The sequence below is a fragment of the Salvelinus namaycush genome, chromosome 23 (assembly GCF_016432855.1).
Source record: "Salvelinus namaycush isolate Seneca chromosome 23, SaNama_1.0, whole genome shotgun sequence".
NCBI lineage: Eukaryota > Metazoa > Chordata > Actinopteri > Salmoniformes > Salmonidae > Salvelinus > Salvelinus namaycush.
In genome coordinates, this window is record NC_052329.1 from 21812599 (window position 1) to 21956777 (window position 144179).

The 144179-nt window shown below is 45.8% G+C and overlaps 1 protein-coding gene across 3 annotated transcripts; it reads right to left on the reverse strand.

The window, feature by feature from the left end:
- Positions 1-15834: 15834 nt before the first annotated feature.
- dph1 (diphthamide biosynthesis 1) lies at positions 15835-120372 on the reverse strand. Of its 3 annotated transcripts, none has more exons than XM_038961240.1 (12): positions 120269-120372; positions 119030-119179; positions 105339-105402; positions 69308-69429; positions 52284-52438; positions 51386-51507; positions 37967-38035; positions 35006-35162; positions 30560-30660; positions 23944-24022; positions 17150-17284; positions 15835-16592 (listed from the first exon to the last, which is right to left on the reverse strand). In XM_038961240.1, exons 1-12 carry the CDS (start codon positions 120318-120320, stop codon positions 16497-16499), a joined length of 1302 nt encoding a protein of 433 aa, XP_038817168.1. In that variant the 5' UTR covers positions 120321-120372; the 3' UTR covers positions 15835-16496. The 3 variants fall into 3 exon arrangements, with proteins under 3 accessions (XP_038817168.1, XP_038817167.1, XP_038817169.1); XM_038961239.1 differs by having other exon boundaries at positions 15835-16595; XM_038961241.1 differs by lacking the exon at positions 37967-38035 and having other exon boundaries at positions 15835-16595.
- Between the last annotated feature and the right edge of the window lie 23807 nt (positions 120373-144179).

Consider the following 144179-nt stretch of genomic DNA (forward strand, 5'->3'; position numbering starts at 1 on the left):
TCTCCCCCAATATCTACACCACAATTTCGCCCTTGCCTCATGGTGTTCATCACTGCCTTTCAAAAAGTGCAAATGAAGGTCCTTACACCCCCTTCATCCCTTTCTCCCTCCTCTTCCCCTAACGGAACCCTAAAGCGTCCTCCCGTTGACTACCCTTCATCCCTTTCTCCCTCCTCTTCCCCTAACGGAACCCTAAAGCGTCCTCCCGTTGACTACCCTTCATCCCTTTCTCCCTCCTCTTCCCCTAACGGAACCCTAAAGCATCCTCCCGTTCACTACCTTTCCTCAGTGACGTAGGAGTCCACATAAATAATCCATGTAGGTGATGCTTTTCGATGAATGAGTACCCCCTCCCATCCCCATCACTAGTACTATGGCTTGTCTATAAAAACAGAACGTTGGGAGAGCCCACTGAATTTCACGGGTAGGCTACCCATGATGTGAAAGGGCAATGTATGTGGATAAAACAGAGAAGCTGTTACCGATTATTATCTGATCTTCATAGTTATGATGCCATACCTATGTTTTTTATCTAATGCACTTACATTTCAAATGGTAAGCTACGATCATAAAGGGAAGCATCGTTTTCAGTAGATGGGCTCGGTTTCTACACAAGATGGGTAAGTGGTTTATTCTTTTACAGTGTTTATTGTTTGCATAATATTGTATATTTACTGTCACAGTTAAAAGTTTGTCAACCACGTGTTAAACAAAAACAAATGTTAACAATTCACGCATGTTTAAATCAAGAATACGGTAATTTACAAGCAAAAAGTACTTTATTTCTTCATCCGAGCGTTATCGTAAAACGACGGTAGATATAGAGAAAGTCAACGTTACTGCAGTGTGAGTCACTTTGGCACACACGTGCAGTGACAGTTGATAAGAAAGAGGCGAATGTCCTGCGTGTACGCTGACTGCATGTTAACCAGCCAGCCAGCATCCCAGACCGACTGCAGATAGCAAATCAAACACCAGTTGATGCGTTTTTTATGTTTGGGTACCACCGAGTTAAGGCTATCTGTTTGAAACCCTGCCATCCATTCCCAATATTCAGAGTAAGCTACCACTTCGGTCTTGTTAAAAAGGTAAAGTAGGCTAAACAGGAGAATGAATATTTCTATCAAAATTGCTATTGATCAACAGGCCAATCATGGAAACCTGTAGCCAATAGTAGATGTAAACTACTAGGCTATTTTACATATCAACAAGATATAATCACATCAGAATATCACTGAGTGCATCATCCTATGTCATTATACCCGTCTATCACTTCTTCATTTTTTTCATGTTGAAATGGTATCTTGACGCGTTCTCGGGTTGAAGTCAATTCTGCGTCATTCCTGCGTACACGGAGACAACTTCCAATCACCCATCAGAAGACTTTAAAGAGACAGCACGAGGCGTGAATAGGTTCATCAACAGGAGTGCGAGCTCAACTCAACAGGGCGAGGGAGATGAGGGAGGGGGTGAGAGGGAGCGCCAGCGCCTGGCGTGTCCTTTGAAATCTCCTCGAGGAGGTACTGTAACTCCTGTAGAACTGCACGGAATGGCTTTGGGTCGAAAAACTATTCTCTCTGCTGATTATAGTCTTCTCCTCGTTGCTGGATTCTATCCACACGGGGTACGAATGATATGACATTGTAGGCTACTCAGAAGAACAAAGTCCCTATCTCTGTTCCACCGAAAATGCGATTTGATCTTAGCTGTCCATGGTGCTGAAATTATGTACCTAGCCTCTTGCTACTAAAACATTCATTGTCATTCAATATCTTCCAGAGAAATAAACGAGTCTGCCCTGTAAGGAAACAAATAAATAGGCTTCTCGGACTGAGGTAACCTACTAGAGTGAACCATTTGTACGTGGTGCTGAAAGACCGGTACTCACTTGCCACAGTGTCTTGAAACAAGAGGTGGTAAACCTTGTACCTGACTCCTGAATATTGATATAGGAAATATAGGCTAATAAGACAATAAGCAGGCTACTTAATTCTTGAAAAATAACAATTAGACTCAGACTCTTAGACAACAGACGCATGCTGGTGTCCTACTGTCCCCGTTCTTATTTGGCAATGTATCACTTCCGTCTGATCGTTGAGAGTCTTAGCTTTTGATTAGAAAATAGATTTGGCCAGCGGTGACTGTCAATATGCCCAATTAGGAACAAACGTGCAAAGCTATCGAAAAGATGGTGAGCATTAATGGAGGTACTTACAGTTGATAATTTATGGAGGTGTTTACGGTTCTCGTAACAAAAACTTGGCCAGTTGTTCTATGTCAGTGGGAGAATCTCAATTGTAGACTCCTCGTGTCCTCGCCTCCTTCTCAAAACCCATTGGAGCAAAAGGTCAGAGGGGCGGGATCTATGGCTTTCTTATACAATGGGTTTTGAAAAGGAGACGAGTATGCAATTGATATACTCCCAGTGCGACTGACACTGGGAGAAACTCAATCGCATACTCCTCGAGTAGGCGTAAATTAGCACCTTGGACAGCGACACAAAATATCTAAAGTCGCCGAAAACTCAAGACTTTTGTTCATTTATGGTGTGGGAAATGTAAGGTTATAGCTTTGAGTTTATTTATCGTGTATCTTCTTATATAAACCTTTATTGCAAATTCAGTAAAAAAAACAAATACAATAAATACCAATGAACTTTCAAACCATTGAGTCTAAAAAGATAATATAAGATAATGTGGGCATCTTGGTCATTAGTGGTTCACTACTATGTGGTTCACTACTATGCTGTCACATAACACATTCTCTAGGTCAGACAGAACAGGAGCTCTGGTCAGAGGCCTCAGACAGAACAGGAGCTCTGGTCAGAGGCGTCAGACAGAACAGGAGCTCTGGTCAGAGGCTTCAGACAGAACAGGAGCTCTGGCCAGAGGTGTCAGACAGAACAGGAGCTCTGGTCAGAGGCCCCAGACAGAACAGGAGCTCTGGTCAGAGGCGTCAGACAGAACAGGAGCTCTGGTCAGAGGCGTCAGACAGAACAGGAGCTCTGGTCAGAGGCGTCAGACAGAACAGGAGCTTTGGTCAGAGGTGTCAGACAGAACAGGAGCTCTGGTCAGAGGCGTCAGACAGAACAGGAGCTCTGGTCAGAGGCGTCAGACAGAACAGGAGCTCTGGTCAGAGGCGTCAGACAGAACAGGAGCTCTGGTCAGAGGCGTCAGACAGAACAGGAGCTCTGGCCAGAGGCGTCAGACAGAACAAGAGCTCTGGTCAGAGGCGTCAGACAGAACAGGAGCTCTGGCCAGAGGTGTCAGACAGAACAGGAGCTCTGGTCAGAGGCCCCAGACAGAACAGGAGCTCTGGTCAGAGGCCCCAGACAGAACAGGAGCTCTGGTCAGAGGCCCCAGACAGAACAGGAGCTTTGGTCAGAGGCATCAGACAGAACAGGAGCTCTGGTCAGAGGCCCCAGACAGAACAGGAGCTCTGGTCAGAGGCCCCAGACAGAACAGGAGCTTTGGTCAGAGGCGTCAGACAGAACAGGAGCTCTGGTCAGAGGCCCCAGACAGAACAGGAGCTTTGGTCAGAGGCGTCAGACAGAACAGGAGCTCTGGTCAGAGGCCCCAGACAGAACAGGAGCTCTGGTCAGAGGCCCCAGACAGAACAGGAGCTTTGGTCAGAGGCGTCAGACAGAACAGGAGCTCTGGTCAGAGGCCCCAGATAGAACAGGAGCTTTGGTCAGAGGCATCAGACAGAACAGGAGCTCTGGTCAGAGGCATCAGACAGAACAGGAGCTCTGGCCAGAGGCGTCAGACAGAACAGGAGCTCTGGTCAGAGGTGTCAGACAGAACAGGAGCTCTGGCCAGAGGTGTCAGACAGAACAGGAGCTCTGGCCAGAGGCGTCAGACAGAACAGGAGCTCTGGCCAGAGGCGTCAGACAGAACAGGAGCTCTGGCCAGAGGCGTCAGACAGAACAGGAGCTCTGGCCAGAGGCGTCAGACAGAACAAGAGCTCTGGCCAGAGGCCCCAGACAGAACAGGAGCTCTGGCCAGAGGCGTCAGACAGAACAGGAGCTCTGGCCAGAGGCCCCAGACAGAACAGGAGCGCCGGCCAGAGGCCCCAGACAGAACAGGAGCGCCGGCCAGAGGCCCCAGACAGAACAGGAGCTCTGGCCAGAGGCCCCAGACAGAACAGGAGCGCCGGCCAGAGGCCCCAGACAGAACAGGAGCTCTGGTCAGAGGTGTCAGACAGAACAGGAGCTCTGGCCAGAGGCCCCAGACAGAACAGGAGCTCTGGCCAGAGGCCCCAGACAGAACAGGAGCTCTGGCCAGAGGCCCCAGACAGAACAGGAACTCTGGCCAGAGGCCCCAGACAGAACAGGAGCTCTGGCCAGAGGCGTCAGACAGAACAGGAGCTCTGGTCAGAGGTGTCAGACAGAACAGGAGCTCTGGTCAGAGGCCCCAGACAGAACAGGAGCTCTGGTCAGAGGCATCAGACAGAACAGGAGCTCTGGCCAGAGGCCCCAGACAGAACAGGAGCTTTGGTCAGAGGCATCAGACAGAACAGGAGCTCTGGTCAGAGGCCCCAGACAGAACAGGAGCTCTGGCCAGAGGCCCCAGACAGAACAGGAGCTCTGGCCAGAGGCCCCAGACAGAACAGGAGCTCTGGTCAGAGGCGTCAGACAGAACAGGAGCTCTGGCCAGAGGCCCCAGACAGAACAGGAGCTCTGGTCAGAGGCGTCAGACAGAACAGGAGCTCTGGCCAGAGGCGTCAGACAGAACAGGAGCTCTGGCCAGAGGCGTCAGACAGAACAGGAGCTCTGGCCAGAGGCGTCAGACAGAACAGGAGCTCTGGCCAGAGGCGTCAGACAGAACAGGAGCTCTGGCCAGAGGCGTCAGACAGAACAGGAGCTCTGGCCAGAGGCCCCAGACAGAACAGGAGCTCTGGCCAGAGGCGTCAGACAGAACAGGAGCTCTGGTCAGAGGTGTCAGACAGAACAGGAGCTCTGGCCAGAGGCCCCAGACAGAACAGGAGCGCCGGCCAGAGGCCCCAGACAGAACAGGAGCGCCGGCCAGAGGCCCCAGACAGAACAGGAGCGCCGGCCAGAGGCCCCAGACAGAACAGGAGCTCTGGCCAGAGGCCCCAGACAGAACAGGAGCGCCGGCCAGAGGCCCCAGACAGAACAGGAGCTCTGGTCAGAGGTGTCAGACAGAACAGGAGCTCTGGCCAGAGGCCCCAGACAGAACAGGAGCTCTGGCCAGAGGCCCCAGACAGAACAGGAACTCTGGCCAGAGGCCCCAGACAGAACAGGAGCTCTGGTCAGAGGTGTCAGACAGAACAGGAGCTCTGGCCAGAGGCGTCAGACAGAACAGGAGCTCTGGTCAGAGGTGTCAGACAGAACAGGAGCTCTGGCCAGAGGCGTCAGACAGAACAGGAGCTCTGGCCAGAGGCGTCAGACAGAACAGGAGCTCTGGCCAGAGTTGGGCAAGACAACTCCATCAGCACCACTAAAACTCTTGAAGCTGTATCACAGCCTATGGGCATAAGTGTCAAGGCCAGAGACAGAGCCAGTGCATTTACACATCTCGGTTGTTGACTTGACGTCAGTATGACAGTGTTACTGAATAGAAAGCTTGCAGAACCCCACCCCTCTGTCCCACCATCCATCTATATCCTTTAGCTGGCTGAGTCACTCTAGTTAATCTGCATGGTAATCAATACTCAAAACACTCCGGGCCAAATGGTCCATGTCTGCATACCAAATGGCACCCTATATAGTACACTACTTTTGAAAGTAGAGCACTACAGTACGTGAGAGATATGGTGCCACCTGGGACACAGGCCATGTCTGTAATCATGGACTATAGCTAATGTTGATCCCTAGGCTACAGTGGCCCATCGGCCCCCGGTCACAGCTCTCTCACATCATATGACCTAATTGTGTGTGGCTAATGACGTAGAATGGACCACTACCATCTCTCATCTCTATGAAGTATAAAACTGATATGCATTGACCTGTGTATTAATTCAATTGCACAAAAGAAGAATGTCAGCTGGTGCTTGTAATCTAATGCCTACAATAGGTCTTGTTAGTGTTATAACAAAATATTCCCCCACTCCTCCCCCTACAGCATAGCTTTTTAATAATGTCTTCAAGCTTATTTCTAAACTATAAAAAGTATAAACATGCATGTAATTGGTAATAATGTTGCATGATTTTATGTTTTTGTTCCTATACATTGTGATATTTCAGATGTAGAAATGCAATGTGACTACCATTACAGTCAGTGCATCAATACCTTGGCTCTAGACTGCTTACTGCTTAAAACTCAGTGAAACTACAGTAACAGTCTACAGTCATGGCTACTGATGTCTGGCAAATCTCTACCCCGACCGCCACACCCCCTCCCTGGCCCATTCAGATGTCTTCATGTGTATCCTTTGTTGATTGAGTGTCAAAGACAGAGAGCTAACATGTGTAGGAAGATACAGTGTGAAGGTTCTACTGCAAAGCCCTATTCTACAGTCTGTGGGGTCCCTCCACACACCAACAAGCCAAGCCATTCACCATGTGTTCCACAGCAAATCTCGTTCTCCCGCTGTTTCCATGGTGACCGTGGCATTAGATTGTTACTGTAGAAACAGCACCACTGGTAACAGTCTACAGCCATGGTTGCTAGGGGACAAACCTGCATCACATTGACACGGGTGTGTAAGGAAGGCTGTGTGACGAGTTCCTCAGAGAAAGACTGGAGACGTCTAAACACCTGAAGTGTCCTTTAACCTTATGGGTATATTCTTTGATATTACGAGGTTGTGATGAGGGCACAGTGTTTGTTACCAGCACTTTGGTGCAAGGACTGACTAGGGTAACAAGTCTGTTTAGAATATTGTGATTTGCTAATGGAGCAACCAAGAAATTTAGAGATATACATTTAGAGAAATAGATGACTCTGTTCAGGACAAGCCTGACATTTCAGCAGTTAGACAGTGCAGAAAGAGCCCAGCCCATTTGCAGTAGCATAATACAGGACATTGATCCCCCAGGCCTGTGAAAGAGAACAACGTGAACTTGATGACTTGTGCATGACGATGGTGGTGTTATCTGCATGCTGATGTTTTCTGCCTATTGAGATATTACCCTTAATCATTCAAGGATCCGTCACAAATACATATTAAACACATATCCTTGAGTGGGGATGAGATAGGTCCCATGAGCTGATATGAAGGAGATTCCTGTAGTTAGTGAGAATTTATCATCAGAGTACAGCCCTGGGTTAGGTACAGACCTATAGGGTAAAGATGAAAGACAGAGTGAAGCACAGGGAATGCACTGAACTCTAACATGTCATTTATTTTTCACCAGCCCACATAAGACCCGGTAGGAACAGACAGAGCAGTTCTGTAGAATACAGATCACTTCAAGAGCTACAATCAGGTCATCATGAGCGTATTGAAGTAGGCTTTTTTTTGCCTGTAGATCATTTTCTGACTTCTTTCTTTATAGGTCATCACTTTTCTGCTGTACAGGTGGCTCTATCTGTTCTTCTATTTCCTACTTTCTCCGGTTGTCCACCTTTTTAACCTAAAAGCAACACAGTTTAATATAAATACATGTTATGTATGTATTCAATTAGCATTTTCTAAAATGATGAACATGCATTTTGTCTGTCTCTTTTTTTTTACTCCTGTTGACTTCTGTCTGCTTTGGAGTAACGTCATATACAGGTAACTGCCAAAATAACGGAAACACTTGAGGAAATGAGTGATGCAAGGTATATGCCCCCATAGGATGGCAATGCCCTCATCCACAGGCATGAGTGGTCAAAGAATGGTTTGAAGAGCATGAAAACGATGTGAACCATATGTCATGGCCGTCTCAGTCACCAGATCTCAATCCAATTGAACACGTATGAGAGATTCTAGAGCGGCGCCTGAGACAGCGTTTTCCACCACCATCAACAAAACACCAAATTATGGAATTTCTTGTGGAAGAATCCCTCCAATAGAGTTCCAGACACTTGTAGAAACTATGCCAAGGTGCATTGAAGCTGTTCTGGCGGCTCGCAGTGACCCAACACCCTATTAAGACACCTTATGGTTGTGTTTCCTATATTTTGGCAGTTACCTGTATATAAAGCATCTCAGAGTAGGAGTGGTGATCTAGGATCAGGTCCCCCCTTATTCATTGTGATCTAAAAGGCAAAACTGATCATAAATCAGCACTTCTACTCTGAGATGCTTGATACATAGGGCCCTTGATAGGATCCGCATTACGTACGCCTGTAGATGTGGTGTGAACGTCCTCCCAAGGCTGCTAGGCAGAGTGCATTCCTCATCAGTGAGAGTGGCCCTACTCCCTGGACTGTAAGAGGCTACATGCTGATGCACCACTCTGACAGCACATAAACTCTTACTGTTCAGAGAGGAGGGCTCAGACTGGTGCTGGAACAGACAGACAGGAACCAGGGGTTTGATGAGTACCAATTCGTTCTACACACACACTATATATGTACAAAAGTATGTGGACACCCCTTCAAATTTGTGGATTCGGCTATTTCAGTCACACCGGTTGCACACAGGTGTATAAAATCGAGCACACAGCCATGCAATCTCCATAGACAAACATCGGCAGTAGAATGGCCTTACTGAAGAGCTCAGTGACTTTCAACGTGGCATTGTCATAGGATGCCACCTTTCCAACAACTCAGTTCATCTAATTTCTGCCCTGCTGAAGCTGCCCCAGTCAACTGTAAGTGCTGTTATTGTGAAGTGGAAACATCTAGGAGCAACAACGGCTCAGCCGTGAAGTGGTAGGCCACACAAGCTCACAGAACGGGACCACAGAGTGGTGAAGCGCATAGTGTGCGTAAAAATAGTCTGTCCTCAGTTGCAACACTCACTACCGAGTTCCAAACTGCCAAACTGCCTCGTTGGGACATCCATGAACTAGGTTTCCATGGCCGAGCAGCCGCACACAAGCCTAAGATCACCATGCGCAATGCCAAGCGTCGGCTAGAGTGGTGTAAAGCTTGCCGCCATTGGACTCTGGAGCAGTGGAAATGCGTTCTCTGGAGGGATGAATCACACACTTCACTATGTGACAGTCCGACAAGAACGCTACCTTCCCCAATGCATAGTGCCAACTGTAAACTTTGATGCAGGAGAAATAATGGTCTGGAGCTGTTTTTCATGGTAAGGGCTAGGCCCCTTAGTTCCAATGAAGGGAAATCTTAATGCTACAGCATACAATGACATTCTAGACAACTCTGTGCTTCCAACTTTGTGGCAACAGTTTGTGGAAGGCCCTTTCCTGTTTCAGCATGACAATGCCCCATGCACAAAGCGAGGTCCATACAGAAATTGGAAGAACTTGACTGGCCTGCACAGAGTGCTGACCTCAACCCCGTTGAATTTTGTGATAAATTGGAATGCCGACTGCAAGCCAGGCCTAATCGCCCAACATCAGTGCCCGACCTCACTAATACTCTTGTGGCTGAATTGAAGCAAGTCCCCGCAGCAATGTTCCAACATCTAGTGGAAAGCCTTCCCAGAAGAGTGGAGGCTGTTATAGCAGCAAAGGGGGACCAACTCCATATTAACGCCCATGATTTTGGAATGAGATGTTCAACATGCAGTTGTCCACATACTTTTGGTCATGTAGTGTACCTTCAATAAGCTGTATAATACCTACCAATCATTACAACTTAGGACACTGTGGTTGTGTCCCAAATGGCCCTCAATGGGTCCTGCCCCTGGTCAGAAGTAGTGCACTATATAGGGAATATGGTGCCATTTGGGATGCAGATGTAACAAAGTGAATGGCAGTAGCCTGAATGCCAGGAGTATCTTCTTTCCATTCCTGAGACAGGCTGACCCTTCATCAGACTGAGGGGCACGACAACCACATGGCACTAATACTAATGTTTACTAGGGATTCTGTGTGTGGACTCTTCAGACTTCGCATAGGGGTTGTGTGTGTGTGTGTGTGTGTGTGTGTGTGTGTGTAAAGGCTGGGAAAATCATTCTCCAATGATTATTATTATATGGCACTGTACCAGTTAACATTGTCATGTCAGCACTTCAATAATGCCCTAAAGACACAGTCACTGAGGAGATTAAGTGTGAAAGAGAGTGTGAGGAAATGATTGAATTAAAGAGAAACTATGAAAGAAGAACACTGACAATGAAGCAGTCTTTTTCTACAGGTATTTAAAAGCACTAGTTACAGAGATAATCCATGGCAGCATTTTGCTGGGGTGGCATTTGGCAGGCTGATAAGAGACAGGTTGACCTCCCACACAGAATTACTCATTTCTTTACAACACTTAATCTTTCTCCATCAACGCCTTTTATCCAACCTCCTAACAACCTTCCTTTGCATTCCTATCTATTCTGTCCATGCCCACACACATTCTGCCCACATCCACACAGACATGAGCTTTATGTCACATTAACACTTACAGATCCCAGTGGAGCTGAAAACACTGAGTAATCATTAACAATTATAAACTTCCCCCTTAGTTAACTTCCAGCACGATCTGGCTGTATGCTGATGATACATGTGTACTAATTATTTGGAAGAAGTTAGGCCAATATGGTCCTTTTACATTGTATTCTTCCTTGATTTCTTGTTGGTCAGTGTCATGTGACATATCTTACCACTGATCTCCAGTCTAATTCCATTCTTCCGTCCTCCTTCAGAAATGCCCACAATTCAGCTGTTTGTTTTCCAGCCAATGTGCCAAAGGCCTCACCCAGCCCTCAGCCTCCCAACCCCTTCTCCCAGCTCCAAGCTCCCTGTCCCCAGTCTGTGGTCTCTGGTTGTGTCTGAAATGGCACCCTAATCCCTGCACCACATAGGGAATCAGTTGTGATTTGGGACGCAGCCTGCATTCTCAGTCTTTAGGTCTGCAGCCAGAGGGCCAGATGTGGCAGCAGGATACAGTAGATTGGTTCTGCCAAAGCCTTGCCAGCCCTGCTACAGGGCCTCAGAGATATCACCACACATGAAGCTTCAAGCATGTTGGGCACAGTTATGCCATATAACATTGGGGAAATTAGACAATAAGGGATAGTATTACACATCATACAGTGGCAATCTATTTATTTAATCTATTCTCTTAAATTTAGACTGAGTATACTTACAATCATATTATTTCCACAATAGATGAGATACAACGTTGAAAATGCTGCCACAAATGCCATGTTAACATACCAATTCAGCTCAAAGAGATGAGCTCCACAGCATACTACCCCTAACCACACAGTCTCGCCCACATAGTGAACAATCACATCTTCAAAATTCACCTGTCAAAAAAAACAGATCCTCTTCTATGTAGTGATATAATATTCTAAATGGAATATTCCAGAAGGTGTGGAGGGACCGAGAGACCTTGGGCTGACCGTTACCCTGTCGACAGAACAGGAGCCTGGCTCTTTTATAGAGTCTCCGGCCACGCCTGCTCTCCTCCAGCCCTGGCTGGGCCAGTCACATGTGTACATGGTCTGGAGTCCACACAGAGCCTCCAAGTCACCTTGGGGGGAAAAAGCACAAAAACAAAGTTGCACAATCCCCTCCCCTCCCCCTTTGTTGTTGTGCAACTTGTCATAAACATTTTAATTTTATTTCAGATCTTCTGTAAAAACAGCTAAAGTGTCTGATGTTTGTAGATCTGTTCATATGTCTGTGTGAAAGAAAATAACTAACAACACCGGAAAGAGAAGGATGACAAAATGAAAGAGGTGGAGGAAGGATGGTGAAAATGAAAATCAGTCCCTCTAAAGATGCGTGACTTCTGAGTCTATATTCTCACCTCTGAGTGAATGTTCTGTACACAGGAGGGCAACAGGGACTGATGGGGGTCATTGGAGATGAAGGGAGAGGAAGGAGGCTACTGTGACTCAGCTTCTCCACAGTCATGAAAATAAATGAGTAGATAAATACATCACATAGTGTTGCCTCTTCCCCAACAGGTGACACACACACGCACAGAAAAAAAAACAAAAAAACAAGCCCATACTAGTCTGAACGTCAGCAATCAGTTTGTGCAACATGTCTTTGGTTTTTACTAAAGTTCTATATAAGATACACTTTTAGCTATATATTAACATCTTAAAAGGTCAGGTTTTTTATTATTTTGGGAGGATAACAATATTGCTGATGGTTTAATCACCATATAATGGTTTTGGGTGACGAACATAGGAACTGGGTTACAATAAACACCAGCTGACCATACAACACAATGCACACTGATAGCAGTCAAAACCCGATGTGATCCAGGACACCTGTTGTCATTGGGAATGACTTAGTCACGTGACACATGTGCATTATGATAGGAAGCTCATAAGCTGTCATAAGCCCTCTATAACCTCACCCTGGCCAATCCCTCGGGACAGGAAACGGGGAGCTGCTGGCAGAAGAAACGTGATGGCAAAAACATTTGATGAGAGAGGGAGAGGAGGATGGATGCCAAGGGAGATGGAGGAGAGTAGTCATATTCCCCACACATCTGGAAACAATTACACACACCGAATACAAAAAGCACACAGGGTTCTTGGAAGGACACCCCCAGGCACACTCACCCACTACACTGCCATACAAAACACTCTGATAAATCAATCCCCCATGAACTCTGGTGATTTAGCAGCACTTTCAGATTGGGGCTATAACACACTGGCAATGCAGAGAGCTCCATCTAGTGGCCACTGCCTCCCACTGCAGCTCTGTTCCAATGAACAAGCAATGTGCAATACGTCTGATACAATACACTTCAGACCAAATGTGTTGATTTTTGTCACATAGCATGTTTTTCTGCATTTGGCCATATATGTGCATTGCTCCAGAGTCTCTGTGGAAGACAAGTCTGAGAGCCGAGGTGGTGCAAATACTTGGGTTAGTTCAGTAACCAAGAAATACAAGCAAATTGTTTGAAACAGAGGAAGTACTACCTAGATATTGATTTAGAATGCTCATTTCTTGTCTCCATTTGAAAACATTATTCCCTGCCTGTGCTTAATAAACACATCCCAGGGTTGTGGTAAGGTACAGTGCGATAGTGTTCATGTTTTCAAAGATGTAGGTAGGGATTCCACGTGGGCAGGGTTCCAAAAAATACAACTGTGAACAGCTAAGAGAGACACTAGAAAGGGTATTCTGAGTTCAGCTTTGCTGATGGGATGTTAAACAGGTGTCTTGACTCTCTGAGGTCATTAAAGATCCAATGGCACTTATGGTAAGAGTAGGGGTGTTAACCCCGGTGTCCTGGCTAAATTCCCAATCTGGCCCTTATACCATCATGGTCACCTAATCATCCCCAGTTTACAAATTGGCTCTTTCATCCCTCTCCTCTCCCCTGTAACTATTCCCCAGGTTGTTGCTGTAAATGAGAATGTGTTCTCAGTCAATTTACCTGGTAAAACAAGGGTTAAATAAAAAAGAAATCCACAAAAGTTTACTCAGCTTAATTAAATGTGCTATTTTCTCTGCAAATCCTACAAGCATTAGGGAGGATTATTTTGCTGTTGAATCAATCTCCTGCCAAATCCCCACCTCCCAATATCAATAATACATAAACTGATAGACAACAACCAGCAAACAAACACCTTTATAACTCAATAGCTAATCTTGTCAGGGAAATGTTGAGGTGTCGAGTATGGCGTAATGTGATATTACATACATACAGTGACGTAGCAAGTTACCCAAGCATTTCTCTACACAAGCTAAATATGGGCATGTGACCAATAACATTTGATTTGATTTGAATAGAACATCGAGGACCTGGGCATCTGGTGGGACCAGCAGTGTCTAGCACCTTTGCCTTTGTTTTGTCAGATGCGGCGGTGACTGATCTGAGTAGAAGCTGCAGCACAGCAGGTCTTGTCAGAGGAGGTCCTTGTGACATCAGAGGGGTGCCGTACATGTGACATCAAAGAGACTGTGGTAGATCACCTAGAGAGAGATGTACTCAGGGAACCAGCCTAGCTTAGGCCACATCACACACAGCTGTCAATCATCTCTAGTGAGTCAATGTGAGAATGTTCTGCTGACAGACTCAGGTCATTAATAAATGATGAGAGGTAGTTGTGACGGACTAGTACACAGCCCCAACCAGGACCTCCTGTCTGACACACTCTTCAAATTGCTCCTGCATGGTAGACATGTTAAATATAGCAGCACGTTCCATCATTTCTTCCTTTTTGAATTAAATCATGTTATGATGTATATTTTCATTGATAAACTTGACAAATGCAATACATACATGGTCATTTCAGCATAGTTTAATGTTGATTATTAGTCAGATTTAAATATGAGTCATTGGAGTGACAAGACCCGTATGAAGAGAGTGGCGAAGTCAACATGAATGACCGATTGAATTTGTAATCTCTTGTTGTTGTTACAAAGTATTTATTGTACATAAGAGTACCAGTCAAAAGTTTGCACACCTACTCATTCAAGGGTTTTTCTATATGTGTACTATTTTCTACATTGTAGAATAATAGTGAAGATATCAAAACTATGAAATAACACATACAGAATACTGTAGTAACCAAAAAAGTTTTCAACAAATCAAAATATATTTAATATTTGAGTAGCCACCCTTTGCCTTGACAGCTTTACACACTCTTGGCATTCTCTCAAAAAGATTCATGAGGAATGCTTTTCCAACAGTCTTGAAGGAGTTCCCACATATGCTGAGCAATTGTTGGCTGCTTTTCCTTCACTCTGCAGTCCAACTCTTCCCAAACCATCTCAATTTGGTTGAGGTCGGGTGATTGTGGAGGCCAGGTCATCTGATGCAGCACCATCACTCCCCTTACACAGCCTAGAGGTGTGTTTTGGGTCATTGTCCTGTTGAAAAACAAATGATAGTCCCACTAAGCGTAAACCAGATGGGATGGCGTATCGCTGCAGAATGCTGTGGTAGCCATGCTGGTTAAGTGTGCCTTGAATTCTAAATAAATCAGTGTCACCAGCGAAGCACCTCCACACCATCACACCTCCATGGTTCACGGTGGGAACCATACATGCGGAGATCATCCGTTCTCCTTCTCTGCGTCTCACAAAGACACAGCGGTTGGAAACAAAAATCTCAAATTTGGATTCATCAGACCAAAGGCCAGATTTCCACCTATCTAATGTCCATTGCTTGTGTTTCTTGGCCCAAACAAGTCTCTTCTTATTATTGGTGTCCTTTAGTAGTGGTTTCTTTACAGCAATTTGACCATGAAGGCCTGATTCACACAGTCTCCTCTGAACAGTTGATGTTGAGATGTGTCCGTTACTTGAACTCTGAAGCATTTATTTGGGTTGCAATTTCTGAGGCTGGTAACTCTAATGAACTTATCCTCTGCAACAGAGGTAACTCTGGGTCTTCCTTCCAGTGGTAGTCCACATGAGAACCAGTTTCATCATAGCGCTTGATGGTTATAGCGACTGCACTTGAAGAAACTGACCTTCATGCCTCAAAGTAATGATGCTGTCGTTTCCCTTTGCTTATTTGAGCTGTTCTTGCCATAATATGGACTTGGTCTTTTACCAAATAGGGCTATCTTCTGTATACCACCCCTACCTTGTCACAACACAACTGATCGTCTGAAACACATTAAGAAGGAAAGAAATTCCACAAATGAACGTTTAACACGGCACAATTGAAATGCATTCCTGGTGACTACCTCATGACGCATTAAGCTGGTTGAGAGAATGCCAAGAGTGTGCAAAGCTGTCATCAAGGCAAAGGGTGGCTACTTTAAAGAATCTCAAATACAAAATATATTTAGATTTTTTAAACTATTTTTTGGTTACTACATGATTCCATGTGTTATTTCATAGTTTTGATGTCTTCACTATTATTATACAATGTAGAAAATAGTACTAATGAAGAAAAACCCTTGAATGAGTAGGTGTGTCCAAACTTTTGACTGTTACTGTATAATATAATAGAAAGAAAAGAAGCTTGAAATGGAGAAAAACGCCATGTCTCATCTTTTGACCAAATGCATTCTCTTCTTTAAATTAGTCTGTGGGTTAACAGTGTAAAGTGGTTGGCAGCTTCCTTCTGTTTCAGGGATAAGTGGCTTGTATTTAACCAAAGCCACCCACATCCCCTGGCATCTAACACAATCAACTCAGGGCCATCCTTCTGTATTCCTCTCTCTTTATTACCCCCACACACCAACTTACTATATCATTCTCCTCCCTCTCTCTTTCACAGACAAATATACATGAATGCACACCCACTCACACACATTCCTGCACTTATTCACCCTCTTCATACACAGACATACATTGCCTCAGTTTCTCTGTGCTCAACACATACACACTTTAAAAGGTAACAACCCTTAGATGCAGTATAGTCCATTCCGTCAGGACAACAACGGAGGGGTATCTGAGGTGAAGTGTCTCTGGTTCTCTGTCTCCTGGAGGAGGTGAGGTGTTGAGCAGGGCTCAGAGTGAAACCCTCCTGTGGGTGGTAGATAGACTCACTCCCCTCTAGGCTGGCCTGGCTCCAACCGATCACCATGATAAGATGGTGGTGTACGTGTCATTCTCCCTGACAGCCACAAGGAGCGCACTGGTTCTGTCCACACTGTTTAGACTGCTGTGAGGGAGCGGAGAGAGGGGCTGGCTGTGAGCCAGTCTTCTGTAGGGAAACAGTGGGAGAGAGTTAAGATTTGGGACTGTGACAGTACCTACCCCTGATATTACTTACCCCTGATACGTTTAACATGTGTGGTCAGATGACAAGAAAACTCACAACGAATGTTCATAGCAAGGAAATATTAATCCAAATGGAATGCATACATTTGACTGTTCACATTTAAAAGTCATTGTACAGAATTTATAACATAGTGTCAGACTATGTAACAATGAATCAACACAAATCAAATAAGAAATTTAAAAAAAATCATGAAATGTGTCCTGTTGTCAGTGTACCTCTGGGTGTCACTATGGTGACGTGCTTGCTCTCTGTCAGCTCTTCCATATAAGCCATGTGACTGACTGACACACACACACACACACACACACACACACACACACACACACACACACACACACACACACACACACACACACACACACACACACACACACACACACACACACACACACACACGAGAGGCTTCAAGCACTTTGGGCACACACGTGGTTTCATCTCCTGCCCCATCCATGTCATTCAACGTCTGCCCTACTCACCTGTGTCTGTTTGCGGGCGGGCCGAGCTGGTTGGTTGTCGGGGTGGTTGGGCGCCCATGGCCCCAGGCTCTGATTGGAGTAGAAATCCATGGGGTACACCTCCTGCCAGCCCACCTGCTGCAGAGCCACAGCTGCCTGGTAGAGGAGGGGAGGGAGAGCAGAGAGGACAGGAGACCGAGAGGTTAAACATAGATTACCTGCACACACAGACAACACAACCAAGACAGAGGGCTTCCAGCACTCCGTTGATTTGTCCTGTCCTGTTCTTTTACTACAGCCCATCATACTCTTCATAGCTTATAATCAGGGCCTGGGGCCAGTTACATGTCAGTCCTTTTCCATTGAACTATTTAATTCCTGAGCTGCCTATAGTTGTAATCAAGGTTTCATTTCAATTCATGATTTGAATTTCTATTCATTTCCACAAATGACTGGAATTGGTATGGCTTTCCCTGACATTGGTATGTCATTGAGGTAGGGAGTGGTCTGATGGAAAAGGCAGAAGTGTTGGTTGAGTAGAAACAGTGAAGGAGAGAAGTATTGTATGGAGCACAGCAGTATGCATAAAACAATGGCACAACGTCTGACTTCACACACATGCCAGACAGGTGTCAAAATATTGAGTGTGGATGACAAGCGTGGATGTCACTATATTTCTACCTAGCTAACTGTCTGCTTTCCAAATGGCACCCAATTCCCTTTATAGTGCACTATATAGGGAATAGCCTTTATAGTGCACTATATTGGGAATAGCCTTTATAGTGCACTATATTGGGAATAGCCTTTATAGTGCACTATATTGGGAATAGCCTTTATAGTGCACTATATAGCGATATAAAGAGAGTGCATTTATAATACAGAAGATTTTCCAATTATCTCTATTCAAAAGACACAGGTCAGGGAGTTTTAAATTTGATACATTCCATAAACAACTCTTGTATTGTACATGTTCTGCCTACAATTACAATAATTTCCCCTTTGCTATCATGTTAAGCCATGTCAATACTAGAGCCAGGATAATACCAGTATCGCAATACTCGTTAATAACGTGGCAAGGAAACAAAACACAAAGCAGATTTAACTTCTTTAGGAAAACAGCCCTAATGCTGGAAACAAACATCATTATGTTGTCATCCAGAGTCACATGTATTCATTTTTTACCAAGCTATAGCACACAATATTCTACATACAGCAGGGACCAAAGTGTTTGGTCTGCTTCGTGTTTTCATTTTTGCCATGGAAAAAATATTGCAATACAGGTATCATCACAGCCCTGGCCAATAATGTAATTGATTCTTATCAATCACAAATTGTTCTTTCTTATCTTCTTCCCTCCCTCCCCCCTCTCTGTGTAAACTAGCTGCTCCTGCTAATCCCTCTGCTGACAGGAGGCAAGTGTGTCTTATTGACTATAAATATAACATGAGACGCTCTGAAAATAACCACTGCTCCCTCTCCTCCCATATCTCTCTCTTCCTCATCTCCGAATGCCACAGAGGAAAGCGGAGCACACAGACACAGATACAGTCGATTAGCAGGGATGACAAGAGGTGAATTAACTTAAACATACACACCACTGCAGACGGCGCAAATCATTTATATATATTGATACTATTTGAAAAAGGTCTGTCAGGGAAGCCAAGGCACATTTTACTAGGAAGCTTCTGAACACAAATTGATCTTATTAGTGGGTGAATCAGTCACACACCATCTACAGCATTAGTCAATATCATAGCAGCAGAGTAGGATTGGACATGTAAACAGTGCATGATCACAGATATGGAATGTACTGACATTGGACCACAGCTTAAAATATGACCATGCTGATCATCCTGCTAATTATCATACCAGGGGCACATTTCCTGTTTAGAAACTAACCAAATATCTATATAAACAGTACATGTTAAGCATATGACTCATTTCTCATTTCATATGACTCATTATTCGAAAGAATAATGACTGATAGTGCTTACATTAACACCTCTCCATGTCTCTAAAATGCAGACCACATCATATTCACACCCCTGTGCTTGTTATCACCGTGCAACCAATGCCTGTCTTAAGGGATGCACTACCTCAGCAGGAGCACACAAACAATCATTTGCTTATCAGATCCATCTCCTTCTAGTTAAAAAAACAAGCTGCAGCTGGGCAGCAGTGTGTCGAGGCCATCATCGGGGGGAGCTGGTCCGCTGTGCTGTGCTGCTAGTGTACACTATAGTCAGTCAGTGTGAGAGAGAGAGAGAGCTCATCCCTTGGCAGTAGTACTGTAGATTACTTTATCACTGACCTCAACCCGGAGTCTCTCAGAGTGTTCCCAGTCAGCCCACTAACACCCCTATCAGATCAAAGCAAAATCACAGTCTACCTGAAGAGAGTGTCATGACTGTCCATGAGAATCTAAATAGGTCAGATCAGGTTTGCAATGAATAACTTCAGTCAGACCCCCTCTCACCCGCAGAGGAATAACTAGTGGGGGTTAACAACTCACGTCCTGTTGTAAATCAAGGGGAGAAGAGTCAGGTCTCCCTCTCCAAATTCACCAAAGGAATCTGCTTTGTCTCAAAAGACCTTTTTCCAGCTGAAAATCTAACACGTTCAAAAGCAACTACTGGAGCAATATTTCTAACATAGAACGTGGGGAACGGTCAGAGGCCATCTATAGAACACTAATGTAATTTTGTCCGTTATTTTGTGACGTCATTAAAAATGTTAAAAAGGAACTACTGTAACTTGAAAAGTATACCCAGAACATACAACGTTTCCATACTATGCGTTGTGCATGTAATATGAACATTTATGAAAGTGTTTTGTTAAGAGAGGGATATGATTGGAGAAGCTATAAGAGATAATAGTTTTTTTTATAACTGTACACAGTAAGTAGCCACTGCCCCTCAGTGAGGTCAGAGAGCATGTCAGCCTGTCGGAACCGCCGCTTTACTACAAACTGTAAAAATTATGAGTTAAGAAAAAACAGAGACCAGAAAAGCGTGAAGCTGCAGGTGCACATTTAAAGTGGTTTGAACTTTGAATCTCAACACGAGTTTGAGACGATAAACTCACCTCCCGGACAATCACTGGTACGGCTGACTAGCTGTCCTGAGTAAAGTATCTTCGAAAGTGATTTAAGTGGGACCATCCTACTACTCTACTCAAACCATCGTATTACGCTACTCTCATCACCCCACTAGGAACCATCGACACGGCTAGCTAGCCTATATTCAAAGAAGCATCTTCAAGAGCGAATGGAAGGAAAATCAACTCTGTAGTTCTGTTCAGGACACCACGACAAGTCCCCAGATACCGGACAACAACAGAGAAAGACAACAGTAGAATACTTGTTGTAACCATTTCGGACAATCGGAGCCTTACAAGCGTGCCGCGAAAAGGCCCAACTCCCTTTCCAAGGCTGCCCTGTTCACCGAGAGATCCACGGCAAACACAGGCATTTCACGTAAATACATTCATGATGTCTTACTCAAAGAGGGTGGTGGTTCGTGTGCAAAGTATATGACTAGTGTAGAGAGTAGTTTCTAAATGTACCAATGTTAGGTGTCTCTGTCCCTCTCTCCATCTCTTCTTTAACAAGCATCAATGTTGTTGTCATTCCGCTAGTCACCTGTTTTCAGCGTATTACGCTTCCAGTCAATAACCGATGCAAAGTGTCAAAACCAAAGGAACTGCACAATATTAAGAAATGCTATAGATGGAAGTAGTGTAGAAACCTACCAAAAAACATTTAGGCAACAACAAATTCAATCCCTTTTAGACAACTTCCTGGACAAAACATTTCACTGTAATAGTGAAGGTGTAAACTTGGCAGTAGAAAGCCTAAACAGTATATTTGACCTTTCAGCTTCCCTATCAAATCTAAAAATGTAAGAAAGAAATTGAGAATCCTGTCCAACCAAAAACATACAGACCCAGAAAACCTGAGTCTACGTCTTCACTATGATGAATCACTAAAATAATACAGAAATACACTACGGAAACAGAAGGAACAGCACGTCAGAAATCAGCTCAAAGCAATTGAAGAATCCATAGAATCTAACCACTTCTGGGAAAATTGGGACACACTAAACAAACAACAACACAAAGAGTTATCCATCCAAAACAGAGATGTGTGGATTAACCCCTTCTCCAATCTTTGTGGATATATAACAAACAACCTCAAGACAGCAACACAATTAGACCCAACCAAATCATAAGAAAAAAAATAAAAAATAACTTTACACATTGGAAAGAATTAACAAAAAAACTGAGCAAACTAGAATGCCATTTGGCCCTAAACAGAGAGTATACAGTGGCAGAGTACCTGACCACCGTGACTGATCCAAAATTAAGGAAAGCTTTGACTATGTACAGACTCAGTGAGCATAGCCTTGCTATTGAGAAAGATCGCCATAGGCAGGCATGGCTCTCAAGAGAAGACAGGCTATGTGCACACTGCCCACAAAATGTGGTGGAAACTAAGCTGCACTTCCTAACCTCCTGCCCAATGTGTGACCATATTAGAGACACATATGTCCCTCAGATTACACAGACCCATAAAGAATTTGAAAGCAAACCCAATTTTGATAAACTCCCATATCTACTGGGTGCAATACCACAGTGTGCCATCACAACAGCAAGATGTGTGACCTGTTGCCACAAGAAAAGGGCAACCAGAACAAACACCATTGTAAATCCAACCCATATTTATTTATTTTCCCTTTTGTACTTCAAATATTTGCACTTCGCTACAACACTGTATATAGACATAATATGACATTTGAAATGTCTTTATTCTTTTCAAACTCGTGTGAGTGTAATATTTACTGTTCACTTTTTATTGTTTATTTCACTTTTGTTTACACATTTCACTTGCTTTGGCAATGTAAAGATATGTTTCCCAAGCCAATAAAGCCCCTTGAATTGAGAGAGCACGCGAGAGAGAGAGCAGGAGAGAGAGAGAGCACGCGAGAGAGAGAGAGAGCACGCGAGAGAGAGAGAGAGCACGCGAGAGAGAGAGAGAGCACGCGAGAGAGAGAGAGAGCACGCGAGAGAGAGAGAGAGCACGCGAGAGAGAGAGAGAGCACGCGAGAGAGAGAGAGAGCACGCGAGAGAGAGAGAGCACGCGAGAGAGAGAGAGCACGAGAGAGAGAGCACGCGAGAGAGAGAGAGCACGAGAGAGAGAGAGCAAAAGAGCTGAGAGAGAACATAGGGGCTCCTACTGCATAGCTGTCTCCATGCCTGCCTCTCTCCCCAGCCACATCCAGCCAGCCTGGCTCTCTCCCCAGCCCCATCTAGCCAGTCTGCCTCTCTCCCCAGCCCCATCCAGCCAGCCTGCCTCTTTCCAGCCACATCCAGCCAGCCTGCCTCTCTCCCCAGCCCCATCTAGCCAGTCTGCCTCTCTCCCCAGCCCCATCTAGCCAGTCTGCCTCTCTCCCCAGCCCCATCCAGCCAGCCTGCCTCTCTCCCCAGCCCCATCCAGCCAGCCTGCCTGCCTCTTTCCAGCCAGCCTGCCTCTCTCCCCAGCCCCATCTAGCCAGTCTGCCTCTCTCCCCAGCCCCATCCAGCCAGCCTGCCTCTCTCCCCAGCCCCATCTAGCCAGTCTGCCTCTCTCCCCAGCCCCATCTAGCCAGTCTGCCTCTCTCCCCAGCCCCATCTAGCCAGTCTGCCTCTCTCCCCAGCCCCATCCAGCCAGCCTGCCTCTCTCCCCAGCCCCATCTAGCCAGTCTGCCTCTCTCCCCAGCCCCATCCAGCCAGTCTGCCTCTCTCCCCAGCCCCATCCAGCCAGCCTGCCTATCTAGCCAGTCTGCCTCTCTCCCCAGCCCCATCCAGCCAGCCTGCCTCTCTCCCCAGCCCCATCCAGCCAGCCTGCCTCTTTCCAGCCACATCCAGCCAGCCTGCCTCTCTCCCCAGCCCCATCTAGCCAGTCCGCCTCTCTCCCCAGCCCCATCTAGCCAGTCTGCCTCTCTCCCCAGCCCCATCTAGCCAGTCTGCCTCTCTCCCCAGCCCCATCTAGCCAGTCTGCCTCTCTCCCCAGCCCCATCTAGCCAGTCTGCCTCTCTCCCCAGCCCCATCCAGCCAGCCTGCCTCTTTCCAGCCCCATCTAGCCAGCCTGTCTCTCTCCCCAGCCCCATCCAGCCAGCCTGCCTCTTTCCAGCCACATCCAGCCAGCCTGCCTCTCTCCCCAGCCCCATCTAGCCAGTCTGCCTCTCTCCCCAGCCCCATCTAGCCAGTCTGCCTCTCTCCCCAGCCCCATCTAGCCAGTCTGCCTCTCTCCCCAGCCCCATCTAGCCAGTCTGCCTCTCTCCCCAGCCCCATCTAGCCAGTCTGCCTCTCTCCCCAGCCCCATCCAGCCAGCCTGCCTCTTTCCAGCCCCATCTAGCCAGCCTGTCTCTCTCCCCAGCCCCATCCAGCCAGCCTGCCTCTTTCCAGCCCCATCTAGCCAGCCTGCCTCTCTCCCCAGCCCCATCTAGCCAGTCTGCCTCCCTCCCCAGCCCCATCCAGCCAGCTTCTTTCCCAAGCCCTGTCCTCAGCCCCATCAACCCTACCAGCCTGACTGCTACCTGCCTGCTCTGAGACAAGCAGCACTGATGAGCCCCTGCAATGTTAACACCAGACATCAGAACATGAGGTTATTTTCCCACATTTATCACAGGGTGCGAGTTCCTACACAACACCGCCTGCTCCGAGGGAGAAAAGTCATTTGAAGTGTGTGTATGTGTGCACACTTGTCCTCTTTTGATAGTGAATGACAGCAGCAGACAGTGTGGATCGTGGCGAGCTGTTGGAAGACGCCTGTTTACCTCATAGGGAGACAGCAGGGGTTTGGAGAAGGCTTTGCCCCAATCAATGGAGAGACGCGGGCAAGCGATCTGGACCCACCTGCAAGGAGAGAGAGAGAACATCAGAGAGAGAGATAGAGAGAGATTGCATTAAAGAGGCAGTGCACATCTCAGATAGCAGGGTGGGTAGGTGCATGATGTGAATCTGTGCTGCTGCATTGGGCTGCAGGCAGCTCTGCCTCCACCTGATCTCCTGCATATGTTAGAGGATCTGTCCTGATTCACTCTGAACACAAAACACACTCTGCATTCATTCATCATACCAGGGGGAGAAAGGAAGGATGCTGAGAGGAGACAGGGAGAGGAGGAACACAAATAGGGAAACAGGGAGAGGTGGGAAGGTGTGATACGAGAACTGGAGGGAAGAGAAAGAAGAGGGAGTTAGGTGAGCTTGAATAAAAAAGCTGCACTAGCCCAGTCTCCACGGAGCTAGCCTACATAGCAAGACAGACAGAGGGGAGGGGGGCTGGGAGTTTGCTAGAGGGAGAGAGACAAAGAAAGATGGAGAGAGGGAGGGGTGATGGAAAAGAAAGGTGAGAGAGAGAGGGATTGGCAGTGAGACGTGTTTATCTTAGTGATTGTGTGAGCGACGGATGAGGAGAAGGATGTAAACAGCTGGGGGGAGAATGGAGGGAGGAGAGGCAGAGCGGGTTAAAGAGGTTAGCTTCCACAAATCAAGGCTATCCACAGCTCCATCTCCACGGTGACAGCCCCTCCCTGTACCGCTTATCTCCAAAGACAGACAGCCACCAGTAATACACCAGGCACATTTATGGATTCAGCTGTATTCACATGGACACGGTGAGGAATGAGAGCGCACACATCTTGGTAGATTTCAATACAAATATATGCATTCAGAATCTGTGCACAGGTGTACAGAAAGGTGGGGAGGGAGAAAGATGCTAGCTCTAAAACACTGCATCGTGCAACATCTTCAGGGATACTTTCACAAGTTAAACGGCAACTGCTGCAGAAGTGTATCTCTGCATCCTCTCTCTCGGTTTGTTTCCTTGTAACAGTACTGTGCCTTATATCATAGCTGCTTCCTTGAACAGTAGAATTGATTGGGGCTTCACCCTAACCACTGGAGCCCACCATGCTCTCCTTTTTGGGGGGAAAATACCTCCCCAAAAACATAATGAATGAGTATTCACCAGTCTAATTTGGAAGGCTGATAAGTGAGACGTTTGCTTGTCCACTGAGCCATTGGGCCCACCCTGCAACCTCATTGGATAACGCTGGGCAGAATGTAGGGAAAATGGCACAACACAACTTAAAGAAAACAGTCGCTATCAAACTAGGAATTTCATGGATAATTGATGTAAGACAGTAATTCTGCTCATAGATTATGCATGTATGAACTACACATTGACACATCTAGCCCAAAGCGGGAGGTTTAAAACATACTTTCTTCATAGCCAAAGTACCGGAGCATGTCTTTAAGGCAAGCAATGAGTGGATGGGAGTGGAGGAGAGAGAAGTGAAGGACAGAAGAGGAGGGGAGGAGGATTTGACAATCCCTACTTCCCTCTTTAGGAGCAGTTTCTTAACAGATTGGCCTGGGAGCATGTGTTGTGCCACACTGGCTAGGAACCCAGCACGCCACACAATTCAATTTACAGCCAATATCTGAGCTAAGATCTTCCTAACTCACCGCAGAACCCTCACCACAGGGCATAGACTGAGAGATGGAGAAAGAGAGAGAGTGAGGGAGAGATGGGGAGAGGGAGATGGAAGAGAAAAGACAGAGAGAGAGGGGTTGCTACAGGGAGAGGTAAATATAACTCCAGTCACAGTCTACTACAGCAACTGCCTCTGAATGTGTCCCCATTTCCCCTGTCCATTTCCTAGCAGCCCTCTGGGTTTAGGGAAACAGGAAGCTCTAGTCATGCCCTGTGAAGGAGACCATCAGTAAGTGAATAGAATCCTGATGACTCTCTGTGAATGGGGGACCCTGCAGTGAGCTGGGGTAGAGGGAGGACAGCCTGATAAGCAGACTTAATTGAATGAGAGGGAAGGGTACCACACACAGCTTGCATCCCAAATGGCACCTTTTTCCCTATTAAGAGCACTACTTTTGACCAGAGACCTAGAGACCCTGGTGAAAAGAAGTGCACTAAATAGGGAATAGGGTGCAATTTGGGAGGCAGGGAGGGTTGGGGTGACCACAGAACCTAAAGGGTTCCCCAGTGTTCCCAGTGTGAACTAAGGCCCTGTCCCCGTCCTACTACATTAGCTTCTCTGGTACATTAGCCCCAGTAACAGCTAGGATGCATCCCAAATGACACCCTATTCCCTCTACAGCAAACGTCTCTGGTCAAAAGAAGTGCACAATATAGGGTATAGGGTGCCATTTGGGATGCGCCCTTAGGCAGACCTCCCTCCACCTGCAAGGCTGCTGCCCTTCAGTTATCCTAGCAGCCTGGACCAAGACTGGCAAAAACAATTAACCTCTTCTCTCGATATCTCAGGAAAATGGTCACTTTAATAAAATAAAAAAGATTAAAACAGGAAAGTTGATTGGAATATGGGTGAAGAGGAAATGCAAATTATTTTTCGGTAAAATGGCATAACACATTGCAGGGTATTTGCGAACCAGTTGAGATAAGTGTGTGTGGGTCTGCCAGATATCTGCACAATGGTTAAAATCAGGCTGGAATCTAATTACACACTTTAAAGTGTTTGCTAATGGTTTCTCTGTGTGTCGGAGTGTGTGTGGTGTGTCACTAATGGGAGAGAAAGGCTGGGTGTGGGCTAGTACACCTTCCCTCTCTCCCTCCCTTCTCTTTCTGCACTCCTCTCCACTCCTCTCCGCAGCCAGACTGCGCTGCCTTTCATTCTGTGCCCACAGGTAAGCACCGTCCCCAACGTGCCCACAGGTAAGCACCGGCCCCAACGTGCCCACAGGTAAGCACCGGCCCCAACGTGCCCACAGGTAAGCACCGGCCCCAACGTGCCCACAGGTAAGCACCGGCCCCAACGTGCCCACAGGTAAGCACCGGCCCCAACGTGCCCACAGGTAAGCACCGGCCCCAACGTGCCCACAGGTAAGCACCGGCCCCAACGTGCCCACAGGTAAGCACCGGCCCCAACGTGCCCACAGGTAAGCACCGGCCCCAACGTGCCCACAGGTAAGCACCGGCCCCAACGTGCCCACAGGTAAGCACCGGCCCCAACGTGCCCACAGGTAAGCACCGGCCCCAACGTGCCCACAGGTAAGCACCGGCCCCAACGTGCCCACAGGTAAGCACCGGCCCCAACGTGCCCACAGGTAAGCACCGGCCCCAACGTGCCCACAGGTAAGCACCGGCCCCAACGTGCCCACAGGTAAGCACCGGCCCCAACGTGCCCACAGGTAAGCACCGGCCCCAACGTGCCCACAGGTAAGCACCGGCCCCAACGTGCCCACAGGTAAGCACCGGCCCCAACGTGCCCACAGGTAAGCACCGGCCCCAACGTGCCCACAGGTAAGCACCGGCCCCAACGTGCCCACAGGTAAGCACCGGCCCCAACGTGCCCACAGGTAAGCACCGGCCCCAACGTGCCCACAGGTAAGCACCGGCCCCAACGTGCCCACAGGTAGGCACCGGCCCCAACGTGCCCACAGGTAGGCACCGGCCCCAACGTGCCCACAGGTAAGCACCGGCCCCAACGTGCCCACAGGTAAGCACCGGCCCCAACGTGCCCACAGGTAAGCACCGGCCCCAACGTGCCCACAGGTAAGCACCGGCCCCAACGTGCCCACAGGTAAGCACCGGCCCCAACGTGCCCACAGGTAAGCACCGGCCCCAACGTGCCCACAGGTAAGCACCGGCCCCAACGTGCCCACAGGTAAGCACCGGCCCCAACGTGCCCACAGGTAAGCACCGGCCCCAACGTGCCCACAGGTAAGCACCGGCCCCAACGTGCCCACAGGTAAGCACCGGCCCCAACGTGCCCACAGGTAAGCACCGGCCCCAACGTGCCCACAGGTAAGCACCGGCCCCAACGTGCCCACAGGTAAGCACCGGCCCCAACGTGCCCACAGGTAAGCACCGGCCCCAATGTGCCCACAGGTAAGCACCGGCCCCAATGTGCCCACAGGTAAGCACCGGCCCCAATGTGCCCACAGGTAAGCACCGGCCCCAATGTGCCCACAGGTAAGCACCGGCCCCAATGTGCCCACAGGTAAGCACCGGCCCCAATGTGCCCACAGGTAAGCACCGGCCCCAATGTGCCCACAGGTAAGCACCGGCCCCAATGTGCCCACAGGTAAGCACCGGCCCCAATGTGCCCACAGGTAAGCACCGGCCCCAATGTGCCCACAGGTAAGCACCGGCCCCAATGTGCCCACAGGTAAGCACCGGCCCCAATGTGCCCACAGGTAAGCACCGGCCCCAATGTGCCCACAGGTAAGCACCGGCCCCAATGTGCCCACAGGTAAGCACCGGCCCCAATGTGCCCACAGGTAAGCACCGGCCCCAATGTGCCCACAGGTAAGCACCGGCCCCAATGTGCCCACAGGTAAGCACCGGCCCCAATGTGCCCACAGGTAAGCACCGGCCCCAATGTGCCCACAGGTAAGCACCGGCCCCAATGTGCCCACAGGTAAGCACCGGCCCCAATGTGCCCACAGGTAAGCACCGGCCCCAATGTGCCCACAGGTAAGCACTGGCCCCAATGTGCCCACAGGTAAGCACTGGCCCCAATGTGCCCACAGGTAAGCACTGGCCCCAATGTGCCCACAGGTAAGCACTGGCCCCAATGTGCCCAATGTGGGTTCAGAACACAAACTAAACCTTCTTTCAAAGGATGCATCTTGAAGTGTTTGGCTTTAAGACTGTTTGTGATTTCTATTTGTCTCCCGTAGGGTATTTGTGTTTTTGTCAAACCCAGGAATCAATGGAGGTAGATACTCTCCACCAAAACTAATTCCAAATACTGCTAGGCTAAATAGAGGAAAGTTCAGAAAATCACAGCCAACACTGAGTTAGACCAGCGGTTGTGTCTAGGCTAGTCATCTCCTGCTGTGGGCCAATCTCACTCATCTTCCTGACCATTCCGGATTGCCTACCTAAAAAAGTAAATCATCATATAATTAACAACCCCTTAGTCTCTCTTAGCCCTTTCATACACTGATAAAGATCCCACTGTATCATGCCTGCTTCTTTTAATCTGCTTTTTGGTACATCTGAAAGGGGTGGGGTGGGGGGGGGAATACCTAGTCATGATTCCTGCATTTTCACAGACCCTGTTACCAAAATACAGGTATCGGGTCTGTGTAAACGGTTCCCTGCAAGTAAATTAATTTACACTTCCATTGTTTAACACCTCTTTAATTTACAATGCAAACAGCCCCCATGGTTTAACAAGATGCCCATCCCAATTTGCCAGTTGTATAAAAGGGGTCTACTTGCAAGAAAGTGGTAAATAATATACCACATCTTGTCTGAAATATGTATTTCTGATCAGGCCTCTACTCTAACACCTCTGCAGAGCCACCTCAGGACCATTCTCATTATCTGGGGTCCTGCTGAGAGCCGTGTAGCACTGAGATAGCCCTGTAATGTCAGCCGTCACGCCATTCCTGTCACGTCTTCCCTGTAATATACAACTTTTAATGTCATTCCTGTAACGTCCTCACTGTAACCCCAGTCTACCCTTTGGCGGCATAGGGCTGAAACAAAAGGGATGATGACTGCGTACTGACTGCGAGCCCTGTTGAGTCATCCGTGTTACGTCAACCCTGTGATATCATTAACTTTGTGTCTGTCAGACCCATGACGCCAGTCAGCCCTGTCACTATCTATAGACTGAGCGACCCTACTCTGGCAGCTCTCCGCATAACATTTGAAAAGCTGTTATTTTGCGTCCCACTCTGAGCTCTTAATTTACGGCCTCTGAGCTGTCTAAATAGGTGCCTGTGAATCGCCTGTGAATATTTTGTCCAGTTTGAGTCGTGCCAGGCTTATGAATTTCCTGTTTTGCGTAACTGCCTTGGAGAGTGGTGAGATCACAGCACCAAAGAAAACAAGAGCAGCAAACACCTCCTTTTATCACGCTCTCTCCCGTTTCAACACAACCTCCTCAACTACCTCTGCGTCCCCTGATCTCTCTCCCTCCTTTCTCACCATCTCTCTCAGACAGTCTGTCCCTCCTTCACACACTCCTCCCTCACACATCGCACTACTCATTACTCCACAGTGAGAGGCCAATCTGCTGAGAGTGTGGACTGTGGTGAATGTGTGCATTTGTGTGTCTCAGAGAGCCCTTCTGCACATCAGTGTCTCACTACCTCCTCCTTGCCCTCTTCTTTCTGCCAGCCAGACAGACAGTCATAGAAATCAAAGCGACTTGAGCTTGAAGCACGAGTGGTTTCACTTGACAAACTTTTGGAGTTTTCTTTTAAGACATAATGACTGTGCCTCGCTGGATAACAGTGTTGGATGACAGAGCATTTCAGATGGCGTCTCTCTGTGTATATCAGGGATATGTATCAAAGACAAGAGGACAAGTCTCAAAACATTCTCACTGCCTTTCACCGTGTGTGTGTGTGTGTGTGTGTGTGTGTGTGTGCACGTGCGTGCTGTAGACTCACGCATCCACTTCTGCCATCAGGTCCAGCTTGCTGGGGAAAATCTCAGACAGCAGCACTCGAGTGAAGGACTTGCCAAGAGACTCAAGCTTGGATTCCAGGTGCTATAATGGAAAGACAGAGAGAAACAGAGCGAGAGAGAAATACAAAGAGTGAGGGAGTGATGAGAGTAGGAGGACAGAGAGGGAGAGTATGGTCACACTAGCCTCGAGCCCACATGAAGAACACGTGTGTGTGTTTGTGCAGGCCTTGGACTCACAAGAGACCTGTCTGTGTTGCCTGCCTATACAGCTACACACACACACACACACAACACACACTCCCACTCGTTCTGCTGTTCCACTAGAGGTTCCTTCAAAGGTCCTTCAGAGCTCCCAAGTCTAGTGTTTCTTAGTTAGATTAACCAGATAATAATAATAATAATAATATGGCTAATTAACACAGCTAGCTCTCAATGATGGAGCCCAGAGATACTGGAGAAAACAACCTAATACCATCACCATATTAAACATCACCATATTAAACACATCACCACCCAATAACATCACCATATTAAACACATCACCAGCCAATAACATCACCATATTAAACACATCACCACCCAATAACATCACCATATTAAACACATCACCACCCAAAAACATCACCATATTAAACACATCACCACCCAATAACATCACCATATTAAACACATCACCACCCAATAACATCACCGTATTAAACACATCACCACCCAATAACATCACCGTATTAAACACATCACCACCTAATAACATCACCATATTAAACACATCACCACCTAATAACATCACCATATTAAACACATCACCACCAAATAACATCACCATATTAAACACATCACCACCAAATAACATCACCATATTAAAACACATCACCACCAAATAACATCACCATATTAAACACATCACCAGCCAATAACATCACCATATTAAACACATCACCACCCAATAACATTGATAAAACACATCACCACCCAATAACATCACCATATTAAACACATCACCACACAACAACATCACCATATTAAACACATCACCACCCAATAACATCACCATATTAAAACACATCACCACCCAATAACATCACCATATTAAACACATCACCACCTAATAACATCGATAAAACACATCACCACCCAATAACATCAACATATTAAACACATCACCACCCAATAACATCAACATATTAAACATCACCACCCAATAACATCACTAGATAAAACACATCACCACCCAATAACATCACCATATAACACATCACCACCCAATAACATCACCATATTAAACACATCACCACCCAATAACATCACTAGATAAAACACATCACCACCCAATAACATCAACATATTAAACACATCACCACTCAATAACATCACCATATTAAACACATCACCACCCAATAACATCAACATATTAAACACATCACCACCCAATAACATCAACATATTAAACACATCACCACCCAATAACATCACCAGCCAATAACATCAACATATTAAACACATCACCAACTAATAACATCAACATATTTAACACATCACCACCTAATAACATCAACATACTAAACACATCACCACCCAATAACATCACCATATTAAACACATCACCACCTAATAACATCAACATACTAAACACATCACCACACAATAACATCAACATATTAAACACATCACCACTCAATAACATCAACATATTAAACACATCACCACCCAATAACATCACCATATTAAACACATCACCACCTAATAACATCACCATATTAAACATCACCAACTAATAACATCACCACCCAAAAACATCAACATATTAAACACATCACCACCCAATAACATCACCATATTAAACACATCACCACCCAATAACATCACCATATTAAACACATCACCACCCAATAACATCACCATATTAAACACATCACCACACAATAACATCAACATATTAAACACATCACCATATTAAACACATCACCACCCAATAACATCACCATATTTAACCCATCACCACCCAATAACATCACCATATTAAACACATCACCACCCAATAACATTGATAAAACACATCACCACCCAATAACATCACCATATTAAACACATCACCACCCAATAACATTGATAAAACACATCACCACCCAATAACATCACCATATTAAACACATCACCACCCAATAACATCACTAGATAAAACACATCACCACCCAATAACATCACTAGATAAAACACATCACCACCCAATAACATCACTAGATAAAACACATCACCACCCAATAACATCAACATACTAAACACATCACCACCCAATAACATCACCATATTAAAACACATCACCACCCAATAACATCACCATATTAAAACACATCACCACCCAATAACATTACCATATTAAACACATCACCACACAATAACATCAACATATTAAACACATCACCATATTAAACACATCACCACCCAATAACATCACCATATTAAACACATCACCACCCAATAACATCACCATATTAAACACATCACCACCTAATAACATCAACATACTAAACACATCACCACCCAATAACATCACCATATTAAACACATCACCACCTAATAACATCACCATATTAAACACATCACCACCCAATAACATCACTAGATAAAACACATCACAACCCAATAACATCAACATATTAAACACATCACCACTCAATAACATCAACATATTAAACACATCACCACCTAATAACATCAACATACTAAACACATCACCACCCAATAACATCACCACCCAATAACATCAACATATTAAACACATCACCACCCAATAACATCACCACCCAATAACATCAACATATTAAACACATCACCACCCAATAACATCAACATATTAAACACATCACCACCCAATAACATCACCATATTAAACACATCACCAGCCAATAACATCACCATATTAAACACATCACCACCCAATAACATCACCATATTAAACACATCACCACCCAATAACATCAACATATTAAACACATCACCACCCAATAACATCACTAGATAAAACACATCACCACCCAATAACATCACCATATTAAATACATCACCACCCAATAACATCACCATATTAAACATCACCACCCAATAACATCGATAAAACACATCACCACCCAATAACATCACCATATTAAACATCACCACCCAATAACATCACCATATTAAATACATCAACATATTAAACACATCACCACTCAATACCATCAACATATTAACACATCACCATCCAATAACATCAACATATTAAACACATCACCACCCAATACATTAACATAGTAAACACATCACCACCCAATAACGTCACTAGATAAAACACATCACCACCCAATAACATCACGAGATAAAACCATCACCACCCAATAACATCACCATATTAAACACATCACCACCCAATAACATCAACATATTAAACACATCACCAGCCAATAACATCACTAGATAAAAGTGTTGAGCCAGTTCAGGGACCGGGCTTCCTTCTGTGTTGGTGAACGTCTTTGAAGAGGGCCCGCTGGACCAAGTGTTAAGACCGAGTTCAGAACGTCAACTTCCAAAAGATTCCCTAACGGTGAGCATAGAGAGATACACCTCTGCAGCCAGCCACACTGAGATTCTCTGTTCTATAGTGGGTTATTCTGCACTCTTTACTATGACAGCCTGGGTTGTTTTCTGAGGTTATACAGTCCTGTCCAGACAAAGGCATATCACACAACTCAACCACTTAATCTAAACACTGGCCCAATGAGGGTGACACTACTGTAAGAAACTACAAAGACATTCTATTGGAATACCTTCATCTCTCTGTCTGACTACTGTATCTGGATAAGACGCAAAGTTTTCATTCACGTTAGAAATTGGGGGGGAAATGACAAGAGAAACCTGGGTTTGGTTTAAAAAATCATCTGACAGCAAGAGGAGAGGAGAGATGACAGAAAACACGATGCTTCTCTCAGTCTCTTCCTCCCAGCCTACCAATTAGAGAAAAGAATGAGGCGAGGACGTGGAGGAAGAATCCCAAACAAAAGTCAAACACAACGCATGAGAGGAAAACAAAAAGCGGACAGATCAAACGGAGGAGAGAACAAAGGGAAGAGTGCTGAGAGGGGGGGGGCAGGCTTGAGAGCAGGCTAGGGATCCAACAACCCCCCCATGTAGGACCGATCGATGAAGACCCCCAGGCACACACACCAGCCAAATGCCAACTGATGGAGGTAGCGGTGTGTGTGTATAGAGGGGTGTGGTTTGGCTTTACACTCTATAGTCTTCACAGCTGCATTTAGCTGCTTGTCTGAGTAACTGAGAGAAGCTGTGCCCCACAAAACGTATTACACATCATTGTATATGTGAAGGTCTCAGAGTGTGAGGGAGGGGTAGAATCAGGATAAGTGTGAAATCTCTGAGATGCAGGCTCATACCTCCATGACCTTAGGGTTGCCCTGCCGGCCCAGCGTGCCCAGGATCAGGCCCCATCTCTGGGCAGAGCGAGCTTTGTCGATGGCCTGGAGCCGGATGGACCGCATGGCTTCATGGTCATAGTACTCCCTGGAAAATATCTTACTGTACGGGTCGTACCTAAACACACACACACACACACACACACACACACACACACACACACACACACACACACACACGAGTGCAAGTGTATGCACACACACACGAATATACAATCATACATAAACACACAAAACATGCATATTAGTGTGTATTGTTCACAACAGGTTACCTTGAGGATAGACAGGCAAGAAGAGAAAATCCAATCATGAAAATCCATCAAGTATTAAGGCAGTTATCTGAGAGAAAATAGTGGCATTTTAGAGAATCTAATCTTTCTCTCTCTACCAGGAGAGCTCAGCTCAGCACATCTTGAGATTATCATCTTGTTTATTAGAGAGCCTGAGAGGAGGGCAGTAGTGCATACGTTCATAACACAAACACAATTTCACTTCACAAACAAGATCTCATATAAATACTGTTTCACGCCAATACAGCTGAGTGGAAATGACACCATAAAGACAAACTGCAACAAGGTGAACCATGTCACATTAATCCTGTGTATTACTGACAATAATGACATTCTGCAATCTATGTCAGATTCATCCACAGCGGTACACTGTATATTAATATACAGTGCCGTGAAAAAGTATTCGCCCCTTTTCTGATTTTCTCTATTTTTGATATTGAACGTTTTTCAACCAAAACCTAATATTAGATCAAGGGAACCTGAGTTTACAAATAACAAAAAAAATGGAATACTTGTTTCATTTATTTACTGAACAAAGGTATGCAGCACCCAATTCCCCTGTGTGAAAAAGTAATTGCCCCCTTACACTCAATAACTGGTTGTGCCACCTTTAGCTGCAAGGACTGCAACCAAATGCTTCCTTTATTTGTTGATCAGTCTCTCACAACGCTGTGGAGGAACTTTGGCCCACTCCTGCATGCAGAAGTGCTTTAACTCGGCGACATTTGTGGGTTTTCAAGCATGAACTGCTCGTTTCATGTCCTGCCACAACATCTCAATGGGATTAGGTCTGGACTTTGACTAAGCCATTCCAAAACTTCAAATTTGTTTATTTTTAACCATTTTCATGTAGACTTGATTGTGTGTTTTGGATCATTGTCTTGCTGCATGACCCAGCTGCGCTTCAGCTTCAGCTCAGATGGATGGCCTGACATTCTCCTGTAGAATTCTCTGATACAGAGCAGAATTCATGGTTACTTCTATTAAGGCAAGTCGTCCAGGTCCTGAGGCAGCAAAGCATCCCCAAAGCATCACACTACCACCACCCTGCTTGACCGTTGGTATGAGGTTCTCACTGTGGAATGCAGTGTTTGGTTTTCGCCAGGTATAAAATGGGACCCATCTCGTTCAAAAAGTTGACTCAAGCTTGCCAAAAAGCACCTGGAAGCACCTGGATGACTCTTGGAAGAATGTTCAATGGACAGATGAGTCAAAAGTATAACTTTTATGAAATAAGTATTTAATGGTTATGTTATTTGTTCACTCAGGTTCCCTTTATCTAATGTTAGGTTTGGTTGAAGATCTGATAACATTCAGTATCAAAAATATGCAAAAGTCGAGAAAATTAGAAAGGGGGCAAATACTTTTTCACAGTACTGTAAATGGTACACACAGTGCTTGATTAGCTCTTTACACTTGTACCAGTATACGGGTTGAAAATAGCGCCTAAATTGGACCACAGTGGCTGTACAGTAACATGCAGTACATTACGTCAGAGCTCAAGGTCTCCCGCTTCACAGCACACTATTGGTTTTGACTGACAGTGGTTCTGAACACCGCGCGCGACAAGAAGTTGCCCCCATCCCTCCAGTTAATTGAGCAACTTTTGCAAATGTTTCGTTGTCTGAGGGAAATAAAGCAACACCTCATGGCACAACGCCTCTCCCCATTTGACCTACTTGTTGTGTGTATGTACTGACATGTATGTGGAACTGATAGATGCGCACACACACACACACACACACACACACACACACACACACACACACACACACACACACACACACACACACACACACACACACACACACTACATGTTAATGTTTTTAAATGTATGTGAATTGTAAAGTCTTTTGTCTGTAATGTCTTTTTCGTTATGTGTCAGAGCCCAGTAAGACTAGCTATTGCCATAGGCGTCGGCTAATTGGGATCCTAAGAAATCCAATTTATGATCTGCTTCTCTGAATTGCCTTGTGAAAGCCTAACACTAAGATCGTACTTTGTAACTTTGCTAACCATGTTGGCAATATAACACGCTTTCAAATCATGCCCACCTGACCAGATTGTGATTTATAATGGTCCGTTTTTGGAATGCGTAAACAACAACAGTAATTATGTAAATGCAGGGATGCAGGGCTGTGCTTCAAACAAAACTTCCAGTCGGATTCCTCTAGTTCCTCAACATAGCACCTTATAGTTGACTCTTCTTTGAGTCATAAAAGTGCATTGAAATTATGTAGGAACTGTGCACACTTTGCAAAGATGTGTGATAACTTGGAGATACCAGTTAGACCTCTCACTCAAACCCTTGTCATTGTTTTGTCTCATGTTGCACCTACCCCAAATTTTCCAGGAATATTCTTATCATGTTACTGAATGTATACAGAGTATTTTCTGATTTCGTTATAAACAAATGCAGCCAAAAGTACAGTAAATGTAAAATGCACATAAAATCAACAGTGTAATGTTTGGATTCGGTCTTGTGCTAATAATTTTCCCATAATCTCCAAACTGTTCCCTTTTGATGGTTATGTATAGGATTTCCATATTTCTTCTCTAAGAAACATTTCAATTGAGCCCTATCCATATAGGCTGATTCCCATGAGTGTAAAGGGTTAACGTTATTATTTACCTGTAGGCAGGTATCTCTGGGTTTGCAATCATGATCGACTCTAGATGGAACCTGCCATCTCCCAGGTAGCTATAAATACAAACACATCAACACACAGACACAGGATGAGAGAGATACAAACACAGTAAGACAGATACACTCCCTGCTGGCAAGAATACCTGCTGTGGAACAACAATACAAATCCGCCCCATCTCTCCCTCACCTCTCTCCCTGCCCATTCCTCCTCTCTCATTCTCACCCTTCTCTTTCACACACTCTCTCACTCCCCCTCCTGGTGGAACAAAGTGGGCTCAGTGGACCTATGCCTGGGGTTTAGGGGTTCAAGGTGTGACCAGAGGCTTCTGATGTATAGGAACACCATCACACAGCACCCCTGTGATGGCCCCATGTTGTTTATCCACTACCAGGCTTTTTCAGTTAACCCAGGGGGTGTTATTAGTTGGACCGCCTGGACCCGTGATGGGGCAGGGTTCAACGGGAGCACATGCAAGCACGACACACACACACACACAATCATTATCATCCCAGGGGGTGTGCTGGGAGGAGGCCTGCTATTGGCTGAGTGAGGGGTCCAGGCCTCTCTGTTACCGTGTTACCGTGGCAAGCCCGCAGAGGCCCAGGGGGAGACAGAGACAATTAGAGGAGCTAATTAGCCAGCGTTTAGGAAAGTGTGTGTGGAACAGGCTGTGGGTGAGCTTCCACAGGGACACCCAGGAGCCACAACTAACCGCCACACAGGCAGGCAGGCCTGCACACACACACACACACACAAAATAACACACACCCACTAGTGGTGCAGGGATTGACTCATAACTGTAGTCCCTGGGGTTATATCTGGGTTTAGGGTCATGAAATATTGTACTAGTGGTGCAGGGATTGACTCATAACTGTAGTCCCTGGGGTTATATCTGGGTTTAGGGTCATGAAATATTGTGTGGATGAAGGGCGGGTGGCTGGCGAGTTGAATACAGAGAAAACAATGCATCAAAAATGCATAATTATTGTGCAATTCATGTCTACAGACTACACTGAGGTTTATCTTCCATGATTTTTTATCTGCCGTTAGTGTGTAAGCCTACGTTAGTGTGTAAGCCTACGCATTAGTGCTTAACTCTACATGCACCAAATACATAACCAATTGCAAAATGCTTTTGGAAACTTGGGCAGAAATAGTTAACGTCGATCCATTGAGGCATGTGGTGGCATATTTCTGCTTTACCAAATGAGGAGAGTTACAAACTACACACCAGTCAGAGTTATACTTAAACTACATCTTTAATAATAATAAGCTTTGGAATAGCATTTGACTTTCAACAATTCACTATTTCTAATGAACCGTTGAGAAGTACCAACAGAAAAGTACAAAGATCTTTTATAGCCAAGATGCACCCCTCTCAACTTACACTGACGAACCACAGATCTTAGGAACAGTTCACAAAGGTTAAGATTTGTATGAAAGATATCTATAAAACATACCAGACAGTTACTGCTGTGTCAACAGTTTTCATTGTAAAGACCAGTGTCTGGCCCCCTTACTCCAAAAGGGAACCGTCTCTCCCCGGTACGGCATAGAGCAGAACCATTAGCTCATGTTCTCTGGAATGCTCTTTAGGTTTTATCACCTAAACACATCGTAAATCTCCTCTGTCAGTACTATCTCATAGAGGCCCATCCTCAGTGGAACACATACACAAGACTCTATTCTGTCGAATAAAACAACCATTATAATGCAATACAATCATTATAATATAATCTTACAAGCATTATAACATAATCTTGCAATTTTCCACGACAGGCAAAAAGGACAATGTCAGAGTTTATTTCAATAAGAGAAAAGCTATAAAACGGAGAGTTGAAAATAAAGAGAAGGGAGGGCCAAAACAGTAGTCTAATGTTTAAAGATGTTCTGTGTGCTGATTGTGAGGCGCCATAAATTTGGACGCAAGACCGGCACGTCAAGGGAGCTATACAGCTCAGATGGTTAAATTGAATAGTAACTGAAAACTGGACACTGACTGTAGGTCTATAACTTTGATGGGGGTGGGGCCTAACAAAAATCTGAAATCATCATGAGGGGCCGCAGTGGTTCGTGGATCTGTGTACCCACATCCACATCCATACCACATCCATACCCACATCCACATCCATATCTATACCCATATCCATACCCACATCCATACCCACATCCATACCCACATCCATATCTATACCCACATATATACCCACATATATACCCACATCTATACCCACATCACATCCACATCCATATCTATACCCACATCCATATCTATACCCATATCCATACCCACATCTATACCCATATCCATACCCACATCTATATCTATACCCATATTTATACCCATATCCATACCCACATCTATATCTATACCCATATCTATATCTATACCCATATCCACATCTAAATCTATACCTATACCCACATCTATACCCATATCCATACCCACATCTATATCTATACCCACATCCATACCCATACCCACATCTATATCCATATCTATACCCATATCCACATCCATACCCACATCTATACCCACATCCATATCTATACCCACATATATACCCACATCTATACCCACATCCACACCCATACCACATCCACATCCATATCTATACCCACATCCATATCTATACCCATATCCATACCCACATCTATACCCATATCCATACCCACATCTATATCTATACCCATATTTATACCCATATCCATACCCACATCTATATCTATACCCATATCTATATCTATACCCATATCCACATCTAAATCTATACCTATACCCACATCTATACCCATATCCATACCCACATCTATATCTATACCCACATCCATACCCATACCCACATCTATATCCATATCTATACCCATATCCATACCCACATCCATACCCACATCCATATCTATACCCATATCTATACCCACATCCATACCTATACCCACATCCATACCCACATATATATCTATACCCACATCTATACCCACAGCTATATCTATACCCATACCCACATATATACCCACATCCATATCCACATCCATACCCATACCCACATCTATATCCATACCCATATCTATACCCATATCCATACCCACATCCATATCCATACCTATACCCATATCCATACCCACATCCATATCCATACCCACATCCATATCTATACCCATATCTATACCCACATCCATACCTATACCCACATCCATACCCACATATATATACCCATATCCACATCTAAATCTATACCTATACCCACATCTATACCCATACCCACATCTATATCTATACCCACATCCATACCCATACCCACATCTATATCCATATCTATACCCATATCCATACCCACATCCACATCCATACCCACATCCATATCTATACCCATATCTATACCCACATCCATACCTATACCCACATCCATACCCACATATATCTATACCCACATCTATACCCACAGCTATATCTATACCCATACCCACATATATACCCACATCCATATCCACATCCATACCCACATCTATATCCATACCCATATCTATACCCATATCCATACCCACATCCATATCCATACCTATACCCATATCCATACCCACATCCATATCCATACCCACATCCATATCTATACCCATATCTATACCCACATCCATACCCATACCCACATCTATATCCATATCTATACCCATATCCATACCCACATCCACATCCATACCCACATCCATATCTATACCCATATCTATACCCACATCCATACCTATACCCACATCCATACCCACATATATATCTATACCCACATCTATACCCACAGCTATATCTATACCCATACCCACATATATACCCACATCCATATCCACATCCATACCCACATCTATATCCATACCCATATCTATACCCATATCCATACCCACATCCATATCCATACCTATACCCATATCCATACCCACATCCATACCCACATCCATATCTATACCCATATCTATACCCACATCCATACCTATACCCACATCCATACCCACATATATATCTATACCCACATCTATACCCACATCCATACCCACAGCTATATCTATACCCATATCCATACCCACATCCATATCTATACCCATATCCATACCCACATCCATATCTATACCCATATCCATACCCACATCCATATCTATACCCACATCTATACCCACATCCATACCCACAGCTATATCTATACCCATATCCATACCCACATCCATATCTATACCCATACCCACATCCATATCTATACCCACAACTATACCCATACCCACATCTATACCCACATCCACAACTATACCCATACCCACATCTATACCCACATCCATACCCACATCCATACCCACATCCATACCCACATCCATACCCACATCTACACCCATACCCACACTCATACCCACATCCATACCCACATATGCAGTCAGAGCCGGTTCTAGCCATTTGGGGGCCCCCTCAACAGCGGAAAGAAAAAAATTAGTTTTAGAGTAAATTCACTTCAATTCTATAAATTTTGTCATAGGGCATATTTTTTTGTTGTTGCAGTTTTACAGCAAATTTCCCGCAATTCTACACATTTTGCCATAGAGTGGAGAGAAATGTTTGCAGTTTTTAATGAGTGACTAACAAAATCAATAGGGGCCCACCCCAGTCAGTAATTCGACCATGATTACTAAGTTTAGATAGCTGGCCGCTAGACTAACTTACCAATCAATAATGTTTAGCTGACATGGGCTAATTGAGTGACTGACAGTGACTGACAGAAAAACTGCTAAACAAATGTTAACCAAATTTAAAAACTGCACTTTGTGTATTATACTTTTCTAACCTCCATCTGAACAAATCATTTGATACGCAGGCCTACAAAAGATTGGGGGAGGGGGGGGGGGGGGGGGGAGTTGCCCATCCCTGGTCTATAACCTCTCACATAGCCTAATATAATATTAACTCCTGAAGAATTAAGCAGATATTGCAGGAAAATGATACACCAAATGTAATGTGACTCAGGAACAGCATCTTGAGAGAATGAATTTAAGGTTAGGGACCATCTGTAAAGGTACTATCTTTATCAGCATCATAAAAGCTGATTGTATTTCAACCACAAAAGTACGCATGCAAGCCAACCTGAAATCTTGTCAGAAACATGTTGGGTCGTTTTCACAGGATTTAATTCCCTTCAAACCGGGCAAACTGATGTAATTTGGAAATTTTGGCATTACTGCATTTTCTCCCCAGTCCCTAAACGTTTGGCTGCATGAGAGAAGCAGAGATGAAAGAGAAAATTTGACCGATGTCAACTAGATTGAAGCATTCATTCTATCGATGTATGACATTTTCTGGTGAGCAAGGGTTTATTTAGTCTTCTAGGACAAGAGAAGCAGCATGTATCTAATTACAGACTAACAAATAGCCTACCAAAATGTCCACAATTATAAACAGAACCAGATTAGGCTTAAAAAAAAACAAATGTATGCCTGAAATGTTAGGTTTAACACATTTAGTTGGGAGGTTGCAGATGTTTTATTAGCAATTGCGGATGGGTATGGGTGAACAAACAGCTGGCCCACACATCACTAACAAGCACAGACCCAGTCACTGATTGTGACTAGATTGTGTCCGTGGGGGATGTGTGTGTGTGTGTGTCCGTGGGGGATGTGTGTGTGTGTGTAAGCATGCATGCATCTGTGTGTAAGGGTAAAGGGTAAAAAGCAGGGTAACTTGGAGCCGAGGAGCAAATAAAAAAACGAATGATGACTATTGTGCCCAGGGCCGGGCGCTTTGCTTTGCAATAATATCCAAGGTGTCCCTATAATCACACTAGCTACAATGAGCCTCCTGCTTTTCAACATCACACCCTGCATGTGTTTCTCTGCTTTAAGAGGATAGCGCTCATGAGGGCCTTTGTTATCCTATCATTCATATTGCATTGTCCTTTGTAGAAGAGCTGAGTGCTGCTGTGCTATAATGGTGAACACTGTGCTGTATGTCCTGCATTATGCATCAGCACACTGATTCTGCTCTTAATGTCTGCAGACATTAGCAGCAGGGTCTGAGAGAGGAGAGCTAGGAGTGAGGAGTAGAACTGGGAGCCTATGATACTACTGATATTCCTATAGCTGCTCTAAAGCCATTTTAACATACTTCTCTTAATTACTGGAATCACATACAGTTGAAGTCGGAAGTTTACATACACCTTAGCCAAATACATTTAAACTCAGTGTTTCACAATTCCTGACATTTAATCCTTGTAAAAATTCCCTGTCTTAGGTCAGTTAGGATCATCACTTTATTTTAAGAATGTGAAATGTCAGAATAATAGTAGAGAATGATTTATTTCAGCTTTTATTTTTTTCATCACATTCCCAGTGGGTCAGAAGTTTACATACACTCATTAAGTATTTGGTAGTGTTAGGTTCTTATTTTTCAGAGTAAGTAACTCACGGACACTAGAGAAGCTTTAACCAAGTTTATTTCTATCCCAAAGGATCCATACAGCTGTAATTCAGACAACCCAACATTTCTCCCATCACAGATATATATATATATATCTCCCACTTAAGACACTCATTCTCTCCAAACCTTACATGTTATGGTTATACAGGAAAAGAGTAACAGGATACCAAACCCTTATTACTCCCTTCAGGGGATCTGACCTCACATCCTTCACCTAATCCAAAGATGTCCATCTGTCTCCCCTATATCAACACGTTGCTCTCCTCCCGTCCACCCAACACATTCCAAAGCCATCTGTCTTTCTACATAGAACCATTACCTTCTGACATAAAACCCAGTCTCTTTCACTTCTCATATTCTATGCTTCTCTATCATTTATTTAATATCTCAAAGTTCAAAATGTTGAATCCAACAGTAGCATTGCCTTTAAATTGTTTAACTTGGGTAAAACGTTTTGGGTAGCCTTCCACAAGCTTCTCACAATAAGCTGGGTGAATTTTGGCCCATTCCTCCTGACAGAGCTGGTGTAACTGAGTCAGGTTTGTAGGCCTCCTTGCTCGCACACACCTTTTCAGTTCTACCCACACATTTTCTATAGGATTGAGGTCAGGGCTTTGTGATGGCCACTCCAATACCTTGACTTTGTTGTCCTTAAGCCATTTTTCTACAACTTTGGAAGTATGCTTGGGGTCATTGTCCATTTGGAAGAACCATTTGCGACCAAGATTTAACTTCCCGACTGATGTCTTGAAATGATGCTTCAATATATCCACATAATTTTCCTACCTCATGATGTCATCTATTTTGTGAAGTGCACCAGACCCTCCTGCAGCAAAGCACCCCCACAACATGATGCTGCATCCCCCGTGGTTCACGGTTGGGATGGTGTCCTTCGGCTTGCAAGCCTCACCCTTTTTCCTCCAAACATAACGATGGTCATTATGGCCAAACAGTTCCATTTTTGTTTCATCAAACCACAAAACATTTCTCCAAAAAATACGATCTTTGTCTCCATGTGCAGTTGCAAACCGTAGTCTGGCTTTTTTATGGCGGCTTTGGAGCAGTTTCTTCTTCCTTGCTGAGCGGCCTTTCAGGTTATGTTGATATAGGACTCATTTTACTGTGGATATAGATAATTTTGTACCTGTTTCCTCCAGAATCTTCACAAGGTCTTTTGCTGCGGTTCTGGGATTGATTTGCACTTTTCGCACCAAAGTACGTTCATCTCTGGAAACAGAATGAGTCTCCTTCCTGAGCGGTATGACGGCTGTGTGGTCCCATGGTGTTTATACTTGCGTACTATTGTTGGTACAGATGAACGTGGTACCTTCAGGTGTTTAGAAATTGCTTCCAAGGATGAACCAGACTTGTGGAGGTCGACCATTTTTTTTATGATTTCTTTTGATTTTCCCATGATGTCAAGCAAAGATGCACTGAGTTTGAAGGTAGGCCTTGAAATACATCCACAGGTACACCTCCAATTGATTCAAATGATGTCAATTAGCCTATCAGAAGCTTCTAAAGCCATGACATAATTTTCTGGAATTTGCCATGCTGTTTAAAGGAACAGTCAACTTAGTGTATGTAAACTTCTGACCCACTGGAATTGTGATAGTGAATTATAAGTGAAATAATCTGTAAACAATTGTTGGAAAAAAGACTTATGTCATGCACAAAGTAGATGTCCGAACCGACTTGCCAAAATTATAGTTTGTTAACAAGAAATGTGTGGAGTGGTTGAAAAACGAGTTTTAATGACTCCAACCTAAGTGTATGTAAACTTCCTACTTCAACTGTAGGTGCTGTAACGTATTAAAGACATGGCGTCTCAGAGACTAATATACCATCACTCATCCCACATACACTCAACTAAAGTCATTTCAACTTCTACATAATAGATATCGCAGCAATAAGTCCCTCCGATGCACTTTTATAAATAATGGTTAAACACAATAAGAGCATTTAGGTGACTTATGAGAGACAGTATGGAGGCTGAGAGATATTTCAAACTATTCATAAATGACAAATCTACCGGTATATGCAAATAAAAATGAAAGAAGTGAAATGTAATGGACCATGATTCTTCAACAGCCCTGATTTCTATCCATTATTACTGACTATTATATTTGTTGACGCCTCCTGCTGGTTTACCGTTTCCAGTGTCTGTACTGTTCTGTACACAGGTATGAGCTGGTTGTAACCTGCCCCTCAGAGCCACTGACAAGAGGAGAGAAAGAGATGGAGAGGGAGGGGGAGGGGGAGAGAGAGAGGGGCAGTGAGAAGGGGAGAGATGGAGAGAGGGCGAGCCAGAGCGAGAGAGGGCGAGCCAGAGCGAGAGAGGGCGAGCCAGAGCGAGAGAGAGAGAGAGAGGGAGAGCCAGAGAGAGAGAGAGAGAGAGAGAGAGAGAGGGAGAGCCAGAGAGAGAGAGAGAGAGAGAGCGAGAGAGAGAGAGAGAGAGAGAGAGAGAGAGAGCCAGAGAGAGAGAGAGAGCCAGAGAGAGAGAGAGAGAGAGAGAGAGAGAGAGAGAGAGAGAGAGAGAGAGAGCCAGAGAGAGAGAGAGCCAGAGAGAGAGAGAGAGGGAGAGCCAGAGAGAGAGAGAGCCAGAGAGAGAGAGAGAGAGAGAGAGAGCCAGAGAGAGAGAGAGAGAGAGGGCGAGCCAGAGAGAGAGAGAGAGGGCGAGCGAGAGAGAGAGAGAGAGGGCGAGCCAGAGAGAGAGAGAGAGGGAGAGCCAGAGAGAGAGAGGGAGAGCCAGAGAGAGAGAGGGAGAGCCAGAGAGAGAGAGGGAGAGCCAGAGAGAGAGAGGGAGAGCCAGAGAGAGAGAGAGAGAGCCAGAGAGAGAGAGGGAGAGCCAGAGAGAGAGAGGGCGAGCCAGATAGAGAGAGGGCGAGCCAGATAGAGAGAGGGCGAGCCAGATAGAGAGAGGGCGAGCCAGAGAGAGAGAGGGCGAGCCAGAGAGAGGGCGAGCCAGAGAGAGGGTGAGCCAGAGAGAGAGAGGGTGAGCCAGAGAGAGAGAGGGTGAGCCAGAGAGAGAGAGGGTGAGCCAGAGAGAGAGAGGGTGAGCCAGAGAGAGAGAGGGTGAGCCAGAGAGAGAGAGGGTGAGCCAGAGAGAGAGAGGGTGAGCCAGAGAGAGAGAGACACTCAGGGAGCTAATTATCAGGCAAGGTAATCAATTATTTCTCCCATCTCACCCCCATCCACCCCTACACACACATCAAAGACACTCCACTTTAAATTAGTGGGCGAAGTACAAACATCCCCCTGACATGGCTTTCCTCTCCTGTGGGACCAGGCTGTTTTCCTGTACTGGCTGTCTCTCCTCTTTTTATCTGGCCACTCTGATCCCATACACTGGGAAGGGTGTGTGGGGATCATAAGTACAGCATGGGTATTATTAGGAACCCACTATATCTTGAAATGCATACGACTGTGTGTCTATGTCAATACACTGGGGACGTTTTCTGTGTGTACTCACTGTAAGTACATGCAGAGCCGCACTCCGCGCTGTCGCCTGAGCCTGTTAGCGTGTATGAGCAGGTCGTAGGCAGGATTAGGGAGTAATGGATTACAATTTTTTTTATAACTAATCTGTTACGTAACCAGCAAATATATTGTAATCAGATTACAGATACTTTTGAAAAACTAGAAGATTACTTGTAGGATTACTTTTAAATTCCGAAAGGACTTTTGCGAGAAAAAACATATTTGACGCCTTTCTGTTATCTCAATGAAATTCAAATCAGCATTTTAAATTGGTCAAGTTTAAATTGGTCTGCCTGAGCGACTTTGACCACAAGTCAGAGACCACTATGATGACACATCAAATATGTTTGATGGATTGTGGGAGAATAGCAGGAATAGGCTTTTGTAGGCTACAGTCCAAGATGTGTCTTCCAATGGTTCGACTGCTGTCTTCATCCAAAGATTATCCAGCTTGAATAAACGCTTGGAGGGAAGGACGGCAGCAGTGGTGTAGCCTACGGGCGATACGGGACATTCACTAATTGTTGATACGTTATCTACATAGGGCATTGATAAGAATCACACTGCTGCTCTCTTAGCTATTACAGATTGTGGTTTTTGTAAATGGCTGTTCACAAATGTATATGTGTATTTAACCCAATAATGGTTGAAGAAGTTTAAATTGACCATAAATCGTTGTTTTTGTGATCAGTGGACAGCCAGTGAAAAATGTGCTCTTGCAACAGCTGCATATAGTGCGGTTCCCAGCCAATAGAATAAATGATTGATGGAGTTCCTCTCTTGTAAACTTCTCTGTGGTATTGTACTCCATACTGTCTAAGACGAGTTATATCCACGAGTGGGGCTTGTATTGCTCAATCTAATTCAAATGTTGAAAGACTTAAACAGCTGCAAATTATCGAGATATCAAAGTGTCACCAACAAAAAATACCGTGCATTCGGAAAGTATTCAGACTCCTTGACTTTTTTCACATTTTGTTAAATTACAGCCTTATTCTAAAAGGACTTACTTTTTCTCCCTTCATCAATCTACACACAATACCTCATAATGACAAAGCCAAAACAGGTTTTTAGAAACGGTGCATCGACACAATCCTGTCTCGGAGCTCCACGGACATATCCTTGGACCTCATGGCTTGGTTTTTGCTCTGACATGCACTTTCAACTGTGGGACCTTATATAGACAGGTGTGTTTCTTAACTAGTAAATGTAACGAATTACAATTAGAAAGTCATCTTTGATTACAGAGCAGATGAGTGCCAGACCACCGAAACAACTAAGCAAAAGGTGTTACAAAGCAATGCAAGGTAGGTTTAGTTCCAAAAGGACATACAAAAACAACGTTCTCCAATTGATCAATTTTAGAATAAAGCTGTAACGTAACAAAATGTGAAAAAAGGTCAAGGGGTCTGAATACTTTCTGATGGCATTGTAGAGGCCTTAGAAATGAACTTCAATGTATTTTTGTCGTTTTGGAACTAAAACTATTTATTTAATACATTACATTATTTAGCTGTAATGAATAATGAATCAAACGTCTAATGAATCCAATATTATGTCCAAAGATGAGCAAATTATCCCTGATACGTATCAAATTACATTTTAAAACAGTTTACATGTAATTGTACAATTATATAGTCTCCGATGTGGTTTTGCATAATGAACAATGAAGGTATTCGCCTGTTACTTAATCTGGTGTAGTATTTTAGAAAGAAATGTACCATAGAATAGAAGATATTTCTATTTGTTATTTTATTAGTTCAACATATTGTTTAATGTTTAAATAAATAAAGCCCAGTGTTTATTCCGTGACTTTAGCTTTCTTTTTTTGCAGTTGTATTGTTTTGGCATCTAGTATTGTTTTGGCATCTAGTATTGTTTTGGCATCTAGTATTGTTTTGGCATCTAGTATTGCTTTGGTATTTGTTTTGGTATCAAGTATTGTTTTGGTATCAAGTATTGTTTTGGCATCTAGTATTGTTTTGGTATTTGTTTTGGTACCAAGTATTGTTTTGGTATCAAGTATTGTTTTGGTATCAAGTATTGTTTTGGCATCTAGTATTGTTTTGGTATTTGTTTTGGTATCAAGTATTGTTTTGGTATCAAGTATTGTTTTGGCATCTAGTATTGTTTTGGCATCTAGTATTGTTTTGGCATCTAGTATTGTTTTGGTATTTGTTTTGGTATCAAGTATTGTTTTGGTATCAAGTATTGTTTTGGTATCTAGTATTGTTTTGGTATCTAGTATTGTTTTGGTATCAAGTATTGTTTTGGTATCAAGTATTGTTTTGGTATCTAGTATTGTTTTGGTATCTAGTATTGTTTTGGTATCTAGTATTGTTTTGGTATTAAGTACCGTTTCGGTATCATGATACTAAACCTGGTATCAAAGTAAAAAATCTGGTATCGTGGCAACACTAGCAGGTAGATGACAGAGTCAGGGAGCGAGGATGGGGAAGGTATGTTTAACAATGTCTGGGGAAGTGTTGGGTGGGAAGGTACTGTATGACAGAACCTGTGTAATATACTGGAGGTCTGACAGTCTGACAGTGTAAGGTAGGTCTGACAGTCTGACAGTGTAAGGTAGGTCTGACAGTCTGACTGTGTAAGGTAGGTCTGACAGTCTGACAGTGTAAGGTAGGTCTGACAGTCTGACAGTGTAAGGTAGGTCTGACAGTCTGACAGTGTAAGGTAGGTCTGACAGTCTGACAGTGTAAGGTAGGTCTGACAGTCTGACAGTGTAAGGTAGGTCTGACAGTCTGACAGTGTAAGGTAGGTCTGACAGTCTGACAGTGTAAGGTAGGTCTGACAGTCTGACAGTGTAAGGTAGGTCTGACAGTCTGACAGTGTAAGGTAGGTCTGACAGTCTGACAGTGTAAGGTAGGTCTGACAGTCTGACAGTGTAAGGTAGGTCTGACAGTCTGACAGTGTAAGGTAGGTCTGACAGTCTGACAGTGTAAGGTAGGTCTGACAGTCTGACAGTGTAAGGTAGGTCTGACAGTCTGACAGTGTAAGGTAGGTCTGACAGTCTGACAGTGTAAGCTAGGTCTGACAGTCTGACAGTGTAAGCTAGGTCTGAGAGTCTGACAGTGTAAGCTAGGTCTGAGAGTCTGACTGTGTAAGGTAGGTCTGACAGTCTGACTGTGTAAGGTAGGTCTGACAGTCTGACTGTGTAAGGTAGGTCTGACAGTCTGACTGTGTAAGGTAGGTCTGACAGTCTGACTGTGTAAGGTAGGTCTGACAGTCTGACTGTGTAAGGTAGGTCTGACAGTCTGACTGTGTAAGGTAGGTCTGACAGTCTGACTGTGTAAGGTAGGTCTGACAGTCTGACTGTGTAAGGTAGGTCTGACAGTCTGACTGTGTAAGGTAGGTCTGACAGTCTGACTGTGTAAGGTAGGTCTGACAGTCTGACTGTGTAAGGTAGGTCTGACAGAGGCTGAGAATAGGATGGGTTTACAATGATAAAGGCTGAGTCACTCACATGATGGAGTTGACGTTTCGGTCGAGGCGGGGGGAGGTGCACCCTAGGATCTCTCCAGGGGACAGGGGACGACACTGGGGAACCACCACCTCATACTCTGGCCTCAGAGCTGCACTCACCGCCTGGGGGGAGGGGAAGAGACAAACAACCATTGATAGATATAAAATAACATCTACTTTTTCTCTTTTCACACACAGTAAGACGCTGAGAGCGAGTGCCAGCAATTTATGCAAGAAAGAAGCAGCAGCATGCTCGGGGGCGGAGAGTAATGTGCTCTTTTCAGTTGGAGGTAAACAGGGAACATAGACGCTGACCTGATGACTCTCTACTCCATGTTGGATGACCTACACACACCGTGAGCTGTGAGCGAGTGAGCAAGAGGCATACACACACTCACAGCAACTGCCCAAACAAAAAACTAAATATGACACACACACACCCAAACCGCCCCAACACACAACAAAAACATGACACACACATCAGCATGTCAGAATGTATCAATAACACTGGTTACATTAGCAGGGACCTAGTGTTGGTCATGTACTGACAGAGGAGAGGAGAGCAGCAGAGAGGAGACGGAGGAGGTAGCTAGCTCTACTGTGGATCTATAACTGCTTATGTAAAGGCCTGAGATGAGCTGCAGATACATGATCTGAGATTTCACAAGTTCACTCCTTCTTTCAAGTCCAAAATAACTGCAGCTGGGTTTTCAAACCCACACTTGAACTGAACTTCAAGAGGCAGGCAGGAGGTTGGCTCACACAGGCGCAGAGCTCTTCTATGTATGCAGCATGTAGGCTAGGCTTAAACTGTACATGTACACATAGGGTTAGATGCACACACAGTCCCCCACACACCAAAGATGCACGTACACACACACACACACACACACACATACCTGCAGTGCAGCCACAAACTGGATAGTGCTGACGAGTGCCAGAGAGTGTCCAGGGGGGAAGTTGAACTTGACCGTGTCCAGAAAGTGTGCGTTGTCCATCTGGATATCCACAAACACATACAGCATCTTAATGCCTGCTGTGGAGTCTATAGGGACTGCAGGGAGACAAAGCCAGGTAAGGATTAATCATTTAACACACTACAAGACCTAAAGTATGTGCTCGTTGAACATCTCATTCCAAAATCATGGGTATTAAGATGGAGTTGGTCTGTGCTGCTACAACAACCTCCACTCTTCTGGGAAGGCTTTCCACTAGATGTAGGAACATTGCTGCTACAACAACCTCCACTCTTCTGGGAAGGCTTTCCACTAGATGTAGGAACATTGCTGCTACAACAACCTCCACTCTTCTGGGAAGGCTTTCCACTAGATGTAGGAACATTGCTGCTACAACAACCTCCACTCTTCTGGGAAGGCTTTCCACTAGATGTAGGAACATTGCTGCTACAACAACCTCCACTCTTCTGGGAAGGCTTTCCACTAGATGTAGGAACATTGCTGCTACAACAACCTCCACTCTTCTGGGAAGGCTTTCCACTAGATGTCGGAACATTGCTGCTATAACAACCTCCACTCTTCTGGGAAGGCTTTCCACTAGATGTAGGAACATTGCTGCTACAACAACCTCCACTCTTCTGGGAAGGCTTTCCACTAGATGTAGGAACATTGCTGCTACAACAACCTCCACTCTTCTGGGAAGGCTTTCCACTAGATGTAGGAACATTGCTGCTACAACAACCTCCACTCTTCTGGGAAGGCTTTCCACTAGATGTAGGAACATTGCTGCTATAACAACCTCCACTCTTCTGGGAAGGCTTTCCACTAGATGTAGGAACATTGCTGCTATAACAACCTCCACTCTTCTGGGAAGGCTTTCCACTAGATGTAGGAACATTGCTGCTATAACAACCTCCACTCTTCTGGGAAGGCTTTCCACTAGATGTCGGAACATTGCTGCTATAACAACCTCCACTCTTCTGGGAAGGCTTTCCACTAGATGTAGGAACATTGCTGCTATAACAACCTCCACTCTTCTGGGAAGGCTTTCCACTAGATGTCGGAACATTGCTGCTATAACAACCTCCACTCTTCTGGGAAGGCTTTCCTCTAGATGTCGGAACATTGCTGCTACAACAACCTCCACTCTTCTGGGAAGGCTTTCCACTAGATGTAGGAACATTGCTGCTATAACAACCTCCACTCTTCTGGGAAGGCTTTCCACTAGATGTCGGAACATTGCTGCTATAACAACCTCCACTCTTCTGGGAAGGCTTTCCACTAGATGTAGGAACATTGCTGCTATAACAGCCTCCACTCTTCTGGGAAGGCTTTCCGCTAGATGTAGGAACATTGCTTTTGGGACTTGCTTCCATTCAGCCACAAGAGCATTAGTTGGCGATTAGGTCTGGCTCGCATTCGGCGTTCCAATTCATCCCAAAGAATTCGATGGGGTTGAGGTCAGGGCTCTGTCCAGGCCAGTCAAGTTCGTTCACAACGATCTTTATAAACCATTTCTGTGTGGACCTCGCTTTGTGCACAGGGGCATTGTCATGCTTAAACAGGAAAAGGCCTTTCCCAAACTGTAGCCACAAAGTTTGGGTTAAGATTTCCCTTCACTGGAACAAAGGGCCAAAGGACCATTATCCTTCCTCCACCAAACATTACAGTTGGCACTATGCATTCGGTGTAGGTAGCGTTCTCCTTGCATCCGCCAAACCCAGATTTGTCCGTCAGACTGCCAGATGGTGAATCGTGATTCATCACTCCAGAGAACGCATTTCCACTGCTCCAGAGTACAATGACGGCGAGCTTTACACCACTCCAGCCGACGCTCGGCATTGTGATCTTAGGCTTGTGTGCGGCTGCTCGGCCATAGAAACCCATTTCATGAAGCTCCAGACGAACAGTTGTTGTGCTGCCGTTGCTTCCAGAGGCAGTTTGGAACTCGGTAGTGAGTGTTGCAACAGAGTACAGATTATTTTTATGCGCTACGCGCTTCAGCGGTCCTGTTCTGTGAGCTTGTTTGGCCTACCACTTCGCGGCTGAGCCGTTGTTGCTCCTAGACGTTTCCACTATATGGCAGGGTCTACAGACAATCACGGATTACAAAAGGAAAATCAGTCACGTCGCGGACACCCACTTTGAGGATAACACAGTGCCACCGACACGGCCCGCTCCCAAGGACTGTGGGCTCTCGTTCCACATGGTCAACATGAACAAAACATTTAAGCATGTTAACCCTCGCAAGGCTACCGCCCAGACGGCATCCCTGGCCGCGTCCTCAGAGCATGCACAGTCAAGCTGGCAAGAAATGTTTGCGGACATATACAATCTCTCCCTATCCCAGTCTGCTGTCCCCACTTGTTCAAGATGTCCACCATTGTTCCTAAACCCAAAAAAGCAATGGTAACTGAACTAAATGACTATCGCCCCATAGTGTTACTTATGTCATCATGAAGTGCTTTGAGAGACTAGTCAAGGATCATAACACCTCCACCTTACCTGTCACCCTTGACCCACTTCAATTTGCTTACTGCCCCAATAGGGCCACAGACGATCGCCATAACACTGCACACTGCCCTATCCCATCTGGACAAGAGGAATACCTATGTAAGAATGCTGTTCATTGACTATAGTTCAGCATTTAACACCATAGTACCCTCCAAGCTCATCATTAAGCTTGAGGCCCTGGGTCTCACCCCCACCCTGTGCAACTGGGTCCTGGACTTCCTGACACAGGTGGTGAAGGTAGGAAACAACATCTCCACACCGCTGATCCTCAACACTGGGGCCCCACATGGGTGCGTGCTCAGCCCCCTCCTGTACTCCCTGTTTACCCATGACTGCGTGACCACGCACGCCTCCAACTCAATCATTAAGTTTGCAGACGACACAACAGTGGTAGGCCTGATTACCAACAATAACGAGAAAGCCTACATGGAGGAGGTGAGGGCCCTGGCGGAGTGGTGCCAGGAAAACAACCTCTCCCTCAATGTCAACAAAACGAAGGAGCTGATCGTGGACTTCAGGAAACAGCAGAGGGAGCACCTCCCTATCCACATCGACGGGACCGCAGTGGTGAAGGTGGAAAGCTTCAAGTTCCTCGGCGTACACATCACTGACAATCTGAATTTGTCCACCCATACAGACAGTGTGGTGAAGAAGGCAAAACAGCCTTCTGTTGGGCTGTATCACCACCTTACTGCACCTCCCGCAACCGAAGGGCTCTCCAGAGGGTAGTACGGTCTGCCCAACGCATCACCGGGGGCACACTGCCTGCCCTCCAGGACACCTACAGCACCCGATGTCACAAGAACGGCAAAAAGATCATCCAGAAGGCGAGGTCAGTACAGGTGCATCAAAGCTGGGACCGAGAGACAAAAAACAGCTTCTATCTTAAGGCCATCGGACTGTTAGATAGCCATCGCTAGCCGGCTACCACCCGGCTACTCAACCCTGCACCTTAGAGGCTGCTGCCCTTTATACATAGACATGGAATCTCTGGCCACTTTAATAATATTGTCATACTGCTTTACTCATATGTACATACTGTATTCTATTCTACTGTATTTAGTCAATGCCCCTCCGACATTGATAGTCGAATACACTAATTTGAAGGGGTGTCCACATACACTATATATACAAAAGTATGTTCATTTAGTTTAATACCACAGACATGGAGTACTCCTCAGAAGCCTAGCATTAAACTACAGTCACAAATCTGCACACACAGCACACACCCACTTTTAGAATAGAGCTGAAACCCTTTCCACGTGATTGAGCCGGCACACACACACACGATGTTGGGCACTGATGCAAATACCTCAATTATTTAGGGAAGGAGAGGGACACATGCAATTACTATTAATATTATTAATTTCACAGGCCATTTACGATGCGCCCGCCTGGGCTTAGGAGAGCCAGAGACTTAGGGACAGGGGGGAGTGGGAGAGAGTGATGGAGGGAGGGATGGAGTGGGAGAGAGGGATGGAGTGGGAGAGAGGGAGTGGGAGAGAGGGAGTGGGAGAGAGGGAGTGGGAGAGAGGTATGGAGGGAGGGAGTGGGAGAGAGGGAGAGAGGTATGGAGGGAGGGAGTGGGGGAGAGTGCTGAGGGAAATGGGGTATAAGGGCAGGGATAAAGAGAGAAGAGAGAAGCATTATCTTTGGTTTTGATCATGGTAATTACAGTTCCTCTTGTGTTACATGCAATTTACACAAAGGACATTCATGCTGTGATTAAGCAAATGGGCCATTTTCATGTCAATGTTTAAACATTTGTAATGTAGCTGATTTCATGCCACAGACGTATGAATAAGAGATGGAGAGATAAAGCGGAGAAGGCGTGACAGGGAGAGGAAGAGAGAGAGAGGGATGGTAGGAGACTAACACTTTATTTGGATAGTCCCAAGTAGATTGTTTCTGTTTCTGATCTGATAGATAGAAGCAAAGAGGAGAGAATGGCTATTGATGATGGGGGAAAACATTGATACAGTTACATTATCTTAGACAATACTATAGCGACACTGACTCCAAGTACCGATTCATAAATAAAATAAAAATTAAAAAAAACAATTGCTATGTTGCGCTAATTGGTTATTCCAGCGCTAAAACTCCGTTATTTTTCATCCTATATCTTGTTTTTTTAAATAGTGAGCCAACATGTTTGTCACTTTTTTCCCATGACTGATAAAAACGAATTCTCTCATGCTCTCTCGTATGCTCTCTCGTATGCTCTCTCGTATGCTCTCTCGTATGCTCTCTCGTCTCCCTGCAGCGGACATACACTGAGTGTACGAAACATTAGGAACACCTTCATAATATTGAGTTGCACCCTCCCTTTACCCTCAGAACAGCCTCAATTCATCAGGGCATGGTCTCCACAAGGTGTCGAAAGCGTTCCACAGGGATGCTGGCCCATGTTGACTCCAATGCTTCCCACAGTTGTGTCAAGTTGGCAGGATGTCTTTGGGTGGTGGACCATTCAAATCAAATGTTATTTTGTCACATGCGCCGAATACAACAGATGTAGTAGACCTTACAGTGAAATGCTTACTTACAAGCCCTTAACCAACATTGCAGTTTAAAATAACTATAAAATATAAGAATAAGAAATAAAAGTAACAAATAATTAAAGAGCAGCAGTACAATATCAATAGCGAGGCTATATACAAGGAGTACCGGTACAGAGTCAATGTGTGGGGGCACCGGTTAGTCGAGGTAATATGTACATGTAAGTAGAGTTATTAAAGTGACTGTGCATAGATAATAACAGAGATGCACACAGGAAAATGTTGAGTGTGGAAAAACCCAGCAGCTTTGCAGTTCTTGACACAAACCGGTGCGCCTGGCACCTACTACCATACTTCATTCAAGGCACTTTTGTCTTGCCCATTCACCCTCTAAATGACACACATACACAATCCATGTCTCAATTGTCTCAAGGCTTAAAAATCCTTCTTTATCCTGCCTCGTCACCTTCATCTACACTGATTGAAGTGGATTTAACAAGTGACATCAATAAAGGATCCTGGCTTTCACCTGGATTCACCTGGTCAGTCTGTCATGGAAAGAGCAGGTGTTCCTAATGTTTGTACACTCAGTATATAGTGAGAAATATGTTTGAAAAATCAAATCGTAGTAACATCGAATCGCAATACATAGAATCATGAGAATCACAATACATATCGTATTGGCACCTAAGTATCGTGATAATACCGTATCCTGAGGTCCCTGGCAATTCCCAGTCTTGTTAGCTATAGAAGTGGGCAGGAAGACAACACATTGCCATTCAATTTTGGGTGGGATAGGGAGAGGTAATGTAGTGTATATATGAAAAAAGAGAAGGAGGGGAAAGGGAGGATTTGGAAGGCACCAGGAGTGATGAATGGATAGGAGTATCCGGAATGAAGGACAGAGAGGTAGAGCGATGGATAGTAAGAAACAGGCCTAAGTGGGAGACAGAGAAGTTAAAAATACCAGGCGGTTGGAATGGGGAGCGTTGTGGGACTGGGGACAGACACAGAGTAAAGATTCCACTTCCTTAGCTAGGCATGAAGAAAGACAGACAGACACAGACAGACAGACAGACAGACAGACAGACAGACAGACAGACAGACAGACAGACAGACAGACAGACAGACAGACAGACAGACAGACAGACAGACAGACAGACAGAGGGAGAATACCTGGCGGCTGGGGTGAGGAGATGTTATGGGGACACACTTCTCACAGCTATTGTGGTGGGTGTCAAGCCACTAAGGGAACACTGAGTGAAGTAAAGTTCCCACGTCTGCAGGCAGAGCAGAGAGCAGAGCAGAGCGAGAAAAGCAGAGAGCAGAGCAGAGAGTGCAGAGCAGAGAGAGCAAAGCAGAGAGCAGAGCAGAGAGAGAAAAGCAGAGAGCAGAGCAGAGAGCAGAGAGAGCAAAGCAGAGAGCAGAGCAGAGAGAGCAAAGCAGAGAGCAGAGCAGAGAGAGAAAGCAGAGAGCAGAGCAGAGTGCAGAGCAGAGTGCAGAGCAGAGAGAAGAGCAGAGAGCAGAGTAGAGAGAGCAGAGCGAGCAAAGCAGAGAGCAGTGCAGAGAGCAGAGAGTGCAGAGCAGAGAGTGCAGAGCAGAGCAGAGCAGAGCAGAGAGAGCAAAGCAGAGAGCAGTGCAGAGAGCAGAGCAGAGCGTGCAGAGCAGAGTAGAGAGAGCAGAGCGAGCAAAGCAGAGAGCAGTGCATAGAGCAGAGCAGAGAGTGCAGAGCAGAGAGCAGGGCAGAGAGTGCAGAGCAGAGAGTGCAGAGCAGAGAGTGCAGAGCAGAGCAGAGAGTGCAGAGAGCTGAGCAGAGAGCAGGGCAGAGAGCAGAGAGTGCAGAGCAGAGAGTGCAGAGCAGAGAGTGCAGAGCAGAGAGTGCAGAGCAGAGAGAGCAAAGCAGAGAGCAGAGCAGAGAGAGAAAAGCAGAGAGCAGAGCAGAGAGCAGAGAGAGCAAAGCAGAGAGCAGAGCAGAGAGAGCAAAGCAGAGAGCAGAGCAGAGAGAGAAAGCAGAGAGCAGAGCAGAGTGCAGAGCAGAGAGAAGAGCAGAGAGCAGAGTAGAGAGAGCAGAGCGAGCAAAGCAGAGAGCAGTGCAGAGAGCAGAGAGTGCAGAGCAGAGAGTGCAGAGCAGAGCAGAGCAGAGAGAGCAAAGCAGAGAGCAGTGCAGAGAGCAGAGCAGAGCGTGCAGAGCAGAGTAGAGAGAGCAGAGCGAGCAAAGCAGAGAGCAGTGCATAGAGCAGAGCAGAGAGTGCAGAGCAGAGAGCAGGGCAGAGAGTGCAGAGCAGAGAGTGCAGAGCAGAGAGTGCAGAGCAGAGCAGAGAGTGCAGAGAGCTGAGCAGAGAGCAGGGCAGAGAGCAGAGAGTGCAGAGCAGAGAGTGCAGAGCAGAGAGTGCAGAGCAGAGAGAGCAGAGCAGAGCAGACAGCTATTCAGACAGAGACATAGGCATACAGCTGCTGCTTGTTTACAGGTGCTCCCAAAAACAAAGGGCACAGCAGAGTGGGATCGATCCATTCTCTGATCACATTAGTATGGCTATTTGAGTGCACTGCAGTCACTGCAATTAAAAGCACTGCCAATGAGACAGCCTCAACTCACTCTGTTTCTCACTTTATTTAATTTCAATCACTCCCTCACTTCGTTCTCACTCATACAAACACTCACTAGAGAGAGATAGAGAGAGAGATAGAGAGAGAGAGTGAAGAGAGAGATAGAGTGAAGAGAGAGATAGAGTGAAGAGAGAGATAGAGTGAAGAGAGTGAAGAGAGTGAAGAGAGAGATAGAGTGAAGAGAGTGAAGAGAGTGAAGAGAGAGAGAGAGTGAAGAGAGAGAGAGAGTGAAGAGAGAGAGAGAGTGAAGAGAGAGAGAGAGAGAGAGAGTGAAGAGAGAGAGAGAGAGAGAGAGAGAGAAGAGAGAGAAGAGAGAGAAGAGAGAGTGAAGAGAGAGATAGAGTGAAGAGAGAGAGAGAGTGAAGAGAGAGAAGAGAGAGATTCTACAACCACCTAAAAGGAAGCGATTCCCAAACCTTCCATAACAAAGCCATCACCTACAGAGAGATGAACCTGGAGAAGAGTCCCCTAAGCAAGCTGGTCCTAGGGCTCTGTTCACAAACACAAACACACCCCACAGAGCCCCAGGACAACAGCACAATTAGACCCAACCAAATCATGAGAAAACAAAAAGATAATTACTTGACACATTGGAAAGAATTAACAAAAAAACAGAGCAAACTAGAATGCTATTTGGCCCTAAACAGAGAGTACACAGTGGCAGAATACCTGACCACTGTGACTGACCCAAACTTAAGGAAAGCTTTGACTATGTACAGACTCAGTGAGCATAGCCTTGCTATTGAGAAAGGCCGCCGTAGGCAGACATGGCTCTCAAGAGAAGACAGGCTATGTGCACACTGCCCACAAAATGAGGTGGAAACTGAGCTGCACTTCCTAACCTCCTGCCCAATGTATGACCATATTAGAGACACATATTTCCCTCAGATTACACAGACCCACAAAGAATTCGAAAACAAATCCAATTTTGATAAACTCCCATATCTACTGGGAGAAATTCCACAGTGTGCCATCACAGCAGCAAGATTTGTGACCTGTTGCCACAAGAAAAGGGCAACCAGTGAAGAACAAACACCATTGTAAATACAACCCATATTTATGCTTATTTATTTTAACTTGTGTGCTTTAACCATTTGTACATTGTTACAACACTGTATATATATAATATAACATTTGTAATGTCTTTATTGTTTTGAAACTTCTGTATGTGTAATGTTTACTGTTAATTTGTATTGTTTATTTCACTTTTGTATAATATCTACCTCACTTGCTTTGGCAATGTTAACACATGTTTCCCATGCCAATAAAGCCCCTTGAATTGAATTGAATTGAATTGAGAGAGAGTGAAGAGAGTGAAGAGAGAGAGAGTGAAGAGAGAGAGAGAGAGTGAAGAGAGAGAGAGAGTGAAGAGAGAGATAGAGAGAGTGAAGAGAGAGATAGAGTGAAGAGAGAGAAGAGAGAGAAGAGAGTGAAGAGAGAGAGAGAGTGGAGAGAGAGTGAAGAGAGAGATAGAGTGAAGAGAGTGAAGAGAGAGAGAGAGTGAAGAGAGTGAAGAGAGAGAGAGAGAGAGTGAAGAGAGAGAGAGAGTGAAGAGAGAGAGAGAGTGGAGAGAGAAGAGAGAGAGAGAGAGAAGAGAGAGAGAGAGAGAAGAGAGAGAGAGAGTGAAGAGAGAGAGAGAGAGATAGAGTGAAGAGAGAGAGAGAGAGAGAGTGAAGAGAGAGAGAGAGTGAAGAGAGTGAGAGAGAGAGAGAGAGTGAAGAGAGAGAGAGAGTGAAGAGAGAGAGAGTGAAGAGAGAGAGAGTGAAGAGAGAGAGAGTGAAGAGAGAGAGAGAGTGAAGAGAGAGAGAGAGTGAAGAGAGAGAGAGAGTGAAGAGAGAGAGAGAGTGAAGAGAGAGATAGAGTGAAGAGAGAGATAGAGTGAAGAGAGAGATAGAGTGAAGAGAGAGATAGAGTGAAGAGAGAGATAGAGTGAAGAGAGAGATAGAGTGAAGAGAGAGATAGAGTGAAGAGAGAGATAGAGTGAAGAGAGAGATAGAGTGAAGAGAGAGATAGAGTGAAGAGAGTGAAGAGAGAGAGAGTGAAGAGAGAGAGAGAGAGAGAGAGAGTGAAGAGAGAGAGAGAGAGAGAGAGAGAAGAGAGAGTGAAGAGAGAGATAGAGGGAAGAGAGAGATAGAGTGAAGAGAGAGAGAGAGTGAAGAGAGAGATAGAGTGAAGAGAGAGAAGAGAGAGATTCTACAACCACCTAAAAGGAAGCGATTCCCAAACCTTCCATAACAAAGCCATCACCTACAGAGAGATGAACCTGGAGAAGAGTCCCCTAAGCAAGCTGGTCCTAGGGCTCTGTTCACAAACACAAACACACCCCACAGAGCCCCAGGACAACAGCACAATTAGACCCAACCAAATCATGAGAAAACAAAAAGATAATTACTTGACACATTGGAAAGAATTAACAAAAAAACAGAGCAAACTAGAATGCTATTTGGCCCTAAACAGAGAGTACACAGTGGCAGAATACCTGACCACTGTGACTGACCCAAACTTAAGGAAAGCTTTGACTATGTACAGACTCAGTGAGCATAGCCTTGCTATTGAGAAAGGCCGCCGTAGGCAGACATGGCTCTCAAGAGAAGACAGGCTATGTGCACACTGCCCACAAAATGAGGTGGAAACTGAGCTGCACTTCCTAACCTCCTGCCCAATGTATGACCATATTAGAGACACATATTTCCCTCAGATTACACAGACCCACAAAGAATTCGAAAACAAATCCAATTTTGATAAACTCCCATATCTACTGGGTGAAATCACAGCAGCAAGATTTGTGACCTGTTGCCACAAGAAAAGGGCAACCAGTGAAGAACAAACACCATTGTAAATACAACCCATATTTATGCTTATTTATTTTAACTTGTGTGCTTTAACCATTTGTACATTGTTACAACACTGTATATATATAATATAACATTTGTAATGTCTTTATTGTTTTGAAACTTCTGTATGTGTAATGTTTACTGTTAATTTGTATTGTTTATTTCACTTTTGTATAATATCTACCTCACTTGCTTTGGCAATGTTAACACATGTTTCCCATGCCAATAAAGCCCCTTGAATTGAATTGAATTGAATTGAGAGAGAGTGAAGAGAGAGATAGAGTGAAGAGTGTAATTAATAACCATGCTCAAAAGGATATTCAATGTCTGCTTTTTTTTTTAAATGTACTAATAGGTGCCCTTCTTTGCGAGGCATTGGAAAACCTCCATGGTCTTTGTGGTTGAATCTGTGTTTGAAATTCACTGCTCGACTGAGGGACCTTATAGATAATTGTATGTGTGGGATATAGAGATGATGTAGTCATTAAAAAATCATGTTAAACACTCTTATTGCAAACAGAGTGAGTTCGTGCAACTTAATGTGTGACTTGTTAAGCAATTTTTACCCCTGAACTTATTTAGGCTTGCCATAACAAAAGGGTTGAATACTTATTGACTGAAAACATTTCAGCGTTTTATTTTTAATGAACTAATACACATTTCAAAAAACATAATTCCACTTTCACATTAATCCATTTTAAATTCAGGTTGTAAAACAACAAAATGTGGAATAAGTCAAGGGGTGTGAATACTTTCTGAAGGCCCTGTACATTTCTAATGACTTGATATGATATTGACCCCAGTCCTGATGCCCACTAGACTAACTTTACAGAGGATTCAACTGTTTTAATACAGCATTTGGACTATAGCGATGGGGGAAAAAGGTAAACAGTTACATACAGGGATATTATTTTTGACGATATATAATATTGTATTGGCAATATCGCCATATTATTGTTGCGCTAGTTGGTTGTACCTGCACCAAAACTCCAGTAATTTTCCTTCACAGCTTGTTCTCCATCTTTTTAAATTGGGGAGACAATTTGTTTTCAGCTATCTTATTTCCATGACTGATCAAAACGAGTTCTCATGGCTCTCTCTTGTCCCTCTGTAGCAGACATATAGAGTGAAATACACTGCTCAAAAAAATAAAGGGAACACTAAAATAACACATCCTAGATCTGAATGAATGAACTATTCTTATTAAATACTTTTTTCTTTACATAGTTGAATGTGCTGACAAAAAAAATCACACAAAAATTATCAATGGAAATCAAATTGGAGGTCTGGATTTGGTGTCACACTCAAAATTAAAGTGGAAAACCACACTACAGGCTGATCCAACTGATGTAATGTCCTTAAAACAAGTCAAAATGAGGCTCAGTAGTGTGTGTGGCCTCCACGTGCCTGTATGACCTCCCTACAACGCCTGGGCATGCTCCTGATGAGGTGGCGGATGGTCTCCTGAGGGATCTCCTCCCAGACCTGGACTAAAGCATCCGCCAACTCCTGGACAGTCTGTGGTGCAACGTGGCGTTGGTGGATGGAGCGAGACATGATGTCCCAGATGTGCTCAATTGGATTCAGGTCTGGGCAACGGGCGGGCCAGTCCATAGCATCAATGCCTTCCTCTTGCAGGAACTGCTGACACACTCCAGCCACATGAGGTCTAGCATTGTCTTGCATTAGGAGGAACCCAGGGCCAACCGCACCAGCATATGGTCTCACAAGGGGTCTGAGGATCTCATCTCGGTACCTAATGGCAGTCAGGCTACCTCTGGCGAGCACATGGAGGGCTGTGCGGCCCCCCAAAGAAATGCCACCCCACACCATGACTGACCCACCGCCAAACCGGTCATGCTGGAGGATGTTGCAGGCAGCAGAACGTTCTCCATGACGTCTCCAGACTGTCACGTGCTCAGTGTGAACCTGCTTTCATCTGTGAAGAGCACAGGGCGCCAGTGGCGAATTTGCCAATCTTGGTGTTCTCTGGCAAATGCCAAACGCCCTGCACGGTGTTGGGCTGTAAGCACAACCCACCTGTGGACGTCGGGCCCTCATACCACCCTCGTGGAGTCTGTTTCTGACCGTTTGAGCAGACACATGCACATGTGGCCTGCTGGAGGTCATTTTGCAGGGCTCTGGCAGTGCTCCTCCTGCTCCTTCTTGCACAAAGGCGGAGGTAGCGGTCCTGCTGCTGGGTTGTTGCCCTCCTACGGCCTCCTCCACGTCTCCTGATGTACTGGCCTGTCTCCTGGTAGCGCCTCCATGCTCTGGACACTGACAGACACAGCAAACCTTCTTGCCACAGCTCGCATTGATGTGCCATCCTGGATGAGCTGCACTACCTGAGTCACTTGTGTGGGTTGTAGACTCCGTCTCATGCTACCACTAGAGTGAAAGCACCGCCAGCATTCAAAAGTGACCAAAACATCAGCCAGGAAGCATAGGAACTGAGAAGTGGTCTGTGGTCACCACCTGCAGAACCACTCCTTTATTGGGGGTGTCTTGCTAATTGCCTATAATTTCCACCTGTTGTCTATTCCATTTGCACAACAGCATGTGAAATTTATTGTCAATCAGTGTTGCTTCTTAAGTGGACAGTTTGATTTCACAGAAGTGTGATTGACTTGGAGTTACATTGTGTTGTTTAAGTGTTCCCTTTATTTTTTTGAGCAGTGTATGTTTGGAACATCGAATCGCAATAAAATCACAGAATCGACTCACAATACATATTGTATTGGCACCTACAGTTGAAGTCGGAAGTTTACATAGACTTAGGTTGGAGTCATTAAAACTCATTTTTAAACCATTCCACACATTTCTTGTTAACAAACTATAGTTTTGGCAAGTCGGTTAGGACATCTACTTTGTGCATGACAAGTCATTTTTCCAACAATTGTTTACAGACAGATTATTTCAATTACAATTCACTGTATCACAATTCCAGTGGGTCAGAAGTATACATACACTAAGTTGACTGTTCCTTTAAACAGCTTGGAAAATTCCAGAAAATGATGTCATGGCTTTAGAAGCTTCTGATAGGCTAATTGACATCATTTGAATCAATTGGAGGTGTACCTGTGGATGTATTTCAAGGCCTACCTTCAAACTCAGTGCCTCTTTGCTTGACATCACGGGGAAATCAAAAGAAATCAGCCAAGACCTCAAAAAAAAAAATGGTAGACCTTCACAAGTCTGGTTCATTATTGGGAGCAATTTCCAAACACCTGAAGGTACCATGTTCATCTGTACAAACAATAGTACGCAAGTATAAACACCATGGGACCACGCAGCCATCATACCGCTCAGGAAGGAGACGCATTCTGTCTTCTAGAGATGAACGTACTTTGGTGCGAAAAGTGCAAACCAATCCCAGAACAACAGCAAAGGACCTTGTGGAGATGCTGGAGGAAACAGGTACAAAAGTGTCTATATCCACAGTAAAACGAGTCCTATATCGACATAACCTGAAAGGCCACTCAGCAAGGAAGAAGCCTCTGCTCCAAAACCGCCATACAAAAAGCCAGACTGAGGTTTGCAACTGCACATGGGGACAAAGATCGTACTTCTTCGGGGAATTTCCTCTGGTCTGATGAAACAAAAATAGAACTGTTTGGCCATAATGACCATTGTTATGTTTGGAGGAAAAAGGGGGATGCTTGCAAGCCGAAGAATACCATCCCAACCGTGAAGCACGGGGGTGGCAGCATCATGTTGTGGGGGTGCTTTGCTGCAGGAGGGACTGGTGCACTTCACAAAATAGATGGCATCACGAGGGAGGAAATTTATTTGGATATATTGAAGCAACATCTCAAGACATCAGTCAGGAAGTTAAAGCTTGGTCGCAAATGGGTCTTCCAAATGGACAATGACCCCAAGCATGCTTCCAAAATTGTGGCAAAATGGCTTAAGGACAACAAAGTCAAGGTATTGGAGTGGCCATCACAAAGCCCTGACCTCAATCCAATGGAAAATTTGTGGGCAGAACTGAAAAAGTGTGTGCGAGCAAGGAGGCCTACAAACCTGACTCAGTTACACCAGCTCTGTCAGGAGGAATGGGCCAAAATTCACCCAACTTATTATGGGAAGCTTGTTAAACAATTTAAAGGCAATGCTACCAAATACTAATTGAGTGTATGTAATCTTCTGACCCACTGGGAATGTGATGAAAGAAATAAAAGCTGAAATAAATCATTCTCTCTACTATTATTCTGACATTTCACATTCTTAAAATAATGTGGCGATCCTAACTGACCTAAGACAGGGAATTTTTACTAGGATTAAATGTCAGGAATTGTGAAAAACTGAGTTTAAATGTATTTGGCTAAGGTGTATGTAAACTTCCAACTTCAACTGTAAGTATCATGATAATATCGTATTGTGAGGTCCCTGGCAATTCCCAGCCCTATTTGACTAGTGGAAATTCATCCAGTCATTTTGTAGCTGGGCTGAATGTAGAAGAGGCGTCTCATTTCAGCCTTGTAGCCAGTATGACTGGCTAGTGCTGCCTTTTATCCATCATGTTCTTTTGTATGTGAGTGCAGAACACAGTGAGTGTGTGTTGTGTGTCTGTTGGTTGGTCAGAGAATGTGTATCGCTTGCTTGTTGGTTTGTTAGAGTGGTCGGCTGGTGTATTGGATTAATATTCTCATGGTCAGATGTGGTATTTGGGAGAGGTGAGCCTTGTTCAGCTCGTTCTGCCAGGGAGATATCACAAATATTGATTTAGCATTCCCTGCTATATTGTGCTGCAGACAGGCAGAGAGCAGCGCAGAGAATGAAGGGTCCTTAAGATCTGCACAGGCTTTTCAAAGGACAGCCCTAATGCATGTTCTCCATTGATCGTCTGAGTAAATGTGCTGCTGTCCAGCCTCTATAGGCCTGATAGGCCTTACAAAGCTGCAGCTAAGCACACACACTGAGCTATTGAGTACTACCCATTGCCAGGCACTTGTAGTACAAAACCTACAGTCTGTATGTGCTGCTGGTATTGATCTCGCTGCTTTATACCCTGGCTGGAGGCCATGGGGTCTGTCTATCATTCTTATGCCTCGAGTGTGTGTGTGCTGTGTGTGCTGTGTGGTTGTGTGTGTGTGGTTGTGTGTGGCTGTGTGTGTTTGGTTGTGTGTGGTTGTGTGTGGCTGTGTGTGTGTGGTTGTGTGTGGCTGTATATGTGTGTGTCAGGGTTTCTATTCCGGTGCTCAGACTGACAGAAATAACATTTAGATGATGGTAATTAACAGAAAATACAACTCATGTAATGGAGTAGCAAATTAAACTTCATTTTCAGCCTCCCGAATGGCACAGCGGTCTAAGGCACTGCACCGCAGGGCTAGCTGCGTCACTACAGATCCTGGCCGTGACCGGGAGACCGATGAGGCGGCGCACAATTAGCCCAGCGTCGGCCGGCCGGGTTGTCCTTGTCCCGTCACGCTCTAGTGACTCCCGTGGCGGGCCGGGCGCAAGCACGCTGACACAGTCGCCAGGTGTACGGTGTTTCCGCAGACACATTGGTTGTTTCAGAGGACGCACAGCTCTCAACCTTCACCTGTCCGTACGGGAGTTTCAGAAATGGGACAAGACCTTAACTACCAATTGGATATCATGAAATTGGGGCGAAAAAGGGGTAAAAAAAAAAACCTAGAAGGCCAGCATCCCGGAGTCGCCTTTTCACTGTTGACGTTGAGACTGGTGTTGTGCGGGTACTATTTAATGAAGATGCCAGTTGAGGACTTGTGAGGCATCTGTTTCTCAAACTAGACACTCTAATGTACTTGTCTTCTTGCTCAGTTGTGCACCGGGGCCTCCCACTCGTTCTATTCTGGTTAGAGCCAGTTTGCGCTTTTCTGTGAAGGCATTGTACGAGATCTTCAGGTTTTTGGCAATTTCTTGCATGGAATAGCCTTCATTTCTCAGAACAAGAATAGACTGACGAGATTCAGAAGAAAGATCTTTGTTTCTGGCCATTTTGAGCCTGTAATCAAACCCACAAATGCTGATGCTCCAGATACTCAACTAGTCTAAAGGCCGGTTTTATTGCTTCTTTAAATCAGCACAACAGTTTTCAGCTGTGCTAACATAATAACAAAAGGGTTTTGTAATGATCAATTAGCCTTTTAAAATTATAAACTTGGATTAGCTAACACAACGTGCCATTGGAACACAGGAGTGATGGTTGTTGATAATGGGCCTCTGTATGCCTATGTATATACAATAGTATATACATGCTACAATAGTCATTTACAACATTAACAATGTCTACACCGTATTTCTGATTAATTTGATGTTATTTTAAAATGGACAAAAAATGTGCTTTTCTTTCAAAAACAAGGACATTTCTAAGTGGCCCCAAACTTTTGAATGGTGCCAAAAGCCGGCTAACAAAAACCCTGATATGTGTGTGTGTGTATTTACATTTGCGCATGTTTTAGGGATGTGATTCGATTACTAATGATTACCTGCGTCATGTCTGAGTCGTGTATGTGAGTCTTTTTGTGCGTGTGTGACTCACTGAGGCAGCTGTGGCCGTAGTGCACCATGAAGTCGGCCCCCAAGGCGCGGGCCGTGAAGTCGTCCACGCAGCAGGCTCCGTACGTCACATCACCCATCACAATGGTGTCTGCCTCTGTGAACCTGGGACACACACACACACATGACCAAAACCAGTCCTCTGACCGCACATGAACACAAATTGAACTATCCCCCTGTCATTGGACAACCACGCACACACAATCTCCAATCAGCTCAGTCTATTAGCCCCACTGACCTCCCCTCTTACCATGGCGATCGATACCCAACCTGGCTCCGAGCACAGTGGCATCTTGATAGAGTCAGCAGGATCAATCCCCAGTCTCACCATGTTACCATGTACCGGCTGTCTCTGACTGGGACACGTCAAGTAGATCAATCCCCAGTCTCAGCATGTCACCATGTACTGGCTGTCTCTGACTGGGACAAGTCAAGTAGATCAATCCCCAGTCTCAGCATGTCACCATGTACTGGCTGTCTCTGACTGGGACAAGTCAAGTAGATCAATCCCCAGTCTCAGCATGTCACCATGTACTGGCTGTCTCTGACTGGGACAAGTCAAGTAGAGGGACAAGGAGTGACATATCACTCAGATATTGCTTTTCCACCCCTTTATGATTGACATGCTAAACATCAACAGAGCAGTCAGGTTGGTTGGTTGGTGGTCCATGAACAGGAGTCAATCATCATTGAACAACAGAGCTGCAGTCAGTCAGTCAGTCAGTCAGTCAGTCTGCATCAACAGATGAGATATATTAGAGGGTCAGGATAGAGACTAGTTGATAATCTGATTAGTGGGGGGTAAGGGTAAGTAAGGACACTATTTTTTTATAGGACATGGATTTATGGATAGCACATCTGGATGGAAACTGCAGAGGCAGGGTCAATTACAGATGATCTGTCCATCTGTGGCCTTAGCATAAAATACTATCAACTGCCCTATCCACATTACATACACCTACTACGGAAGGCCTTTTCTATTGAGAAAGCCACAAAGCCATACCAGTTATTTGTTTTCTTTTGCTCTAATAAATGAAAAGCAACAAATTAATTCATTCTGCATGTCATCATCCCTTCCGGGGGATTAAAATGCAAAATACAACTCCTAAAACACTGACTATGAGTGAATGCTGAGAAAGAGAGGTGCGGACGGATAAAGGACAGAGAGAGGAAAGAGAGGTGCGGACGGATAAAGGACAGAGAGAGGAAAGAGAGGTGCGGACGGATAAAGGACAGAGAGAGGAAAGAGAGGTGCGGACGGATAAAGGACAGAGAGAGGAGAGGTGCGGACGGATAAAGGACAGAGAGAGGAAAGAGAGGTGCGGACGGATAAAGGACAGAGAGAGGAAAGAGAGGTGCGGACGGATAAAGGACAGAGAGAGGAGAGATGTGAATGGATAAAGGACAAAGAGAGGAGAGGTGTGAATGGATAAAGGACAGAGAGAGGAAAGAGAGGTGTGAATGGATAAAGGACAAAGAGAGGAGTGGTGTGAATGGATAAAGGACAGCGAGAGGAAAGAGAGGTGTGAATGGATAAAGGACAGAGAGGAAAGAGAGGTGTGAATGGATAAAGGACAGAGAGAGGAAAGAGAGGTGTGAATGGATAAAGGACAGAGAGAGGAAAGAGGTGTGAATGGATAAAGGACAGAGAGAGGAAAGAGAGGTGTGAATGGATAAAGGACAGAGAGAGGAAAGAGAGGTGTGAATGGATAAAGGACAGAGAGAGGAAAGAGAGGTGTGAATGGATAAAGGACAGAGAGAGGAGAGGTGTGAATGGATAAAGGACAGAGAGAGGAAAGAGAGGTGTGAATGGATAAAGGACAGAGAGAGGAAAGAGAGGTGTGAATGGATAAAGGACAGAGAGAGGAAAGAGAGGTGTGAATGGATAAAGGACAGAGAGAGGAAAGAGAGGTGTGAATGGATAAAGGACAGAGAGAGGAAAGAGAGGTGTGAATGGATAAAGGACAGAGAGGAAAGAGAGGTGTGAATGGATAAAGGACACAGTGAGGAAAGAGAGGTGTGAATGGTTAAAGGACACAGTGAGGAAAGAGAGGTGTGAATGGATAAAGGACAGAGTGAGGAAAGAGAGGTGTGAATGGATAAAGGACAGAGTGAGGAAAGAGAGGTGTGAATGGATAAAGGACAGAGTGAGGAAAGAGAGGTGTGAATGGATAAAGGACAGAGTGAGGAAAGAGAGGTGTGAATGGATAAAGGACAGAGTGAGGAAAGAGAGGTGTGAATGGATAAAGGACACCGTGAGGAAAGAGAGGTGTGAATGGATAAAGGACACCGTGAGGAAAGAGAGGTGTGAATGGATAAAGGACACCGTGAGGAAAGAGAGGTGTGAATGGATAAAGGACACCGTGAGGAAAGAGAGGTGTGAATGGATAAAGGACAGAGTGAGGAAAGAGAGGTGTGAATGGATAAAGGACAGAGAGAAGAAAGAGAGGTGTGAATGGATAAAGGACACCGTGAGGAAAGAGAGGTGTGAATGGATAAAGGACACCGTGAGGAAAGAGAGGTGTGAATGGATAAAGGACAGAGAGAGGAAAGAGAGGTGTGAATGGATAAAGGACACCGTGAGGAAAGAGAGGTGTGAATGGATAAAGGACACAGTGAGGAAAGAGAGGTGTGAATGGATAAAGGACAAAGAGAGGAGAGGTGTGAATGGATAAAGGACACAGTGAGGAAAGAGAGGTGTGAATGGATAAAGGACAGAGTGAGGAAAGAGAGGTGTGAATGGATAAAGGACAGAGTGAGGAAAGAGAGGTGTGAATGGATAAAGGACAGAGAGAGGAGAGGTGTGAATGGATAAAGGACAGAGAGAGGAGAGGTGTGAATGGATAAAGGACAGAGAGAGGAGAGGTGTGAATGGATAAAGGACACAGTGAGGAAAGAGAGGTGTGAATGGATAAAGGACAGAGAGAGGAAAGAGAGGTGTGAATGGATAAAGGACAGAGTGAGGAGAGGTGTGAATGGATAAAGGACAGAGAGAGGAAAGAGAGGTGTGAATGGATAAAGAACAGAGAGGAGAGGTGTGAATGGATAAAGGACAGAGAGAGGAAAGAGAGGTGTGAATGGATAAAGGACAGAGAAAGGAAAGAGGTGTGAATGGATAAAGGACAGAGAGAGGAAAGAGAGGTGTGAATGGATAAAGGACAGAGTGAGGAAAGAGGTGTGAATGGATAAAGGACAGAGTGAGGAGAGAGAGGTGTGAATGGATAAAGGACAGAGAAAGGAAAGAGGTGTGAATGGATAAAGAACAGAGAGAGGAAAGAGAGGTGTGAATGGATAAAGAACAGAGAGAGGAAAGAGAGGTGAATGGATAAAATGCAGAACAAGAAAGAGAGCAGTGGAGATGAGGAGAGAGGAGGGGGGGGTGTTAGAGGGGAGTGAGATGTTTTTGTAGCTGCTGTGGTTTAGTGGCTGTGTTTAGACATATTCAGGCTAGCCAGGAAAGGTAGAATTAATACTGAGAATAAAGGGGAAAACAGGAGACTGAAACATACAGTGTAGCCTACCCACCAACCCAGTCTGACTAACAACAGCTGGCTGTCTACTGCTGCCCAGTCAATGAACCCTGTGATACTGTACACTGCCTACAGAGGCCATTTCCTCTCTCGCTGTCCCTTTTTAATTCCTCTCTTCCACTGGATTTCATTGTACCTTCAACCTTTAGTTTGATAAGAGGTAGTTCAAAGTTCAACCTCTCCTTTCTCGCCTCTGTTTTTATCTCCATCTGTTTACACCTCTCTCCTCTAATTCCCCCCCTCTCTCTCTGTTTTTATCTCCATCTGTTTACACCTCTCTCCTCTAATTCCCCCCCTCTCTCTCTGTTTTTATCTCCATCTGTTTACACCTCTCTCTAATTCCCCCCCTCTCTCTCTGTTTTTATCTCCATCTGTTTACACCTCTCTCCTCTAATTCCCCCCCCTCTCTCTGTTTTTATCTCCATCTGTTTACACCTCTCTCCTCTAATTCCCCCCCTCTCTCTCTGTTTTTATCTCTATCTGTTTACACCTCTCTCCTCTAATTCCCCCCCCTCTCTCTCTCTGTTTTTATCTCCATCTGTTTACACCTCTCTCCTCTAATTCCCCCCCCTCTCTCTGTTTTTATCTCCATCTGTTTACACCTCTCTCCTCTAATTCCCCCCCCCCTCTCTCTCTGTTTTTATCTCCATCTGTTTACACCTCTCTCCTCTAATTCCCCCCCCCCCCCCTCTCTCTCTCTGTTTTACCGCTATCGATGCTCAACTACCTTCACCCTCCAGAGAGGCATGGACTCTATATTTGTTCTCTTCTCCATTTCCCTCTCTCTCTTCCTCTAATGGCTGCTCTGGTATGAAGGACACTACAGTCCACCTGAGCCTAGTAAAACACAGCCACACGGATGAAGGGAACTCATCCGGTAAATCAATATTGGCTTTCTAAGATTTGATTCGCTTATCCTTTCTTTCGTCAAGGTCTTGATTTCAGTGTGTGTTGTGCATGTTGTGTGTGACAGAGAGAGAAAGAGAGAGAGCTGTGCAATAGAGGGATCATGATAATGGGAGACTAAAAACTAGCCTAAATCCCTCAGTTTGGTGTGTGTGTTTGTGAGAGAGAGATAGTAGCTACTATCTCTCTGAGTCTGAACAATAGGCTTCCTTATATCTCATTAACCCCTGTTGTTTTAAAGCATACTAATGACATTGTTAGAGCTGCATAAATGTATGTCTCCCAGGTAAAACATATATATGGCTATCCCACAAGAATGTTGAAGAGAGATGCCCTGCAGTCTACCCACCACAGCAGCAGTCTACCCACCACAGCAGCAGTCTACCCACCACAGCAGCAGTCTACCCACCACAGCAGCAGTCTACCCACCACAGCAGCAGTCTACCCACCACAGTAGCAGTCTACCCACCACAGTAGCAGTCTACCCACCACAGTAGCAGTCTACCCACCACAGTAGCAGTCTACCCACCACAGTAGCAGTCTACCCACCACAGCAGCAGTCTACCCACCACAGTAGCAGTCTACCCACCACAGTAGCAGTCTACCCACCACAGTAGCATACTGCAATATCTACAATGCAAACAACCGCACTGCAGAATATTACTGTATCTAATCAAGCATCCATCTGCAAGAAATAACATTATTATGCCATCTTATTGGTGCTACAAATCTCATTATCTCCACTGCGTGACTGAAATACCTGGGTAATAGATGCAATGAATCTGATTACAGAGTTGAGGCCCCAATGAGAGATGTGATGCTACCTGGGAACAGGAGAGTAATTACAGAGCAAAGAGGAGTGCAATCCCCCTGTCCCACCGGAGAAGGGCTGAACTAGGGAGAGAAAGGAGTAACGAGAGAGGGGGCTATAGAAGGAGAGAGAGATGGGGGAGAGCGAGAGAGAGAAACATTGAGGGAGAGATTAGAAAAATGATAGAGAGAAGGACGGCTACCAGTGTTTACAGCAAACCAACCCTCATCTCACATTGGACTTATGATAACACATCTCTCCATCTCCTGGCTGGAGTTACCATCTCTGGCTCTTGAGCTGAAACGTCATTAAGATGTAATTTAGATGACGAGAAGCCTGTGAACTTCTTAACAGGCCTTGTTAATTATGGGCCCTCTAGCAGACAGTTAGAACAGAGCTCATAGCTAGGTGAGTGGAGAGTTGTGGTTCTGTACTACAGAGAAAGATGCATAAACAGACACTCACTGTACAGCTTGACTAAGGGGTTATTTACATGGCGGATCGATGCCGTTCTCTCCCACTGTCAAGGGGATCACAAGGTTAGATCCATCCACGTCTCGCTGTCCTCGGGAGATGAGATCCTTGCCTGACTGTGACAGGAATTTCATCAGAGCCCAGCATGGGAGAAAGAGGGGCCTGTCGCTTTCGTCTCTCTCTCTCCGGTTTGGGAATGCGGCAGGCAGACAGACAAGATGAACAAACTTCCCCATCACCACACAAACCCATTCCCTGTCAACCAACAACACTTCTTCCTTGATGACAATGAATGTGCTTTAACTAACATGCTGCTTTATTAGTTTGATTAGGTGCTGCCAGGCGTTGGGGCTGTCACCAAGCCTTCATTACCAAGACTCCTGTGGCGTTGCTCTAGAGATGGACTACGTCTCCCTTCAAGACATTCAATCATGTTTCAGACACAATTCTGACTGTTTACTACGGAGATTCATCATTACACCAACCTAACAAGACACTACAAACAGCTGTGTGTGTCTGTGTGTGTGTGTGTGTGTGTGTGTGTGTGTGTGTGTGTGTGTGTCTGGTAACCTTCTACCAATACGTCTAACTGTTGTTGATTTTTGCGAGGGGAACGGACCAACAAAGTTGTACACAGACCACAGTAAGCTGACTTAACAAGTGGTCCAGTCATATGAAACAAAACATTCCCCAACACATTGACACAAGTAGACACAGCAGACAGAACAGACGCAGCAGACAGAACAGACGCAGCAGACAGAACAGACGCAGCAGACAGAACAGACGCAGCAGACAGAACAGACGCAGCAGACAGAACAGACGCAGCAGACAGAACAGACGCAGCAGACAGAACAGACGCAGCAGACAGAACAGACGCAGCAGACAGAACAGACGCAGCAGACAGAACAGACGCAGCAGACAGAACAGACGCAGCAGACAGAACAGACGCAGCAGACAGAACAGACGCAGCAGACAGAACAGACACAGCAGACACAGCAGACACAGCAGACACAGCAGACACAGCAGACACAGCAGACTGTGAGATCCCTACGCTTGTCTTTAATATGGGCCCATTGCTGTCGCTGTGATTTATGAACAGCAAAAACATTTGAATCTCCCAGCTGTGTGCCACGGTGCACCCCTCAGAGAAGCCTGCCTGGGGACTGGGACTGGACGTGGGTGGAAGTGTGTGTACGCGTCTGTGTGGAAGGAAGAGATGGAAAAAGAGAGAGGGAGAAACAGAGGGATAAGGGAAGGAGGAGTGACCTGGGCTGCTAAGCTTAGTGAGAGGAGAGAAGATTCAGCAACACTTGGAGGACAATGGAATTCAATAAAAAAGCGTATTTATTGCTAAAAGTAGAACCAACGCATTTCAGCTTTTGGCCTTCACCAGGGTTTTACTTACTGAGAGGGCCATTCCTAAATGTCTCAAACCCTGAACAATATTCTGTATTGTTCTACATCAGGTGGAATAAGGTCTGGCTTTACTGGGGATAAATGCAATGCTATCACTTCCATGAAACTGACCCATTTCAACCACTTGGCGCTGGTTGGGGCCCATGTTGGACAATGGCCACCATGATCTGTCAAAACAAAATTGTAAAAGTTGAATCTGTCTCCCAGTAGGCCTTTCAGTCCATTAGTGAGCCGTAGCAATATGTGAAACTAGCCATGTGTCTATGGTGCCCATTCTAAGCAGGTGTTATAACAGTGGAGACAGGAGAGTGGTCTCAGGGGAGAGACAGACAGCCAGATAAGCAGGGTGGTCACAGGAGGTGCATCATCGTGTTTGTGCTTCAGCCACTGACACACTCTTGACAACTTCACTGAGGAAGTGTGACAGCAGCATCTGTCCAGACAACTTACAACACAGGCACATACAATAGAAATACCCCCACACACACACAACGATGATGTACATCACTCAGCCTTCCTCATACACACACAATGATGATGTACATCACTCAGCCTTTCCTCACACACACACAACGATGATGTACATCACTCAGCCTTTCCTCATACACACACAACGATGATGTACATCACTCAGCCTTCCTCATACACACACAACGATGATGTACATCACTCAGCCTTCCTCATACACACACAATGATGATGTACATCACTCAGCCTTCCTCATACACACACAATGATGATGTACATCACTCAGCCTTTCCTCACACACACACAACGATGATGTACATCACTCAGCCTTTCCTCATACACACACAATGATGATGTACATCACTCAGCCTTTCCTCACACACACACAACGATGATGTACATCACTCAGCCTTCCCTCATACACACACAACGATGATGTACATCACTCAGCCTTCCTCATACACACACAACGATGATGTACATCACTCAGCCTTTCCTCATACACACACAACGATGATGTACATCACTCAGCCTTTCCTCACACACACACAACGATGATGTACATCACTCAGCCTTCCTCATACACACACAACGATGATGTACATCACTCAGCCTTTCCTCATACACACACAACGATGATGTACATCACTCAGCCTTTCCTCACACACACACAACGATGATGTACATCACTCAGCCTTTCCTCACACACACACAACGATGATGTACATCACTCAGCCTTTCCTCACACACACACACAACGATGATGTACATCACTCAGCCTTTCCTCACACACACACAACGATGATGTACATCACTCAGCCTTTCCTCACACACACACACAACGATGATGTACATCACTCAGCCTTTCCTCACACACCCACAACGATGATGTACATCACTCAGCCTTTCCTCACACACCCACAACGATGATGTACATCACTCCGCCTTTCCTCACACACAACGATGATGTACATCACTCAGCCTTTCCTCATACACACACAACGATGATGTACATCACTCAGCCTTTCCTCATACACACACACAACGATGATGTACATCACTCAGCCTTTCCTCATACACACACAAGGATGATGTACATCACTCAGCCTTTCCTCATACACACACAATGATGATGTACATCACTCAGCCTCTCCTCATACACACACAATGATGATGTACATCACTCAGCCTCTCCTCATACACACACAATGATGATGTACATCACTCAGCCTTTCCTCATACACACACAATGATGATGTACATCACTCAGCCTCTCCTCACACACACAATGATGATGTACATCACTCAGCCTCTCCTCATACACACACAATGATGATGTACATCACTCAGCCTTTCCTCATACACACACAATGATGATGTACATCACTCAGCCTTTCCTCACACACACAATGATGATGTACATCACTCAGCCTCTCCTCATACACACACACACACAAACGATGATGTACATCACTCAGCCTCTCCACACACACACACACACACAACGATGATGTACATCACTCAGCCTTTCCTCATACACACACAATGATGATGTACATCATTCAGCCTCTCCTCATACACACACACACACACACACAACGATGATGTACATCACTCAGCCTCTCCTCGTACACACAACAATGATGTACATCACTCAGCCTCTCCTCGTACACACAATCAGGTTACGGGTGTGACATATTTATATCCTGCACCTGGTGATGGCTCATCTTTCATTTCATTACATTTCAGACAAGAGCTCCAATTCGTCTTGCGTCTGTGAGCAGGGATGGAGGGAGTGAAGGATGGAGGGAGTGAAGGATGGAGGGAGTGAGGGATGGAGGGAGGGAGTGAGGGATGGAGGGAGGGAGTGAGGGATGGAGGGAGTGAAGGATGGAGGGAGGGAGTGAGGGATGGAGGGAGGATATGGGAGGAGAGGAAGAGGCACTTCCCTGGGTAATAGCAGGGCAACTCAGCGGAGAGGAAGCCTCATTCTTTTCTCTTTAGAAGAATCAAGTTAGAGAGAAAGGAAAGGCAAAAATATGGAGGGAGAGAGAACGGGGGAAAATGAAAATCTGACTAAGTTAGTGTCAGAGAGGGAGATGAGAGAGGAGAGAAAGGGAGATGATAGAGAGGGAGGGAGAGAGAGATGATAGAGAGAGAGGGAGAGAGAGATGATAGAGACAGGTAGAGATGATGGGGAGATGATAGAGAGAAAGAGAGATGATAGAGAGAAAGAGCGATGATAGAAAGAAAGAGAGGGAGAGAGATGATAGAAAGAGCGATGATAGAAAGAAAGAGAGGGAGAGAGAGAGAGAGAGAGATGATAGAGAGAAAGAGAGATGATAGAGAGAGGGGGAGATGATAGAGAGAAAGAGAGATGATAGAAAGAAAGAGAGATGATAGAAAGAAAGAGAGATGATAGAAAGAAAGATGATAGAGAGATGATAGAGAGAGAGAGAGAGATGATAGAGAGAGAGGGGGAGATGATAGAGAGAGAGGGGGAGATGATCGAGAGAGGGGGGAGACGATAGAGAGAGGGGGGGAGACGATAGAGAGAGGGGGGGAGACGATAGAGAGAGAGGGGGAGACGATAGAGAGAGAGATGATAAAGAGAGAGATGATAAAGAGAGAGATGATAAAGAGAGGTAGAGAGATGATAGAGAGAAAGAGAGATAGAGAGAAAGAGAAATGATAGAAAGAAAGAGATGGAGAGAGAGACGATAGAGAGGGGGAGATGATAGAGAGAGAGAGGGAGAGATGAGAGATGATAGAGGTAGAGATGATAGAGGTAGAGATGATAAAGAGAGAGGGAGAGATGATAGAGAGAGGGAGAGATGATAGAGAGAAAGAGAGATGATAGAGAGAAAGAGAGATGATAGAGAGAAAGAGAGATGATAGAAAGAAAGATGACAGGGAGGGGGAGACGATAGAGAGAGAGACGATAGAGAGAGAGACGATAGAGAGAGAGACGATAGAGAGAGAGACGATAGAGAGAGAGACGATAGAGAGAGAGACGATAGAGAGAGAGACGATAGAGAGAGAGACGATAGAGAGAGGGGGAGACGATAGAGAGAGAGGGGGACGATAGAGAGAGAGGGGGAGACGAGAGAGGGGGAGACGAGAGAGGGGGAGACGAGAGAGGGGGAGACGAGAGAGGGGGAGACGAGAGAGGGGGAGACGATAGAGAGGGGGAGACGATAGAGAGGGGGAGACGAGAGAGGGGGAGACGATAGAGAGAGAGGGGGAGACGATAGAGAGAGAGGGGGAGACGATAGAGAGAGAGGGGGAGACGATAGAGAGAGAGGGGGAGACGATAGAGAGAGAGATGATAAAGAGAGATGATAAAGAGAGATGATAAAGAGAGAGATGATAAAGAGAGAGATGATAAAGAGAGAGATGATAAAGAAAGATGATAGAGAGAAAGAGAGATGAGAGAAAGAGAAATGATAGAAAGAGAAATGATAGAGAGAAAGAGAAATGATAGAAAGAAAGAGAGGGAGAGAGAGATGATAGAGAGAGATGATAGAGAGAAAGAGATGATAGAGAGAGATGATAGAGAGAGAGATGAGAGAGGGAGGGAGATGATAGAAAGAGGGGGAGATGATAAAGAGAAAGAGGGATAGAGGGACATAGAGAGAGGGAGAGATGATAGAGAGAAAGAGAGATGATAGAAAGAAAGATGACAGGGAGGGGGAGACGATAGAGCGGGAGGGGGAGACGATAGAGAGAGAGACGATAGAGAGAGAGGGGGAGACGATAGAGAGAGAGACGATAGAGAGAGAGACGATAGAGAGAGAGACGATAGAGAGAGAGACGATAGAGAGAGAGACGATAGAGAGAGAGAGGGGGAGACGATAGAGAGAGAGAGGGGGAGACGATAGAGAGAGAGAGGGGGAGACGATAGAGAGAGAGGGGGAGACGATAGAGAGAGAGGGGGAGACGATAGAGAGAGAGATGATAAAGAGAGATGATAAAGAGAGATGATAAAGAGAGATGATAAAGAGAGAGATGATAAAGAGAGAGATGATAAAGAAAGAGAGATGATAGAGAGAAAGAGAGATGAGAGAAAGAGAAATGATAGAAAGAGAAATGATAGAGAGAAAGAGAAATGATAGAAAGAAAGAGAGGGAGAGAGAGATGATAGAGAGAGATGATAGAGAGAAAGAGATGATAGAGAGAGATGATAGAGAGAGAGATGAGAGAGGGAGGGAGATGATAGAAAGAGGGGGAGATGATAAAGAGAAAGAGGGATATAGAGAGAGGGAGAGATGATAGAGAGAAAGAGAGATGATAGAAAGAAAGATGACAGGGAGGGGGAGACGATAGAGCGGGAGGGGGAGACGATAGAGAGAGAGACGATAGAGAGAGAGGGGGAGACGATAGAGAGAGACGATAGAGAGAGAGACGATAGAGAGAGAGACGATAGAGAGAGAGACGATAGAGAGAGAGACGATAGAGAGAGAGACGATAGAGAGAGAGACGATAGAGAGAGAGACGATAGAGAGAGAGACGATAGAGAGAGAGACGATAGAGAGAGAGACGATAGAGAGAGAGACGATAGAGAGAGAGAGGGGGAGACGATAGAGAGAGAGAGGGGGAGACGATAGAGAGAGAGAGGGGGAGACGATAGAGAGAGAGGGGGAGACGATAGAGAGAGAGGGGGAGACGATAGAGAGAGAGGGGGAGACGATAGAGAGAGAGATGATAAAGAGAGAGATGATAAAGAGAGAGATGATAGAGAGGGGGAGACGATAGAGAGAGATGATAAAGAGAGAGATGATAAAGAGAGAGATGATAAAGAGAGAGATGATAGAGAGAGGTAGAGAGAGAGGGAGAGAGATGATAGAGAGAAAGAGAGATGATAGAGAGAAAGAGAAATGATAGAAAGAAAGAGATGGAGAGAGAGAGAGAGATGATATATAGAGAGGGAGAGAGAGATGAGAGAGAGAGAGAGGGAGATGATAGAGAGAGAGATGATAGAGAGAGAGATGATAGAGAGAGATGATAGAGAGAGAGATGATAGAGAGGGGGAGATGATAGAGAGAGAGGGGGAGATGAGAGAGAGAGAGGGAGATGATAGAGAGAGATGATAGAGGTAGAGATGATAAAGAGAGAGGTAGAGATGATAGAGAGAGGGAGAGATGATAGAGAGAGAGGGAGAGATGATAGAGAGAAAGAGAGATGATAGAAAGAAAGATGACAGGGAGGGGGAGACGATAGAGCGGGAGAGGGAGACGATAGAGAGAGAGGGGGAGACGATAGAGAGAGAGGGGGAGACGATAGAGAGAGAGGGGGAGACGATAGAGAGAGAGAGGGGGAGACGATAGAGAGAGAGAGGGGGAGACGATAGAGAGAGAGAGGGGGAGACGATAGAGAGAGAGGGGGAGACGATAGAGAGAGAGGGGGAGACGATAGAGAGAGAGGGGGAGACGATAGAGAGAGAGGGGGAGATGATAAAGAGAGAGATGATAGAGAGAGGTAGAGATGATATAGAGAGGGGGAGATGATAAAGGGACATAGAGAGAAAGAGATGATAGAAAGAAAGATGATAGAGAGAGAGGGAGAGATGAGAGAGAGAAAGAAAGATGATAGAGAGAGAGGGGAGACGATAGAGAGAGAGGGGAGACGATAGAGAGAGAGGGGAGACGATAGAGAGAGAGAGGAGACGATAGAGAGAGAGAGGCGACGATAGAGAGAGAGAGGGGAGACGATAGAGAGAGAGAGGGGAGACGATAGAGAGAGAGAGGGGAGACGATAGAGAGAGAGGGGAGACGATAGAGAGAGAGGGGAGACGATAGAGAGAGAGGGGAGACGATAGAGAGAGAGGGGAGACGATAGAGAGAGAGGGGAGACGATAGAGAGAGAGGGGAGACGATAGAGAGAGGGGGGAGACGATAGAGAGAGGGGGGAGACGATAGAGAGGGGGAGACGATAGAGAGGGGGAGACGATAGAGAGGGGGAGATGATAGAGAGAGGTAGAGAGAGAGATGAGAGAGATGATAGAGAGAGAACGGGAAAAAATGATAGTCTGACTAAGTTAGTGTCAGAGAGGGAGATGAGAGGAGAGAAAGGGAGATGATAGAGAGAGAGGGAGAGAGAGATGATAGAGAGAGGGGGAGAGAGAGATGATAGAAAGAAAGAGATGATAGAGGGAGGGAGATGAGAGAGAGGGAGAGATGATAGAGGGAGGGAGATGAGAGAGAGGGAGAGATGATAGAGAGAAAGAGAGATGATAGAGAGAAAGAGAGAAAGAGAGATGATAGAAAGAAAGAGAGGGAGAGAGAGATGATAGAAAGAAAGATGACAAGAGAGAGAGAGAGACGATAGAGAGAGAGACGATAGAGAGAGAGATGATAGAGAGAGAGATGATAGAGAGAGAGATGATAGAGGGAGGGAGATGATAGAAAGAGGGGGAGATGATTAGAGACATAGAGAGAAAGAGATGATAGAGAGAGAGGGAGAGATGAGAGAGAGAGGGGGAGATGATAGAGAGAAAGAGAGATGATAGAAAGATGACAGAGAGAGAGAGATGATAGAGAGAAAGAGAGATGATAGAGAGAAAGAGAGATGATAGAGAGAAAGAGAAATGAAGTAGAAAGAAGAGAAATGATAGAAGAAGAGAAATGAAGAAAGAAAGAGAAATGATAGAAAGAAAGAGAGGGAGAGAGAGATGATAGAGAGAGATGATAGAGAGAGAGATGATAGAGAGAGAGATGATAGAGAGAGAGATGATAGAGGGAGAGATGATAGAGGGAGGGAGATGATAGAAAGAGGGGGAGATGATAAAGAGAAAGAGGATGATAGAGAGAGGGGAGATGATAGAGAGAGAGAGGAGAGATGAGAGAGAGAGATGATAGAGAGAGGTAGAGATGATAGAGGGATAGATGATAGAGAGGGGGAGAGATGATAGAGAGAAAGAGAGATGATAAAAGAGGACAGTATAGGAGGGGGAGACGATAGAGCGGGAGAGGAGACGATAGAGAGAGAGGGGAGACGATAGAGAGAGGGGGAGACGATAGAGAGAGAGGACGATAGAGAGAGGGGGGTAGACGATAGAGAGAGGGGGGGAGACGATAGAGAAAGGGGGGTAGACGATAGAGAGAGGGGGGTAGACGATAGAGAGAGAGGGGGAGACGATAGAGAGAGAGGGGGAGACGATAGAGAGTGAGGGGGAGACGATAGAGAGAGAGGGGGAGACGATAGAGAGAGAGGGGGAGACGATAGAGAGAGAGGGGGAGACGATAGAGAGAGGGGGAGACGATAGAGAGAGAGGGGGAGACGATAGAGAGAGAGGGGGAGACGATAGAGAGAGAGGGAGACGATAAGAGAGAGAGGGGAGACGATAGAGAGAGAGGGGGAGACGATAGAGAGAGAGGGGGAGACGATAGAGAGAGAGGGAGAGAGATGATAGAGAGAAAGAGAGATGATAGAGAGAAAGAGAAATGATAGAAAGAAAGAGATGGAGAGAGAGAGAGAGATGATATATAGAGAGGGAGAGAGAGATGAGAGAGAGAGAGAGGGAGATGATAGAGAGAGAGTGATAGAGAGAGAGATGATGAGAGAGAGATGATAGAGAGAGAGATGATAGAGAGAGAGGGGGAGATGATAGAGAGAGAGGGGGAGATGATAGAGAGAGAGGGGGAGATGATAGAGAGAGAGGGGAGATGATGAGAGAGAGAGAGGGAGATGATAGAGAGAGATGATAGAGGAGAGATGATAGAGAGAGATGATAAAAGAGAGGTAGAGATGATAAGAGAGGGAGAGATGATAGAGAGAAGGAGAGAGAATAGAGATAGAGATGATGAGAAGAGAGGGAGAGATGATGAGACGAGAGGAGGGAGAGATGACGATATAGAGATGAGAGAAGAGAGATGATAGAAAGAAAGATGACAGGGAGGGGGAGAGATAGACGATGGGAGACGATAGAGAGAGAGGGGGGAGACGATGAGAGAGAGGGGGAGACGATAGAGAGAGAGGGGGAGACGATAGATAGAGAGAGGGGGAGACGATAGAGAGAGAGAGGGGAGACGATAGAGAGAGAGAGGGGGAGGAGAGACGTATGAGAGAGAGAGAGGGTGGAGAGCGATAGAGAGAGAGAGGGGGAGACGATAGAGAGAGAGGGGGAGACGAGAGAGAGAGGGGAGACGATAGAGAGAGAGGGGGAGATGATAAAGAGAGAGATGATAGAGAGAGTAGAGATGATATAGAGAGGGGGAGATGATAAAGGGACATAGAGAGAAAGAGATGATAGAAAGAAAGATGATAGAGAGAGAGGGAGAGATGAGAGAGAGAAAGAGAGATGATAGAAAGAAAGATGATAGAGAGAGAGGGGAGACGATAGAGAGAGAGGGGAGACGATAGAGAGAGGGGGGAGACGATAGAGAGAGGGGGGAGACGATAGAGAGGGGGAGACGATAGAGAGGGGGAGACGATAGAGAGGGGGAGATGATAGAGAGAGGTAGAGAGAGAGATGAGAGAGATGATAGAGAGAGAACGGGAGAAAAATGTAGTCTGACTAAGTAGTGTCAGAGAGGGAGATGAGAGGAGAGAAAGGGAGATGATAGAGAGAGAGGGTGAGGAGAAGGGGGAGAGAGAGATGATAGAAAGAAGAGATGATGATAGAGGGAGGGAGATGAGAGAGAGGGAGAGATGAGAGAGGGAGGAGATGAGAGAGAGGGAGAGATGATAGAGAGAAAGAGAGATGATAGAGAGAAAGAGAGAAAGAGAGAGTGATAGAAGAAAGAGAGGAGAGAGAGATGATAGAAAGAAAGATGACAAGAGAGAGAGAGAGACGATAGAGAGAGAGACGATAGAGAGAGAGATGATAGAGAGAGAGATGATAGAGAGAGAGATGATAGAGGGAGGGAGATGATAGAAAGAGGGGGAGATGATATAGAGACATAGAGAGAAAGAGATGATAGAGAGAGAGGGAGAGATGAGAGAGAGAGGGGGAGATGATAGAGAGAAGAGAGATGAAGAAAAGATGACAGAGAGAGAAGATGATAGAGAGAAGAAAGAGAGATGATAGAGAGAAAGAGAGATGATGAGAGAAAGAGAAATGATGAAAGAAAGAGAAATGATAGAAAGAAAGAGAAATGATAGAAAGAAAGAGAAATGATAGAAGAAAGAAAGAGAGGGAGAGAGAGATGATAGAGAGAGATGATAGAGAGAGAGATGATAGAGAGAGAGATGATAGAGAGAGAGATGATAGAGGGAGGGAGATGATAGAAAGAGGGGGAGATGATAAAGAGAAAGAGGATGATAGAGAGAGGGGGAGATGATAGAGAGAGAGAGGGAGAGATGAGAGAGAGAGATGATAGAGAGAGGTAGAGATGATAGAGGGATAGATGATAGAGAGAGGGGGAGATGATAGAGAGAAAGAGAGATGATAGAAAGAAAGATGACAGGAGGGGAGACGATAGAGCGGGAGGGGAGACGATGAGGAGAGAGGGGGAGACGATAGAGAGAGAAGAACGATAGAGAGAGAGACGATAGAGGAGAGCGATAGAGAGAGGGGGGTAGACGATAGAGAGAGGGGGGTAGACGATAGAGAGAGGGGGGTAGACGATAGAGAGAGGGGGGTAGACGATAGAGAGAGGGGGGGAGACGATAGAGAGAGAGGGGGAGACGATAGAGAGAGAGGGGGAGACGATAGAGAGAGAGGAGACGATAGAGAGGGGGGAGACGATAGAGAGTGAGGGAGACGATAAAGAGAGAGAGTATAGAGGACATAGAGAGAAAGAGATGATAGAGAGAGAGGAGAGAGATGAGAGAGAGGGGAGATGATAGAGAAAGAGAGATGATAGAAAGAAAGAGACAGAGAGAGAGAGACGATAGAGAGAGAGGGGGAGCGATAGAGAGAGAGGGGAGACGATAGAGAGGGGGGACGATAGAGAGAGAGGGGGAGACGATAGAGAGAGAGGGGGAGACGATAGAGAGAGAGGGGGAGACGATAGAGAGAGAGGGGGAGACGATAGAGAGAGAGGGGGAGACGATAGAGAGAGAGGGAGAGATAAGAGAGAGAGGGGAGATGATAGAGAGAAGAGAGATGATAGACAGAAAGATGACAGAGAGAGAGAAGACGATAGAGAGGGAGGGGAGAGGAGATGATAAAGAGAGGATGATAAAGAGAGGTAGAGATGATATAGAGACCGAGAGAATGAGATGATAGAGAGAGAGGGGGAGATGATAGAAGGAGAGGGGGAGACGATAGAGAGAGAGGGTGAGAGGTAGAGCGAGAGGGGAGACGTAGAGAGAGAGGGGGAGATGATAAAGAGAAAGAGATGATAGAGAGGAGGGAGAGATGAGAGAGTGATGAGAGAGGTGATAAAGAGAGAGATGATGAGAGAGATGAGATAGAGATGATAGAGAGAGAGGGGAGACGATAGAGAGAAAGAGATGATAGAGAGAGAGGGGGAGACGATAGAGAGAGAGAGGGAGACGATAGAGAGAGGGGGAGACGATAGAGAGTGAGGGGGAGATGATAAAGAGAGAGATGATAAGAGAGGTAGAGATGTATAGGAGACATAGAGAGAGAAGAGATGATAGAAGAGAGAGGGAGAGATGAGAGAGAGAGGGGGAGATGATAGAGAGAAAGAGAGATGATAGAAAGAAAGATGACAGAGAGAGAGAGACGATAGAGAGAGAGGGGGAGACGTAGAGAGAGAGGGGAGACGAGAGAGAGAGGGGGAGACGATAGAGAGGGAGGGGGAGGACGATAGAGAGAGAGGGGAGACGATAGAGAGAGAGGGGGAGACGATAGAGAGAGGGCGGGAGACGATAGAGAGAGAGGGGGAGACGATAGATAGAGAGAGGGGGAGACGATGATAGAGAGAGAGAGGGGGAGACGATAGAGAGAGAGAGGGGAGACGATAGAGAGAGAGGGGGAGACGATAGAGAGAGAGGAGGGAGACGATAGAGAGAGAGGGGAGGACGATAGAGAGAGAGGGGGAGATGATAAAGAGGAGATGATAGAGAGAGGTAGAGAATGATATAGAGAGGGGGAGATGATAAAGGGACATAGAGAGAAGAGATGATAGAAAGAAAGATGATGAGAGAGAGGGAGGGATGAGAGGAGAGAGAAAGAGAGATGATAGAAGAAAGATGATAGAGAGAGAGGGAGACGATAGAAGAGAGAGGGGAGACGATAGAGAGAGAGAGGAGACGATAGAGAGAGAGAGGCGACGATAGAGAGAGGAGGCGACGTAGAGAGAGAGAGAGGCGACGATAGAGAGAGAGAGGGGAGACGATAGAGAGAGAGAGAGAAGAGAGGAGAGAGGGGAGACGATAGAGAGAGAGGGAGACGATAGAGAGAGAGGGAGACGATAGAGAGAGAGGGGAGACGATAGAGAGAGAGGGGAGACGATAGAGAGAGAGGGGAGACGATAGAGAGAGGGGGGAGACGATAGAGAGAGGGGAGACGATAGAGAGGGGAGACGATAGAGAGGGGGAGAGGATAGAGAGAGGGGGAGATGATAGAGAGAGGTAGAGAGAGAGATGAGAGAGATGATAGAGAGAGAACGGGAAAAAATGATAGTCTGACTAAGTTAGTGCAGAGAGGAGATGAGAGGAGAGAAAGGGAGATGATAGAGAGAGGGGAGAGAGAGATGATAGAGAGAGGGGGAGAGAGAGTGATAGAAAGAAAGAGATGATAGAGGGAGGGAGATGAGAGAGAGGGAGAGATGATAGAGGGAGGGAGATGAGAGAGAGGGAGAGATGATAGAGAGAAAGAGAGATGATAGAGAGAAAGAGGGAAAGAGAGATGATAGAAAGAAAGATGACAAGAGAGAGAGAGAGACGATAGAGAGAGAGACGATAGAGAGAGAGATGATAGAGAGAGAGATGATAGAGGGAGGGAGATGATAGAAAGAGGGGGAGATGATATAGAGACATAGAGAGAAAGAGATGATAGAGAGAGAGGGAGAGATGAGAGAGAGAGGGGGAGATGATAGAGAGAAAGAGAGATGATAGAAAGATGACAGAGAGAGAGAGATGATAGAGAGAAAGAGAGATGATAGAGAGAAAGAGAGATGATAGAGAGAAAGAGAAATGATAGAAAGAAAGAGAAATGATAGAAAGAAAGAGAAATGATAGAAAGAAAGAGAAATGATAGAAAGAAAGAGAGGGAGAGAGAGATGATAGAGAGAGATGATAGAGAGAGAGATGATAGAGAGAGAGATGATAGAGAGAGAGATGATAGAGGGAGGGAGATGATAGAAAGAGGGGAGATGATAAGAGAAAGAGGATGATAGAGAGAGGGGGAGATGATAGAGAGAGAGAGGAGAGATGAGAGAGAGAGATGATAGAGAGAGGTAGAGATGATAGAGGGATAGATGATAGAGAGAGGGGGAGATGATAGAGAGAAAGAGAGATGATAGAAAGAAAGATGACAGGGAGGGGGAGACGATAGAGCGGGAGAGGGAGACGATAGAGAGAGAGGGGGAGACGATAGAGAGAGAGACGATAGAGAGAGAGACGATAGAGAGAGAGACGATAGAGAGAGGGGGGTAGACGATAGAGAGAGGGGGGTAGACGATAGAGAGAGGGGGGTAGACGATAGAGAGAGGGGGGTAGACGATAGAGAGAGAGGGGGAGACGATAGAGAGAGAGGGGGAGACGATAGAGAGAGAGAGGGAGACGATAGAGAGAGGGGGAGACGATAGAGAGTGAGGGGGAGATGATAAAGAGAGAGATGATAAAGAGAGGTAGAGATGATATAGAGACATAGAGAGAAAGAGATGATAGAGAGAGAGGGAGAGATGAGAGAGAGAGGGGGAGATGATAGAGAGAAAGAGAGATGATAGAAAGAAAGATGACAGAGAGAGAGAGACGAGAGAGAGAGAGGGGAGACGATGAGAGAGAGGGGGAGACGATAGAAGGAGAGGGGGAGACGATAGAGAGAGAGGGGAGACGATAGAGAGAGAGGGGAGACGATAGAGAGAGAGGGGGAGACGATAGAGAGAGAGTGGGAGATGAGAGAGGGAGAGATAAGAGAGAGAGGGGGAGATGATAGAGAGAAAGAGAGATGATAGACAGAAAGATGACAGAGAGAGAGAGACGATAGAGAGTGAGGGGGAGATGATAAAGAGAGAGATGATAAAGAGAGGTAGAGATGATATAGAGACCGAGAGAATGAGATGATAGAGAGAGAGGGGGAGATGATAGAGAGAGAGGGGGAGACGATAGAGAGAGAGGGTGAGGGTAGAGCGAGAGGGGGAGACGGTAGAGAGAGAGGGGGAGATGATAAAGAGAAAGAGATGATAGAGAGAGAGGGAGAGATGAGAGAGATGATAGAGAGAGAGATGATAAAGAGAGAGATGATGAGAGAGATGATGATAGAGATGATAGAGAGAGGGGGAGACGATAGAGAGAAAGAGATGATAGAGAGAGAGGGGGAGACGATAGAGAGAGAGAGGGAGACGATAGAGAGAGGGGGAGACGATAGAGAGTGAGGGGGAGATGATAAAGAGAGAGATGATAAAGAGAGGTAGAGATGTATAGAGACATAGAGGAGAAAGAGATGAAGAGAGAGAGGAGAGATGAGAGAGAGAGGGGGAGGATAGGAGAAAGAGAGATGATAGAAAGAAAGATGACAGAGAGAGAGAGACGATAGAGAGAGAGGGGGAGACGATAGAGAGAGAGGGAGACGAGAGAGAGAGGGGAGACGATAGAGAGAGGGGGAGACGATAGAGAGAGAGGGGGAGACGATAGAGAGAGAGGGGAGACGATAGAGAGAGGGGGGAGACGATAGAGAGAGAGGGGGAGACGATAGATAAGAGAGAGGGGAGACGATAGATAGAGAGAGGGGAGACGATAGAAGAGAGAGGGGGAGACGAATAGAGAGAGAGGGGGAGACGATAGAGAGAGAGGGGGGGAGACGATAGAGAGAGAGGGGAGATGATAAAGAGAGAGAGATAGAGAGAGGTAGAAAAGTAGAGATATAGAGACATAGAGAGAAAGAGATGATAGAGAGAGAGGGAGAGATGAGAGAGAGAGGGGGAGATGATAGAGAGAAAGAGAGATGATAGAAAGAAAGATGACAGAGAGAGAGAGACGATAGAGAGAGAGGGGGAGACGATAGAGAGAGAGGGGGAGACGATAGAGAGAGAGGGGGAGACGATAGAGAGAGAGGGGGAGACGATAGAGAGAGAGGGGGAGACGATAGAGAGAGAGGGGGAGACGATAGAGAGAGGAGGGACGATAGAGAGAGAGGAGAGATAAGAGAGAGAGGGGGAGATGATAGAGAGAAAGAGAGATGATAGACAGAAAGATGACAGAGAGAGAGAGACGATAGAGAGTGAGGGGGAGATGATAAAGAGAGAGATGATAAAGAGAGAATGAGATGATAGAGAGAGAGGGGGAGACGATAGAGAGAGAGGGTGAGGGTAGAGCGAGAGGGGGAGACGGTAGAGAGAGAGGGGGAGATGATAAAGAGAAAGAGATGATAGAGAGAGAGGGAGAGATGAGAGAGATGATAGAGAGAGAGATGATAAAGAGAGAGATGATGATAGAGATGATAGAGAGAGGGGGAGACGATAGAGAGAAAGAGATGATAGAGAGAGGGGGAGACGATAGAGAGAAAGAGATGATAGAGCGGGGGAGACGATAGAGAGAGAGAGAGCGGGGGAGACGATAGAGAGAGAGAGAGCGGGGGAGACGAGAGAGAGAGAGAGCGGGGGAGACGATAGAGAGAGAGAGCGGGGGAGACGATAGAGAGAGAGAGAGCGGGGAGACGATAGAGAGGAGGAGACGATAGAGAGAGAGAGAGGGGGAGACGATAGAGAGAGAGAGAGGGGGAGACGATAGAGAGAGAGAGAGGGGGAGACGATAGAGAGAGAGAGAGGGGGAGACGATAGAGAGAGAGGGGGGAGACGATAGAGAGAGAGAGAGAGAGAGAGAGAGGGGGGACAAGGTAGACGATAGAGAGAGAGAGAGAGGGGAGACGATAGAGAGAGAGAGAGAGGGGGAGACGATAGAGAGAGAGAGGGGGAGACGATAGAGAGAGAGAGAGAGGGGGAGACGATAGAGAGAGAGAGAGAGGGGGAGACGATAGAGAGAGAGAGAGAGGGGGAGACGATAGAGAGAGAGAGGGGGAGACGATAGAGAGAGAGAGAGAGAGAGAGAGAGAGAGAGAGGGGGAGCGATAGAGAGAGGAGAGAGAGAGAGAGAGAGGGGGAGACGATAGAGAGAGAGAGAGAGAGAGAGAGAGAGGGGGAGACGATAGAGAGAGAGAGAGAGAGAGAGAGAGAGGGGGAGACGATAGAGAGAGAGAGAGAGAGAGAGAGGGGGAGACGAGAGAGAGAGAGAGAGAGAGAGACGAAGAGAAGAGAGAGAGAGAAGGAGAGAGAGGGGGAGACGATAGAGAGAGAGAGAGAGAGAGAGAGAGAGAGGGGGAGAGTAGGAGAGAGAGAGAGAGAGAGAGGGGGAGACGATAGAGAGAGAGAGAGAGAGAGAGAGGGGGAGACGATAGAGAGAGAGAGAGAGAGAGAGGGGGAGACGATAGAGAGAGAGAGAGAGAGAGGGGGAGACGATAGAGAGGAGAAGAGAGAGGGGGAGACGATAGAGAGAGAGAGAGAGAGGGGGAGACGATAGAGAGAGAGAGAGAGAGGGGGAGACGATAGAGAGAGAGAGAGGAGAGAGAGGGGGAGACGAGAGAGAGAGAGAGAGAGAGAGAGAGGGGAGACGATAGAGAAGAAGAGAGAGAGGGGGAGACGATAGAGAGAGAGAGAGAGAGAGAGGGGGAGACGATAGAGAGAGAGAGAGAGAGGGGGAGACGATAGAGAGAGAGAGAGAGAGGAGGGAGACGATAGAGAGAGAGAGAGAGAGAGAGGGGGGGGAGACGATGAGAAGAGAGAGAGAGAGAGGGGGAGAGGATAGAGAGGAGAGAGAGGGGGGAGAGGATAGAGAGAGAGAGAAAGAGGGGGAGACGATAGAGAGAGAGAGAAGAGGGGGAGACGATAGAGAGAGAGAGAGAGAGAGAGAGAGGGGGAGACGATAGAGAGAGAGAGAGAGAGGGGGGAGACGATAGAGGAGAGAGAGGGGGGAGACGATAGAGAGAGAGAGAGAGAGAGAGGGGGGGGAGACGATAGAGAGAGAGAGAGAGGGGGGGGGGAGACGATAGAGAGAGAGAGAGAGAGGGGGGGAGACGATAGAGAGACGAGAGGAGGGGGGAGGACGATAGAGAGAGAGAGAGAGAGAGAGGGGAGACAATAGAGAGAGAGAGAGCGGGGGAGACAATAGAGAGAGAGAGGAGCGGGGAGACGATAGGAGAGAGAGAGAGGGGGAGACGATAGAGAGAGAGAGAGGGGAGACGATAGAGAGAGAGAGAGAGGGGGGAGACGATAGAGAGAGAGAGAGAGAGAGAGGGGGAGACGATAGAGAGAGATGAGAGAGAGAGAGGAGGGGGGACGATAGAGAGAGAGAGAGAGAGGGGGAGACGATAGAGAGAGAGAGAGGGGGAGACGATAGAGAGAGAGAGGGGGAGACGATAGAGAGGAGAGAGAGAGGAGAATAGAGAGAGAGAGAGAGGGGGAGACGAAGATAGAGAGAGAGAGAGGGGGAGACGATAGAGAGAGAGAGGGGGAGACGATAGAGAGAGAGAGGGGGAGACGATAGAGAGAGAGAGAGGGGGAGACGATAGAGAGAGAGAGAAGGGGAGACGAAGAGAGAGAGAGAGAGAGAGAGGAGAGAGAGGAGAGAGAGAGAGAGAGAGGGGGAGACGAGAGAGAGAGAGAGAGAGAAGAGAGAGAGAGAGAGAGAGAGAGAGAGAGGGGGAGACGAGAAGAGAGAGAAGAGAGAGAGGAGAGAGAGAGGGGGAGACGATAGAGAGAGAGAGAGAGAGAGAGAGAGAGAGAGGGGGAGACGATAGAGAGAGAGAGAGAGAGAGAGAGGGGGAGACGATAGAGAGAGAGAGAGAGAGAGAGAGGGGGGGGAGACGATAGAGAGAGAGAAAGAGGGGGGAGACGATAGAGAGAGGGGGAGACGATAGAGAGAGGGGGGGAGACGATAGAGAGAGGGGGGGAGACGATAGAGAGAGAGAGAGGGGGAGACGATAGAGAGAGAGAGAGGGGGAGACGATAGAGAGAGAGAGAGGGGGAGACGTAGAGAGAGAGAGAGAGAGGGGGAGACGATAGAGAGAGAGAAGAGAGGGGGAGACGATAGAGAGAGAGAGGAGGGGGAGACGATAGAGAGAGAGAGAGGGGGAGACGATAGAGAGAGAGAGAGAGGGGGAGACGATAGAGAGAGAGAGAGTTCTGTAAGATTCTCCTATATGTCCAGAGGAAAACTACAAACAATGCATGCAGGGCAGAATTAGGCAAATATCCACTAATAATAAAAACTCAAAAAAGAGCAATTAAGTTTTGGAAACATCTAAAATACAGTGACCCTCTCATATCACTACCAAGCCCTGCAATACCAAGAGCTGAGCAAAGAAAAGAGTCCCCTCATCCAGCTGGTCCTGGGGCTGAGTTCACAAACCTGTTCTACTAACACATGAAGCCTCAGGACCAGAACATCCAATCAATCAGAAATAACCAAATTACAACACAGTCAAAACAAAACTACATTGCTTATTGGGAAACACAAGCACAAACACAAAGCAAAATGCAGTGCTATCTGGCCCTAAATCGACAGTACACCTGGGCTAATATTTGACCATGGTACTGATCAAAACCTTAGAAAAACCTTGACAAAGTACAGACTCAGTGAGCACAGTCTTGCCATTGAGAAGGGTAGACACAGGAAAACCTGGCTCCCTGTAGAGGAAAGGCTGTGCAACCACTGCACAACAGCAGAACCTGAGACGGAGCTGCATTTCCTGACAAAATGTCAAAAATATAACATTAGAGTGTGTCATTTTCCCAAATTTGAAACTCTTATTCAAGGTTTCAAAGACCTCTCTGATGAGGATAGGCTACCCGTCCTGTTGGGGAAGGACGCAGAGAGCTGTGGGTTGGCAGCGCACTACATTGCTGCCTGCATAAGTTGAGGGACAGTGTCTGACAGACCAATCAACCTGACATGTACTCTACTGTATGTTTATTGTTATTGTTGAATGTATGGTTATTTTGACCCTTGGTTATTGTTGTTACTGTTGTCCTGTTGACAATTTTGATTCTCATTTTTATATTGTAAATAAGCTTTGGCAATATGTACATTGTTACGTCATGCCAATAAAGCAAATTGAATTGAATTGAGAGAGAGGGGGAGACGATAGAGAGGAAAGCTTTGACTATGTACAGACTCAGTGAGCATAGCCTTGCTATTGAGAAAGGCCGCCGTAGGCAGACATGGCTCTCAAGAGAAGACAGGCTATGTGCACACTGCCCACAAAATGAGGTGGAAACTGAGCTGCACTTCCTAACCTCCTGCCCAATGTATGACCATATTAGAGACACATATTTCCCTCAGATTACACAGACCCACAAAGAATTCGAAAACAAATCCAATTTTGATAAACTCCCATATCTACTGGGTGAAATCACAGCAGCAAGATTTGTGACCTGTTGTCACAAGAAAAGGGCAACCAGTGAAGAACAAACACCATTGTAAATACAACCCATATTTATGCTTATTTATTTTAACTTGTGTGCTTTAACCATTTGTACATTGTTACAACACTGTATATATATAATATGACATTGTAATGTCTTTATTGTTTTGAAACGTTGATGTGTAATGTTTACTGTTAATTTGTATTGTTTATTTCACTTTTGTATATTATCTACCTCACTTGCTTTGGCAATGTTAACACATGTTTCCCATGCCAATAAAGCCCTTGAATTGAATTGAATGAGAGAGAGAGAGAGAGAGAGAGAGAGAGAGAGAGAGAGAGAGAGAGAGAGAGAGAGATGATAGAGAGAGAGAGAGAGAGATGACAGAGAGAGAGAGAGAGATGACAGAGAGAGAGAGAGAGGGATGACAGAGAGAGAGAGAGAGAGGGAGATGACGGAGAGAGAGAGGGAGATGACGGAGAGAGAGAGGGAGATGACGGAGAGAGAGAGGGAGATGACGGAGAGAGAGAGGGAGATGACGGAGAGAGAGAGGGAGAAGACAGAGAGAGAGAGGGAGAAGACAGAGAGAGAGAGGGAGAAGACAGAGAGAGAGATGACAGAGAGAGAGAGGGAGATGACAGAGAGAAGATAAGAGCGAGGGAGATGATAAAGAGGGAGGGAGATGAGAGAACGATGATAGAGAGAGAGTGAGATGATAGAGAGATGAGAGAGAGGGATATGAGAGATAGAGATGAGAGAGAGGGAGAGAAAGAGACAAAGTTGATAGAGGGAGATGATAGCGAGAGGGAGAGAGATGAGAGAGAGAACGATGGTAGAGCGAGCGAGGAGAACAATATAAGAGCAATGGAAGAAGTGAGTTGAAACACAGAAGGAGGTTGTGTGATGGAAGGCGGTGTAAATGAGGAGGTGGAGAGAAAAGTGGCAGTAAGAGAGGAGAAGAGGGAAGTGGAGACAGAGCGATGGAGACAGAGCGAAGAGAGAGAGAAGGCCACTGCTGGCTGAGTGCATAAGGCAGATGAGCTGTTTGCTCTGGGGTTTGTAATATTAACAAATCTGATACCAGTAATCTGCTTTGCACACACAGAACACAGAAATACACTGAGAAAATAGTCCCCTGAAAACAGAAATCTGGCAGGGCACCGTGTTGGATGATTACATGTTCCTCTACGTTCTCTCTCCGAGCCTTTTGCTCAACAAAGCTTTCTTCCATTTAGCGTTGTCGTACAAACACTATGCTTCCCACGCCCACGTCTTACACCAGGAAAATTGGAAGACAAAATGCGGGTGAAAATGACAGACTAATTGTAGTAATTGACAGTGAATGGGTACAGTAGGTGTAGTGGTAACGTAGTAACATGGGCGTGCGGCAGGCGGGCGGGCAGGGAGGATAGGATGAAGCTTGGACAGATGTTTTCAGTAATACCATTAGATAATCCTTTAAATCCACCAAAAACAAGATCATTACTGCTGGGTCTATTTCTGGGAACGCATCTCATCTATTTGTTCTGGCAGGTTCTCAAACAGCCTGGGCCCGGGTCATTATGTAAAAAACTACAGCTTCATCAACATACAGACCCTCTAAACTGCACAGCACCGCATTCTGAGAGGCGCTTGAATCCAATTTAAAAAACGAAACAAAATGATATGGCAACCGTTATGGGAATCCAATATTGTTGTACAGAGCTGGGAGAACCCTTGTATGCCTTAATCTCATCTATAGAGAGCTTTAAAATAATGCAGACAATATATTTTATCATGTGGGTTATCAGATCGCAGAACGACACATAAAGGGAGGAATCAGGGGACAGCACAGGGGGACCTGGGATGGATGAGGGGACATTAAAAGCTTTTCAGCTATGTTGCAGAGGGGAATATAGGGTTTGATGGAATCTGATCTGAGGTCAGTCACTAGGCTTTAACCACTCTGACAGGATAAATCACGCACGCACGTGCACACACACACACTCAGTATGGTACTGCAATCCAAATCCCCATGCCCAAAAGGACTATGTACAAGTGATTACAAAGACAAAATGATTACAAAGAGCTATCGCTGTAGTAATTGATAGTAATATTCTGTCTCCTTCTGCAACCTTCCTCTCATCTGTCACTCTGTTCCTTCTAGTCATATGACAATCTCTGTCCTGTTCATTTCAACAACAACTTGTTTTGGCTCCTCTCCTCCTCCTCTATTCCCTCCCCCTCTCAACATGTGTCATTCTCTCAGCTCTCAATCCTTGGCATAGTCCACCACCAAGCTGCTTTCTAGATCTACTGACATTCTACTGGAATATTCTACTCTATCCTCCCCTGTTAGGCATTACATTATTTTGCTCCCTCATCCCATAAGGTCATCCCTTCATCTTTGTCCTCCCCTACTCCTTCACACTCTCTCCTTCAGAGGGAGCACAGGGCAGATGTGTAGCTAACCTTTTCAAAGCAGGAAGCCATGCTACAAATGGTTCACTAGCACCTACAATAGCCTCTCCACTTTACATGTGGACACTACTGAATCTGTTCTGTTCACATTCAGTTCAGATATACACTGAGTGAACAAAACCTACACTGTTCAAAGGCACTTAAATCTTCTGTCTTCATTCACTCTCTGAATGGCACACAGACACAATCCATGTCTCAACTTTCTCAAGACTTAAAACTCCTTTAACCTGTCTCCTCCCCTTCATCTACACTGATTGAAGTGGATTTAATTTGATTTATTTATCTGATCAAATTCTTATTTTCAATGACGGCCTAGGAACAGTGGGCTAACTGCCTTGTTCAGGGGCAGAACGACATATTTTTACCTTGTCAGCTCGGGGATTCAATCTAGAAACCTTTCGGTTACAAGTCCAACGCTCTACCATTAGGCTACCTGACATCAATAAGAGATCATAGTTTTCACCTGGTCAGTCTATGTCATGGAAAGAGCAGGTGTTCCTAATGTTCTGTAAACTCTATGTACAGCATTAACGTTCAGAGATATTAGGCCTAGTTCAGAGGTATTAGGCCTAGTTCAGAGGTATTAGGCCTAGTTCAGAGGTATTAGGCCTAGTTCAGAGGTATTAGGCCTAGTTCAGAGGTATTAGGCCTAGTTCAGAGGTATTAGGCCTAGTTCAGAGGTATTAGAGATATTAGGCCTAGATCAAAGGTATTAGAGATATTAGGCCTAGTTCAGAGATATTAGGCCTAGTTCAGAGCTATTAGAGATATTAGGCCTAGATCAAAGGTATTAGGCCTAGTTCAGAGGTATTAGGCCTAGTTCAGAGAGATTAGGCCTAGTTCAGAGAGATTAGGCCTAGTTCAGAGAGATTAGGCCTAGTTCAGAGAGATTAGGCCTAGTTCAGAGAGATTAGGCCTAGTTCAGAGAGATTAGGCCTAGTTCAGAGAGATTAGGCCTAGTTCAGAGAGATTAGGCCTAGTTCAGAGAGATTAGGCCTAGTTCAGAGAGATTAGGCCTAGTTCAGAGAGATTAGGCCTAGTTCAGAGAGATTAGGCCTAGTTCAGAGAGATTAGGCCTAGTTCAGAGAGATTAGGCCTAGTTCAGAGAGATTAGGCCTAGTTCAGAGAGATTAGGCCTAGTTCAGAGATTAACATTCTGTTGCAGTGCGTCCATTTTCAACCAATGGTTTCTGAACATGTAAATGCATGGCACTCTGGTTTTCTATTATTTAAATACAGAATTGGCCCATTTCCATTTCGCTCACATTGAAATGGCTGTAAAATGCCTGCATTCACTCCAAAATAACATCATAAAAGCCCAGAGCTCATTTTTAAATGTGCATGAGAATATGTCCACACATATTCCTGTTTCCCTTTGAAATTGCAGGTAATATTATGCATCGCTCTGTGTTCAATTATGTCTGCATGTGGTGGGGCTGGAATGTACAGTTGGTCCTAAATGAAAGTGACTATGCCTGGTCTGAGTTAGTGATAGAGCAGTGAAATAGGAGAGAGTGGGTAGTGGGGATTGGGTAGTGGGATGAAACCTTCCCGAGCAGAGCACTGACCACTCCATATCACACACACACACAACGCTGGGCAGACAGACGGACGGACCGAAGGACGGGGAAGTTTATTTCATTACGTAAATAACCAAGATCAAGTGAAAACCAGCACACTGATGACTTTTCTGCTCTCTCTGTCTCCCACTGTAATTACATACTGTAGTGTTCAGTGCCTCTCGGCTTTCTGTCCTCAGCTGCTCACTTGCTCATATTTCATTTAGATGCCGCCCCTAAATGAAACCCTATTCCCTTTATAGGGCACTACATATGACCAAGTTCCATAGGGCCCTGGACAAAAGTAGTGCACTATAGGGTATAGCTTACCATTTGGGATGCACCCAGGCAGTCTCTCTATAAAGCCCATCAACTTGTCCCCCTGGACATACAGACAGCCGGGAGGGACGACGGCAGTCTATATGATGCTTTATCTCTGGAGTACATCGACTGTATCTTCCAGACAGGTCAAGCAATTTCCCAGGTGTCTTCAAAGGCATTATATGAGAGCCAGTACATCACCAGCAGCTATCCGCCATCCCCCAGTCAGAGTGGGGATTTAGGTTGGCCAATATAACAGAGTGATCTATAGGTCGTGGTTCTCCAGGGTTGTGATGACTGGGATATGGGACAAAGAGGCACACAGGTGTGGGAGGATCTCTTTCCACCTCGTAATGTCAAGCACTCAAGAGACTTCTCACTAAACCTGAAATAGCACTGGTAAACTATCTGGTCGTTGGGAGGGGAGTGGGCCAGACACACTGTAGCTGTCTGGTCCACTGTAGCTGTCTGGTCCACTGCAGCTGTCTGGCCCACTGCAGCTGTCTGGCCCACTGCAGCTGTCTGGCCCACTGCAGCTGTCTGGCCCACTGCAGCTGTCTGGCCCACTGCAGCTGTCTGGTCCAGGTGTGTCTGGATGTTTGTGTCTGACTGTTGTCCTCTTAGAGTCCTGAGACAGATGTGGTTGGGATTTAGGAGGGTAGTGAGGGGGCTGCCAAGCAGGAGAGCTCATTAGTCAGAGAGATGCCCTGTGTGTGTGTGTGTGTGTGTGTGTATGCGCGCGTGTGCAAAATGGGTTCCCTGCTGCTCTCTACACCCAGTGTGAGCTTCTTATGTAATTGGTGGGGACAGAAGGCCGGGACACACACTGTCACACCCGAGCTCCCGCTACCTACTGCTCAGCTGTGCTGTGGGAGGAACTGAGAGGCTGGGGGGCGAGTGATGAGACGAGGGCAGGGAGGCTCCTGCCAGTCTTCCTCTATGGAGGCAGGCCTGACATTTACCATGGAAGGCTGTGGGCCGAGGTCGCTTCTGCTGCTCACACACGTTACTGCAGACTAAAATGAATGAAAGTATGTGAAACGAATCCGTCTCTGGCTGATGATGCCCCAGGATGAGGTCCAGAGGGATGATGGAGAGTGACCAGAAAGGTCTGAGACAGCAGGGGCTCTCTGTGTTTGTGTGTGTGAGAGAGAGAAATAAGCCTCTGATCTCCCATTTCATTCACTCTGCTGCCATGGACACAGTGGCAGGTCAATCACTGCCTGTGTTTCATCTGACATGACATTCAACTGGTGAGGCTGTTGATCTAAGTGGCGTGCTGACATGAAAATAGCCAGAATATCTAACCACTACATTTATTACAAAGGGCCAGTCAATCATAAATAACATTCTCCTGGGCCAGCAGTGACAAATCTATGTTTGAAAAGCCGAAAAATAAGGGCCTCCCGGGTGGCACAGTGGTCTATAAGGCATTGCATCGCAGTGCTAGCTGTGCCACCAGAGACTCTGGGTTCGAGCCCAGGCTCTGTCGCAGCCGGCCGCGACCGGGAGGGCCATGGGGCGACGGGTTAGGGAGGGTTTGGCCGGTAGGGATATCCTTGTCTCATTGCGCACTAGTGACTCCTGTGGCGGGCCGGGCGCAGTGCACGCTGACCAGGTCGCTAGGTGTACGGTGTTTCCTCTGACACATTGGTGCGGCTGGCTTCCGGGTTGGATGCGCGCTGTGTTAAGAAGCAGTGCGACTTGGTTGGGTTGTGTTTCGGAGGACGCATGGCTTCCGACCTTCGTCTCTCCCGAGCCCGTACGGGAGTTGTAGCGATGAGACAAGATAGTAACTATTAACAATTGGATATCACGAAATTGGGGAGAAAAAGGGGGTAAAATTTAAATAAATAAAAAAGGCGAAATATACAAATGACTTCCTCTGTGATTCATACTGTGAACACAGTTATGTATGTGAGTGAATGAGTCATTGAATAGGGTCCTCTGTTACATAATGCTCTCATGTCATGTACCTTCACCCCCACATACAAGATCCTAGTTATGTCACAAGTCAATATCTCTCTGTGTGGAGGAGAGGCCCATCTCTTCCTTGCCAGAGAGCCAGTGACAGAGGACATTAAATGTTACTGCCACCCCCCATCCCTGTATTTCCCTCCCTACTTCTCCCTCCTTCCCAGTCTCCAGGATTAGGCCACGGATGACTGGGATGGCGACAACACAAGCCCTGGCTCTCCACTCCCAGAACAGCACAGTAAATATTAAAAGGAAGTTCATCAAAGTATCATTCAAGGCTGCGGTGAAGATAGCTGGTGTGGCATCAAAGGCGATGAAACATATGGCGGGATGACACACACCATCGCCCGCCTGTCCAAGTTAGGGATTCTTTCTGTTGTTCTGATCAATTTTTCCTCAGTTGTGTTCATATGTCTGTTTACTTGTTGTGAAAGTTGAGTTATGTCTTAAGTCTCTTTGAATGGCGTTGTCAGTTATCAAGAGCGATGCTGCACCAAATGGCACCCTAGTCCCTACATAGTGTCCTATGGGCCCTGGTCAAAGTAGCGCACTATTTAGGGCCCTGGTCAAAAGTAGCGCACTATTTAGGGCCCTAGTCAAAAGTAGCGCACTATTTAGGGCCCTAGTCAAAAGTAGCGCACTATTTAGGGCCCTGATCAAAAGTAGCGCACTATTTAGGGCCCTGGTCAAAAGTAGCGCACTATTTAGGGCCCTGGTCAAAAGTAGCGCACTATTTAGGGCCCTGGTCAAAAGTAGCGCACTATTTAGGGCCCTGGTCAAAAGTAGCGCACTATTTAGGGCCCTGGTCAAAAGTAGCGCACTATTTAGGGCCCTGGTCAAAAGTAGCGCACTATTTAGGGCCCTGGTCAAAAGTAGCGCACTATTTAGGGCCCTGGTCAAAAGTAGCGCACTATTTAGGGCCCTGGTCAAAAGTAGTGCACTATTTATGGCAATGGTCAAAAGTAGTGCACTATTTAGGGCACTGGTCAAAAGTAGTGCACTATTTAGGGAATAGGGTGCCATTTGGGATGCTACCAGTGTGTAGCTGTATTACAGGGAAGCAGAGGATACAGTGTGAAGTCAGAGCATGCCTATTCAACTGGAGCCATTACAGCAGACCTTTACAAGGTTTACTAAGTTCTTTGTGGGCCTATCAAAGCCTCTTTAAAGAACAGAAGCAGGCCTGCTTGTGGGAGACATTCTAAATGATCAGTGGAAGCGTGGTTCAGTCTCTCTACTTCTCTGTGGGAGAGAGTATGCTTACAGGTGCCTGTGCGGAACAGATAGCCACATATTCTAAGTAGGAGCCAATCCTCTATTGGTAGGCCTGAGTGTGGCTATACAGACTGTATTGTTGAAAATGAGAGCAGTATGTACATTGCTTCTTTTATGAGCACCTCTGTCCCCTTGTGTAGGTGTTCTCTCTGGCTGTATGTGAGCACTGAGCACTGTGCTGAGTCTATGTACTGGAGGAGCCAGTCTCTGCCTACTGCGCACACGTTTGTCTGTGTCTTTGTCCTTGTGTGTGTGCACCTGTGTGCGTGCGTTCCCCCTCACAGTTGATGTGTATTAACTGACTGCATGGGCTATAATTCAGAGCAGCTTGCTCTCATTAGGGCTTATAGCTGTCCATCCCACCCAAGCGCCTTACCCACAGGGCAGCTTAGCCCCTTCATCCCCACACTGATATGGACCTCAGCCCTGGCCACTCCCCAGTCCCCACACCACACACGGACTGCCTGACAACCACAGTGGGTGAGATGGAGCCAGGCTCTTACTAGTCACTAAACATCTACATCTGACAGAACCCTCTGCTGACCCCACAGAACGAGAAGGGTGAGTAGAGTTCAGATACAGCATGGTGACCAGGGACAACTGTCCAACAATCCCTCTGTAGCTAGATCCCCTATTCATGGGTTATGCCCATTCTCTGATGTACTGCCTTCATGTAACACTTGGCCTGATCATTGGAACACAGTGAAATACTGTGACCTGGGAGTCAAATGAGGCTGCTGATTTAGTTATACAGAGAGAAGAGCCACAAACAACAACAACTGGTGACAGAGGAAACTGCTCTCTGTCTGTAGGTTCTGGATGGGTTGAGACATGCAGGAGAGAAGGGGGAGGAAGAGAAGAGGTGAGAGGGAGGTTAGGAAGACAATTATCTGCCGTTAATTGCTCTCATTAGCTGAAATGGACTGAGATGGTCTAAGGTGATGGGGTGTCATTCATTTAGAGGACTCTGGGATTGACAGAGTGTATAAGTGTTGGTTTAAGCCCAGATACGAAAGAGAGGCAGTTCTTCTACTGATAGCAGCGCTGCTGATAAGACATGGCCCCTATCGCCACCACTCTCTCTCTGCCTCGCTCCCTCAATCCCCATTCCCCTCGTAGCCAGAGAGGGGGGGGGGGGGACGACCGTACAGGGAGTGATGGAGAGATTAGACAGAATGAGAAAGGCGTGGCACTAGTGGAGTGATGGAGAGGGGTTAAAAGGAAAGGGGGGGACTGGGTAGAGGAGGAGGAGGAGAGCGGAACGTTGAGGGAAGAGAGAAAGTCAAAGCTTTCAGCACATTGCTGTTCCTGTTTCTCAACGGTCCATAACTGTGGTATGACAGGCATGGCTTCATATGAGGACACCAAGAACTACGTTTCCTGTCTGAAATCTAATATGTGCTCTGACTGAAAACCATGCGGAAGCTTCCCTTCCCTAGCTTGCTATCCTTCACTTCTATCAACTAACCTCATTAGTATTGAACATACTGTTCACCTAGGAAAGGAATCCACTTTGGATGTGGAGTGATGCAGCAATCTTCTTTTAGAGAACCCTTACAGTCGTCCCAGCAGAGAGAGAGGCAGAGAGGGGTGCAATGAGAAGATGAAGGAAACAACACACACAGAGCTGCTCTTTCAACACTTTAAATACATGTTTTAGGTCTACATTAAAGTGGGGGGGATTACTGCTTTTGTTTTGAACAATTTATCAATGTTGCACACACTTGTTAAGGCACGACGTAGGCCAAAGCTCAGTGTATACAAGACAAATGATTAAAACCACTGATGCCGAGGAACTCCAAACTGTGGGAAGGTTTGGACTCCTGCATCAGTTTGTGTGAGTGTGTCTGTGTGATGGAGTGTTTGTGTGCAATAGGGGCCTATGCAGACTGTAACAAGATGTAATTAACAAGAATAATGGCTGTGCTCTCCTCCAACCGTGAATGAGTGAAGTGTTGATAGCCGCTCGGTCCGCGGAGGCAATCGTGTGTAATTTTCTGCTGAGGCACAGATATGAGCTGGCTGCGGCGGGCAGGGAATGATGATAACACTGGCTGGCTTAATGACTAGAGAGTGGCCATGCCGGCTCAACTTCACAGATCAACTTCAACTTCAGCAAGGACGACGACTGCCCACCCACCCACCTTCTAAAACCACCAAAACTTCCACACAACAAAGTCAAGGGGATCTGTTTCAGGGAGAAGCATCCATTTTTTTTTTACCTAACAACAAATGGATAAAATTAGCAGTTTTATTTTTAAATGAGCATGAGTGATACTTGCACTTGCCACTTATTAAACACACCAGTGAGTGGTGTACCTACCTCTCGATGATGTCAGCGATGACACAGGCAAACATCTGCAGGCCCTCCGGTAGCTGCAGGGCCACTGTGAACAGAGAGACAGACAGACAGTCAGTGGTAAGGTTAAGTGAACAACCTAGCTACACACACAGCTGCAGTTGGAGTGACAACCACGTTATTTAATACATCCTAGACAGCATATACATGTATCTCGCTGCTTATGTTACTCCTGCAGAGTGCTTCACTGAGACAGAAGGTAGCTGACATTTCAAGGTAATTCTCTCCCATCCATTGCATTACTGTTGTCGTATCTTACTGAGTGATGCACTACAGGAAATGGAAGTGTATCAGCTCTGCCTTCACACTTCCCTTCTTCTCCTAGCAATCCATTAGTCACCTTTTCTCCACCTGTCTCTCTCAATGACAGCCAATAGCTTCATGAGTCACAGTCACACACACACAAAATATCCCTCTCACCATGCAGACCGCTATGCATGTGGAAACTTGGTGCTTCTTCTCATGCGGCATTAAGAGAGCATGGAGAAATGGATCAAATCGCTGTGAAATGGGAATCAAGCAATCACACAAAGGAAGGATTGGTCCTGCTGCTGATGTGAAGGGCTGAGAGCAGCGGGTGTTTCCGGTAGGAACTTCTCCGAGTGTGACACCAGCTATGACGAATCAATGGGAAATGCTTTCATCAGGAGGTTGACTCACTGCCAGAGTTGAGACGCAAAATATCACACCTCTTTAAATGATGCCAACAACTTTACAGAGACAAAATGCTCAAAAAAAGGCATGCTCTCTCAAAATGAAGTGTCTCACCCAATTTCCTTTTATTGTTGAGAATGTGCATGATTTAGGTTCATCTTGAATGTAAACATTAAATAAACATAATGACGTCTCAGACGTAACACAAATATTGCTGATGTAGAGATCTAGATTATAGGATATGAAGAAACAGCTACTCTTAATCACATCAAGTCCTTGCCTCATCCTTGCGCAAATTGCTTATCCAGAGCTGTTGTCTTGGTAACATACTGATGTCCTCATGTTGGCGTGGTTACATATTGTGCTATGCATACTTATGTAAAGTCCTTAGCATGAATTAACATTTAGCCTTTCTTTACTGAAATGGGAACATATCACAGTGTGATATTTCATACTTGTATACAAGCTGTTCGTCCACTGTACTCTGCTTCACAAATCCCCTTTGATTCGATGTCATTTGCAGTAATTGAAGGAAAACTTTCAATGTATTCCTTCATCAAAGGTAACCCACTCTCCATTCACAGCGCATACTAAGATCAGTGGGGTGGATCGAGCAGACTCATGGAGCTCAGCACAGTGTCTGGAGGGACTGTCTGGAGGGTGTGATTCAATTCACTTTAGATAAAGCAGGAAGAGAGTGTTGACAATGTTTCACTGTCAGACAGACCCTGTCACACATCACCTTGATAAACCATGTGACTACAGTGAATGGACACTTAGACTGCAGTGTTGATAAATATTTCATCAGGCCCATGTTCACATACTGCAGTGTTGATAAATATTTCATCAGGCCCATGTTCACATACTGCAGTGTTGATAAATATTTCATCAGGCCCATGTTCACATACTGCAGTGTTGATAAATATTTCATCAGGCCCATGTTCACATACTGCAGTGTTGATAAATATTTCATCAGGCCCATGTTCACATACTGCAGTGTTGATAAATATTTCATCAGGCCCATGTTCACATACTGCAGTGTTGATAAATATTTCATCAGGCCCATGTTCACATACTGCAGTGTTGATAAATATTTCATCAGGCCCATGTTCACATACTGCAGTGTTGATAAATATTTCATCAGGCCCATGTTCACATACTGCAGTGTTGATAAATATTTCATCAGGCCCATGTTCACATACTGCAGTGTTGATAAATATTTCATCAGGCCCATGTTCACATACTGCAGTGTTGATAAATATTTCATCAGGCCCATGTTCACATACTGCAGTGTTGATAAATATTTCATCAGGCCCATGTTCACATACTGCAGTGTTGATAAATATTTCATCAGGCCCATGTTCACATACTGCAGTGTTGATAAATATTTCATCAGGCCCATGTTCACATACTGCAGTGTTGATAAATATTTCATCAGGCCCATGTTCACATACTGCAGTGTTGATAAATATTTCATCAGGCCCATGTTCACATACTGCAGTGTTGATAAATATTTCATCAGGCCCATGTTCACATACTGCAGTGTTGATAAATATTTCATCAGGCCCATGTTCACATACTGCAGTGGTTTTCTACAGCAACACTGAACAATAAAAGATGGCCTAGGAAAAATAAAAAGCGCACTGAGCGAAAGCGCGGATGTGCCTGACGTGTGATGGATGGAGGAGAGAGGGAAGGAGGAGAGGAGTGTGTCTTTCTGATGAAAGGTTAAGGGGTCACTGTGCACCATGTAGCCAGACAGAGACAGGTCATTACCTGAGTTTACTAACCAAGAAAGGTTTCTAAGTCTCACCACAGCCCTGCCTGACAGAAACCAAGAGCTCTCTCTCCATCTGCTCTCACTGTTAAAGGCACTGCACAAGGGTTTAGAAGCATGTGTGTGTGTGTGTGTGTGTGTGTGTGTGTGTGTGTGTGTAAACATGTGAGCTGAAAAGTCATGAATGTCACAGGAGCATTAACACAAATCGAATGTCAAGAATGCTTGTGTGTTTGTCATTCACCCCCCCACTCACACGGACACACGTACCAACCGGTGCATATGATCTGTGTTTGTCATTCACCCCCCCACTCACACGGACACACGTACCAACCGGTGCATATGATCTGTGTTTGTCATTCACCCCCCCACTCACATGGACACACGTACCAACCGGTGCATATGATCTGTGTTTGTCATTCACCCCCCCACTCACACGGACACACGTACCAACCGGTGCATATGATCTGTGTTTGTCATTCACCCCCCCACTCACACGGACACACGTACCAACCGGTGCATATGATCTGTGTTTGTCATTCACCCCCCCACTCACACGGACACACGTACCAACCGGTGCATATGATCTGTGTTTGTCATTCACCCCCCCACTCACACGGACACACGTACCAACCGGTGCATATGATCTGTGTTTGTCATTCACCCCCCCACTCACACGGACACACGTACCAACCGGTGCATATGATCTGTGTTTGTCATTCACCCCCCCACTCACATGGACACACGTACCAACCGGTGCATATGATCTGTGTTTGTCATTCACCCCCCCACTCACACGGACACACGTACCAACCGGTGCATATGATCTGTGTTTGTCATTCACCCCCCCACTCACACGGACACACGTACCAACCGGTGCATATGATCTGTGTTTGTCATTCACCCCCCCACTCACACGGACACACGTACCAACCGGTGCATATGATCTGTGTTTGTCATTCACCCCCCCACTCACACGGACACACGTACCAACCGGTGCATATGATCTGTGTTTGTCATTCACCCCCCCACTCACACGGACACACGTACCAACCGGTGCATATGATAGTCTGTGTTTGGTTTGAGTGTCAGCCTGTCAGCCAGTGCACGGTCGCTGTCATGTGTCATAAGGAGAAACATCTTGCACGTGCAGAGGGAAATAAAATGACTCTGTACATTTAGCTCGAGAGACACTCTGCACTTGTGGCTGCACTGGCTGGCAGAAAGGGATGTTTCTGTCTGGGAGGTGTCCACAGAGAGTTGGTACAGCAAGGAGTTATAGTTAGTGAATGGAGAAAAAGGTCAGCTGAGGAGCTAAAAAACCCAGCTCTCTTCCAAGTCCCCAGTCCTGTCTAGCTGGGCCCCTCCACTGAGATTTGTACTGTTTCAGATTTGACTTGTGTCTAGAATAGTATTAGCGTTCTATACCAGTGTGGACTGGACGGTGCATCTGTCTGCTCACTTCATTTTGTACTTCTTCAACGTAGTCGTTAGGGTTACACTATACTGTGGGGCACACAGTCTGCACTTAGAGCTGTGCTGCTGCAGAAAACAGTTCAACCTCTGTCTGCAGTTAGTGTCTGGCTGCTCTAATGAAGCTTCTCCCAGACTCTTCACTTTCTAAAACATTCCCAAAAAACATCTGTTGAATTCTGTAGATGTAACATGGAAAGAATTCAGAGGCGTTAAACGAGAAGACCAGAGGGAAATCATGAGTCTCTGCGAGTGCTACTGCTAACCTTTTGATTATTTGCGATGCTGTTGTGTCTCTTCTGAGAGAAACAGTTCTCTGTGTTTGTTTCGCAGCCCTGAGGGAAACATTTTCATGGTTCCTCCAGATAAACAAGGTTGTTTGGTCTCTCTGTTCACTTTGCCCTGCCTCTGTTTCCTGCCTTCCACTTTCACAGGTACAATTCAGTGTGCAAGGATGAACAACTGTCGTGAGAAAGAGACGATTGCAGGCACGGAAATTTAGCACACAGGAAAAACCTAGATGAAAAACAAGGACAACAGAGAGGAATTGAGGTATGATAAAGAATGCGATCAGTTAAACAATGGCTGTATTATTTAACAATAACGGATGTAATATTATAATTTGGTTGCTGTTAATATTTGTCCTATTTCATTGGAAAAGTGTTTTTTTGCATATCCCAACTCCCCCTGAGACAAGCTGAGAGTGGGGTCACGGCTAGGGTCAGCCATTATCAACGGCAACCCTGGATCAATTAGGGTTAAGTGCCTTGCTCAAGAGCACATCGACATATTTTTCACCTTGTTGGCTCAGGGATTCTAGCTAACAACCTTTCGGTTACTGGCCCAACGCTCTAACCAATAGGCTACCTGATGTCCAACATGATGTTGCTCCTGCAAAATGTCCTACAGTGCATTCGGAAAGAAATCAGATCCCTTGACTTTCCGCACATTGTGTTACGTTACAGCATCCCCACAGCATGATGCTGCCACCACCATGCTTCACCGTAGGGATGGTGCCAGGTTTCATCCAGACGTGACGCTTGGCATTCAGGCCAAAGAGTTCAAAATTGGTTTCATCAGACCAGAGAATCTTGTTTCTCATGGTCAGAGCCCTTTGGGTGCCTTTTGGCAAACTCCAAGCGGGCTGTTGTGCATTTTACTGAGGAGTGGCTTCCGTCTGGCCACTCTACCATAAAGGCCTGATTGGTAGAGTGCTGCGGAGATGGTTGTCCTTCAGGAAGGTTCTCTGAGCCTACACAGAGGAACTGTGTCAGAGTGACCATCGGGTTCTTGGTCATCTTCCTGACCAAGGGCCTTCTCCCCTGATTGCTCAGTTTGGCCAGGCAGCCAGCTCTAGGAACAGTCTTGGTGGCTCCAAACTTCTTCAATTTAATAATGATGGAGGCCAATATGTTCTTGGGGACCTTCAATGCTGCAGAAATGTTTTTGTACCTACCCTTCCCTAGATTTGTGCCTCAACACAATCCTAACTCCTTCGACCTCATGGTTTGGTTTTTGCTCTGACATGCACTGTCAACTGTGGGACCTTATATAGACAGGTGTGTTCCTTTCCAAATCATGTCCAATCAATTGAATTTACCAAGTTGTAGAAACATCTCAAGGATGTTCAATGGAATTAGGTTGCACCGGAGCTCAATTTCGAGTCTCATAGCAAAGGGTCTGAATTCTGTTCATTTTCAGACCATGAAAATAGTCTGAAATTATCAAAGTCAAATCTGAAATATCTGACGTTTCTTAGGAGCTATGGTAACTCTCCAGAAACAAAGGTATGCTAACTTAGCTGTTGCTTCTGTCTCTACTCAACAATTGAGGCTAGGCAGTAAAACAATGGTGTTTGCTTGCTTAATTTCATTCCATTCCAACAGGAAGTGAAAAGACCAAAACAAAGAGGCCAATTCAACTGAGAATGAACGAGAGAGGCTGAGTGAAAGGGGTTCAAAGCCCAGGCAGAAACAGATGGACTCAGAGGGAGATGGAGGGAGAGAGAGAGGGGTAGAGTGCAACAGAGTCGATAAGGTGATCTTTGGCCCTGCAAGCCCAGAGAGAGAGAGAAAGCTCTCTAATGAAACCAACACAGAACAGACAGAGGCTGAATCCTAAATGCCACCTATCCCCAATAGTGCCTATAGGGCTCTGATCAGAAGTAGTGCACTGTATAGGGAATAGGGGGCCATTGGGGAGGCAGTCAGAGAGACAGGCAGACAGTCACACCAAAGCTCATCTCACCCCGACCATGGGGACCAGTCATAGACCACCCCATTCTCCCTGCACACCAAACACCTGTTACTTAGCTAGACTGTAAACCCCCTTTACAGTATGCGACACTTGTTGTTGGCTGTCATTTCCATCAACAGGGGATCAGCGTTTTGGCATGGCTCTTCCAGGACCACCCGGGTGGATATTTGACTTCAGATTTTTGGCGTTAAGTGGATTACTCCCACGTGTCTTTAATTAAGTTAGCATGTTTCACACCATACTAATAGATTGAATGCTGCCGTTTTCTTAAATCGCTCCCTCTTTCCCCCTTCCCCTCCATTCTAGCACTCTATGTGTGATTGTCAGATGGGAATGCCATCACTGTGACCTGTGTTTGTGAGTGCAGTGGGAATGCAGGGACTCAGAGTGAGAGGGAGTAACTCACAAGCTGCAGTGGTGAAAGTGGGGTCCCTCACCCCATATCACAACCCAATAACCCCCTCTCATCACCATCACAACCCAATAACCCCCTCTCATCACCATCACAACCCAATAACCCCCGCTCATCACCATCACAACCCAATAACCCCCGCTCATCACCATCACAACCCAATAACCCCCGCTCATCACCATCACAACCCAATAACCCCCGCTCATCACCATCACAACCCAATAACCCCCGCTCATCACCATCACAACCTAATAACCCCCTCTCATCAACATCACAACCCCCTCTCATCAACATCACAACCCAATAACCCCCTCTCATCAACATCACAACCCCCTCTCATCAACATCACAACCCAATAACCCCCTCTCATCACCATCACAACCCCCTCATCACCATCACAACCCAATAACCCCCTCTCATCAACATCACAACCCCCTCTCATCACCATCACAACCCAATAACCCCCTCTCATCAACAACACAACCCCCTCTCATCACCATCACAACCCAATAACCCCCTCTCATCAACATCACAACCCCCTCATCACCATCACAACCCAATAACCCCCTCTCATCAACATCACAACCCAATAACCCCTCATCAACATCGCAACCCAATAACACCTCATCACCATCACAACCCAATAACCCCTCATCACCATCACAACCCAATAACCCCTCAACATCACAACCCAATAACCCCTCATCCCTCAACATCACAACCCAATAACCCCCGCTCATCACCATCACAACCTAATAACCCCCTCTCATCAACATCACAACCCCCTCTCATCAACATCACAACCCAATAACCCCCTCTCATCAACATCACAACCCCCTCTCATCAACATCACAACCCAATAACCCCCTCTCATCACCATCACAACCCCCTCATCACCATCACAACCCAATAACCCCCTCTCATCAACATCACAACCCCCTCTCATCACCATCACAACCCAATAACCCCCTCTCATCAACAACACAACCCCCTCTCATCACCATCACAACCCAATAACCCCCTCTCATCAACATCACAACCCCCTCATCACCATCACAACCCAATAACCCCCTCTCATCAACATCACAACCCAATAACCCCTCATCAACATCGCAACCCAATAACCCCTCATCAACATCGCAACCCAATAACACCTCATCACCATCACAACCCAATAACCCCTCATCACCATCACAACCCAATAACCCCTCAACATCACAACCCAATAACCCCTCATCCCTCAACATCACAACCCAATAACCCTTCATCCCTCAACATCACAACCCAATAACCCCCTCTCATCAACATCACAACCCAATAACCCCCTCTCATCAACATCACAACCCAATAACCCCCTCTCATCAACATCACAACCCAATAACCCCCTCTCATCAACATCACAACCCAATAACCCCTCAACATCACAACCCAATAACCCCTCAACACCATCACAACCCAATAACCCCTCAACATCACAACCCAATAACCCCTCATCCCTCAACATCACAACCCAATAACCCTTCATCAACATCACAACCCAATAACCCCTCATCAACATCACAACCCAATAACCCCTCATCAACATCACAACCCAATAACCCCTCATCAACATCACAACCCAATAACCCCTCATCAACATCACAACCCAATAACCCCTCAATAACCCCTCGTCACCATCACAACCCAATAACCCCTCATCACCATCACAACCCAATAACCCCTCGTCAACATCACAACCCAATAACCCCTCGTCACCATCACAACCCAATAACCCCTCGTCACCATCACAACCCAATAACCCCTCGTCACCGTCACAACCCAATAACACCTCGTCACCGTCACAACCCAATAACCCCCGCTCATCAACATCACAACCCAATAACCCCCGCTCATCAACATCACAACCCAATAACCCCCGCTCATCAACATCACAACCCAATAACCCTTCATCAACATCACAACCCAATAACCCTTCATCAACATCACAACCCAATAACCCTTCATCAACATCACAACCCAACAACACCTCATCAACATCACAACCCAATAACACCTCATCAACATCACAACCCAATAACCCCTCATCACCATCACAACCCAATAACCCTTCATCAATCAACATCACAACCCAATAACCCTTCATCAATCAACATCACAACCCAATAACCCTTCATCAACATCACAACCCAATAACACCTCATCAACATCACAACCCAATAACCCCTCATCAACATCACAACCCAATAACCCCTCATCAACATCACAACCCAATAACACCTCATCCCTCAACATCACAACCCAATAACACCTCATCCCTCAACATCACAACCCAATAACCCTTCATCAACATCACAACCCAATAACACCTCATCAACATCACAACCCAATAACCCCTCATCAACATCACAACCCAATAACCCTTCATCAACATCACAACCCAACAACACCTCATCAACATCACAACCCAATAACACCTCATCAACATCACAACCCAATAACCCCTCATCACCATCACAACCCAATAACCCTTCATCAATCAACATCACAACCCAATAACCCTTCATCAATCAACATCACAACCCAATAACCCTTCATCAACATCACAACCCAATAACACCTCATCAACATCACAACCCAATAACCCCTCATCAACATCACAACCCAATAACCCCTCATCAACATCACAACCCAATAACACCTCATCCCTCAACATCACAACCCAATAACACCTCATCCCTCAACATCACAACCCAATAACCCTTCATCAACATCACAACCCAATAACACCTCATCAACATCACAACCCAATAACCCCTCATCAACATCACAACCCAATAACCCCTCATCAACATCACAACCCAATAACACCTCATCCCTCAACATCACAACCCAATAACACCTCATCCCTCAACATCACAACCCAATAACCCTTCATCAACATCACAACCCAATAACCCTTCATCAACATCACAACCCAATAACCCTTCATCAACATCACAACCCAATAACCCCTCGTCAACATCACAACCCAATAACCCCTCATCAATCAACATCACAACCCAATAACCCTTCATCAATCAACATCACAACCCAATAACCCCCGCTCATCACCATCACAACCCAATAACCCCCGCTCATCAACGTCACAACCCAATAACCCCCGCTCATCACCATCACAACCCAATAACCCCCGCTCATCACCATCACAACCCAATAACCCCCGCTCATCACCATCACAACCCAATAACCCCCGCTCATCACCATCACCATCACAACCCAATAACCCTTCATCAACATCACAACCCAATAACCCTTCATCAACATCACAACACCACCACCCCACCCACATCACAACCCAATAACACCTCATCCCTCAACATCACAACCCAATAACCCCTCATCAACATCACAACCCAATAACCCCCTCTCATCACCATCACAACCCAATAACCCCTCATCACCATCACAACCCAATAACCCCTCATCACCATCACAACCCAATAACCCCTCAACACCACAACCCAATAACCCCTCAACACCATCACAACCCAATAACCCATCAACATCACAACCCAATAACCCCTCATCCCTCAACATCACAACCCAATAACCCTTCATCAACATCACAACCCAATAACCCCTCATCAACATCACAACCCAATAACCCCTCATCAACATCACAACCCAATAACCCCTCATCAACATCACAACCCAATAACCCCTCATCAACATCACAACCCAATAACCCCTCGTCAACATCACAACCCAATAACCCCTCGTCACCATCACAACCCAATAACCCCTCGTCACCATCACAACCCAATAACCCCTCGTCACCGTCACAACCCAATAACACCTCGTCACCGTCACAACCCAATAACCCCTCGTCAACATCACAACCCAATAACCCCTCGTCACCATCACAACCCAATAACCCCTCAATAACCCCTCGTCACCATCACAACCCAATAACCCCTCAATAACCCCTCGTCACCATCACAACCCAATAACCCCTCATCACCATCACAACCCAATAACCCCTCGTCAACATCACAACCCAATAACCCCTCGTCAACATCACAACCCAATAACCCCTCGTCACCATCACAACCCAATAACCCCTCGTCACCATCACAACCCAATAACCCCTCGTCACCGTCACAACCCAATAACACCTCGTCACCGTCACAACCCAATAACCCCCGCTCATCAACATCACAACCCAATAACCCCTCATCAACATCACAACCCAATAACCCTTCATCAACATCACAACCCAATAACCCTTCATCAACATCACAACCCAATAACCCTTCATCAACATCACAACCCAATAACCCTTCATCAACATCACAACCCAACAACACCACCCACATCACAACCCAATAAAACCTCATCCCTCATCACAACCCAATAACCCTTCATCAATCAACATCACAACCCAATAACCCTTCATCAATCAACATCACAACCCAATAACCCTTCATCAACATCACAACCCAATAACACCTCATCAACATCACAACCCAATAACCCCTCATCAACATCACAACCCAATAACACCTCATCCCTCAACATCACAACCCAATAACACCTCATCCCTCAACATCACAACCCAATAACCCTTCATCAACATCACAACCCAATAACCCTTCATCAACATCACAACCCAATAACCCTTCATCAACATCACAACCCAATAACCCCTCGTCAACATCACAACCCAATAACCCCTCGTCAACATCACAACCCAATAACCCCTCATCAATCAACATCACAACCCAATAACCCTTCATCAATCACAACCCAATAACCCCCGCTCATCACCATCACAACCCAATAACCCCCGCTCATCACCATCACAACCCAATAACCCCCGCTCATCACCATCACAACCCAATAACCCCCGCTCATCACCATCACAACCCAATAACCCCCGCTCATCACCATCACAACCCAATAACCCCCGCTCATCACCATCACAACCCAATAACCCCCGCTCATCACCATCACAACCCAATAACCCCCGCTCATCACCATCACAACCCAATAACCCCCGCTCATCACCATCACAACCCAATAACCCCCGCTCATCACCATCACAACCCAATAACCCTTCATCAACATCACAACCCAACACCACCACCCCACCCACATCACAACCCAATAACACCTCATCCATCAACATCACAACCCAATAACCCCTCATCAATCAACATCACAACCCAATAACCCCCGCTCATCACCATCACAACCCAATAACCCCCGCTCATCACCATCACAACCCAATAACCCCCGCTCATCACCATCACAACCCAATAACCCCCGCTCATCACCATCACAACCCAATAACCCCCGCTCATCACCATCACAACCCAATAACCCCCGCTCATCACCATCACAACCCAATAACCCCCGCTCATCACCATCACAACCCAATAACCCCCGCTCATCACCATCACAACCCAATAACCCCCGCTCATCACCATCACAACCCAATAACCCCCGCTCATCACCATCACAACCCAATAACCCCCGCTCATCACCATCACAACCCAATAACCCCCGCTCATCACCATCACAACCCAATAACCCCCGCTCATCACCATCACCATCACAACCCAATAACCCTTCATCAACATCACAACCCAATAACCCTTCATCAACATCACAACCCAATAACCCTTCATCAACATCACAACCCCACCACCCCACCCACATCACAACCCAATAACACCTCATCCCTCAACATCACAACCCAATAACCCCTCATCAACATCACAACCCAATAACCCCTCATCAACATCACAACCCAATAACCCCTCATCAACATCACAACCCAATAACCCCTCATCAACATCACAACCCAATAACCCTTCATCAACATCACAACCCAACACCACCACCCCACCCACATCACAACCCAATAACACCTCATCCCTCAACATCACAACCCAATAACCCCTCATCAACATCACAACCCAATAACCCCTCATCCCTCAACATCACAACCCAATAACCCCTCATCCCTCAACATCACAACCCAATAACCCCTCATCCCTCAACATCACAACCCAATAACCCCTCATCCCTCAACATCACAACCCAATAACCCCTCATCCCTCAACATCACAACCCAATAACCCCTCATCCCTCAACATCACAACCCAATAACCCCTCATCCCTCAACATCACAACCCAATAACCCCTCATCCCTCAACATCACAACCCAATAACCCCTCATCCCTCAACATCACAACCCAATAACCCCTCAACATCACAACCCAATAACCCCTCATCCCTCAACATCACAACCCAATAACCCCTCATCCCTCAACATCACAACCCAATAACCCCTCATCCCTCAACATCACAACCCAATAACCCCTCATCCCTCAACATCACAACCCAATAACCCCTCATCCCTCAACATCACAACCCAATAACACCTCATCAACATCACAACCCAATAACCCCTCAACATCACAACCCAATAACCCCTCATCAACATCACAACCCAATAACCCCTCATCAACATCACAACCCAATAACCCCTCATCAACATCACAACCCAATAACCCCTCATCAACATCACAACCCAATAACCCCTCATCAACATCACAACCCAATAACCCCTCATCAACATCACAACCCAATAACCCCTCATCAACATCACAACCCAATAACACCTCATCACCAATACAACCCAATAACCCCTCATCAACATCACAACCCAATAACACCTCATCCCTCATCAACATCACAACCCAATAACCCCTCATCAACATCACAATCCAATAACACCTCACCCCAACCCAATAACACTTCATCACCATCACAACCAAATAACCCCTCATCAACATCACAACCCAATAACCCCTCATCACCATACAACCCAATAACCCCTCTCATCACCATCACAACCCAATAGCAATACATTAGTCAGGAACTGATAGACACACCTGAATAGTCTTTTCCAGTAAGGTAATAGTGTAAGAAATATATTAACCTAGCCTTATAGAGTATAGTATCCAAGCCTAATAGATAATAGAAATGTAATGAATAGGTCTATTCTGCGCTTACCTCTCTTAGACATGGCCTGTCTCACCCGCCAGACTGTCTTGTGGATCTCAAAGTTGTAATTTGCAGGCAGAGCGCGGATAGCCTCCTGTAACTCTGGGTCTTGCAGGATTTCATCAGGAATTTGATTGGCCACCCGCCGTGGTCCTCGTACTAGGGGAAGAATCAAGTAATTTTACTGTGGGAGATAGTTGACAAATACATACAAGACAGGAGGCTTCAGATCAAATACGGTGTAGGGGCATAGTCTGTTATGATTATTGGTAATACTTTACATTAAGTTGCTCTTATATACGAGTTGTTACATATTGTTTTAGTAATTGCACAATCCCTATTCCTCTTGTATATGCCTCATTACAAAAACCACTCACCTCCATATGCTATTATAATCCAGTCACTATAACAACAAGTTAATACAATGTTGTTGTAGTTTATATTTTATTATAGCATAACTAAGAGCAACCTAATGTTAAGCAGGGTTCCCCAACTAGTGGCACGAGGGCTGAATTTATTTGTTTAAAGTTATTTTTGGGGTGTTTATTTGTTGGTCATAAAAGACTGTAAAAACACCAGCAAATCAGCCGCAAGTTATTTTTATTTTGGAAATCTGTTCCAAAGTAGTAGCGATATACTGTATGTTATTGTATACAAATGTAAGCAAGGTTTTAAATTATTATGTTTTAGTCAAATAATAAATATGTTTGGGCTTCTTATGATCAATTTGCAGTCTACACATAATTTGTAATTATGATCCAGCCCTTGACCATCTGCTCAAGAGAAAATCGGCCTGCGGCTGAATCTAGTTGATGATCCCTGCTGTAAAGGATGCCTCAAGCATTATTGGTTATTTATTTAGGTTTAATACAGTGACCTTGTCTGTCAAGGGTGGCCCCGCCAGACTACCTGGTAGGTAACCTCTTTGCCTAATTGCGCATGGGCAAAAGTGTCTGGTGATTAACTGGCTAAACGTTAGTTCCTGGACCTTAAAGATATTTAAACACGTGTTCTATTATGTTTAATATATTTCAGAAGTTAGCTAGCTAATCACTCTTTCAAACCATTTGAGTCAGCTTTCCTTGTTATTAGCATTAGCTAGTCGCTAGTTCTGCGTCATAATTATCTGCGTCATAATTCCTTATTCATGGTGGCAATGTATAATGTTTTTGTTAAAAGCATGTCCCATACACCACGTACTCGGTTAAGTATTGTGTGATAGCATTAATATAAGAGATTCATACTTACTGGTTCGTTTTTTAGCTGGAACGACTTGCGTTTCGACAGTGGGCGCCGCCATGTTTTCAGGGGAGCCAGAAAGGTGCCAGTAATCAATTGCAGAGTGCCATCGTTGCAGGCGGAACAATCGATGTGAGATAATCGAGCAGTGCATCGCTGTCCGTGTTTTTTTTTATATTACCTTTATTTAACTAGGCAAGTCAGTTAAGATCAAATAATTTTTTTCAATGACGGCCTAGGAACAGTGTTCAGGGGCAGAACGACAGATTTGTACCTTGTGAGCTCGGGGATTCGATTTTGCAACCTTTCGGTTACTAGTCAAACGTAATAACCACTAGGCACCTGCCGGTTCTGAATCTCTATTGACACGAATTGATAGAAAATGTTGCATTTGTTCAGAATGGAATAGAAAATATGTTATTTTTATTTAATTAACAGTAACCTTCATTCTTAGCAACATTATCAACTCAATCTTTTGTATGCATACTGTTATCTTCTCTCGCTCCATCAGAAGTTACAAATGTAGGATCTTAATTTGAGCCAATTTGCTACTGCACTGCAGGAAAATAATCCTGCAGCAACAGGAAATTTGAATTATTATGTGGATTATAATGGACATTTTTGTATGGGTTGATACATTTTTCGTTAGGACAAATCAACAAACTTTAGAAGCTCTTTTAAAACTAAAATACACTACAAGTTTTCATTTCCTGCCTTGCAGGAAAATTCTCAGCAACACAAAGGTGATCAAATTAAGATCCTACATCTGTATGACTAGATCCCATTAATTTTCACCTCCTGTCTGTGCCATTGCTGTTCAGTTAGAATTTGGCTATGAATGAGATAGGGAAGGGACAGAAATGACTCACAAAATATCATGCCTACAAGAATTGAGAGGATTGAGATAGCAACAACATTTCCCATGTTTCCTGTTGCTTTTTTCTTTCTTACAGTGTTGTTGTCTCAAGTGTATGTATCTCTGTAGGCCTACATATACTTTAGTATGTAAAATAGGCCTACAGCAAGCTACATTTCTTGAAAGAAAATGTTTATGACAATTGAAGCCTGCTTGCTGTTGCATTTTCTTCCATGCTATTGAAGTAAGTCTTCCATTAATTGTGTTGCATAGTTGTAGTTCTAAGTAGGGTCACAACCAATTGGGCACAGGCATCAATTCAACGTCTATTCCACGTTGGTTCAACGTAATTTCATTGAACAATGTTGATTAAACCAGTGTGTGGCCAGTGGGAAGGTTCATGATCCTCACTAGATACAGTGTTATCTTCTATCTGCAACCATTGTTATGAGTCCTCTTACCATAGCAACAGTAACCATTGAGACTAATTGGCTGTGAAAGTCTCTCCTCCTGGGAAAACTACCATCACAGCCCCACTATGGCACAGGGCACCAGCAGCACAGTACACACACAGCAACACAACACATACAGTACTGTGCTGGCCTCCACCTTCAAAGATCTAGCAGCTGGCCATCTGTACCATAGAAGGATCATTCTAATTCTATGGTCTATATTCACCACCCTGAATCTCACTGTGCTCTCTGCCAGGAAATACATTTCATTCAAATGTTTAGGTAACTTCATATACATTAGGTTTAGGTCATTATACTTGTTGTTATTTCTATTGATTGCCATGCACATCCTCCCTAGCCATGTGAAACCATTAACCCATATCTAATTGTATTAGCTCTAATCTTGGAACCTTGAAGCCTGAGATCTTTAAATGTAAATTCTCATGAAATCTTGAATAGGCCTTTCACAGTATTACACCTTAGCTATCAGTAAGAAATATTAATAACACCATTTATTTTCTTCAACTATTAGTTGAGAAATTGTCCCCATCAATTCATCCTGTTTTCAGTAACCACCAACAAGTCCCTATCTGATTTAGGACTAGTGTGCTCTGGGCCAATTGGATGACAGATAAACATCCATCATCATTAAAGGTTAAGCAGGTCTACACTGTGCTCTTACCAAAATATAAAAACATATTAACTAAGCTACAAATGTTTCCCTGAAAGAGAGATGGCCAAGGAATTGGCACACTAGTGGTCATGGCCACTTTTCTAAACCAAATTCCACCATCTCTCAGAGCCTGCAGCAAATGAAGGATCCTACTGATTAAGCTAACAGATTTGAAGAAAACAAGCTATTAAATTGAGTTACATAAGTTATTGTGTGTTTTATTTGACACTGTTCATTTATGTGAATAACATTGCCCTCTAAACACGAAATTGGAATGTAGGTAATAATAAAATAATTGTAATGTTTTCCCTTCAAGTGGAGTGCTGAAATGTCAGACTTTGCCAGCAGACACCGTAGATAACGGAACGAGCTTACATAGAGACGGAGAGGGTGCAATGATGAGCCAGAGTGGACCCACAGCTCTACTTTCTTTAGTCTACATTGAACGCAGAATGGCGAAAGTCTACATTTTCTGAGGGAGAGGCGTAAATTGAAAGGTCCTCACAGATAAGACCGGAGAACGGCAGGAATATTACTGCAGTTCCCAAACACTACGGGAAAGCGCCGGAATATATTATTGGAGGGATTTATACGGAACGAAACTCATCAAAGTCCACGTTTTTAATCAGGATTTGAGGACCCAGCGCCTAATCCGACTTCAGAGACGAAATGTGAATCTAAATAACTTCTGTTAATGAAAGATTTGAACGAATATGATATGATCCATCCGACTTCGTTCAAGAAGGAATTTAGATTGCCCTTTTAAAATTATTAACTCTCTATTTGGAGACAGGCTGTGAGCACAGTCGTTTTGCCCAAAACATGGTGATAGATGTTTTGCGTTCATTTAAAGTGAGTGTAAAAATGATGGTTATCAAGGATTGAAACGATCTGTAAGGGGCATCTCACAAGCCGAACACCAGAGTTATTTTGCTTTTGAAAGGACATTTTCAATGCATTTCTTCGCAATGCGTAACGTTACCCTTGCGTATTTTCCAAATCCTGCTTGAAAAGATCCGTCCCATAGACTAGCCTACTCAACGGGATGAGAGGAGACTAACGTTCGTTGACAATTTTATATATCACAACTGAATGTTTTGGCTGGACGGCACGGTGACAAGAGGAGCTACATTAGACCCATCATAAAACAAATAAACATTTTAAACTTTTATTTTGATAACTTCGAAACTAGAGAGCGCACGTTTAGTCTGGAATACAAGAATAGATGATTTTCAAAAGACTGAGGACGACATAAATCTTCCACCATGTTCAAAGGGGGTAAGTGTGCTTGAACTTTTTATCATCATCAATCCGACTGGCAGCAATGAGTTATTATTGTGCCAACAACACCCTGTGCTTGTTCCGTAAATTCACTATGAATTTTCCTCCACTGAATAGTCCGCAAATGCTTAGTTGACTACCAGGTGTTATCATGTCTGCTGCTATCGGTGATGAAAAATATGTTATGATGATACACCAGCATGGTAGGCTAATGATTCTTGCAGGTATTGAGCGAGAACGTGACCATTTATTGCGACGATGACATGGTTTCCAGATTTGCATAACATTAAACCCTGTGTGCGCGAGCCTGGCAGGAATGAAATATTCAGACATAGGCCTATCACGAATAGTATACTTGATATTAACGGCTGATGCCGCAGTGCAGTTTATGAGTTGTGCCCGGTCTCTGTCTCTCGGATAAGCATTATGTGCGCTCTGGTTATTGCATTCATGGGCATTGATCTAGGGCTGGCTAGGTGATACGGACAAGACAGGCACTGCATACGGCTTCATGGAGGGTATTTTTTGATGGTCAATAAGCAGAAAAAATATGTTCCTCTTACATTGACAGTCACTCCTGACTTTATATAGTGATTGAGGACTACATAGAATTCAAACATTGAGTTATGCTGACAATGGCACGACCTGACCACACATGCACACAAATTGAACTCTGTCTATCCCCCTGTCATTCAACACACACACACACACACACACACACACACACACACACACCACACACACGATTTCCATATTCTCATTGAATTTGTTGCAATGAGTAGCAATGGACAAAGCAATGTTAATGCCATAGTAATACCATTGTAATTGGTCTGTTAGTTTTGATGTAATCTTTCTGATGTTTTGCTCTCTTGATCATTTGACTCCTTTGATTGTTTCAATATGAAGATTATGCAATTGAAGAAAGATCATTTCTAAAATCTTTCTTCATTATACTTCTGACAAAATGGTGCCCCTCATTTCACCCAGCATCAATAAAAGGCCACTGTTTGGCTTTCAACTATGTGTCACTGCCTATGCATTGCTCTCAACTCCTTTAATGCATGCAGCACTACTGTAGCTCTCCCTGACAGTCATCATCAGATTGATTATTGATCCAGGGTTGGAGATGTGACATCTCAATGATGAACTCACATAGCCAGTAACTAAATGTCTGTTCTTCAAGTACCCTGACCATTATCATGAACTGAACAGACTCTTAGAAATAGATTAGCTAGGAACTCACTGTTGAGTCTGGAGATGGAGTACCCCATCCACAGTAAACAGGAGGTTACAGGTGTAGGATCTTCATTTGAGTCAGTTTTCTACAGGAAAAATATTCCTGCAGCAACAGGAAATGTGAATTATTATGTGGATTATTATTCATGGACATTTTTCGTAAGTGAAAATCAAGTCAAATTTCAAAGGGAAAATTACAAACTTCAGAAGCCTTTTTGAACCTCAAATACAACACAAGTTTTACATTCTATCCTGCAACATGGTGATGAAATTAAGATCCTACATATGTAGTTTAACTCTGAGTTAGTTAGAACAGTGTTTTAGTGTATAATGTATGACTGAACACCAGGCCACTCTGCATACTGTCTGTCAGCTGCAGTTTTCATGGTCATGTAAATGCTTCTCATGGTCATTGGGTGGCTATTACTGTGGTACACTTTACAGCCGTATTTGCTGTGCAGGATACTAACCCACAATGAGAACAGTTCACATAACATGTATGGCATTAATACTTTACAAGAATGACCAAGGTAGTTTGGATAGCTGGAGAAAAACAATTGTTTGGCCAAGAAACATACAATTATTTTATTGCAAATGTACATTTGCAATAAAATGTAATGACAATTTAAATAATTACTCTTGAATATGCTTTCTTGCTTTTGAAGTCATGGTAACTACTGTAGTTCTTCATTTGAGATATTGTGTCATGAATATTGTGGGGGTGATGTGTCATGAAAGTTCATGGAAAATATATAGATTTCACAGTATGCCAAAATCCCTCCAGTCAGAATAGACTGTCGATGAGGCATCAGCTAGGTTTTATGGAAACAATTCAGAGGTTCTTTGGTGGGTTTGAGATATGTGCCTGGAACAACACATTGTGGGGAGCCTGGCTGATGCATCCGGCCTGACATTTGGTGTGTGACACATTTCCCATTCAAAGTGAGTAACTGAGAGTGTGGAGTGACACGGTGACAGCAGAAACACTCCTCAGGTTGACGAGAAGTCGTGACTAGCTGTGTAATTATTACCATGTGATTAGCATCAGAATCCCTGGCTTCTGTTCCAATAGTTGAGTTAACGAGACAAGATTAGGAAGGATGGTCTTATGAGACTGACTACCAAGTAATGGACTAGACCTGAACAGGGCATCATGGTTATTGGCATTACACACCTTTTTTCAACCAATGGATGATTTGTATGTAGCTGCACCAGATTAGTAAGCCTACCAACCTGATCTGTTGATGTTCTGTTGATGTTGTATGGAATCCAAAGTAAGTCTGGTCAATAAGCCGACATGATGTGGAAATGTTCTCTGTCTAGGCGTGCAGTACATTGTCTATGTATGCAAAGTGATGCAGGTGTGCCATGCCAGTCCTATCTGTGTGTGAACAGCATGTGTGTCTGAGTCTGCTGTCACTGTTTTTGGTTTCTGTCCCTATCACTAATCCCTGTGTGTGTGGCCCTCTTGCTCAGTGCTAGTGGTCTGTTACCTTTCCCTGCTTCCCTGGGTTGCAGTGTCGCAGCTGGTGGGTTCTGATTACTATGCAGGTTATACCATCTCTCGCTGTCTGTCTCTGTCTCTATCGCTCTGTCTCTCTTTTTCTGTCTGTCTGTCTGTCTGTCTGTCTGTCTGTCTGTCTGTCTGTCTGTCTGTCTGTCTGTCTGTCTGTCTGTCTGTCTGTCTGTCTGTCTGTCTGTCTGTCTGTCTGTCTGTCTGTCTGTCTGCCTGCCTGTCTCTCTCTCTCTCGCTGTCTGTCTCTGGATTTATCTCTCTGTCTCTCTTTTTCTGTCTCTCTCTTTCTCCCCCCCCCCCCCCCCCCCTCTCTCTCTCCTCTCTCTCCATACCCAGTCATCCATGGAACAGACACTGGGGAGATGTGTCAGAGTAGTGCTGCGATAGATAGAGGGAGGTGTGATGTCGACTGTATATACCCTGCTATGATGTGCTATAATTGCTGGTGCATGTCACTCAGGCTTATAGGGGGGCTGGATACAGGCTTTCCTTGGCCATTTTGAGACTTTCCTGTCTCTACACATTCACAATCTCACCCACTCACCTACATCCACACACGCACACACTCATGCTCACACAGGCACACACACACACACACACACACACACACACACACACACACACACACACACACACACACACACACACACACACACACACACACACACACACACACACACACACACACACACACACACTTGTCCATTGACATTCTGTATTCACTATACCCACAGGTTTCCCCAGTCATGTTAGTTTGTACTTTTCATTTGTGTTCATCCTCGGCATAAAGAAGACATTCAGATTCAGATTGACAAGGTTGTTACAAAATATCTCATTGGGAAATGTGTCTGCATCAACATAAAGCACAGCTCAGACTCAGATACTGTAACGAATGTACTTTGAGAGTACAAAACATTGCAGATCTAGCCTAACTGTACTCTGTTTTTGAATGTATGCTAATTATTGGAAAATTGTGATCATTCTCCCTCTCAAATACAGCATCTAAGACAAACAAAAGCCCAACGCTTCCTTCATCATTCAGCTCCATCACCACAGCATATACAGAGATAATTGTTTGAGCAATCAAACTTTGTAACATAGAATAATCACTCTCTGTAAATCATCTCTAATTACGTGCCAGAGTAGTAGCACATTGCCTATTGAGTTGGCCCTGTTGTTTTCCAGTACAGGCAGTGCATGGTGGAGGGGACAACAGAGAGGATTTACCAATAATGAGCCCAGTGGAACACAATGTAAAGGACTAAGAAAAACACCTGTGGCCCCAGTCAGTCAGCTCTCAGTCTCTAGCCCTGCCCTGCCTACTCCCAGGGTTCAGTGTGTGGGTGCTAGGGAACTCAGCTCAGCCTTACAGCTTCCACTCAGTCAGCTCTCAGCAGCACTAGGGAGACAAGCTGATCAAATAACCAACTATCAACCTCTCAGGCATCAAGAGGCCCTCCATGACTATCTGTCTGTCAGAGATGGTTTTTCACCCAGAGATGTGTCACCCAGAGATAATATCATCTCCTACACGTCACCAGTTACCATTCTAGATACCTTCAGCAGAGGTCTAGACTCACAGTCAGGGGGAATTTATGTCTGTCATTGTCACTGAAGGACAAACAGCAGTCTGGCCAGAGCTGAAATCACATAGACAGTACCCTGAGGCAAAGCCTCCTCAAAACACTGATTTGATATCACCATGGATTTACACAGCACAGTATCTGACTCTAAATACCCGTCTGTCACTTTATGTGTGGAGAACATTCAGACAGCCAGACTAAATGAGGGAACTTGTTCTGTGACTTATATTTAAAGAGGCCATTTGAATAGAACATAATATTCTCCTAACATGTTGTCATGATTGCATTACAATTTATTGTGAAGCAAAGTATTCCTGTGATTGTGGGCTAGGTATCAGTAGGGCTGGGTAAAGAGGAGTACAGAGGAGAATATAGAGTAGAGCCAAAACGTAAAGACTGATGCCTTAAATCTTTCTAAGCTGCCTGAAAAACAGGAAGTGAATCCAGGGTGAGAACGTTGTTGCCAATCATAATCAGACGCTTGTTTAAAAATGTCTATTTTAAGACTCTCTTCCTGTCTCTGTTGATGAGGTTGATTTTAAAAGGTTGATAAAATCCCAAAATCGAAATAACACACACAGACACACACATTCGCCAATGCACACTCATACACACACATCGATTCTCTAATCTCCCCTTTTTAGCATACAAATCAGGGTAGGGCAATCAATACATTTCGAGCAGACGGATTTGTCTATTTGTAGCCTATCTGAACCTGTCCATATGAGACTGCATCTCAGGTAGTTGACAGAGTATTACCTCTCATTGGAGAGCTGAGGCTCAATCAGTAGACTGCTATCCTACACACCTCTGACTCTGGCAGTGCATGCCAAACACCTCATTTAGCAAAAGGAGATTCATCCAATCATAGGGCCGATACATGATGTTGTTACCATGGAAGCCTTTGGCACTATTCAACAACATGACACTTAACAGAGGATGACAAATAACTACAGAGAGAGTGTGAGTTTGTTTATGTGTGTGTGTGTGTGTGTGTGTGTGTGTGTGTGTGTGTGTGTGTGTGTGTGTGTGTGTGTGTGTGTGTGTGTGTGTGTGTGTGTGTGTGTGTGTGTGTGTGTGTGTGTGTGTGTGTGTGTGTGTGTGTGTGTTTATGACGATAGCAGCTCTGACTGGTATGCATTTCACTTATTTAATGAACTGTTGATACTCCGGAAGCCATTTTCGCGCTTCCTTGTCAACCATTTCACACCAGATTAGGGCAGAGGGCTCTGCATGGCTTCCAAAAGTGGATGTTCTATTCCTACAGTATAAAGTCAGACAGTCTCCTGGTAATGCAGTCTGAAGAGTTTTCTGGAATTATTTAATCCACAGTATTATTTTAACTGTGAGCAGAAGCGGAAAACAAATCTACAAAATTCTCCCCTATCTCAGTTTGCCCTTTAGATTCACCTGAGTCTTCAGTAAACATAATTTCCCTGCCTTTGTAATGGAAATGTGATGCAGGGCCAGGCATTAGCGGATGATAATGAGGTGAAAGAGACAAGCAACTTAAGCCCTGTTGGTTTTTGGAATATTCATAATTCATTTCTCATTAAGTGGCTAATTGGAGTTTAAAGGTCAATGTAAATGGCCATGCCATAGATGTTCTGAGACAGGGGAGAGGAGGGGAGGTAGATAGACGGGAGAGAAGGGAGGGACAGAGGAAAAGGAGGAGACTGCCCTGTAGGCAGTTGACAGTAATCCCAGGTGTTCTCCTGTTACTCTTGACAGCTCTTCCCGTACTGAGCCCTATTCCCCAGGCGACATCACCTTTGTGTGCTGAGGACAGAGATTCAGGGACAGCAGCTCCCCTCCGGCCCGGGGCATCTGTCTGCCCTTTTGGCATTGAGAGTTAGCAGTTCCACAACAAGATGAAAAGACTCAACACTAGGGAAAGATGAGGAGGTGGGGGGTTTGGATTCACCTTGTGGGGTTGGAAGCCTATAGTGACAAGATAGAGACATGCAGAATGCTTACATAATACAAACATATTACGAACCACACACATGCAGATATGCACACAAATACACTGACACACACACGTCTCGTACAGTATGTGACATTCACTGAGTACCGATTGTAACTTCTCGCATCGATTCATCTTGTTTATCATGCCCCTAGTTAATCTCCCACTCCATCCATGTCACATTCAAACCTCATTTATCCCAAGATGGTTGACTTGAAAACAATGGGCTAATTCAGTCTCCAGTGGTAGTCTACCGTAATGCAATTTCACAATGGCTCCAAAATGATAGTTTATATACAGGGATTCTTGGCTAAATTTAAAACAGTCAGCAGGGAATTCAAACCATGAAAAACACAAACCAATCTTCTAAATGCAGAAATTACTCTCTCCTCTCGTCCTCTCCTTTCCTCCTCTCCTCTCCTTCTCTCTGACTATGCCCTCCTCCTACTCTCTAACTCAAATAGCTCTCGTCTCCCCCGTACTTCCCTTCCCTTAATAAGGCAGGGTGCTGTGACAGGCCCGTCTGAGTGGCTGTAGAGTGCGGTGTGAATATGTTAGGAGGAGTGTTATATGTGTTCTTAGCTCTGTGGGGGCCCCGGCTGTGGCTGTGAGGGGCCGGTGGGTGTTCAGCTTAACGAAAGGCCCCAGCCTGTGCAGACTAACAGTGCTGCTGTAATGTATTCACGGAGTGGCTTATCATACTGCTGTTATACAGCACTCTCTCTCTCCACACACACTCCCACTCAAGCTTCCAACTAGGAGAATGGGCACCAAAATGACTAGAGATTATTAGTTGTGAGATACCAATCTGAGTCCTGTTTGGGCTCTTGTCCGGTTCTATGACTAAAACGTAATGAGTTGTCGGGTTTGTTTAAAGAGAGTGTGGTTTGATCTCAGGTACAGAATAGAATGAATGTTCTTGGACTGCAGCAGAAAGAGTTTTCTTCCAGTGGTTAATATTTGGAATGAGGAATGATGAGATACTGGCTCCAGACTGTCTTGCATAATGGCTTGAGGAGGACACGTGGATTGTTTGTAGTTGTACACCAGAGCGTTAACTAGGGAGAGGAATCAGTCGTATGTTAAGGACAGGGCATTGTGGCTGATGGAATAGTAGTCATTACAGAATATGGGCCAAAGTCTGTTCTCTCTAATCCCAAATCTTTTCTGTATTTAAATCCCCCCAATTGTTTTAAAGCAGGTTTTAGATTCAGTAATTTAGCACAATGTCTTTGTTGACCTTAACAAAGCTCAGACTATGGAGACAGAACGACATGGAATCACCTATCTTAATTGACCTCTACACATATTCTGACATCTGGCCGGTATCACACAGAATGTGGGTTGCTAGCTTCGAGCACATCTCAATGTGCTTTTAAGTAATCCAACATTGGAGTTAAATCTATTTCTGGCACAGAGACTCTCTGCATGTGTGTATACTCTGAATGAGAATTGGGTCCTTGACATTTGCCCATGATTTCCTCTTCCAACAAGCCTTGCTCTTCAGTGCTGGCAAGCACTAACATTGGTCCAATAGGCGCCTGTTTGAGAGTGGTTGATTAAGACCTTGGCATCGCCAACACTGGGCAGCACACACACACAATGGAGGTGCCAGGTGCTGTTTTGTGCGGCTGAAGATAAGGGTGTGAATTAGGCCTGTACTTGGTGAAGAACACAGGAGCCATGGCTGGGATAGGCTGGGATGTGTCTGAGATGGCCTATGCTGGGATGTGTCTGAGATGGCCTATGCTGGGATGTGGCTGAGATGGCCTATGCTGGGATGTGGCTGAGATGGCCTACGCTGGGATGTGGCTGAGATGACCTACGCTGGGATGTGGCTGAGATGGCCTACGCTGGGATGTGGCTGAGATGGCCTACGCTGGAATGTGGCTGAGATGGCCTACCTGGGATGTGGCTGAGATGGCCTATGCTGGGATTTGGCTGAGATGGCCTACGCTGGGATGTGGCTGAGATGGCCTACGCTGGGATTTGGCTGAGATGGCCTATGCTGGGATTTGGCTGAGATGGCCTATGCTGGGATGTGGCTGAGATGGCCTATGCTGGGATTTGGCTGAGATGGCCTATGCTGGGATTTGGCTGAGATGGCCTACGCTGGAATGTGGCTGAGATGGCCTACGCTGGGATGTGGCTGAGATGGCCTACCTGGCAGAGTGGGATGTGGCTGGGATGTGGCTGGGATGTGGCAGAGTGGGATGTGGCTGGGATGTGGCAGAGTGGGATGTGGCTGGGATGTGGCAGAGTGGGATGTGGCTGGGATGTGGCAGAGTGGGATGTGGCTGGGATGTGGCTGTGATGTGGCTGAGCAGGATGTGGCTGGGATGTGGCTGGGATGTGGCAGAGTGGGATGTGGCTGGGATGTGGCAGAGTGGGATGTGGCTGGGATGTGGCTGAGCGGGATGTGGCAGAGTGGGATGTGGCTGGGATGTGGCAGAGTGGGATGTGGCTGGGATGTGGCAGAGTGGGATGTGGCTGGGATGTGGCAGAGTGGGATGTGGCTGGGATGTGGCTGAGCGGGATGTGGCAGAATGGGATGTGGCTGAGCGGGATGTGGCTGGGATGTGTCTGGGATGTGGCAGGGCGGAATGTGGCAGAGTGGGTGGTGGCTGGGATGCCTGGTGCAGTCAGACTGTGGTGGGATAGTGGCTGGGATGCCTGGTGCAGTCAGACTATGGGGGGGTAGTGGCTGGGATGCCTGGTGCAGTCAGACTGTGGTGGGGTAGTGGCTGGGATGCCTGGTGCAGTCAGACTGTGGTGGAGTAGTGGCTGGGATGCCTGGTGCAGTCAGACTATGGTGGAGTAGTGGCTGGGATGCCTGGTGCAGTCAGACTGTGGTGGGGTAGTGGCTGGGATGCCTGGTGCAGTCAGACTGTGGTGGAGTAGTGGCTGGGATGCCTGGTGCAGTCAGACTGTGGTGGAGTAGTGGCTGGGATGCCTGGTGCAGTCAGACTGTGGGGGGGTAGTGGATGGGATGCCTGGTGAAGTCAGACTGTGGTGGGGTAGTGGCTGGGATGCCTGGTGCAGTCAGACTGTGGTGGGGTAGTGGCTGGGATGCCAGGTGCAGAGTCAGACTGTGGTGGGGTAGTGGATGGGATGCCTGGTGCAGTCAGACTGTGGGGTGGTAGTGGCTGGGATGCCTGGTGCAGTCAGACTATGGGGGGGTAGTGGCTGGTGCAGTCAGACTATGGGGGGGTAGTGGCTGGTGCAGTCAGACTATGGAGGGGTAGTAGCTGTATGAGTGATGTGTCATGCCATGTCATCCCCTGACCCCTGTACTGATGATGCTACTCTCTCTCTCTCTCTCTCTCTCTCTCTCTCTCTCTCTGCGGGGTTAAAGGTGTGTCAAGGAAGACCCTTGCTGTAGTGTGGATGAGAGAGAGGAGTACCGTAGTAATCTAACTGTTTTACATTCCAATCACCTAAATCCTAAAGCAGCCATTGTGGATTATAATGAATTGCCTTCCAGTGTGCCAGGCCAGGGCTACTCTCTTGTAAAGACACATCTACCTTCCTGTGCAGATAAAACTGTCTTGTAAAGACACAGCTACCTTCCTGTGCAGATAAAACTGTCTTGTAAAGACACAGCTACCTTCCTGTGCAGATAAAACTGTCTTGTAAAGACACAGCTGCCTTCCTGTGCAGATAAAACTGTCTTGTAAAGACACAGCTACCTTCTTGTGCAGATAAAACTGTCTTGTAAAGACACAGCTACCTTCCTGTGCACATACAACTGGCTTGTAAAGACACAGCTACCTTCCTGTGCACATAAAACTGTCTTGTAAAGACACAGCTACCTTCATGTGCAGATAAAACTGTCTTGTAAAGACACAGCTACCTTCCTGTGCAGATAAAACTGTCTTGTAAAGACACAGCTACCTTCCTGTGAAGATAAAACTGTCTTGTAAAGACACAGCTACCTTCCTGTGCACATAAAACTGTCTTGTAAAGACACAGCTACCTTCCTGTGCAGATAAAACTGTCTTGTAAAGACACAGCTACCTTCCTGTGCAGATAACACTGCCTTGTAAAGACACAGCTACCTTCCCGTGCAGATAACACTGCCTTGTAAAGACACAGCTACCTTCCTGTGCAGATAACACTGCCTTGTAAAGACACAGCTACCTTCCCGTGCAGATAACACTGCCTTGTAAAGACACAGCTACCTTCCTGTGCACATAAAACTGTCTTGTAAAGACACAGCTACCTTCCCGTGCAGATAAAACTGTCTTGTAAAGACACAGCTACCTTCCTGTGCAGATAAAACTGTCTTGTAAAGACACAGCTACCTTCCCGTGCAGATAACACTGCCTTGTAAAGACACAGCTGCCTTCCCGTGCAGATAACACTGCCTTGTTAAGACACAGCTACCTTTCTGTGCAGATAAAACTGTCTTGTAAAGACACAGCTACCTTCCTGTGCAGATAAAACGGTCTTGTAAAGACACAGCTACCTTCCCGTGCAGATAACACTGCCTTGTAAAGACACAGCTGCCTTCCCGTGCAGATAACACTGCCTTGTTAAGACACAGCTACCTTTCTGTGCAGATAAAACTGTCTTGTAAAGACACAGCTACCTTCCTGTGCAGATAAAACTGTCTTGTAAAGACACAGCTACCTTCCCGTGCAGATAACACTGCCTTGTAAAGACACAGCTGCCTTCCCGTGCAGATAACACTGCCTTGTTAAGACACAGCTACCTTCCTGTGCAGATAAAACTGTCTTGTAAAGACACAGCTACCTTCCCGTGCAGATAACACTGCCTTGTAAAGACACAGCTACCTTCCTGTGCAGATAAAACTGTCTTGTAAAGACACAGCTGCCTTCCCGTGCAGATAACACTGCCTTGTAAAGACACAGCTACCTTCCCGTGCAGATAACACTGCCTTGTAAAGACACAGCTACCTTCCCGTGCAGATAACACTGCCTTGTAAAGACACAGCTACCTTCCTGTGCAGATAACACTGCCTTGTAAAGACACAGCTACCTTCCCGTGCAGATAACACTGCCTTGTAAAGACACAGCTACCTTCCTGTGCAGATAAAACTGTCTTGTAAAGACACAGCTACCTTCCCGTGCAGATAACACTGCCTTGTAAAGACACAGCTACCTTCCTGTGCAGATAACACTGCCTTGTAAAGACACAGCTACCTTCCTGTGCAGATAACACTGCCTTGTAAAGACACAGCTACCTTCCTGTGCAGATAAAACTGTCTTGTAAAGACACAGCTACCTTCCTGTGCATATAACACTGCCTTGTAAAGACACAGCTACCTTCCTGTGCATATAACACTGCCTTGTAAAGACACAGCTACCTTCCGTGCAGATAACACTGCCTTGTAAAGACACAGCTACCTTCCCGTGCAGATAACACTGCCTTGTAAAGACACAGCTACCTTCCTGTGCACATAAAACTGTCTTGTAAAGACACAGCTACCTTCCTGTGCAGATAAAACTGTCTTGTAAAGACACAGCTACCTTCCCGTGCAGATAACACTGCCTTGTAAAGACACAGCTGCCTTCCCGTGCAGATAACACTGCCTTGTAAAGACACAGCTACCCTCCTGTGCAGATAAAACTGTCTTGTAAAGACACAGCTACCTTCCTGTGCAGATAAAACTGTCTTGTAAAGACACAGCTACCTTCCCGTTGTCACACCCTGGCCTTTGTTATATTGATTTTCTTTATTAGTTTAGTTAGGTCAGGGTGTGACATGGGATGTTTGTGTGTTTTTGTCTAGTTTAGGGTGTGTGTATTGTTTAGGGGGTTTTGTAGTATGTATGGGGTTGTGTTCAGTGTAGGTGTTTAGGAAAGTCTATGGTTGCCTGATTTGGTTCTCAATCAGAGACAGCTGTTTATTGTTGTCTCTGATTGGGAGCCATATTTAAGGCAGCCATAGGCTTTAGGTGTTTGTGGGTAATTGTCTATGTTGAACGTTAGTAGCTTGTGTGTGCACTTTCGTTTATAGCTTCACGGTCGTTTATTGTTTTGTTAGTTTTGTAAGAGTGTTTCGTGTTACGTCTTCGTCTAATAAAAGGAAGATGTATGTCTCTCACGCTGCGCCTTGGTCCGCTTATTATGACGATCGTGACAGAATTACCCACCAAACCAGGACCAAGCAGCGTGGTAAAAAGCAGCAGCAGCGATGTCAAGACTCCTGGACGTGGGAGGAAATCCTAGACGGGAGAGGACCCCGGGCACAGCCAGGGGAATATCACCGCCCCAAGGCAGAGATGGAGGCAGCACGGCGACATGGTAGGAAGCCCGTGAGACAGCCCCAAAAAATTCTTGGGGGGGGGGCACTTGGAGCAGTCGGCGAAGTTGAGGGGTGAGTCTGAGATTGTCGAGGAGTTATTGGACAGATTGGAGGAGAGTGAACGAAGGGGAGATTATGAGACATTCGAGGAGTTGTTGACGAAATTGGAGGAGAGTGAAGAGAGAGAGCTGTTGGTTTGGCAGAGTATGCATGGCATTCTCCCTGAGGAGCGTGTTAGCTGTCCGATGCCACCTGTGTCAGTTCCTCGTACTCAGCCTGAAACTTGTGTTAAAGTTCCGGAAGATTTGATGCCGGCTATACACACCAGGTCTCCAGTACACCTTCACAACCCGGTGTGTCCTGTTCCTGCTTCTTGCACTCATCCTGAGATGCGTGTCCCCAGCCCGGTACCACCAGTTCCGGCACCACGCACTAGGCCTAATGTGCGTCTCCAGAGCCCTGTACGCACTGTTCCTGCTCCCCGCACTAGCCTTGAGGTGCGTGTCTCCAGCCCATTACTACCAGTGCCTACACCACGCACTAGCCTTGAGGTGCGTGTCTCCAGCCCATTACTACCAGTGCCTACACCACGCACCAAGCCTTCTGTGCGTCTCCAGAGTCCTGTGCGTCCTGTTGCTGCTCCCCGCACTAGCCTTGAGGTGCGTGTCCTCAGCCCGGTTCCTCCAGTTCCGGTACCACGCACCAGGCCTACTGTGCGTCTCCAGGGTCCAGTATGCCCTGTTCCTTCTCCCCGCACTAGCCTTGAGGTGCGTGTCCTCAGCCCGGTTCCTCCAGTTCCGGTACCACGCACCAGGCCTACTGTGCGCCTCAGCCGGCCAGAGTCTGCCGTCTGCCCAGTGCCGCCTGCACTGTCCGTCTGCCCAGAGCCGTCAGAGCGGCCCGTCTGTCCCGAGCCGTCAGAGCGGCCCGTCTGTCCCGAGCCGTCAGAGCGGCCCGTCTGTCCCGAGCCGTCAGAGCTGCCCGTCTGTCCCGGGCCGTCAGAGCTGCCCGTCTGTCCCGAGCCGTCAGAGCTGCCCGTCTGTCCCGAGCCATCAGAGCTGCCCGTCTGTCCCGAGCCGTCAGAGCTGCCCGTCTGTCCCGAGCCGCTAGAGCCGTCCGCCAGACAGGATCAGCCAGAGCCGTCCGCCAGACAGGATCAGCCAGAGCCGTCCGCCAGACAGGATCAGCCAGAGCCGTCCGCCAGACAGGATCAGCCAGAGCCGTCCGCCAGACAGGATCAGCCAGAGCCGTCCGCCAGCCATGACCAGCCAGAGCCGTCCGCCAGCCATGACCAGCCAGAGCCGTCAGCCAGCCATGACCAGCCAGAGCCGTCAGCCAGCCATGACCAGCCAGAGCCGTCAGCCAGCCATGACCAGCCAGAGCCGTCAGCCAGCCATGACCAGCCAGAGCCGTCAGCCAGCCATGACCAGCCAGAGCCGTCAGCCAGCCATGACCAGCCAGAGCCGTCAGCCAGCCAGGATCCGCCAGAGCCGTCAGCCAGCCAGGATCCGCCAGAGCCGTCAGCCAGCCAGGATCCGCCAGAGCCGTCAGCCAGCCAGGATCCGCCAGAGCCGTCAGCCAGCCAGGATCCGCCAGAGCCGTCAGCCAGCCAGGATCCGCCAGAGCCAGCCAGCCAGGATCCGCCAGAACCATCTGCCAGTCATGAGCTGCCCCTCAGTCCGGAGCTGCCCCTCCGTCCGGAGCTGCCCCTCAGTCCGGAGCTGCCCCTCAGTCCGGAGCTGCCCCTCCGTCCGGAGCTGCCCCTCCGTCCAGTGGCGCCCTATGGGATGGTATTCAGTCCGGGACTCGCCGTTCCAGAGGCATCACCAAAGCGGGTAGTGACTATGGTGGAGGGGGGTCCACGTCCCGCACCCGAGCCGCCACCATAGGAAGGCCCTACCGGACCCTCCCCTTCTGTGTCAGGTTTTGCGGCCGGAGTCCGCACCTTTGGGGAGGGGGGGTACTGTCACACCCTGGCCTTTGTTATATTGATTTTCTTTATTAGTTTAGTTAGGTCAGGGTGTGACATGGGATGTTTGTGTGTTTTTGTCTAGTTTAGGGTGTGTGTATTGTTTAGGGGGTTTTGTAGTATGTATGGGGTTGTGTTCAGTGTAGGTGTTTAGGAAAGTCTATGGTTGCCTGATTTGGTTCTCAATCAGAGACAGCTGTTTATTGTTGTCTCTGATTGGGAGCCATATTTAAGGCAGCCATAGGCTTTAGGTGTTTGTGGGTAATTGTCTATGTTGAACGTTAGTAGCTTGTGTGTGCACTTTCGTTTATAGCTTCACGGTCGTTTATTGTTTTGTTAGTTTTGTAAGAGTGTTTCGTGTTACGTCTTCGTCTAATAAAAGGAAGATGTATGTCTCTCACGCTGCGCCTTGGTCCGCTTATTATGACGATCGTGACACCCGTGCAGATAACACTGCCTTGTAAAGACACAGCTACCTTCCTGTGCAGATAAAACTGTCTTGTAAAGACACAGCTACCTTCCCGTGCAGATAACACTGCCTTGTAAAGACACAGCTACCTTCCTGTGCAGATAAAACTCTTGTAAAGACACAGCTACCTTCCTGTGCAGATAACACTGCCTTGTAAAGACACAGCTACCTTCCCGTGCAGATAACACTGCCTTGTAAAGACACAGCTACCTTCCTGTGCACATAAAACTGTCTTGTAAAGACACAGCTACCTTCCTGTGCAGATAAAACTGTCTTGTAAAGATAAGATAACCATTTCCTCCCAGCTATATCGTCAATAGGGGTTATGTTAGATACAAGGCCATCACTACGGAACATTAGGAACAGCCTCCTAATATTGAGTTGAGCACCCCCTTTTGCCCTCAGAATAGTCTCAATTCGTCGGGGCATGGATTCTACAAGGTGTCGAAAGCGTTCCACAGGGATGCTGGCCCATGTTGACTGCAATGCTTCCCACAGTTATGGTAAGTTGGCTGGATGTCCTTTGGGTGGTGGACCATTCTTGACACATGGGAAACTGTTGAGTGTGAAAAACCCAGCAGTGTTGCAGTTCTTGACACAAACTGGTGCCTGGCAAACCATACCCTGTTCAAAGGCACTTCAATCTTTGGTCTTGCCTATTCACCCTCTGAATGGCACACATACACAATCCATGTCTTATTGTCTCAATGATTAAAAATCCTTCTTTAACCGGTCTCCACCCCTTCATCTACACTGATTGAAGTGGATTTAACAGGTGACATCAATAAGGGATCATAGCTTTCACCTGAATTCACCTGATTAGTCTATGTCATACACTCAGTATATGTGCTGAATGGACAGCCAGCACAGCATTGTGGTCTTAGAGGAGAGGCAGCTAGGCAAAGGCATATCTGAAAGGGAAAGGCCATAAAATACCAGTTATGGATTTTTCTCCGGGAATCTAGAGCGTAGCAGGGTTTTAGTTGCCGTTTTAATGGGGGGGAATAGAGAGCAGCCCTGAGCTGTTTTTATCTCTTCTGCCCATCTACAGCGCCAGCATGCTGGCAACAGGGCCTTGAAAATGAGGGCTGCATCCCGACTTGCCTGCAATCAAAAACGGGAAAGAGAAGTGAGAAAAAACAAGTGTCAGGCTAATAGATAGTCAGTAGTATACAGTCTCTGTCTCCTATCTGCTGCTCCCAGTCAAGGCCCCAATCACACAGCCCTCTGTTCCCCCGGGGAGAGAAGAGGAGAGAGGGGGAAAACAGAGTGTGCATCCCAAATGGCACCCTATTGCCTATATGGTGCACTACTTTTGACCAGGTCCCATAGGTCAAAGGTAGTGCACTGTATATGGAGTAGGGTGTCATTTGGGATGCAACCAGAGACGTCAACAGTCTGACAGAACGGACTGCTGCTACACAGCTCTGCCCCAACACCCCCAATATAGGATCACAGTCACTATAGAGCCGCGGCTGACCGCTTTAACAGCTGTAACTCTGACTAAAATACAAGTCTCTTAGTTACAACTCTCAGCATTGAAGTTAGCAAGTCTCTTAGTTAACTCCCACCATGGCAGTTAGCCACAACCAGAGATCCTTCTCTTTAGAAACCACGCTAATAGGTCCTGAGCTGTGATTCACAGGCCTGACATTACAGTGCAGTTTGTAACTTCATCTAGAGGGCAAATACGGCAGATGTCATCCTCTGTACGTACGCAGAAACAATAAAGAAAACATGTCAACAGAATGGACTTGTTATATTGCTGAGCCGAGTGGGGGTTACATAAGATTTATGAAGTGTCAGCGCCGTAACCATTCTATATAGCTGGGGGATTGATAGCAGTTTGGTGCTCAAGCACTTATGGCTGAGATGTTAGTTCAGCAGATTTGTCCCTGTCTTCACTAGCACAGCCTTGTCAATTATTTAAAAGAGCAAAACAACAGCCCAGAGAAAGACAGCAGCACTTGGTGTTGGAGCATCGTCTCATTTACACATGTAGATTCCCAGGGGAGCGCTCGTACGTTAAGACCTTAATATGAGCCTTTGTTTCATCCCTGAGTGTCTGTGTTGTGGTTCATACCACCCTGTGTTGTGGTTCATACCACCCTGTGTAGTGTGGTTCATACCACCCTGTGTTGTGGTTCATACTACCCTGTGTGTTGTGATTCATACCACCCTGTGTTGTGGTTCATACTACCCTGTGTGTTGTGATTCATACCACCCTGTGTTGTGGTTCATACTACCCTGTGTTGTGGTTCATACCACCCTGTGTTGTGGTTCATACTACCCTGTGTTGTGGTTCATACCACCCTGTGTTGTGGTTCATACCACCCTGTGTTGTGGTTCATACCACCCTGTGTAGTGTGGTTCATACCACCCTGTGTTGTGGTTCATACTACCCTGTGTGTTGTGATTCATACCACCCTGTGTTGTGGTTCATACTACCCTGTGTGTTGTGATTCATACCACCCTGTGTTGTGGTTCATACCACCCTGTGTTGTGGTTCATACCACCCTGTGTTGTGGTTCATACCACCCTGTGTTGTGGTTCATACCACCCTGTGTTGTGGTTCATACCACCCTGTGTTGTGATTCATACCACCCTGTGTGTTGTGATTCATACCACCCTGTGTAGTGTGGTTCATACAACCATGTGTGTTGTGGTTCATACCACCCTGTGTGTTGTGGTTCATACCACCCTGTGTAGTGTGGTTCATACCACCCTGTGTGTTGTGGTTCATACCACCCTGTGTGTTGTGGTTCATACCACCCTGTGTAGTGTGGTTCATACAACCATGTGTGTTGTGATTCATACCACCCTGTGTGTTGTGGTTCATACCACCCTGTGTGTTGTGGTTCATACCACCCTGTGTGTTGTGGTTCATACAACCCTGTGTGTTGTGGTTCATACAACCCTGTGTGTTGTGGTTCATACCACCCTGTGTGTTGTGGTTCATACCACCCCGTGTAGTGTGGCTCATATCACCCTGTGTGTTGTGCTAATTTATACCACCCTGTGTGTTGTGCTGATTCATACCACCCTGTGTAGTGTGGTTCATACCACCCTGTGTGTTGTGGTTCATACCACCCCGTGTAGTGTGGCTCATATCACCCTGTGTGTTGTGCTAATTTATACCACCCTGTGTGTTGTGCTGATTCATACCACCCTGTGTAGTGTGGTTCATACCACCCTGTGTGTTGTGGTTCCTACCACCCTGTGTGTTGTGCTGATTCATACCACCCTGTGTGTTGTGCTCATTCATACCACCCTGTGTGTTGTGCTGATTCATACCACCCTGTGTAGTGTGGTTCATACCACCCTGTGTGTTGTGCTCATTCATACTACCCTGTGTGTTGTGCTCATTCATACTACCCTGTGTGTTGTGCTGATTCATACCACCCTGTGTGTTGTGCTGATTCATACCACCCTGTGTAGTGTGGTTCATACCACCCTGTGTGTTGTGGTTCATACCACCCTGTGTGTTGTGCTAGTTCATATCACCCTGTGTGTTGTGCTAATTCATACCACCCTGTGTGTTATGCTAATTCATACCACCCTGTGTATTGTGCTAATTCATACCACCCTGTGTATTGTGCTAATTCATACCACCCTGTGTGTTGTGCTAGTTCATATCACCCTGCGTGGTGTGCTAATTCATACCACCCTGTGTATTGTGTGTTGTGCTAGTTCATATCACCCTGTGTGTTGTGCTAATTCATACCACCCTGTGTATTGTGCTAGTTCATATCACCCTGTGTGTTGTGCTAGTTCATATCACCCTGTGTGTTGTGCTAGTTCATATCACCCTGTGTGTTGTGCTAATTCATACCACCCTGTGTGTTGTGCTAATTCATATCACCCTGTGTGTTGTGCTAATTCATACTACCCTGTGTGTTGTGCTAGTTCATATCACCCTGCGTGGTGTGCTAGTTCATATCACCCTGTGTGTTGTGCTAGTTCATATCACCCTGTGTGTTGTGCTCATTCATACCACCCTGTGTGTTGTGCTAGTTCATATCACCCTGTGTGTTGTGCTAGTTCATATCACCCTGTGTGTTGTGCTAATTCATATCACCCTGTGTGTTGTGCTAGTTCATATCACCCTGTGTGTTGTGCTAGTTCATATCACCCTGTGTGTTGTGCTCATTCATACCACCCTGTGTGTTGTGCTAGTTCATATCACCCTGTGTGTTGTGCTAGTTCATATCACCCTGTGTGTTGTGCTAATTCATATCACCCTGTGTGTTGTGCTAGTTCATATCACCCTGTGTGTTGTGCTCATTCATACTACCCTGTGTGTTGTGCTAGTTCATATCACCCTGTGTGTTGTGCTAGTTCATATCACCCTGTGTGTTGTGCTAGTTCATATCACCCTGTGTGTTGTGCTAGTTCATATCACCCTGTGTGTTGTGCTAGTTCATATCACCCTGTGTGTTGTGCTAATTCATATCACCCTGTGTGTTGTGCTAATTCATATCACCCTGTGTGTTGTGCTAATTCATATCACCCTGTGTGTTGTGCTAGTTCATATCACCCTGTGTGTTGTGCTAATTCATATCACCCTGTGTGTTGTGCTAATTCATACTACCCTGTGTGTTGTGCTAGTCCCCTCCAGCTCACAGAGGAGAGGAGAGAGGGAGGAACAAAGAATAGCACACTCTGAGGATGGTAGCAAAAATGATTCGTATAATTTTTAGTTGTGTACATTCTATATTGTCAGTGTAGAGGAATAGAGGACAATACGAGTTTGGAGTGGAGAGGACAAACCGGAGAAAGAGAGAGCTGAGAGAGAGAGAGGGAGAGAGCAAGATCGAGAAATGGCAAAAGAGAGAGAGACACAGAGAGAGAAAGAGAGAGGGAGAGATGGAGGGAGAGAGTGCTGCAAGGACAGGCATTAGGCTCTGTCAGAGCTCTAATGGAAGAAGCAGGTTCTCTGTGTCACGCCTGCTACTAAGGTCTGATGGATCGGGAGGTTAACTGTCGCTGTGAGTTAGCTACACATGGAGCTTCCAGAGTCATGTTCCCCCTGTGCCACAGGATCAGTAGGAGCCAGCCAATCACACCAGCCACAATCACAGGATCAGTGGGACCTGTCCAATCACAGGAGCCAAAGGCTTTACATGCATGTGTCCCAAATGGTACCGTATTCACTATGTAGTGAATCACACTATGTAGTGAATCACACTATGTAGTGAATCACACTATGTAGTGAATCATATGTAGTGAATCACACTATGTAGTGAATCACACTATGTATTGAATCACATTATGTAGTGAATCATATGTAGTGAATCACACTATGTAGTGAATCATATGTAGTGAATCACACTATGTAGTGAATCACACTATGTAGTGAATCATATGTAGTGAATCACACTATGTAGTGAATCACACTATGTAATGAATCACACTATGTTGTAAATCACACTATGTAGTGAATCACACTATGTAATGAATCACACTATGTAGTGAATCACACTATGTAATGAATCACACTATGTAGTGAATCACACTATGTAATGAATCACACTATGTAGTGAATCACACTATGTTGTAAATCACACTATGTAATGAATCACACTATGTAGTGAATCACACTATGTAATGAATCACACTATGTAGTGAATCACACTATGTAGTGAATCA

Excerpts from the sequence above, each read along its gene's own strand:
- dph1 (XM_038961239.1), bottom strand. The coding sequence starts at position 120,320 with ATGGCGGCGCCCACTGTCGAAACGCAAGTCGTTCCAGCTAAAAAACGA. Across the intron at positions 119,180-120,268 it reads TCCAGCTAAAAAACGAACCA|TACGAGGACCACGGCGGGTG; the intron begins GTAAGTATGAAT and ends TTCTTCCCCTAG. Across the intron at positions 38,036-51,385 it reads CGAAACGTCAACTCCATCAT|CTACCTGGGAGATGGCAGGT; the intron begins GTGAGTGACTCA and ends TTGTATTTATAG.